The sequence below is a fragment of the Equus caballus genome, chromosome 22 (genome assembly GCF_041296265.1).
Source record: "Equus caballus isolate H_3958 breed thoroughbred chromosome 22, TB-T2T, whole genome shotgun sequence".
NCBI lineage: Eukaryota > Metazoa > Chordata > Mammalia > Perissodactyla > Equidae > Equus > Equus caballus.
This window is the reverse complement of record NC_091705.1, coordinates 24,427,581-24,540,614: the sequence shown is the minus strand read 5'-3', so window position 1 is coordinate 24,540,614 and position 113,034 is coordinate 24,427,581. Positions and strand designations below refer to the sequence as shown.

General features: G+C 47.1%; 3 protein-coding genes and 1 long non-coding RNA gene across 14 annotated transcripts; 2 read left to right on the top strand and 2 right to left on the bottom strand.

Annotated features, from left to right (window-relative positions):
• Nucleotides 1-1,772: 1,772 nt before the first annotated feature.
• On the bottom strand, nucleotides 1,773-29,929 carry MAPRE1 (microtubule associated protein RP/EB family member 1). 2 transcript variants are annotated; one of them, XM_023626334.2, is made up of 7 exons: nucleotides 29,695-29,929; nucleotides 24,635-24,758; nucleotides 15,532-15,677; nucleotides 13,099-13,306; nucleotides 10,431-10,552; nucleotides 5,380-5,532; nucleotides 1,773-3,513 (listed from the first exon to the last, which is right to left on the bottom strand). In XM_023626334.2, the coding sequence occupies exons 2-7, from the start codon at nucleotides 24,753-24,755 to the stop codon at nucleotides 3,457-3,459; spliced, it is 807 nt and encodes a 268-aa protein (XP_023482102.1). In that variant the 5' UTR covers nucleotides 24,756-24,758; nucleotides 29,695-29,929; the 3' UTR covers nucleotides 1,773-3,456. The 2 variants fall into 2 exon arrangements, with proteins under 2 accessions (XP_023482102.1, XP_070104149.1); XM_070248048.1 differs by lacking the exon at nucleotides 24,635-24,758 and having other exon boundaries at nucleotides 29,695-29,837.
• A 5,497-nt stretch (nucleotides 29,930-35,426) lies between these two features.
• DNMT3B (DNA methyltransferase 3 beta) lies at nucleotides 35,427-74,138 on the bottom strand. Of its 10 annotated transcripts, XM_023626325.2 has the most exons (22): nucleotides 73,864-74,138; nucleotides 59,820-59,994; nucleotides 58,809-58,870; nucleotides 56,447-56,554; nucleotides 55,433-55,558; nucleotides 54,531-54,740; nucleotides 53,481-53,639; nucleotides 51,406-51,513; nucleotides 50,415-50,559; nucleotides 48,384-48,509; nucleotides 48,190-48,234; nucleotides 47,028-47,107; nucleotides 46,591-46,703; nucleotides 45,913-46,096; nucleotides 45,246-45,330; nucleotides 44,113-44,258; nucleotides 43,676-43,766; nucleotides 43,191-43,339; nucleotides 42,260-42,345; nucleotides 39,431-39,500; nucleotides 38,548-38,666; nucleotides 35,427-37,009 (listed from the first exon to the last, which is right to left on the bottom strand). In XM_023626325.2, exons 2-22 carry the CDS (start codon nucleotides 59,986-59,988, stop codon nucleotides 36,868-36,870), a joined length of 2,523 nt encoding a protein of 840 aa, XP_023482093.1. In that variant the 5' UTR covers nucleotides 59,989-59,994; nucleotides 73,864-74,138; the 3' UTR covers nucleotides 35,427-36,867. The 10 variants fall into 10 exon arrangements, 7 of the variants coding, with proteins under 7 accessions (XP_023482093.1, XP_070104141.1, XP_023482098.1 ...); XR_011431124.1 differs by lacking the exon at nucleotides 39,431-39,500 and having other exon boundaries at nucleotides 73,864-73,995; XR_011431125.1 differs by lacking the exon at nucleotides 39,431-39,500 and having other exon boundaries at nucleotides 59,832-59,994; nucleotides 73,864-73,995.
• Nucleotides 73,177-88,026, top strand: LOC138920258 (uncharacterized). The gene is made up of 3 exons (XR_011431127.1): nucleotides 73,177-73,471; nucleotides 75,697-75,894; nucleotides 87,861-88,026. It is a non-coding gene; the product is annotated as an uncharacterized lncRNA (long non-coding RNA).
• A 3,403-nt stretch (nucleotides 88,027-91,429) lies between these two features.
• Nucleotides 91,430-112,510, top strand: COMMD7 (COMM domain containing 7). Its single transcript, XM_023626322.2, has 9 exons — nucleotides 91,430-91,804; nucleotides 99,403-99,456; nucleotides 99,555-99,657; nucleotides 109,377-109,433; nucleotides 109,513-109,550; nucleotides 110,367-110,457; nucleotides 110,773-110,822; nucleotides 111,218-111,266; nucleotides 111,760-112,510. Exons 1-9 carry the CDS (start codon nucleotides 91,721-91,723, stop codon nucleotides 111,834-111,836), a joined length of 603 nt encoding a protein of 200 aa, XP_023482090.1. The 5' UTR covers nucleotides 91,430-91,720; the 3' UTR covers nucleotides 111,837-112,510.
• The last annotated feature ends 524 nt before the right edge of the window (nucleotides 112,511-113,034 follow it).

Genomic DNA, 113,034 nt, shown 5'->3' with positions numbered 1-113,034 from the left:
ACTTCTCTACACTCACTTTGGTGACAGCAAAAGAAAACTAATTCCTTTCCAACATACTACGTTCTAGAGAGTAAACCATGACGAAAATACAATTTTTTAAATCAGTGAATCTGAATTATTCAATCACTGAATCTTCATTTAAAAGAAAATCGCGGCATGTGTGTTTAGATCTCAATTTCATTTAGGGAAAAAACAGGACGAAAATCATAGTCTGAAAACTGAAAGGAGCTGGACCCATCAATACCAGAAAGCTGAAAAAGAAATATTAAAAAAACTTGCTACTTCTTTTACAAAATACTCAAAGCCTATCTTAAGGAATGCCCTCCTGAATTCTCAGGATACAAAACCCCTGTGCTAAGCTTCTCTGCTCTATAAACAGAATTTCAGACTGGATGTGAAGAGCCCATGCAGGGCTTTCTAACGTGTGCTTGCTTTTTCTGTCTGTCAGTTCATTCTGCTCCAACAAGCATCGAGTGAGGGAGGCACTTCAGCCACCATCATCATCCGTGTTTTATAGGCCAGAACAAGGAGAGAGGTCCATTAGCTCCAAAGTCACAAAGCTAGGAGGGATCTGCAAGGACTCAAATCTGAGGCTCCCTCTGCCAGAGCCAGACTTGAACTTGCAGGCAGAGAGCAAGGCCAAAGTACAGGTCTGAGGACTAAATCAAGCCCAAGTGCTCTGAGGCACATAATAAAACACAGATTTTCAACCTCCTGACTCGGAATTTCTGGGGACAGGCTTTAGACCTGTCCATCAACTCCCGCAGGTGATTCTGAAGCCCACCAGTTTGACGACCACCAGCATGAGGGACTCCTAAATCCTAATCCAGCCAGAGAACCCATTTGTTCACCTATCCTCTGCACAGCACACAACTTGCCAAGCAAACCAAGCAGCTTATTCAAGTTTACCGCACCAGTGACCGAACCTCCATTAGTCTCCTCAGAAGACATTATGTGCCTCAGCCTAGAGCCAGGTCAGTGGACTCATGTCAGAGGTACACACAGTATCAGCTTCATCCTTCCCAGGTGGCTTCTCAGTTGACATTACCCGATAGTATCTTCACAAACTCCACGCACTCCTGGAGGAATCTTCTTGTAGATTACCGACACATACGGTGTCAAACTCATTCTGAAGGTGCACACCATTTCAAGGAAGGTATCCTACCATTAACTCTTAGAGGAAGTAATGTGGGTGTAATTCTAGTCAAAGTCATCAAGTTGAGTTTACAGAGGATCCATAATTGTGGTATGTACTCTAAACATCATACAGAAAACTACCTTCTGCCCATTTAATTTTATTTCATACTGAAAATGGCAGCAAGTCTCCTTTTGAATTCATTTCTTATGGCACAGAATTTTAAAAGGGAGGAAAAATGGTGACAATTTCAGTTATTTTATAGATTAAAGTTATATTCACTGCCTTTGAAACATACTTTCAGGAAAAATAACAACAAAAAAGTATCTCCCCATGGTAGGCACCAAGCATTGTCCTGCCATACTTCTCGGGAGGAAACAGCCTTAAAAGCCTTCGCGGCCGAGCCAGACTTCTGAATGACGGCTCACAGTAATACGAGCACGTCAAACAGCAGGAGGCTGAGAGATGTTAAAGAGGAGAACGAAGAAAAAAGGAACAGGTTTAGAAATAAGCACATTTAAAAATACAGTGAAGGATTTGAACAGACCAGTTCTCATTTAAGAAAGAAGCATTGGTACCTGTCATTTGAACCTACAAGAACATACCCAGGGCAAGACAAATTTCAGAAGCCATGACACTCTTGAAATACAGAATTTTATTTAGAAACTGGTTTAAAGTAGAAAAAAACCCTGTCAAGAAAGATCAGGTGGAAAATGGGTTCCCAATAAAATGGAATTTTAGGGCAACAAAAGTCTAAAAGGCCACAAGAGAGAAAGAGCACCACTGTTATTTGAACAATGGCTAGTTACTTGCATTTTTTTGGCATTGTTAATCACTGAATCTGGGTTTTCCTCTGAATTCCACACAGAGCATGCACTACACAACAATTTTTTCATAAAATACCTGCTTTCTACACACATTTTAGGACAAGCTACCACCAGAAACAAATCAATACAAATACATCAGGGGCTGCACAATCTCAGTAGTGGGTGACACACATTTTGCAGAATTCTGCCAAACAAAGGAACTGAATAGGCTATGGGCAAAGGAAATGAGGGAGTTAAGGAATGAAATACTTTAAATATTAATAATTAATTCAGACATGGTACTGTATTTTCTGCAAAAGAAAATTAACATTTAGTAACACACTAACAAATTTTATCTCCAAAGAGATTAGTGCACTGGCAAAGTATTCCGGTAACAGCGGAGGGCTCTGGACAGCAGGTACCGAAAACACCCAGCTTTGCAAATCCCAAGGTAGCGATGGCCTTCACCGATCACTCCCTCTGCCAGAGGTCCAGAAAAAACTCGCAGCATGGTCACCTGCCTGCTGAACTTCCACTCTAAGCAGCAAAGTTTAAGGAGCCAAAGAGGAGTCCCCAGTGGGCAAGGGGAGCAGAGAAGAGAAACACGTTAATGTAAACTTAAAAGACAGTAAAATGGGACATGACCCTCATTCAAATCCCAGAGGTGAGGGCAAGTCCCCATAAGTAGTTGTTAGATTTAAAAACTGGACACACTTCATTTCCCAAAAAACACAATACATAGAATTTTCAGGGATCATTGGAGAAATCGTCAGAGAAATGCTCAATGAAGATCAAGCTCTTCACCTCAAACACCTCAGGGCTGAACCACACCCTCTCTTCAACCAGGCAACAATGCCTCTTGCTTCTTAGCAGGGATGCAACTGGGCAAGGACACCAAACGGCTTTACAGAGCAACTTTTCAAACTTTCCTTCTGGGCCAAGGTCCAGGCCTATGAGGATTCAAGCAGTCCTCAAGGCCTGTGAACAGCAGGTTCCCAATGTTCCCATGTGTGGCCCCCCTTCCTTCCCAGACACAATGTCGAAACATAAAATCTCCTGTCATGTTACATTTTCTATTTTGAAATATGGAAGCATATTTTAAATACTCTTAAGGCATTTATTTATTAAAATGTTCTCTGCCAAGATTTCACATTAGCTTAAAATTCAAATCAGTCTTTACATTTCTCTGCTGAGGTCTCCCTCTCAGCGTATTACACAAAAACACCTTCTCCAGCAATCGTTACCAGCATCCACACGGTGAGCCCCATGGTCAGCCTCTTTGTTCCTAGGTGAACCAACTAGATGTTAATACTGCTCTGCTACAAGGTAAAAGCTCCTAACTCAAACTTATCGGAAAAGGAGTGAAACTTCTGCAAAGTGCACTTTAAGAAGAGGTACTTTTTGCTTATGAAAAGAAACCAGTGAGTCCTCTAAGAATAATAAAAGGGAGTATTTTACAGTTAAGCACATGATTTGGAGTGAAGAATTCGGATGTTGCTCTGCTGGTCCGGGCTGTTAATACTCTTCTTGTTCCTCCTGTGGGCCCCCTTCATCCGGTATCACAAAGCCTTCCTAAAATGGGAAAATAAGAGGGGAAAGCCATTACTCAATACTAAATGACGGATCAGTTTCTACTGTGGGCTCACTTTCTGCATATTTAAAGCCTCTCAAAGTCAATGGTTCTTCCTGTCTCTATCACACACTTGGCATTTAATGGCACAAGACCAACTGACCACAACTTTATTATGTAGGCAGAAGAATCATCTCTCACAAGAGGCAAGAACTGAGCACACTCAAATTTACCCTCAAACTCTGGGGGTGATGCATGCACACACGGTCTTGATTACGGTGATGATTTCACACATCATCAAGTAGTACTGATATATATCTGCAGTTCATTCCGTCAATTATAGCTCAGTAAAGTTGCTTAAAAAAAGAAAATTTACCCCTGAAGTCACCATTAAGCTCAGGACCACACCATCTCCTCTCAATAAATCGTCAGTCCAGCCAGGCTTTGCTTCCCACCTTCCTTTGACTCCACTTAGGAACCATGCATGCTACTGTGGGTAAAAGACTGACCCAACATCGTGGCATGGGAAAAGAGCAGATTCGTGGCTCCCACCTCACCTCGCGCCAGGGCACTCTGGCATGTACTAATGGCTACACTACCATCAAAATTAGACTTCCAGGGCCGGCCCTGTCGCTGAGTGATAAGTTCGCACACTACACTTTGGTGACCCAGGGTTTTGCAGGTTTGGATCCTGGCCATCAAGCCATGCTGAGGTGGTGTCCCACATAGCAGAGCCAGAAGGACCTACAACTAGAATATACAACTATGTACTGGGGGGCTTTGGGGAGAAGAGAGCAAGAAAGAAAGAAAGAAAAAGAACAAAGAAGATTGGCAACAGATGTTAGCTGAGGTGCCAATCTTTAAAAACAAATTAGACTTCGTCTTCAATCACCACCTTTTTTTTTTTTAACTAAATCTCTAGGGCTGAATTTAGTTATGATTCCACTAAAATAATACTGAGACTCGACCAAAGACTCTCATAACTTCACCATCTTTGTTTTTGTTATCTAGCAAAAAGCAATCCCAAAATAAGAATTTATTGAACAAATTATCAACTCTTCAGTCATCTGCCTTAAGCCCCCAAAATTCATCTGATTTGTTTAGAGGACAGTGTTAATAACAGCATTAATATCACCTCATATTTGTGTACTGCTACACATACTACAAAACACTTAAGACACATACTGTGGTTTGACCCTAGAGACCCTGGTAGGTATACAGAAGAATTCTTAAAAAACACAGCCATTAAAGAGTGGACACAGTAAGATACCAAATTCCAAATCTAGGGAAAATCAGCCTTCCCTGAGCAGCTAACATGTCATGATTAGCATCAGCAGATGTGGCTGTGTGACATACATGGATCCCAAGAAACAAGACCACAAAGGCCTGCGAGGGAATGGGAAGCAGGCCGCACCTGGAAGGGAAGAGTGAGGTGCACTCTGATGGCTATGGGCAGCAGACGTCACCAACGGGCCACATGCCTGGTTATCAGAGCATACCTGGGGCCCTGATAAAATGGGGGCAGCACCTGAGGCTGAGGGGTCCAAGCTACAGGGACTGGAGTGGGGATGGTGGGGTTAAGAGCATTCTGTGGCACTCATCACCTATCAGTGGCCACAAACTAGAAAGGCAGGGTAAGTCAGCACTCTTTGTCCTATTCCTGCCTCAAAAGCTCCCAGACCTCAAGGCAGATGTTGAAGCTAGGCAGAGGCTCCCTCTGGCTGACTTTGAGGGTCAAAGCCGAAGTCTTTTGATGAATACTACACTGGAACACGAGAAGCATTGGCACTGAGTTTGCCAAAACCAACCAGATAAAATTTTCTTAGGTGGCAAAATGGCAAGAAAATATCCTCATAGTCAACACGTACATCTGTGGCATAGAGAATGTCCACAATCCTCTGTAACACAGGGTTGTTTTCCCCCTCGTTCTCCTGGCATATCAATTCAATGTTCCTTAGCTTTCCAAAGTAGAAATCTCTCTCTTTCTCCAAGTCTTCGACGGTAAGTTTCAATACGTTGACCTGCACAAGACATTAAAAAGGGTGAGACACCTGGCATTCATGTACCAATAACACATCAGACAAACTTCTAGCCCAAAAGGAGATGTGGTCTTTAATCAAACTCTCTAACGTGGACAAAAACCCACTGTAGTTTAATGTCAATTTTCTTTACCCCCAGATAAATAACATGGGCTTGTTCACTACCACCTTGACTATACTAACTCTCAGGAAAGGGCAGACTACACCAGGAAACACGCAGGAACTTCCCAGGCACTGAGAAAAGATCAGGGAGAAAAACTATGGGAGCCTGAGACAAACAGACAAGCAGAATCCACAACCCAGCCCAGCAGGATGGCAGACAATCATAAATTGAGTCCTTACAGGGCACTGGTCCATCAAGTCCAGACCTCTCTGCGTATGGAGGTCAGCAAAAGACAGGGTCTGGTCCAAGGGAGCAGGGTAGAAATGGCGAGCCAGGAGGGGAAGACTAGCCAAAGATGATTAATATTAGCCAAAAACAGCTAGGACCGAGGGAGGCCTGGGCACGGAAAACTCAATGATTCTTCCCAAAAGTCTCAAAAGGGAGAGGACAGTGGCAGCAGGGAGCAAACCCCACCACATTCCACTGCCAGCTCCACTGAGCATCTCCTCAGCTCACCACACAATGCTGCAGGATCCTCCAGGAGTCCCAGTGAGGGGCTCTAATTTCCACAAAGCGGCAATGAAGGAAGAAACCTCAGTGCGCAGGCCAAGACTCTATCTAGCCAAGAGTAATAAAAGTCATAAGGACTCTTACGGTCCTTTGTGTATTTTAAGCACAGTGTATCTTCATTCCCGTATTCAAATCTATGACACGTGAATTCAATTTAATGCTCACTAAATGCAAATCACACAGCATCCGTGCCACATAAAATCCTCACAGGACTTACAGGCTAGGCCACAGGGCAAGCCAAGCCAGGAAATCACAGGGGCAGCTGCTGAGAACAATTTGGGTAGCAGGGAATTCCAAGAGCCAGAAGCACCCCAGAAATCTAGTTCAGCCTTCTGAATTTCTAGCTGCAAAAACTGAATCAAACAGCTTACCTAGCTTCCCCACACTTCTTCTGATCAAGAAGCCAGACACAACCAAGGGATCGAGCCCCGTTCCAGGGTGGAAGGAAGCTCCCCTTCAGAACCTGTAGTCAAGAAGCACTCAGAGATGAAGCGCAGGTGACTGGAAGCACCAGGACCATTTTGTCAAATACTTAACTTCAATGTTCATCATCAAAAGGCTGAACAGCCCAAACCAGGACCAGGTTTGAGATATCCTTTCACTATTCCTTTATCAGTCACAGAAATCACTTTTAAAAATCATTGAAAGTTTCGATAAAGCACTACCATTACCTAGTAGCCAGCAAATCCAAATCATCCACCTCCCCCTACTCACCCCTCCCTGTTTTACTGCTACTTGTTTCCTTTCCTTCAAGTCTCGTTAGCCCCAAAGGGGAGCACAAGAGGGGAGAGAAAGGCAAGAGCTGACCAACCTCAGCAGTAAGCAGGAAACTGCCCTGGATCCTCAGCTCCAAGATCCAAGCACCAGGGAACAGGCCTTCCCATCATATTAGCGACCAAAGAGGAAAGGACAGTCAAAACAGCTTAAAAAGATATGCTAGCTTGGACTCCATCCGCACACTCACGTTTCACTAGTACCTCCCTCAAAACCCATTTAAACCTTCTCTGGCCTACAAATCATCAAGGCACCAGAACCCAGCCTTCTGGGTCCCACCTGTAAAGCCAAAGCAGCACTCCTCCTTGACAGCACTCAAAGCAGCACTCCTCCTTGACAGCACTCAAGGAGCACGTATCCACAGAGACAGTGAGTATACACTAAGTCACTGGCTTTCACTTGGTGCTCTTCTAAATGCTTATTTATGAGCTTATTAAAAACCTGTGGCTAGTAACCACCGTCACTCTTAGAACCTTCTCTTGTAGTAAAATAGCTATAACCTAAGAAGCCCAAGGAGAACGCTTTGGACCTGCATTGGCCAACATGGTAGCTATGAGCACTTGAAATGTGGCAAGTGCAATTGAGACGGGCTATAAATATTAAATACACTCTAAATTTCAAAGACCTATAACAGTCTTGAAATGAAAAACATCCCACTGATAATTATTTGTATTGATTACACGTGAGAATGATACCATTTTGGATATACTGGGTAACGTGTTATTAGAATTAATTTAACCGGGCCAGCCCAGTGGCGCAGCAGTTAAGTGTGCAGGTTCTGCTTTGGCAGCCTGGGGTTCGCAGGTTCGGATCCTGGGTGTGGACATGGCACTGCTTGGCAAAAGCCATGCTGTGGTAGGTGTCCCACATGTAAAGTAGAGGAAGATGGGCATGGATGTTAGCTCAGGGCCAGTCTTCCTCAGCAAAAAGAGGAGGACTGGCAGCAGTTAGCTCAGGGCTAATCTTCCTCACACACAAAAAAAAGAATTAATTTAACCTGTTTCTTTTCACTTTTCCTAATGTGACTACTAGAAAATTGTAAATTATACATGAAGCTCATATTTCTGGTTTGCATTCTGTTTCTATTGCACAGTGCTGCTTTAGACTAAAATCAACTGAAAGTAAATTTCTCCCGGATGACATAAGAATGTGGAATTGCTGCCCATCTCCCAAGGATATGAATACTACAAGGTAATTTGTAGAATACACTGTTCTTCTCCTAGCCTAACAAGCCCCTCTGGCTCCATTTCCCACACAGGTCACGGCCCCAAGACGTCCACACCTTTATCAAGGGGCACACATTCAAATACTTCCAGAAAGAGCATGTATGAGCCAAGGGAGTCAGTTACAGGGGGTGGTGGTAAGGACGTCAGTGACCTGGAGAGAACCTCAAATCCTTCATATGAAGAAGAAGAATAAACGAAAACCCGGTGCAAACCAAATAAAGTACTTCTGAGGCAGGGCTGGACCATGTGGGTGTGAGGCAGGTTCCAGACCCAGCTCAAGTGACTGAACCTCTCCGAGCCACACTGTTCTTATCCGTAAAACCTCACAGGGCTGCTGCACAACTGAGATTAAAGTGCCTAGTAAAGTAATGACACACACTCTAAAATTGTTAGTCACTGTTTAATTATTATTAACATTCACGTATTTCACCCCAAAAATCTGATTCCTGTGAACTTTCAGAAACACTACATAACCTATTTCACTCTATCAAAACCGCAGAGAAGGGGCCAGCCCCGTGGCCAAGTGGTTAAGTTCGCACGCTCCGCTTCAGAGGCCCAGGGTTTCACCGGTTCGGATCCTGGGCGCGGACATGGCACCACTCGTCAGGCCATGCTGAGGAGGCATTCCACACGCCACAACTAGAAGGACCCACAACTAAAAACACACAACTATGTACTGGGGGGATTTGGGGAGAAAAAGCAGAAAATTAAAAAGAAGATTGGCACCTGAGCTAACAACTGTTGCCAATCTTAAAAAAAAAATTTTTTTTTAAAAATACACTGTAAACCATTCATTTAAAAAAAAAACCCACAGAGAAGAACGGTAATAATCACAACTGTCTTTTATCCACTGCCATTTACCCCATTTATCCCAAACACCACTCTAGGCACTTGACATAGCATCAGCTCGTAATCCACTCAGCTACCATGACCAAAGCACTAGCCCCACTTCGCACGGGACACTAAGTGCAGAGAGGTGAACTGACGCATCTCAAGGAGAAGGAAGTGGCAGAGCCAGAACAATCTCCAAATCCGCGCAACCCGAAGCCCGTGCTCCCTCCCCTAGGACACTAGCTGAGCCAGACAGCAGTCACATGGAACACGCTGCACCTTCTCCTAGAGGGCACAAGATCAACCCTGCGCTAGCCACCCAGTCCTGGCATTTACTGTTTTCCTCTGAAGCTGTGTCCTGTGTATATCCACATCTGGAAACCAACAGTTACAGGGAAGTCTCCTTATTCTCCAGGATGGCGTACTTGGAGTGACAAGTGACACACAGTGACAACACCCAGAGGGTGCTCAAGGCAGCCACACTAATGGGGATGGTGACCCAGTCACCCTGACACTCCCAGGGCACGTAGGACCACGGGGCACACACAAATCAATGAATAAAAACACAAAATGTGACCTCTGAGCAGGCTCTTATGTCCCATCTCCTGGGAGCAGGGTCAGGGTCGCGAGAGCTTCTGGATTAAAAGTGAGGTCTTTTTCCTCAGGTTTTAGGACTCGGCTTTTAGGAAAGTAAAAGGGTTCAATGACAAACTCAGGGGCATCACAAAGCACCCCTGACTTTAAAACCGGAATTAATCAAGAGAGGCATGCAAAAGCAAACAAACAAACTGCAAGAATTAGTGAGAAGATGTCTAAATGTCTAAAATTTGTTCTGCTCCACAGAGACTTCTGACAAGTACCTTCAGGATATTTAACTAATCCTGAAGAAGACATTTCAAATGACTGACCTGTTAAGAACAGAAGAGCAACAGGCTTTTCATACCAGTTCCACTCTCAACCTGAATCTCCAGGGACCCAGGATTTCAGTAGAGACACTGCGGAATCTTTTTTTATTTACTTCTTTAAAAAGGAACTTTCCTTTATCTTCTGTCACAGTCAAAATTCAAGAGGCACTTTCTGAACCCCAGAGACTCCTGACAGCGTACCAGACTTTCAACAGGGTTCTATCGTATGGGTGGGTTTCCAGACAGCCATCGGTCTCCGTCACACTAACAGATGTCAGAAATGCCTGACCAGCCCCCACCTCCACATTCACGATCCCCACACCACACCAAGTGCTCACACGTGACATAAGGACTGCTTCTGCAAGCAGACAAGGCAGGTCTCCCTCCAAGAACACAGACAGGCTTCCCCTGATGAGCGCAGCAAGTGTCCTCCCCCCAAGGACTCCCACCTCGGATGGAGAGGGGGCCTACCTGCTGCATCAGTTCGGCTGCCTCGTCATCCCCGTTGCCCACACCAGGATTCTTTCGCACCACACCCGGGCCAGCCTTAGGGGTTGCTGTAGTTCTGTGCGCTGCAATGGGCCTCTGTGGAGCTGAGAGAGGAGCAGAGGTTTCTTAAGAGAAGAAATTTCAAGACAAGAAAAACACACCAGACAAGAGGAAGCTGTGACCAACTGCCCTCCACAGCTATGCAGTGAAGGGACCCGACATAGACAGCCCAGCATGCAAGACAACACCCCCACGCTGGCCCAAAGTGATGTTTTATCCTGGCAGCAGAGTTAAGTACCAATTTTAGCCACAATCTTCTGTGCTGGGAATAAGTCCTTCTGTGAGGTCTTTTTCCCGCTGGGGTGAACAGGACTATCATCTGAAAAAGGCAATCGTTATGGTGCATGAAGATGATCTACCTTAACCCAGCTCGAACCAAGTCCACATACAGGGCAGCTTCAGGGAGCGAAGGCAAACTTCACACCAGGGCTGAGCTCTCAGGCCCAGCTGTTGCCAGGTGCCCACAGCTCCCCAACTGGAAAGTAAGATGCCTCCTAATTCAGAACCGTGGGCTCCCTGGACCGGGAAGAGGAGGGCGGTAGAGACTGCTCTTATCACTAATTACTTCAAACCCGCCGCCTGCGCACCTTTGAGGTGGTGTTCAGAGGGGTAAGGAGACAACAGCAGCACACTGACTACGATTTACTGATTTCTCTCAGTTGTAATAGCCAAAGGCAGACAAGGAAAAGGAAAACGCAGTGAAGGGGCCAACCTATCTACAAGTTAAAATCATCAAGAATGCGCTACCTCAAGGAGATTTATCAATCATGATTCTATTCACTCATTCCGCAATTATTTTGTAAAGCTTGTACTTTATGCCAGGCTTAGAAACACGTGATCTTCCTAACACCCCAAACTATTCAATACTCATAAGGCCTTTTGCCCGCAGTAACAGGCATTTCCTTAGGATGATCTCTAGTATGTGTTTATTCCGAAGACTAACGCTTAATGCAAGTCTCCACGTGCCCGTCAGCAGCATCTGAAATATGAAATGCACAGGGTTACCTATGCAGTTCGCCATTCTAGGAAGCTAAAGAATAAAAGTACTCAATATCTGGAGCTATCGGAACCCTGACATACTCTGCTGATGGGAATGTAAGATGGTGCAGCCACTTTGGAAAAGTCAGGTAGTTCTGCAAAAGGTTAAACAGTTATCATATGATCCAAGAATTCTGCTCCAAGATATACTCTTAGATATACACCCAAGAGAAAAGAAAACACACGCCCACACAGAAACTTGTATAGGAATGTTCGTAGCAGCAGAAGCAGCATTATTGCTAACAGCTAAAAAGTGGAGACAACCCACATGACCATCAACTGATGAATAAATAAAATGTGGTATAGCCATACAATGCAATATTATTTAGCCATAAAAAGGAATGAGGTACTGACACATGCTACAACATGGATGAAACTTGAAAATATTATGCTAAATGAAAGAAGCCAGACACAAAAGACCAAATAATCTATGATCCCATTTATATGAAATATTCAGAATAGGTAAATCCTAGACAGAAAGTGGATTAGTGGTTGCTTAGGGTTGGCTGGGGGCGGGCGGGGGTGGGGAAGAAAAACGGGAAAACAGGAGCGACTGCTATTGGGCACACATAAGGTTTCTTCTTAGGGTAACAAAAATGTTCCAAAATTGATTGTGGTGATAGTTGAACACACTTGTGAACATACTAAAAACCATTCAATTATACACTTTAAATGGGTGAACCGTAACAGCACATGAATCATCTCAACAAAGCTATAAAAAGTACTCAGTGTCCCTCTCTACCTACCACACAGATCAGCCTCTCTCTCAAGGTACTACGGGACCTTAACTAATGTTCTTGCCACCTTCTGAAAAAGGAGTTAGCATCTATAGAACATCCACTTGCCCTAAATTATACATATGTTCTATGAATATACTACTGGAAACACATTTTGGGAAACCTACCAGGCCAAGACCTTTTAAAGAAGGTTCCTGCCCCTGCCTCGCACATTCCGCTGGCATCACAGCAAGTTAAAGCCACTTAGGAGCTAAAGTTGTAGGGAAGGGCGGGGAAGCACTACGTAAGCACGGGAAGCTGGTCTGCAGAAAGAATCATGATGCAGAGAGCCAAGAGCAGTCCCTGAGAGACCTAGAAAGTTCCTTCAGTTCCTGGGAGTTCAGGTCTGGTTCTAACTTCCCTTCCTAGGGCTCTGTGAAATGTCCTTGTGTTCAAACTAAAGCTCTCTTTCATGTGAGCTAACCCGAGGGATTTCTATTCCATACAACTAAAGAGTAGTGACAAAACTGGATACTCACTCAGTAATTCACTCAGGCCTCAAGAACAACCCTCTGGGGCAAGTACTGAAATTCCCATTTTATAAAGGAGGAAATTGTCGGGCAGAGGTGAAGTGGCTTACACTGGGCTACAGAGACCTAAGAACACATACAGGTCTGCCTGATGCCACGAACCACACTCCCGCCACAGGGCTGGGATTATGCTCCTTAAGCTCCCTAAACCTATGGCTACTCGGAAAATTCTAGTTGAATGATGAATGAATGAATGAATATCTGGAATACTATTATTTGGAAATGGTGTTTGTTTTGTTTTTTTACCTGCACTGCTAGAGCTGAGAGGTTTCTTCGGTTTGTTCAGAGCTGGAGCAACAAGGGAGGGAGCCACTGCGGTTTCTTGACCTTGTCTGGCAGCTACAGGGTCATAGTCTTTTCCATCATAGTTTGCATCAAAAAACTTCTTGAACCACTGAACGAATTCAAAATTATCCTGAAACTTTCCTTTTACTAATTTGTCCACAGGAATTATCTGCAGAGAAACATCAAGACTGTTTAGCTCAAAGCATGAAGTTTTTGGCAAGCATCAAACGTGTTCATGCACCAAATCAGTATAAAGCACTGCCAAAAGGGGAAAAAAATATTTTAGAGGCAAGAACTTAGTGCTAAGTAAGCCCCTGGAAGTTCATAGAGCAAGTTTCATTCAGTTTGCCTTCCACAGAGTACCTAAACCGGCCAACCCCCACCCAAGTCCATCAAAAGGAATAAGAAAAGCAAGAGCAGTAGGTGTCATATATAAGTCACATGCACACATCCTAAGATGCATCATTCCCATGTAACTTGCACAGCCACAGTGCCTGTCACAAAGAATGAAATCCAGAGCACAAGCTAACCACAGGTATCTACCATGAACTCTGTTAAAGAAAATTCTGCCTTAAAAATAGGTCAAGGTGGGGCCAGCCCCCTGGCCGAGTGGTCATGTTCACGCGCTCCACTTCGCGCCGGCCCACAGTTTCACCAGTTTGGATCCTGGCTGCAGACCTGGCATCGCTCATAGAGCCATGCTGGGGTGGCATCCCACAGAGCACAACCAGAGGGACCTACAACTAGAATATACAACTATGTACTGGCAGGGGAGCTTTGAGGAGAAGGGAAGAAAAAAAAAAAGGAAGACTGGCAACAGATGTTAGCTCAGGTGCCAATCTTTAAAAAAAAAAATAGGTCAAGGTACAGACTCAGTCACAGGGTAGATTTCTACAAACTGCTATGATGTTTTTCAAGCAATTCCATCCTATCAAAACATATTTTAAGGACCCTGTACGTTTTTTTTATTGTACAAGAATGCTGTGTTATCAGGTATTACTTCAAATCATTGGACTGTGGGCCAGAGCTTAACTATCTTTTAACTCTTTAAGGATTCCAGCTGCAATGGTATTTTTATAAAAAAGAATGTACGTAATGATCTGAACTATATCCACCCCTCTGAGCAAATAAATATAACTTTTTTAAATTACTTTGTATAATACTAAAACGTTTACAAATAAAATGTTATGACCACAACTCACTTTAAAATAATCCAGAAGTACAGGGGGTGGGGTAGAGGTAAAGCTGGAACAAAACTGGCCTGAAGCTGACAATCATTGACACATGGGAGATCAGCACACTATTCTACTTTTGCATGCTTTAGAAATTTCCCTTATTCAAAAAAATATATATAATTCCAGAAAAAGAAAAAGAAAAATCACTGTATATAAGCTACACCTAGTTTAACCATGTCTGGTAACTAAATGATATTCTTAAGACTACAAATGCACATTTTATATTGTACAGAGACAAACTAAAATAAAAATAAGACTGATTTCAAAGTAAATAAAAAACAGATACACCAGAAAGACAATTAGGGGATGATTATAAGCTTTACTAAAATAAATGTCTTCCCCCCCAAAATGGTTTAAAAGGATAAACCCTTCTAATTTAATTGGGGGGGGGGGGTAGGGATTGCTTAATTTTGCAATAATCTATTATCTAAAAACAGAGATAATATCTGTCCTAATGAACCCGGGTGAACCATGTTTCTAGTACCTTCAAATAACCTTGGGGGCAAACAGAACTTCCCAGTACCTACTAGAGATCTTCCTTGTACCTTGCTATAACAAGTATTTCTAGAATCTTCCCTATCAGAACTATTTACTCTACCATATGGTATGCTTTACAGAAGTAAATCCAGAGATTAAAACAGTTGGAGCTGCGACTAATTGAGATTAAACAGTAATATTAAAAAAAAAAATCACGGGGCCAGCCTCGTAGCCGAGTGGTTAAGTTTGTGTGCTCCACTTTGGCAGCCCAGGGTTTCACCGGTTCGGATCCTGGGCACGGACATGGCACCATTCATCAGGCCATGTTGGGGCAGCATCCCACATGCCACAACTAGAAGGACCCCAGCTAAAAACAGACAACTATCTACTGGGGGAATGTGGGGAGAAAAAGCAAAAAGAAAAAATCACAGGTACAGATTTACAGGTTGATTCCTCCAAATGGTTACTAACTTCATGATGAAGAAAGCAGACGGCGAGGGAACTGGTGGTAGCAGGGCAGAGGGAAACTCTGCTCCTAGTAAATTCTGCATTAACTGGAGAAATGATAATTATGTAAATCGGGAAAAGAAAAAAATGTCCAAAGTTATTGGCCAACATCTACATCCTCAGTAACAACCACTAGTTAAGAAACAACCTAAATGAAAGAATAAAATTGACTCACTTTGTCAACACCCATCCTCTTAAAACCTGCCTGCAGGATTTTGAAGTTCTGGATGTACTCGTGTTCAAGCTTTGCTTGGAACTTCACTTTCTTCAAGGCAACAGAGCCTGGGAACAGCATGTCCATAAACTGACAATAGGCAGCCCCTGAATGAACAACAGAATAAAATATACACCAGGTCATTAAACACTACTAGTAAATAAGTGGGGTGAACTTTTACCCAGACCCACTTAACCCACATACCATTTAAGAAGTTGTAAAGTGAACCTACAAAACCCAAAAGCTTCATTACCACTTGACTCTCAAGCCAATTTTTTAAATCTATAATAAGACTGTGGTTTTACCTGATAAGTTCTACAACACATTTGCAACTTGGAAGCCTATGATGAGGAAAAAAGGGATGTTTCTATGAAATTTGAAAACTACTCTTTATAAGAAACCAGCATGACAATAAAATGACCACTACAAAGAAAAATGAATGCCTACAAGAGAAAAAAGGGAAACAGAGCTGACGCTGTCTGATTTGTCACAAGGACTTACCCTCCTCCCCAGTGGTGGGAGGGATTTCCCAAGTATTTCAAAGATCCGTCCTCTGACCTAGGTTAAGAAAATGGTTTTTCTAAGATGTCTGTCTTTCTGAGCTTCTTACATCTCTAAATAAACTTAACCTATCATTTTATACACAAAGTTGAATAGAAGACATATTTGTGTTCCTCCATTTAAATTTTTTTAATTTCAAAGGCAACTCAAAGAACTTACCACATACATTTTAATCTCATTTCCTCCTCCCCAATTTCATTCCTTCCCCCACTTGCCCATTTTTTTCATCACCACCCCCAAAAAAGTGTTTTCTTGGTGCTTAAAATTTCCAGGAACGTTACTTCTCTAATGCCTACCAAACTGCACCTTCCTGATACAGGGCAGGCTTCCCTGTGCACTGACTGCTCCTCCAGGGCTAATTTCGCCAAAGAACAAGCCAAGGAAGACGACAAGAAATCCAGTGACTAAGCAATAGGTGGTGTGCAGAACACAGACCAGCGTAATAAGCACATTCAACCTACTTTAAATCAGGCCAAGCTGGCTCCCTGACAGTTTTGGCACAAAGAGTGCCATTATCATTATTTTTGGAAAGATGCAAAGAGAGCAAAAGCACTTCAGTGACCAGAGTGACATTCTTAGCAGAAAGGAACATCGGAAAGTGAAAGCCTGATTTTTTCTCTTGAGGAAGATTAGCCCTGAGCTTACATCTGCCACCAATCCTCCTCTTTTTGCTCAGGAAGATTGGCCCTGAGCTAACATACATGCCCATCTTCCTCCATTTTATATGTGGACGCCTGCCACAGCATGGCTTGACAATCGGTGCTAGGTCCATGCCCGGGATCCAAATTGGCAAACCCCAGGCCGCCCAAGCAGAGCGTGACAACTGGACTGCTACACTACCAGGCTGGCCCCAGTGAAAGCCTGATTTTCGAGGTGGCTGATTTATTTACTCATCCAACAAAAATATACTGAGGGAATTTTATGCACCAGGCACTGAATTAGCAATATTTATATTTTTTAAAATAGGGACACTAATAGCTTCTTAAATTCTAGAGGACAATGACCCAGTTTCTTTAAGAAACTAAGAGCACAACGAAGAGGAGTAATTGTTAAATTCTAAAAGAGATTTAAAAGTCAATTTACTATTTGGAACATATAGATCTTATCTGGATCCTGATATATAAGAATCAACTTAAAAAAAAAACAGACACGGGGCTGGCCCCGTGGCCGAGTGGTTGGGTTTGCGCACACCGCTGCAGGCGGCCCAGTGTTTCGTTGGTTCGAATCCTGGGCGCGGACATGGCATCGCTCATCAAACCACGCTGAGGCGGCGTCCCATATGCCACAACTAGAGGGACCCACAACAGAGAGTGTGCCACTGTGTACTAGGGGGCTTTGGGAGAAAAAGGAAAAAATAAAATAAAATAAAATAAAATAATAAAATAAAATAAAAATCTTTAAAAAAAATAAAAAAAACAAAACCAGACATACACACACGCAAAAATAATCTACTAAGCATCTATACCCATAGCACTGCTCTACATATGAAAGATATTTTTCTGAAACAGCAAAATAATGTGCATTTATTCCCAAGCCATCCATGGGACTTCCAGCTCAAGTCAACCAAAACTACCTAAAAAGAGGAGTCACCTGCTTGCTTCTCAGGAAAAAACCACTTGAAGAACTATCAGTTTTTATTTTAGAGCTGGAAGAATCCTTAGAGCCATTATAAATTTAAAAACTGAGAACCAAAAACTATGTCCTAAGACCACAGAGGCCAGAGACCAATCTTAGGATCAGACCCCAGGTCTCCTGAATCCCATCTGCTGCTCTTTTCAACAATACCATTATCCACTCCCTTAGAACCCCTTCAGTTGAATAAAGAAGCATTTCCTGGCTCAGGGAAAAAAAGAGATACAGCATGCTGCCACGCTGACTGAGAGAGAAGCTCAAACAGAGAGTTTATACATAAAGAAAAACAGTAAGACCCCACTAAAAATGGACAACGCAGTTGGACAATTCACAAGAGACATGCAAATGGCTAACAAACGCTGGAGGTCTAGCCTAAGGAAGCAATTTTAAAAAATAGGGCAAAGATTTACACAAGAAACTGGTTACCATAACTATTCACAGAAGTAAAAAATGGAAGCAACCTGTATGTCCAACAGTAGAAGCAATAAATTACATAAATTTTAGCACACCATCTGCCTGAGAGAATATTACACCAGCACTCAAAATATATTCTTTTTCATTTTTGGGGGAAAAGCTCAAGATGTAATATCAAAAGAAAAAGATACAAAACATATCTATGTCTTCACATACGTAAAAATACCCATCTTAATACATATGCATAGAAAAAAACTAGAAGAAAACACAACGTATTAGGTTAAACCATATGAAATTACTGTTCTGTAAATCAAAATGCCTGAATAATGCCAAAACTAGAAGGACCCACAACTAAAATATACAACTATGCACTGGGGGGATTTGAGGAGAAAAAGCAAAAAAAAAAAAAAAAAAAAAAGAAGAAGAAGATTGGTCACAGTTGTTCGCTCAGGCACCAATCTTTAAAAAAAAAAAAAATGCCTGAATAGTGGCCATCTTTGGAGGGTGGTACTGAACGCATTCTATTTTTTAAATATTTTATTATGTACTACAGTGAATATTACTTTTATAATCAGAACACAAAAAAAGAAGGTAAGTGCTTAAAAGAAAAAAGTTTATCAACTGCTTTTTCCAAAAAGGCTGAAAATTCCTGGCCCATAAATGTCTCGGCTGGGTACAAAACAGGTTAACAAGGGGCCTTCCTTCCAGTCTCTGCCTTAATGACAAAGGCTGACAACAGAAGCAAGGCTAGAAGAGGAGCCCTCTTAGACGGCCGCTGTCCCAACGACCTGCAGCTTCAGGACGCAGACAGACTTAGGGCAGGACCAGCTGTGCCACTGCATCACTGACTGCCACAGCCCCACCCTACCAGGATCTGCGCTGCAAGCAGAGAACACAAAACAAGAGCATAATGCTGTCCCCGCTCCAAAAGCTTGCAATATCTCAGGCGTGCTGGCTCTCAAGCCTTTCGAGTCAAGGGTCCCTGGGAGAATTAGATGAAAGCGGCAGCCAACATTCTGCCCAGATCCAACAGATGCTCCCCTAACCGGAAAACCCCAGAGTGAGAACTCTCGATGTTTTAACACAAACACACAGGAAACACACTCTGACTATTAAATCTGAGAGTGTTCAGGCTTCAGGGAGTGAGTGAGGCTTGTGTCATCCTAAAGGATGAATGAACTTTGGAAATAGAGGGCTGTGAGGAATCATTAAGGCAGACATTAAAAATCAGCCTCAAGATATTTTAACATGGGAAAAATAATCCTACTTTAATTTTAAAAGCAGGAAACAGAACCGTACAACATATGTGTGCTTATATTTGTTACTTATTGCAACAGTCTGTAATAGCAAGAGACTGAAACCAACCAAATGTTCATTAATAGGGACTGACTGCGGAAATTACACCGCCATACAAGAAAGTGGCATATGATACACAGATATGGAACACTCTCCAGAATATACAGTGTGATTAAACATGCTACCATTAGCGTAAAAAGGGAAAAAAGAGAATACACACACACATAAAATATGGCTAGATGGATGTTTTTTGCTCGTTCATACACATTCTCTCTGAAGGCTCTCTGAAGGTGATGACACGTTTACTTCTGGGGCAGGGAACTGGGTGGCTGGTAGACAGGGTTAAGAGGGAGACTTCTCACTTTTCATTTATCTTCTTGTTCCTGTTGAATTTTAAGCCATTTTGACACTTTCAGTCACTCAAAAAATAAAAACCATATACAGTATGTCAACTATATTTAAAAATTATAGGAAAATATTGAAAGTACAGCTAAAATGAGTAACCTCGGGCAAGCTGCTTAACCTCTCTATGCCTCAGTTTCTCTACCTATAAAATGGGGACGCTAGTCCTTACCTTCCAGGTTATATATGTAAAGCACTTTGGAAAGTGTCTGGCCTATGGTAAGTGTTCAATAAATAAAGCTGTAAGTTAAAAAATACATATATAGGGGCTGGCCCCGTGGCCGAATGGTTAAGTTCGTGCGCTCCGCTGCAGGTGGCCCAGTGTTTCGTTGGTTTGAATCCTGGGCGCGGACATGGCACTGCTCATCAAACCACGCTGAGGCAGCGTCCCACATGCCACAACTAGAAGGACCCACAACGAAGAATATACAACTATGTACCGGGGGGCTTTGGGGAGAAAAAGGAAAAAAATAAAATCTTTAAAAAAATAAATAAATAAATATATATATATATACACACACACAGCTAAAAGATAACAATGACTACCATTAACTTGGGACATTACAGCAGATTGTGGTTTTCTTCTTAATACATTTCTATAACGAAGACTTATTTACTTATAAGCAGAAGAAAACTGGTTTCTTGTCTTTTGTTTTGCTTTAATTAAGGCAAAGAAAAATCAAGGAGGTGCTTGATAATTTAGGCAAAAAAGGTTAAAGAGCTACTTCCTTAAGCAGAGGAGTGACATAATAAAAATGGTTTCTTACAAAGGCTGCAGACTAACGTGGCCCAACAAGAGGAACAGAGGAGGGGGACCCAGTGTCCAGTTAGGAGTAAACTGAAAAAGGGCCAGATCCAAAAGACCCTTCAGAGACATACAGAACTTTGAGAATTAGCTTCAAAAGATGCTCTCAGGCCTGCGACACTGAAGAATGGTAGAATCATGGCCCAAAATGGAGTGTCTGCAAAAGGGAGCCAACTTAAGGAGAAAAAGTGGGGGAGGTCTGGTTAGGGGCACGGGCACATGCCCTCAGAGCAACACACGACCAAAACTGACAAGCTGTTTTACAGACACTCAAGAGCTAGCAGGGCCCCACAATAAGCTGAGGAAAAAGGAAACCTAGCATCTGCCAGGGCACATCAGGACACCTCTCCCATTCCGTACAGCACAGGAATTATAAAGGAGGCCAGGTTGGAGAGAAGAGAAGGGGGAGCTGAGAACACTGAGGGAGAGTCACTCTACATGTTCAAAGCACAATGCTGGGCCCTTGGAAAAGTGAAGAGAAGCCTGCATATGGAATGGAACTGAGGGAACACAGGAATGGTTGACAAAAAGCAACCAGCCTCCCTTTTTTGACACAGCAAGCCCTCATTAAAATCATTCTTTGTGATCAGGGATTTTTTCTTGATGACTATCTTTCCAAAACACTTGATAACTAGCTCCCTAAAACAGGGAGACTACAGAATATAATGAATCGTGAAACAACCTGCCAACTCTGTCACTGAAAGCTATCCAACCTTATCCCACTACAAAAGCCAAGCAGAGGCTTGTTTCACTGTTGGGGGGCGGGGAGCCCGCAAGGCTGACAAAACTCAGCCATTTCACAGGCAGCCAACACATTAACAGTGCAGGGCCCCACAGCTTTGCCCTCTCGAGGGAGAGGCCTATTCCCACCTTTCAAAGGTTGGGTTTGGTAGACAATTCTGGTCTGCTTGATCCTCTGCTCATCAGAGGCATCAGGAGGGAAAGGCACCAGTGTTCAAGGCTGCTGGGATTCTCCCTGGGCCTCAGTAGACTTAGCAAAGAGCTGAGGAGCCTCACTTTCTCCATGACTCCAATCCCCTGGAGGCAGCCCTTCTTCAGGGACACAGTGTGCGGCTCATCCTGTCTGGTTTCATAGTGGAGGCCAGGACCTGGTTTTCTAAACACCAATGTGAAACACAATGCAACCATCTACAAACACGAGAGAAGTCCTACACAGCTTTCAAAAAAACAACTAGCTAACAATGAATGAAAGTTTGTTTACGTATCAGTTAAGTGTCCTGCACTTGCTACTTTCTGGGGAAAAGCACTTTATCTAGGATAAGAAAAATGGCAGGCCATGCTGAAATTCTTCACAGATCTTTATAGAGACATTATTATCAATTATATAATTTACATTTGTTTAACTCTCTTCCAAATGCTTCTTTTAAAAAGGTTTAACATGTACACAGCAGAAAAAGTATGGGCTGGGTGGTCAAAAAGATCCGGGTTCAAAACCAACCTTTGTAAGGCATAAGCTGTGCCCCATCGGCAGTCTCCTCCTCTGTAAAACAAGGATGTGCCCCACCTCAAGAGAGCTACACTCACCTCCACGGTCTGGCCCAGAATCAATGTCCGAGAGCTATTTTCACAGGTGAGTCTCACCACAGCCCAACATGGGGCCAGGTCTACTACCCCGTTTACAGACAAGGAACTAGAACATTAAGGGACTCATCCAAAGTCACAGGGCTCAGAGCAGACTGAAGCCTCTTCATGGCCAGTCCTGACTATCCATGACAGCTCCCTGTCTGAATGAGAGAACCCTGGAGCCAGATCAGCACATGTACAACTTTATCTACACATGAAAAGAGATCTCATTTTCCAATTAACTAAGTGGAATATACTTTGGAGTGTATTTCTAGAAAGAGGTAAATTTTAGAAATTGCTGGTAAAAAAGCTGGCTCCAATGAAAACTAGGATGACTTCACCCCCACATTAGTCACCAATCACGGGGCAAACAAGTGCTTTAAAAGCCTCAAACAAATGGGGATGTGGAGATGAAACTGAGGAAACTAATCGAAAACGGGGGAAGGCAGTACAGATCTAAAGCTAACAACCTATGCCCACAACTAACAGAGTAACTAACGTTTAATAAGCCTGGCTCTTGGGCACCACCATTTCACTGTACAGCATCATGCGGAGCCTCCCTGTGACCACCCGCACAACTGAGATTAACCCTCCCAAGGGAAACAACAGGACAAGCAAACGAAACTCAGACCCAGACTAGGACCCAGCTATAAAATAAGGAAGTTCAAAAGCTGAATTCATAAAAAAAAAAATCATACAAATGAGAGCAATCATTTTAAATCAGTTCAAATGGCACCAGTCAGTAAAGGAAAAGTCTGGAGAGTGAGTAGGATACAGAGGTTGAAGAGCAGGGGCTCTTGGCATGACGAAGGTTCAAGTCTCAATTCTGTTCTGGGTTGTGTGACCCTGGACTTGTTTCTCAATTTCTCTCAGCCCATTTCCCCACCTGTAAGACGGGGTTAATAAACATCCCTACCTCTTGGAGGTACAGAGAGAAGGAAACGAAGAGATACCTGAAAGGCATTTACATGACCCCTGGCACAGAGGCTTCAATGAAAGGATTACTGTTCTTGTCACACTGGGAGAGGCTGAGGGTTCTAATTCTCTAACCTACACACAAGATAAGAACTTCAGGAGCAGCAGAATACACATCTCATCCTTCTGGAATATTCTTCACCTCACCTATCTGTCAGGACAGTCAGGGGCAGTCAGCAGAACTCTCAAAAGGTGTGACAGGAAGTCTTTAAAGGAAGTAGAAACTGGTAACACCTTCATGAAAAATAATTACCAAGAGTCTAAAGTTTATACTCTTTGATCTAGCAATTCCATTTCTAGGAATCACTGAGTAAATAAACTGAGATAAGATTTACATTAATAGATACTCAACCTACCCATTATTCACAATGGAAAAATTACAAACAATCTAAATCCAAAAACTGGGAAGATTTTTAAACAACTCCAGCATATCCAGAAAGAAATAGCACACAGCCATTAAAAATAAACACTTCCAAGATACTGAATGACAGCAGAGAAGATCCACAATCTAACATTAAGTGAAAAAAGCTGGAATACATACAACTATTTAAGTGCACAGAAAACTGAAAGAAAACATCCAAATGGTGGCTTTCTCTGAATAATGCCACTACCAGAATTTTCCGTTTTCTTCTTTCTAGTCTTCTAAATGTTATATAATTATTATATACAGAAACAGAACATGTTTTGTTCTGGTTTTAAATCATTAACTCTGTGCCAAATTCTTATTAAAGAGTAATTCGATAAAACAGTGGCTGAAACAGCATCTGCCTGACTTTAGTCTTGTGCTACTTGAGAATAAGAAATGCCACTGATAAACTAATATGAACTACAACAATTACAATTACTGTCCTCAAATAAAACATTTCAAAGCTGGATGCACAAGAATGCAGACAGAGAATTTGGGGCTAAGCTGTAGGCCTCAAAATAACAATCTCTACGGCAGGAAATGGTGGCTACACAGGCCAGAAGCAGTTAAGTGCAGTTCCTTTCAGAAGTGGAACCAGGGGGGCCAGCCCGGTGGTGCAGTGGTTAAGTTCACACATTCCACTTCGGCGGCCCGTGGTTCATTGGTTCAGATCCCAGGCGCAGACCTACGCACCACTTGTCAAGCCATGCTGTGGCAGGTGTCCCACATATAGAGGAAGATGGGCACGGATGTTAGCTCAGGGCCAGTCTTCCTCAGCAAAAAGAGGAGGATTGGTGGCAGATGTTAGCCCAGGGCTAATCTCAAGAAAAAAAAAAAAGACGTGGAACCAGGGCAGGGATGAGAGGAAGAACTGGGGCAGCCCTAAGACAGAACCTGAACCTGTGGCTTCCACAGTCAGATACAGGCCTGCACATTACTGAAGGAGCTGCAGGCTCTCCTGGAAGACTGGTCTAGTGAATTTCTCTTACCTGAGCACAACTGTTCAATCTTTGTCAGATTCAACTGCAGAGACTCATTGATCCAGGCCAGCATGTCATGTCGACTTAGGTTATCACTGGTGACTGACGTTGAGTACACGTTCACTGCCATCTTCTACAGCACGTGAGGAAGAGAGAAGGGCTCGAGTTAGTAGGCATGTAAGGGAGAGCAGGCATTTCCTGGAGAGTCACCCAGAGCAGACCTACGGGAACACTCTATTTTTAAGTCTCTTCTTCCTCCCCAAGAGGCCAAATCATAGACACTAGGATTCCAGCCATGAGCCTGGATTTCCAGACACAAACATGACTTGGAATGAACTGCCCAACACCAGCCAGCCTGAAATTTAGGCCTCATTTTAATGTGACTGGTGTAAAGTTTTAAGCAACAAGACACTGAGTAAAGGGATAATTAAGTGCTTTCTGAAGGGAGGCTGATGCACAAACAAGAACGTCCCTGTCTAGAAAACATTAGCCCAAGCTTATCCACTGACAAAGCAAAATGTTTACAGCAGTTTTCTTCAGATGGTGGCCTTTTATTAATTTCTTTTTATGGTTTTCACCATTTTCCAAATTTTCTTTAAACATTATATTGACTTTCATAATCAAAAAAGTAAATAAGCTTTTCAAATAACCTAAGTACCACAAAGGTAGTGGCAAACGACCTGGTAATGAAGAATCTTTGGTACTAATTCTCTGCTGAGCCACCTGGGGACCGGAGGGCATCTGAGGCCCTACTAAGCGCCAGAAGCTTCACAGGCGTTTATTTAAACTTGACAACTCTCTGCAAGGTTCACCCCATTCTCATTTTACAGATGAGGAAAGAGAGGCTCATCACAGAAGCCCTGGGAATTGGCAGCCAAGCCTGCCCAGCGCCATCAACCATTCTTTCCCTGAGCCTAGAAAATGCTGCCCCTCATCTTTCTGCCAGGCCTTCAAATTCAAAACAACGAACACACAGAAACACACTAACCTTTTAAAATGCTATTAAATGTGGACGCCACCGTCATCCTCAGTCAACAAATGTTTACCGAGCACTGCACTAGGGCCCAAGAAACAGACAAGCAGGAGAGACCAGCTGCTACCCGTAGGGCCTTCACATGCTAATGGTGGAAGTCTGACGCTGACCAAATACAAGGACAAATGTCATTTCATGTCGACCATTTAGGCAATGGGGGTGGTGGGAATGCGGTCAGGGAAAGCCTCTCTCTCGAGTTGCCGTTGGAGCTTAAGAACCAGAAGGAAGCAGCCACATGGAGATGGAAGGGTGGCAACAGCCCAGTGAGCAAGGGGAGAGCAGGAAGAGAAGAGGGAAAAGAAGTGAAGAAACCAGATCATGTCAGGCCTCTGCAGGCTATGGTAAAGAGTCTGGATTTTATTCTCTGACTTCTAAGGAGTCCACTGAGGGGATTTAAGTGGGGTAGAATCACACTCTCATTTGTTTGATAAAGATCACCCTGACTTCTGGTAGAAAGGAGACTATGGGAAGGGAAGCCTCAAGCAATATAAGATAAGGGCAGGCTACTCCAGATCTAAACGAAATTTCTGGGCAATTACCAAGAGGACACACAACCATAAAACACTGGATTTCTTTTTTCTTCTTCTTCTTCTTCTTCTTCCCCCCAAAGCCCCCTTGTACATAGTTGTATATTCTAGTTGTGAGTCTCTAGTTATGCTACGTGGGACGCCGCCTCAGTGTGGCCTGATGAGTGGTGCCATGTCGGCACCCAGGATCCAAACAAGCAAAACCCTGGGCCGCCTCAGCGGAGCGCACGAACTTAACCACTTAGCCACCCAACCAGCCCCAAAACACTGGATTTCATAGTGACCTTGACACACAATTTTCCTCACTTCATGAGAGTCAATATTACTAATGGCGGGGGGAACCTCAGAGCAAATCTGGAACCACGATGAGACCCCATGCTCTCTTGCTGCACTTCATTTTCTCCACCTAGTGCCTAGTGTATGAGCTGGTCTTCTCACTTCCCATGTCTCCTGCACTAGGCTGCTGCAAGCTCCAGGTCACAGAGCCACAGAATGTGGGCGCTGGAAGGGATGCAGATCTACCCATCCAATCCCTTTCATGAGCAGGGGTGACTGAGGCCTGGAGAGGGAAATGACATATCAATCAGGTCTGTGCCCTCAAATCCCCCACAGCTCTTGTCACAGTGCCCTGCACACAGTGGGTGCTCAGTAAATGCTTTTTTTAAGGTTGGCAGGACAGCATCAAAGAGATAAAAATGTCCCTATATAAACTTTTTTCAGACAGCAAACCATCAATATTCTTACATTTTTAAACTCAGATGATAAAACCACGTTAGACAAGAAGCCAACAGAATTTAGCTCCTGACTCCACTGGGAAATTAATCCCTATGTTCCCACAGTACTTCATTCAAACCTCTACCATAGGAATTATCATACTGGATTGTCATTATGTCTTCATTTCTGAACCATTCCTGGACCAGATTTGGGCCAGGAGACAATTTGCTCTGTGCAAAGAGCTAAGGATTTCAAGCCAGGAGGACCTGGGTTTGAAGGTGATGCTGTCACTCCTTAGTTGTATGACCTTGGGCAAGTTACTTAACTTCAATACACCTCAGTTACCTTAGAGTTAATGCCACAAAAGGATGAGGTGAGGTTTAAATGAGATAAGGTACATAAAATACTAGGCATGGTATCTGACGCATAATGAGTATTAAACAAACAAGGTCCAGGGCAGGGAGGAAGCCTGTCTCATTCATCGTCCTATCTCCAGTGCCAGAAACAGTGCCCGAGACCTGCCACCATCATCTCCCAGGATCCACTGCCACAACCTTCAAATTAGTCTGTCTCAATCTGTTCTTACACAGCAGCCAGAAAGAATTTTCTGAATCACAAATCAGATCAAGTACCTCCCGTTTAAAAATCACTGAACAAATAAATGAAATGCACACTGTGTGCAAAATGCTATTATAAGGTACCAAGGAGAGACATCCACACAAAAGACACGGTCCCAGGCTGAGCACTTACAATCTACTTTGGCAACATCCACACACACACTGGGTACTGTGTGTGTCATGCTACCATAAAATGTAAGCAGCTGGTTAAGCCACGTGTGTCTCCTGACCACACCCCAGCCCAGAAAACGTTAATGGCCTTTCATCATCATGTAATTTAAAACTCTTTCATTAGCAATACATTAATACCTGGTCCCATGTGCTCCGTAAACTCTGCAGCCACTAAATACATAAGGGTAGGCACCCAGTGGATGTTCAATAAACATCCAATGACTCAATTAATTAGCTCTTCCAGGCAGTCAAAAGAGAGCCTAGTTCTCAGAGCTACAGTCAGCCACAGCTCACTCTTCCTCCATAAGCATTCCATTGCCCGGCCTCAAAGGAAGGCTCCAGAATCACCACGCAAACTTCGCCCTTAAAAGGCTCCTTGATCCAGGTTTCAACTGCCTTAGAAAAAGCTCCCTCTTGCCTCCCCAGGTAACTCTTCTCCTTGAGCAGTTCTCCTAGCAGACTCCCAAGCCCCTTCTGATTCAACGCTGACTGATGAGCACCCTATTACTTTCAAGGCACCCTACTGCGCCCTATGGAAAGGGGGAGAGAGGCACTGCCAGAAAAAAAGCCACGTGACCCTGAGTAAACACCTTTCTGGATCACAAGTGGCTCACCTGTGAAAGGTGAACAGCACTCTCTTCTGCGCAAGGGGGCGGTGAAGATTAAATGAGAATCCAACTGAAAACACTTCAGTGCACACAGCACATCACGTCCTAAGCTTCCCTCTGCGCCGGAAACCATGCTAGGCATTCTGAAAGGCCACAACAGAGGGCGCGTGTGTATGAAAGGTGCTACCCAGCTCTAGACCTCAAGGAGGCGGGGTGTACAGAGAGTATATAACAGGTAAGTTAAGAGCCTCCACTCAGGAGTCAGAGATGTGTGTTCAGCCACTTGCTGAACATCACTTCACCACTCAAGAGTCTCGGGCCCCTCCTTTGTAAAATGAAGATGGTCTCTCTTAGAGACAGCGATATCAAATCACATGATGCAGCACCAAGCACTTAACACAATGCCTGGCACACAGCAAGTGGCGAATCAGCAAATAGCTGCTGTTATTATTACTACTCTTAGAGACAGCCCATCAGAGAAGTGGACTGCCGGGCTCGGCGCACCTTCCTTCAATGGGCCTCAGGATTCTCATCCCCAAATCGGGGCGGGGGCCACAGTCTGCCCTGCAGTACGACAAGACGGCTGTAAAGCAGGGACCGGAAAAGCACTGTTCACAGCACCCTGCTACGTGCTCTTCCCAGCGGTTATGTGAAATTGTCTTGTCCACGTGCGTATTCATTCTTATTTCCTACCTGTCTCCCCACCACAATGAAGACGCCTGGACAGCAGGCCTTTCCCCTCCTGCTCCCGGGTGTCCAGCCAGCACTCAGCACAAGTGTCTAGCACTTAGAAGGCGCTCAACAAATACCCGGTGAAGAAAGGAAGGCGTCCACTGAGCGGGCTTACATTTTGCCATGCACCGCGATAAGAGCTTTCTGTACGTTGTATTATCATGGTCCCCATTCCACACACGAGGAAACTGGGGCCCAGAGAGGTTAAAGCACCTGCCCAAAGTCACACAGGAGGGAATCGAACCCAGGTCCGATTCCAAAACCGGAACTCTCAACCATGAGGCGACACCGCCTCTTACAGCAGGGCTCCCCAGAGCTCCCAGGACCCCCTCCAACCATACGCCCCTCCGCCCGGGCCCGGTCACCCCGGGACCTCGCGCCACCGCTGTCCGGATTCTACACCGCAGCGGCGGCCCAGAAGCCCCACGCCGCCGAGGGGCAGCCCCCACTTCCGGCCCAAGGCCCCGCCCCCGACAGAGCGGAGCGCGCGCCCCCCAGCGCAGCCCGCGCGCGCCGGGTCACGGCCCCGCCCTTCCCCCACCCGGCCCGAACCGCACCGCCGTGGGGAGCGGCCCGCGCCCCGCTCGCAGGGCCCGCCGGCGCCTGCGCGGCCCGAGGCCCACCCGGCCGGCCCCGGCCGCCGCTCCGTGCCCGCTAGCCAGCTCACCGGCTCTCGGTGGGACGGCGTCCACGGCCCGTGCCCGGCTCCGGTTCCGTCTTCGTCTCGTTCAAACCGTCCGACCCCGCCCGCGCGCCCGCGCGATGACCTCACACGCACCACCCCCCTCCCCACTACGCGCCGACGTAAAGGCTCGTCATCGCCCGCCGGCTCCTTTTATAGAGAGGGACTCAGCCGCGCGCCGGGGGCGGAGCCCGGTCCTTGATCGACAGCTGAGGCGCCCAAGGGGCGGGGCGCCGGCCGCCGGAGCAATACAGCCACGTGGTCCGCCGCAGCCAATGAGATCCTGCATCGGGCCGTGTGTGACTCCGCCTAGAAGGCGGGATCCAGTTACACATTCTCCACCCCAGGAGCCAAAAAAAAAATTGGTTTTACAATGAATTTCTGCAAAAATGGGTCATTGGATAATAAAGATACTTGATAGGCGCTATGAGGAAAGATTTAAGTCACCTCAGAGACACATTCTGTGACCACCCTCTAATCTCATCATCTATTTATTTTCCTCTGGGTTCCTTATGAAGTCATCTCGTCTATTTGTTTAGACCTTTATTGTCTGCCTTTCCGTAAATTCCACGAAAGCAAAGATCTCCACAGTCCTGTTCTCGGCTGTGTCCCAGTGCCTGACACATAGGTTCTTAATAGAGACTTGCTAAAAGGATGAATTACACCCACTTTACAAAAGAGGAAACTGAGGCTCAGAGAGGCCGATTGACTTGTCCAGCATCAGAGGCTGCTCCACGTTTCCAGCTGGTTTCTTTGTCTTGATATCATTTATTCATGTGTTCAACAGATATTTATTTTCCCTGGTCAATCAGGCCCTAGGGCTTTGATGGTGAGCGAAAACCAGACACAGCCTCTGAGGTCTTTAAGTTTTCACTCTAACAGGGGAGGCAGAGGACAGAATTAATGACACAAATCGCTGTTTAATCACAAACCAGACTTTGTGCTAGGCAGGAGCGGTATGCGGTAGGGATGAGGGCACCTGGGTTGCATGGAGTGGGGTCCTGGAGGCCCCTTCCGGGCCAGGTCTCACCCAGTTAGCTGCTGAAGCCTGGGCAGATGTTCAGGGAAGAATGGGGTGGGGAGTTTGGGCAGGAGCTGTTTATCAGCCGGTCTGGAGGCATTTGAATTTTATAACCACCTGTACTGCTGGTTGTCTCTCTGGTATGTAGAGCTCCCAGAGTTCATCACAAGGAGTGATGACCGCACCTGAGCAGTGTGGGAAGGCTTCCCGGAGACGATACTTGCCCTAAAAGATGAGATGTTAACCCAGCAAAGGGGCTGGGGTAGGAAAAAGCAAGCAGGAGGAAACGGCAAAAAGCCCTGTAACCAAATGATTTGAGAAATAGTAGTAATTAGCCTTATAGTGAATTGATAGGAAGCATGGATCATCGAGTAAAGATAAATATTCTTAAGTGCTTTGGGGCAACGTGTGTTACCCCAATTCTATACGGGAGAACATTAAGTTCCCAAGAAGCTAAGCAAATTTCATGAGTAGCAAAGCCAGCAGGTCTGGGTTCAGATCTTCACTCTGCTAAGAGTTAGAATTAAATGAGATGTGTGTGAAGTTCTTAGACTGCTCCTAGCGCATAGGATGTGCTCAGTAAATGTTAGTGATTTCTGAGTCCCTTTCAATTGGTGTCAGCATTCAATTAATGTCAATTAATTGTTGTCAGCATTACCTAAAGGCCCTTTTGGATTGAGGGGAGGACGTTAGTGTTGGGGATGAGATCCGTGGAGAAAGCCAAGTCAAGAAGAGCCTCAAGAGCCCGACTAGAGCTTGGACCTGGTTCTGCAGACACAGGGCATCACAGGAGGTTTCTGAGTAAGGGCCTCCAAAGTAAAACTCATCTACCCTCCCAGGAGACAGTGGCCAAAGAGATGAGAGAGGGGCACGTGACCTGCTCAGCGTCCACTCTCCTCCCTGAGGAGGGGGCTATCCAAGCTATTCTTGGTCCAATTAAGCCTTGACTGCAACAGGCCAGAGAGCAGAAAGAAAAAAGAATTTCCATCTAGCAGGAGAAATAGCTTCAGGGACTTTCATATGAGCCTTTAAGGAACTGTTTTAGTATGTACAGTAATCTCATTTTCACAGACAGAAATTGTTGAGTCTCCTCTCCAAAATCAAAAAACTATGACTTTAAAGCCTGAGTTTTCCATTGTATGATAAATTTATGGAACTAAAAAATGGTGTTGGGAGGTCTCAGCCACTTGGAGGACCTCACAAGCTCATGGAGCAGACACTTACAAAAGAAAGAACTTATAATACAGAGTGCTCTGTGCTGATAGATTCTTCTGTCCCCCACAGGGACGGAGCATGCAGATGAGGGAATGGCTCCTAATCCCACCCAGAATCGGGGCAAAGAAGGTTTCCTGGATATTAGTGAGAACTGGAGGACCGGTCTGGGAAAGGGGAGAAGGCTAATCCAGGCAGAGGACAGCAGGTGCAGAGACTCAGAGTATGCAGAAACCACCTCCAGTAATGCCAGCCTCTGTTTTCTTTCCGCAATGCCAAGACCTCAGGATGAAGCAAAGCTCAGAGAGCACAGGTAGGTTATAAGACCGGAGGCACCAGGATTTCTGCACTGCTCTGTTTGTGTATTTCACAATTAGTTAAAAGTTGTAAAAATCAAAAATAACCAAGTGTAATGTGTGATTCTGGAATAGATACTGGACCACAAAAATATATATATTTATTTTCCTTCCTCTGTAAAGACGCTATTGGAGCAATTGGCAAAATCTAAATAAGGTCTACAGACTAGATAAAGAAGTGAATAAACATTCATTTCCTGACTGTGATAAATGTACTGTAGTTATATAAGAGAGCGTTCTGGTTTTTAGGAAATACACACTGCGGGATTTAATGGTAGAGAGATGTCTGCAACTTACTTTCAAATGGTTCAGAAACAAATAATATTAATACAGAGAGGATGACAAAACAAATGTGGCAAAATGTTAATATTTAGAAAATTTGGGTGATGGATATTTAGGAATTCTTTGTACTATTCTTGTATCTTCTGTAAATCTGAAATTATTTTAAAATAAAAAAAATTTAAGAAATAAATAAGGTTAAACAGAAAGAAGGAAGGAAAGAAGGCAGAAAGGAAGGAGGGAGGGAGGGAAGGAAGGTAGGCTGGAAGAAAGGAGGAAGGAAGGAAGGCAGGCAAACTGTAGCCCAAACAAAACACACACACACAAACCCAAAAAGTAAATAGATGTAGGTGAGGCCAAGGAGAAATAGTAGTAGACTGGCTTCACACAACAGATTCCAACTCACAACTCCTTTACCACGGGCTGTGTAGCCTTGGCTATGCTATGGGACCTCTCTGAGTCTCACTTCTCTTACCTAAAATCCTGGTTAGTTACAGCCTCACATCAGGGTTGCCAGCAGAGTTCTCTAACAGTAACAAACAAGCAGCTGCTGGTCACTGAGCACTACCCGAAAGCACTCTTCCACGTGCTTCACGTACACTGAAATCACTTGATCCACACAGCCTATGAGGTTGATATTATCATCTGTTTTACAGTTGGGTAAACTGAGGCATGGGAAGGCTATGGAGCACACCCAAGGTCACAAGTTAGGAGGAGGTGAAGCCAAGAACAGCACCCAGGCTGGCTGCAGAGAGGAATCAAGGAACAAGTGCAGACCTCAAGAAGCAGCTGGCTGGAAAACCAGAGGGACTGAGGTTGGATAGCAGACCCTGTCTGTCTGGTGGTGACCCCCCACCAAATAGCTATGGAACTGTCCAGAGACCAGTCTCTGCACCCCCAGGCAAGATCCCTTCCACAGGCCTCTAGGGTGGAGGATGCCAAAGCCACCCCTATCCACTCTCCCCAGCATCCCCCAACATGTGAGGGGCCGTGATGGACACAAGTTCCACACCAGATGCTGCTGTTGCTACAGTCAGTATCAGTCAGCCCAGCTCCTGTGCAACAACCTGGGGGAATATTGCTGTCCTTCCTTTTTAATACTTCATTAATACATTAATAAATATTTGATGTTACCCTCGCTACCAGCACCCAGTCATTAATGTTGCATTGATCAATGGCTTTCGTTATCACAATGCCATCCAATACATTTGAGGGCTTACTGCACACCAGACACCAGGCTTTACCCAGACGGTGCCTGTGAACACTCAGAGCCCTAGGAAGCAGGTAGGATTTGTGATCTCCACCCCAAGAGTCACCTGCCCAAAGTGACATGGCAACATGCTAGACCCCAGATACAGCCCCAAGCCACTGCTTAAAAGGCCTACGTGTGGCACAAACTCCAAACCCATCCCCCCAGATCGAAACATTCATCATGCTGTCCCCTTGCCACCAAGCCTGGGATCACTCAGCTCAGAACCTGGCCATCTTGAGAAAACACATTAAAAAACCGCTCCGAGAGCTCCTCCAAGGCCTCCCCTAGCAGGGCCCAGGAGCAGGCAGGACACCCAAGGGCCTCTCACCTGGAGGGCTAGTCCATCTCCTCTCTTAGGGTTTCGAGGCCGGGGCTGTTTATTTCGCTTCATCCTGTCCTGCCATTTGGTGCAGCACTGTACACAAGATGGCTTCACAGGGCTGCCAAGGCCCCTGGGTCTCAACGCCTCAGAGAGGAGCGCCAGCCCAGCACGCTAATTGCCAATTGTCTCACCATGGCAACTCACACCTGGGCTGTTCTAGCCCAGCTGCACCTGAAAACAGTTGGTTTCTCATCCTCCACTGCAACTCCAGACCAGACCCTTTAGGAACTTGACCTTATTGAGGCACCCAACTATAATCATGGAGGTGGCCATGGTTGTGACCTCTCTTACATGAGGAAACTGAGAGGCTCAGAGAGGTGCCAAGTCCAACTACTGCTCAATTGATGCTCTGTACACCTCGTTTACACACCCTTCGCCCTCTGCACACACCAGCTGACCAATATTAACCTCTGAAGAGGTGTTGAAATCTTCATCGGCTCCTTTTCCCTGACCAAAGGACAGAAGTAGTGAGACGTGAGGATTAGGGCACCTTGGGCTCTGGGCTTGGGACGCTGTGGCTGGGTGCCCCCAGGTAAACTTTCAGATGTTACTACTGAAGGGAGTTGCAACAGGTACACACTCTAGCCAAAGAAGTGAGGCCACAGGCAGCTATGTTAGAATCACGGGGCCACTCCCAACCAATTCTCACTGGGGCCAAGTGCCCTTGCTGAACGTGGCTGAACCACTCCACAACTTGGGGGCAGTGGAGCAGGGCAATTCCACAAAGCCACCAGGAACTGGGAGAAATCAGCCCTGGGATTCTTGCGTCATTAATCACCTTGATGAGCTACCCAAGAGCTGTAAGAAATAGTCTTGAGATGACTGTTCCAGACATCAAGCGTTTAACTAATCACTCTAGTCACTTGTATTAGGAACCAAGGTTTAGAAACCCATTCTCTAGGCCAGTGTGATCCCTGGAGCAGCAGCATGGAATTCACAAGCTCCACTCTAGACTTAATGAATCAGAAACTCTGGAGGCAGGGCCCAGAAATCTCTGCTTTCCCAAGCCTCCCAGAGGATGCTGATACACTGGAGTGTGGGGACCAGGGTGCTAGACCACAAGCTCCACATCTGCTTGGAGTCACCACGGGATTCCTGCACTGTGCTTGTTGTATGAATGACCTACTTAAACCACACATCGTTCCACCGTAACCAGGCCCTCCCATGACCCACCCATCTGACCTGCAAAAGAACAGAAGGGACGCCAGACTGTTATAGAGAAATACTGATTTTAATTCAACATAAGGTAAACTCTAGGCATTCATCATCTTTCAGCCTAAAAATTAGCAAAACTGTTGAAACAAGGCACAATTTTTCCCCATACTTGTTACGTGGCTCCAGTTACAAAAAAAAATTATGAAAATGTTAAAACATAAAAATAGAAGTCTGAGATTCTTTAAAAAAAAAAAAGTATATAAAAGAACTCCCACAAAATCTGTCAATGTCATTCCTTAGTCTACAAAATAGCACCAGTAAGAAGAGTAAAAGGTGTTAAAAACCATTACGACAGCATTTCTGAAATGCAGCTTGTCCGACCTCCCATTCCCCGTAAAAAATGACTTAGCATGGAATAAAAAAGGACTTAAAAACCTCTGGAGGGAGGGTCGAGCTTTTTTCATTGTAGTTTCCCCCTGCAATCTCTTAGATGAGGGGAAAGTGAGAGGAATGTGCTTCTGCCCCTGGCTGTCACTGCTTCTGAGTTTAGAAAAAGGATGAGGAATTAGGGTGTCGTGCTTCTCATCTGGGGACATGTGCCTGCCAAGTAGTCTGGAGGGTAAATTGGGGGGGTCGGGGAGGGGTCTTACCTAAACCTCCTCCTTCACTCCCCTCATATAGGGAATAGGAAGATAGTGAGAAGCTACACCTGTCTACATAATATGGCAGCTTATATAACCCAGCCCACCCCTTCCTGAGCTCCCCGGAGGGTTCCATTGCAGTCGCTGGGAGGGACTTAGCTAAGGGTGGCCCTGCCCCTGGGTTTGTGGGGAAAAAAGTAGCCCTGAATGTGATGATGATGTCATCCCTGCTGAAATCATCATCATTGTGGAAAATACTCTAAATGGGCCCCAACATCGCATCCCAGCCCTTTACACTGAGGCTGGGGGACGTGCCGGGGGAAATTCACGAAAGACATAAACATCATTTCCTCTTCTGCTAGCCCTAGAAAAAAACATCCTGGGCCCTTAAAATGTCCCGTAGCTACACGTCTACCACTGCATGCTCCTGGAAACAAGGAGCTGCAGACATTTAAAATATTAAAGTCTTGCAACAACTGGCTTGGGTGATTTTTCAGCATTGACCTGAGTATTGGAGAGCTGTCGGCACTGTGGTTTTGGTATCTTAGCCATCATTTCTCTGAGCCATGAACCCAGGAGGGAAAAAAAGCCATCTTACTACCTACTTCAAGTTTTAAAAGTTTTCAGAGAAGACAAAATGAGCACCGTTGTTCGGCCGCTCCCAGCGGCCAGGTCTGAATTGTGCATGAGGAGGTGGCACCTAGGGCTCCCCTGCCAGAAGGGGATCAGGCGGCTCTGCTCCCGCCGAGGTACGCAGTGTGACCCCACACAGCTGAGCTGAGGAGAGGCAGAGCTCGGGCTGCACCTCCTGGGTCCTGGCTCTGCCCCACAAGCCCCAGAGCCCCAGTGCGCCTGGGGAACTATTCACAAGCAAAGTAGTCCTTCAGGGGGGCGAAGAGGTGTCGGATGACAGGCACACTCCAGGACCTCCCCAGCAGCTTCTGGCGGGCACCACGGCCCATGTTGGACACATCCGTGTAGTGTACGGGAAAGCCGAAGATCCTGGGGAGGCACCAGAGTAAAAAGACAGGGAGTCAGAAATGCCCCCAGCAGCTTGCTTAGCACCTCCGGGAGATCCTCACCATGGCCAACAGGACGCCGCTCTCTCTGCCCTCTGTCCCATCCCTTCCATCAGGCCCACTGGGCCTTTACATGAGCCCTCTTGACCCCCAGAGGTCAGATCCACCTGTTCTTCAGAACACAGATGATTGTCCTAAGGGCACGGTCCCTCAATGAGAGTGTCTGTTTAGTGCATCCCCAGCACTAGCACTGTGGTCCTAGCATATAGCTGGTGATCAGTGGACTTTCCTCAAATGAATGAATGAATGAACGAATGCTAAGACAGACAGCCAGCAGACAGACGTGTATCTGTCTTCAAACCACAAAATGAGAGAAGTTAGGCAATTTCCTTAATAAAGAATGAGGACACTTGCAAAAATGGACCTCATTTTCAATTATCAGGTGGTCAGGTAATTTACCGTGAACACACTCAAACATCCTGTGTTTTCCTTCCCTTTTCAAACCCAATTGCTGGATCAAGGGCCAAGCCTGACTTGATGGCAGATGGCAACCCAATACACCAAGCGTCTGCTCTATGGGATTCTACCAAGTCTGCTAAGAGGCTTCCCGACACACTGCATCTCCTTCTTCCCTGGGTTTACAACCTCATACTAAAAATCACACCAATGGGCCAATGGCCAAATGGGTGTTAAGAAACATGCCAACATTACAACACCTTTGGCCTGTCTTGCTTTGTCTACATAATGACAGCCATCTGCACCAACCCCTGTATCCCAGATCTAGCCCAGCAATGTTAGGCTTGAGTCTTAAAATACAGAATTAACCACAATGTGAATGGGCAAAGTTACCCACCAGTTTCTTTCTACTAACCATAACTTACTTTTATACCAAGAAAACTATTGTTAAGTCAGAGGAAATAAACCTGGTTGTAGAACTGAAACATCTGGAATGAAAATACTCTAACAAATCTTTCAGGACACAACAGTAAGAACAAAATAAACAAGAAAGAAAAAAAATTGAAACCAGAACAGGAAAATTAAAATCTGAGAGGTGGTTCTTTGAATCAAAATAAACTACCAACTTAGCCAAATAATGAAAGAGGGAGAAGACAGACTGTAGCTAAGGAGGAATCAGCTTTAGAATGAGCAACTTGGCAGAAGGAATCTTCTGAGAAAGAGCAATGGCATGCTGGTGGGGTTTGCTTTAGCTGGTTCTTCATACATCCCAGCGTCCCAACACGTTGGGGCAGGCAAACATCAGGGCAGTGCAGCCAGCACAGACAGATGGTGCTGATGACTTCATGTTTCAGATTGCTCACCTCCACCACCCTTTTGCCATTTCTGGAATGGCCAGGAAATAAGGACTGGCTCTGAAGAGGTGCCCCACTAACAGAGAAGTTCAGTGAGACCATGCAGAATGAGGACAAGCAGCTGCCCACTTGTGCGGCTGGCCTCCACCACATACTCTTCCCCTTTCTGTCTGTCTGCGGGGTTTCCCTCTCCACGTGCAGCCCTGCTCACCTTTCTAGCTCAGTGCACCACAAAACATCTTCTTTGCCATTCATGACAACAGGGAAAAGTTGGTTTTTCCCCTGTCTGATCGAGTTCGACTTGGTGGTTATTGTCTGTACTTTCTTTAACTGGAGAACAAAACGACATCATGGAGTGAGCACAGAAGGAAGGCTTCTGGGTCAGTAAAGGCTCAGAAGCATCTAGGGAAGGCGGAGGAGGGAGGGCAGGTGGGGGAGAGGGTGGCAGCCTGGGCTCACAGAGGGAATGAGAAAAAGAGTCCGAAGGACAAGAACATTATGTGCTTCCCACAAGCGCCAAGAAGTTAATGAACAGGAAGACCCAGCCTCAAAGAGAACAAGAGATAAACAAAACAGTGACCATGAATGAGATCACAGGGGGACGAAGAAAACACCAGAGTTCTTGAACAGCAAGATTAAGCAAAAGTAAAAATCACCCAGATTATAGAGGATGGTCAACCAGGGTTCAAATGAGTGGAGCTTAGTTTGATTGTGAACATTGAGAATTAAGTTTATAGAGTTCTTAATATTATTATCTATGACTTAATAGTAGAGAATTTTTTTTTTTTTGGCAAAAGTATAATTACTCACTTCTCACTAGGAGGACAAGCTGAAATTTTCTGTCTCTATGAAGGGGGCATTCACAATTAGAAAGTCTAGTTGCCTTTTCTCACTGATTATTTGTTTATCAAGAACCTCTCCTACTCTGTACTTGCAGATGGGACAGAACAATTATGTGGGGAAAGGCCCAGCACCAGGGAGCCACGTGGGGGGAGGGGCATGAACAAACTGTACATCAAGCCCCTGCTTGGAGGTCACCGAGTGCATTTCCCAGAAGGCCATGGCACAGACCGTCGTTTGTGAGCACATCTTACCTTTGCTGTCCTATTGAACTCCAAGCAGTCCTGCAGCTCGAGTTTATCATTCTTTGATGCTATCACAGGCCTGGGAACAGCCAAAACCCATTATTTTCTACCATCTGTAAAGGGGCCTCGGCTAGGCACCTCCCAAAGTGGGAGTGAGGGCCTAAGGCTGCAAAATGTGCTCTGGCAAAGAACTTAGCGACAAATATATGATGAAAATGATCCTGGCATGAGCACCAGCCTGTGCTGAGGCCAGGGACAGACTAGCCCCTTGAGGGGGCAGCCTGATGTCCAGGAATGAATGCTCCCCCTTCCCAAATTTTAATATTAGTCAAAGCCAGGCTCCCATTGAAGAGAGCAGGACAGGGGAAGCACACCAGAAGAGGAGTCTGGAGATGCCTACTGTCCGGGCCCCACCACTCACTGGTGGAGTGATAACCTTGAGTGGGTCATGGCCCCACTGCTCACTGGCTGAGTGATGACCTTGAGCAAGTCATGGCCCCACAGCTCACTAGCTTCATGTCTCAGGAGCTTGGATTAGATCTTTTGGGTCTACTTGCTAAACCTAGCACCCCAAAACCATGATTTGGTGGCTCACTGCTGGCGATGCTGCCTCAGGAGGCTTTAAGGACTCAATGAGTATAAATAGAGGGACAGGAAGTGGCTCCTTGAACACTAATTGCCCTTGTAACTTTCACCACTGAAACTTGCAAATGCAGAGAGGCAGACAGATGCCTGAGAAGGGGAAGAGATAGAACTTTAGAAACCAAAGTGCTTGAGCAGCTCCAGAGCAGAAACCAGCAAGAGCTCTGCATCAGAGCTGATAGACACCACAGCTACCCACTTCATGGCCCCCCGAAAAAAAAAATCAGACATAAGAATGGAAATGATGTCCACAAGAGGGGCCATTGAATCACAAAATGTCTCCCTGGACTCTCTCAGATTTCCTTGACCTCACCTTCTAGGATTCAAATGACACCCTATCCCCATTCCCAATTCTTCGGTGAACCCAAGAGAGCTGAGGGACCTGGAGGAAAAGGACACAGCACAGCCCTAACTTGTGTTGATTCTAGGATTGAGATCTAAACACACACTCAGGTTTTTCGCCTAAAGGCTGGATTTGGCTCTATGAGCTCTGGTTCACTTGAGCCACCCATGCCAGATCCCGGCAGAGCCCAGTAATAGCACTACAGCTCAGTTCTTATCACAACTCAGGCAGAAAACTTTGTGGCATCTTTGCTGACTCTTATTTTCATCTCATACTCCACATTCAAGACGGTCTATCTGCACATTCTGCAAGTCCTATCCTCCCCTCACATTATCTAGAATCTTCTTCCTACTAAGTTCCACAGGACTCCCCAAGGTGCAAATGCCCTGGAGCCACCACTCACATTGTGTGTATGGATGGTATTTCCCAGGGCACAAAACAATAATTATAGTCTGCCCGCGTCCTCTGAACAACTGTCTCATTGCCCCTCATCCTGTTATAGTCTACTCTACCAGAAACTACCATGAATCTAAGATACACTCAATGGCTTCAACCTCCTGTGAACTCCCATGCCAATGCAAATTTAAGTGGCACCATGACCCACAGGCCCCACATAACTTGGCCCATACCTCTGAGTTCTCTGTCCTCCTCTCTTAGTCACTCCCCAAAAAGGAAAACAGTTCTCTGAACTGAGCTGTGAATGCCCTGTCACCCCTTACCCTCTTCCTTTGGCCTAGAGGGCTCTTCTCTCAAATAACTGCATGGCTCCTTTCCTTCATTTAGGGCTCTGCTAAAAGGAGAAGCTTTCCCATCAATGCTTCCAATGTCCTACTCCAGCCATGACCTTGAAATCATTGAATATCTTCTCTAATCACCCCCATTAGCATGTCAACTCCATGAGAGCCAAGACTGATGTCTGTTGTGTTCGCTACTACAATGGCACCACTTGTACCAGAGCCTGCCACAGTGTGAGAGTTCAAGTATTGAGTGAATGAGTCTATTCCATGCCAGACATGGACATTGCACCATTTGACTGGTTGATAAGCCAAATAAAAATGCAAGATACCCAAGAAAAATCCTCCAAGCTACTCTACTACCTTGTCACTTCTCTCTACATTTTGCTCAATGCTAGAGTTATTATGCTTCCAACAATTTCTTCCAAAGGAGAAATTTTTTAAGCTTAACTAATTTGCAAGTCTGGGATGTCACACTATCTCCAAATTTCTTAAATTAATTAGCAGGTTGTTCTCCCTGAAACATTAGATAATTAATCCTCAGCAATTTGCTTTCTGCCTTTCAATATGAAAGGACTGATGAAAATTCAGGAAAAGCTGTTGGTTAAGAAAATCCAAAGGAGAAAGGCCTTGGGCTACCAATTGTCATCTCAGCTTGTCCACCTGGTTGGTCACCACAGGCCCAGTCCAGGGGTCACTTCATCTCAGGGGCAGGGAGAAAGACATGTCTAACAATCTTATTCCGTTTGCCAAGATGACAGCAACTAGGAGAAGAGGTGGGGTATAGAGGCATCAGCATCCTGGGCTTGGAGAAGACTGTCAGTCTGGTGAAGCACATGGCCCTTTTGAGAAACAGGCCCAAGGGCCGAGCAGGAACAAGTCAGAGTAGACTGAGGAATCCTGGCCTGAGATTCCCAGGTTGTTGCTGTCATCCTAACATGTATCAACCCTTAACACCAGGGATTGATCTGAAGCCCAGGGTATGGCCATTTCTCAGCAGAACCAGCTTTTTCTAGAAGGCTCGAATATGACGGTCTCACAACAGTCGACAGCCAGGGATCACACCCTTAGCTGCCTTTAACTTGGCTGTTACCTGGCCTACTCAGAGCCCCCTGTTACCTGTTCATCCCAGGCAGGTTGCCCCAGAAGTATCGGGCCCTGTGAGCAGCAGACACTTTGATGGCATCGATCATCACTGGGTTACACTGTGGGGAGAGAGAAGGCAGCTGCTGGGAGCCTACGTCAGAGTTAAGGTGGGAGCCAGTGCAGGGCTTGACCTAGGGGGTGAAAGGACTGTGCCCCCCAGCTGTGGAGAAGACACAGCTCCTGCCAGCCAGGGGACAGACAAATTCCCATCAAGAATCTGACTGATGGACATAGCTAGTGTCCTTATATTAATGGGGGAAAGAGACCAGATATGACCTGCAGGTTCTGAGAGAGGGTATGCCCTGGGACACGCCAGATTACAGAATGTGCTCTGTAGAGGTGGCAAAAACAGCTCACAACTGAAATCTGGCAATCAAGGTCTTGGCTGTAGGAATGCAGTGTTGGCAATCCATGGCATGTGCCACCACCAGCCAGGTTGACACAGCATGAAGGAACTAGCCAGTCCTATAATCTCTTTAGCAGAACTGAAGCTGTAAAGTATTGGGGAAAATTAAAGGAGTTAAGCACATAAAAAGTATTTACTAAGATACTTGATGCCTATTAAGCATCATAAGGTAGATAATTAACTTGCCTGTGGCCCCTAAAACAGCAGTTCTCAGAACAAGGATGAGTAAAAATTTTAGTCAAATCTCATGGGGCCTCCAAAAGTAGATGGTTTCATCAGCTCTGACTTCAAAGGGTTCAGGGTAAGGTTAGAGATCATGTATTTTCCACGTACTCAAGAGAACCAACCCATCTGATTCCACTACCCTTGGATCTAGGCACAACTTCCTTCAAGAACCCAGAAATCATTCCCGACATTGGAAACACCCACCAAGCCCCAATGCCAGAAGGGCCTTCCACACCCATCTTGTCTTGAAAATCAGGACCCTAGGTCACCTACCTCCAGGAACCGAGAGATGTCCCTCTTGTCACCGACCTTCATGGCTACCACATTCTCAAACATCCAGAAGAATGGCCGGTCATCACCCTCCTTTGGTCGTGAGTAATTCAGCAGATGGTAGAACTCAAAGAAAAGTCGGCCTGTGCCCTCTGAGCCCACAAAAGAAGACAGCAGAGACAGAAAGTTCAGACTTTTCAGTCCACCCTTCCATACTCAGACCAATGGGCTCCCAATGCTCCCCAACTAAGGCTAATAATACACTACGGTTCTTCCACTTGCAGTCGTCTGGAATGACTAAGGACACAGCCATCAGCAGGGCAATATTTATTAGTATCTCTGGGGACTGAGGATACACAATGGGGCAGGGATAGAGGCAAGAGGTAAGGCTGGCCAAAAACAAACAGCTCCTTCTTAGGCCATTCCTCCGGGACCACACTCAGGTGACATAGGGTCCCTTGGGGCCACCAGAAAGAAGAGATGCTCACCATAGAGGCCTTTCCTGGCAGGGTTCACATTGGAGAGATCATTGCACGGGCTTCCACCAATCACCAAGTCAAAGGGGCCCCATTCTTCGATCTGTGAGAGAACAAGTCACTCTTAGGGGAGGGGTGGGCAGTGGAATGGAGGGCCGGACAGCCTAGGTTCCAGGTAACCTGTCAAGAACACCCATCTCTAGAATCCTGCTTAGTCACTTAAGTCTCTTAACTCCACTTCTGACCCAAGAAATCCTAATGCTCCAGATTCCCTAAGATCTGAATGATTTCCAAACTGTGGGTCTTGGTGTGACACAGCCTGGTGTGACCACAGGTTCTCTTCTCCCACAACTCTGGGCATACGAAAGGGGAGTGTGAGGATATCTGGGACTCAGGGGGTGAAGAGCAGGAGGTGCTGCAGAGCCCAGCAGGGCAGAGGCTGGCCTCACGTTTCTCTTCGTGATGTTCCTGACGTCATTCACATATTTGATATTGCCTTCATGCTTAACGGTTCCAACTGCGATAGACTCTTCACACACTTCTGAGGCGACATACTTCTCCACTTTAATGCCCAATTCTTTGAGGACCAAGTACCCTGTGTGGGGTTAGGGAGACAGAAAATGTACCCAGGGTCATCCTACCCACGGCCCCTCCCTCCAGTGATTCTAAGTCATCGCCAGAGCTCAGACCAGACCTAGCAAGGACATGGTAGTCCTCAAGTGAACGCTGGCAGATGTCACAGAAAATGCCTACTGGCCATACTAGGCTCTCTGGAGTGAGGAGTTTTGTGAAGAAAATATTTATCAGGTTCAGCACAGTGGCAGGATCTATTAAACCTGCCAGGTACATGACCAATTCCCAGCATGTACCACCCCAGCACAGTTAAACACAGACACACAGACAGGGACCTTCACCAAAACCATGTTTACAAAAGAAATTCATGGTCTGGGAGCAACGGCCAAGGCTCCATCCTAGTATGGGTTACCTGTGTCAACACAAATAGGTCTTTAGGACCGAACAAAGTGGTGAAAACAAGCAGCTGGCAATGACCTGGAGGGCCATTAAAAGCTGTCAATGTTTTTGGCAGGTGGACACCATGTACACACATAAGTACAAATGATGCTAAGTGCAGAACAGCTCATTTCCATTGCTTCCTGCTCTGGTAAAACAAACGTATTCCTAATAGCTGAGGGCAAGTTTGAGGATTCGCCGAGTTGCATCAGGCAAAGCCCCGGGGGCACCACACATGTTGGCTATGCTTATTCTACACCTGGGTGAATGGAAGGGATGATTGGAGATATTAGTAGGAAGAGTTGCCTAATCAATCTCCAATATATCTATGCTTATGGAATGAAAAATAATTTTCCAACAGACCTACACAGATAATAAAAAATGCAACAGCTAAGACATACATGGCTTTAAAAAGGACCAAACGAGGGCCAAGTGGGTGAAATAGTGGAGAGGTTTAAGGAGAGAAACAAGGAGCCAGTGGTGTTCTCAGAACAGGTCCCACTGATGTTTCGTGGCACTGAAGACAGACCCCGGGACCAGGTGAGTCTCCCAAGGTGAACTCCAAACTCACCTGTGGCGATTCCATCAAACAGGGACAAGACTCGAATGGGTCGCCTTCGGGCTGCAGGAATCGCAGGGTATAACTTGGGGGCTTCCTGCCAGGTTAAAGAAGGAGGTCATGGAGGTCAAGGTGCAGGTGGAAGGCTCAACCTCTGGGGAGGTGAGGGCTGACCTTCCTCTGAAGGATTCAAACCCTGCGCTTCCCTATTTCTTAGCTGAGACCCCTTCAGGAGCTTTGGCACAGAATGGCCGTTCCACCCTTAGACATGAAACACAGGTGAGACTCTGATACAGATGCACAGACAAGAAGACACGTACAGGAGTGACCTGGGGCCTCCCTCACAGATCTGTAGAATGGAGCCCAGAAAAATCCACTCCCACTAAAACAGCAGTAAGTCACAGGCTGCCCTCCGCTCTTCAGTTCTGCTAACTCAGAAGCCTTGGTTAGATCTACAACCATTTTTCATCAGGCCCCTGAAAGTTCACAACGAGAGGCCAAGAAGGAAGGGAGAAAGAGACACAGGACAAGCCTGAGAATTGTACAGAAGATGTGTCAACTAGCCGGGTCCCTTGAGTCTGAGGCTCGCAGATGCTCATTTATACAATGGATCTTTCCATGGACTCTGTCCAACCAGCTTCTGGGGTGTTGCAGACCCCTGAAGCCCTGGGATGCTTACGTATTCCAGCCCGGTGTCGCTGGTAAAGAAGGCCTGTAGGCGCACGTTCCAGTCCTTGCGGCGCCGCAGGACACCGTGGCAGCGCTGCGGGAGGCACATGTAGCAGCTCCAAGGCTCCTGCAGCTTGGCATGTGCCGCCGTGCCTGAGCCCACCAGCACCTCCAGACACTCCACGCAGAAGCACCTACGCCAGGTGGGGGCAGGGAAGGGACGCCTTCGTCATTGCGCAGCTCTCCTGCATATCATATCCCCCTTCCCCAGGGAGAGGGCACCCACTGCCTAATGCCTCCTCGAAGCAGCAGCTGCTCTGCCCCATGGGCTGGAGAGCCCTACAGTGTAGTTTGGGGCACACGAACCTCTTCCTCAGATACCTGTGCATCCCCAGCTCAGTGGCTCTGCACAGAAGAGCTCCCCAAACCCCCAGAATTGCCAGTCTCCAGGGAGACTTCCCACCTCGTTCTCCACTCAGACATGCCTGTCTGAAGCCCATCCCTACACTCCTGTTCCACTTCGGACATGAGCATCGCAGCCCCTGCAGAATACCAACTCTGGGCCCTGTTAAGTCAATTTGGCTCCCTGTCCCTGTGCCAGAGACTCCTACGGGCTGCAGGAACCCCGAGGTCTGGCTTGGGAGCCCGGGGGCCCAGCTGCCATCTCACCCGGGGGCTCTAAGCTCACCGGCAGCAGCTCGTGTTGCTGCAGAGCAGCAGCTCTCGGCCCTCGCAGCACACGGTGCAGTAGGACTGATAGCCATCGTCGTCGTACATGTAGAACAGCTCGAGGAACCGGTCCTGGCAGCCAGAGAGAAACGCCCGTGAAATCGGAGAACAGGGACCGCCAGGCCCCTCTTGCTCGCTGGCTGAGGCCCTAGGATGCAGCCACAGAACAAGTCACTGGTGGCTTGCTGCCCTGTGCAGGGACAACTGAGCGGGGTCTGGGTGGCACTGCAGACAGCCTCCTCTGCTGCAGCACCACTGCCCCCTGTGAAGGGGGCAGCCCCAGGAGGGCCTCACTAGAGCCCTCCCTGATGCTCACACACCCGGGCTTTCTCCTGGGGAAGGACAGGGAAGCCGTGGAGGAAAGGAGCAGGGCATCTGGGGTGGGGCGGGACTTACCCGGCACGTCTGGCAGAGCCCACCCTCAAAGAGAGGGTGGAAGGACACGGGGTTTTTCCTACCACAGGACAAACAGCTATCTGTAAGAAAGGCAGAGAGGCAGCTTGTGGCCATCACGGCCCCAACACCAGCTGCTGAAGCCTTGGGTCTAACTATTCTTGAACATTTACTCCACGCTAATGCCAAGGATTCTTCATACTTTGTTCCTTTCAATAGGGCTTCAAAGTTGCACTGTCTCCATTCCAGAGGTCAGGAAAGGCCAGTACAACAGCCCTGAGCAGAAGGTACCACAAGACAGGCAAAAGCACGGCCCAGGTGGAAGACATGGGGCAGAACTCTGAGCAAGGGCTGCTCCAGCAGAGGGACATGCTTATCTTTAATTTGGGGACTCTGGGGAATTTGTGGGGAGGCCAATTTGCCAGTAATCTCATGATAGGACTTATCCATGACCAAATCTACCCACAGCCGTGGCTGTAATTTCAGAACCCAGGTCCTTTCCTATTAGGCTCTCCTGCCTTCCCATCACCTCAGCAGCAGGTCAGGACTAATGCACATCACGGATGGGCGGGCGGGGCCTTTATAATGCTGTGACGGAGCATGCCAGGGCAGGAGGCAGCCGGATGGGTGAAGCTGTCTTAGGGGCTGGGAGGGTTTTGAGTAAAGGCTCTCAGGACTGTCAGGGATGGCTCTAAACCAAAGCTTTCCCAAGGGTTCTCTGGTCATGAGCTGTGTTGTTTTCCTATCCAGCATTGAGTAATCACTCAGTAAATATTTGCTGACCGAGGACATCAGGCTGGGGAAGGAAGGGAGGGTCAAGCCTTGCTCGCACATTCTGAATTCTGTTAGATACATTCTGGGCAGTTTCCATTCCAGTGGCAATTCCCAGCCTGGGAGAAAGGACCAGAGTCAGCTTGACAGTGACAATAGGTGACATGTGTCTGCCTCAAAGACAGTTCCAGCTCGTTTGGGAAGGGTCAGGAGACCACAGAGATGGTCAGGCAACTCATTCTACAAAATGTAGCCAGTAAGATGTCTACATCTTGACCTGAGGTCCAGGCACAGAGCCCCGGAGTAAATGTCAGCAGGGCAGACAAGCCAGGATGCGGCAGGACTGAGTACTACCCAGGATGAGAAGGGAGGACTACACGTGAGAGAACAGTACCTTCCAGACTACTCTTGTTGTTGGTAACATCCAAGGCCATTTGCTCTGTGAGAAAAGAGAAGGTGTGAGATGGGGTCAAGGAGACCCTTGCTGATCAGCAGAGCCACACTCCCTCGCTGAGCAGTCCTTAAGACCTGCCCAGTCCTAACAATGGGTAATAAGAGTCTACTAGCTTCTTCGCCCACTGCCCTCACCTCTACTCTGGTCCTCTTCTCCGCGGTCTTTTCCGTTGTTATAACAATTGGTCTTGAGGCGCTTGGGTGGAGGGCAGTAGTCGGAGGCGGCCGAGTCATCAGCTGTGCGTCTTCGGGTCTTATTCTCTGTGAAAGGGAAGGAGATGGCAGCCGAGGCTGGGGAGGAGGAAGATGCAGGGGAAATGTGGGTCTGGGACAGGACTATGCTATGCCTGGTGTCAGCTGCATTAGGGCCATTACAGGGGTCCACACTTGGTGTTGTAGCGCCCTACTATGGGACATAATTCAAAACCCTCATGTATCTAACACATGTTCATAGGGTTTTAAACAGCTATAGATGCAAAAGAATGCATCCTTATAGATCCAGCAAAAAAGGACACTAGATGAAACCTAATCTGCAGCTGATCTCTGAAACCCGTCTACAGTCAGCACGCTAGCGAGCCACACTGAGCTACTGACCACTTGAAAGAAATGTGACTTGTGTGACTTGTGAACTGAACTTTACATTCAACTTCCATGTAAATTTAAAAACTGCCAATTGATTCCATTAGCTACTTCATTTGGAACATCTTGGACATTTATGAAAATACAGATCAAGTATCCCCAATGAAAACTTTGCATCCAAATTGAGATACATTGTAAGGTGTGCAAAACACATGAGATTTCAAAGTACTAAAAGGAAATATAATATCTGAATTTTTTTTTGTTCGGAGGAAGATTAGCCCTGAGCTAACATCTGCCACCAATCCTCCTCTTTTTACTGAGGAAGACTGGCCCTGAGCTAACATCCACGCCCATCTTCCTCTACTTTATACATGGGACGGCTACTACAGCATGGCTTGCCAAGCGGTGCCATGTCCACACCTGGGATCTGACCAGCAAACCCTGGGCCCCCGAAGCGGAACGTGTGTATTTAACCACTACGCCACCAGGCCGGGCCCAATATCTGAATTTTTTATTCTGATTGTTGGAAATGCTAAAATACTGGATATGGGTACAATTAAATGTATTAATATTAATTTTACCTGTTCCTTTTTACTCTTTTCAATGTGGCCACTAGAAAAACTTTACATTATGTGACTTCTGTTTATTGTTTCTATAAAAGCCAGTTATATTTTTATTCAATCTATAGTTTAATCTGTAAGGGACATGATTCAATTTGACTTTGTTCCTAGGAAAGGAAATTATGCAGCCATTAAATATCATAAAGACCCTTTAGTGACATAGTGACATTTGACAGTGCTTAAACCATTAATATTGAGAAATAAAAGGAAAGCAGGAATCCAACTAGTGTACAGAAAAAGCTGGAAGGATGTGCACACCCAACATGGTTAACCTGGAGGGCAGCTGTGAGGGTTGGGAGTGAAGGGTGGGTGAAGAGTTCAGGTTGACTTTTCCAGTGGCCACTGTATGTGCAAAGAAATCAGAAAAAAAAGTGCAGAGGAAATAGTGTATAGTCAAAAGATGGGAAGGGAATACCGTATTTTCTTGATTCTAACTTCCCACTGCCTGCACGACGCACCTTCGACTTATTAACCACTTTTTTGGGAGAAGGGGGAACAAAACAAAACAGAAAAAACTACGTTAAATGGATTGTAAGACAAATCCTGGATTCAGACATCCTGGATTTCAGGAGAGTGACAATGTGAAAACCACACATATCTTATAACGGAGGAAATATGGTATTGGTCAAAATGTTAGGAGGTGGTTTATGGTTTGCGGGGTTTTATCACTTTCCTAGTTTTCTCAATAAGCATAGCTTAATTATTTTTGACCTCCTGATGACTAAGTTTTCAGAACAGACTCAATTCCAAATTATACGCACTTGACCCTTACCAGGAAAGTGACTAAGGAAGTGGGATGAGGCTGGGCTATTTTCCACTGCCTTGGAGGTTCACTGGGTGAAAAGGGGGAGGGGGATCCCAGGGCTGACTGGCTGCTGGAAAGTGGGGGTCAGGGGAGGGGCTTTCAGGGTGGCTGTATCTCCCAACAACAGTGGCAGTGGGGGCTGCCACAGGTACCCGTTCCCACCTGGTTGCTTGTTGTTGGGTTTGAGGCCCTCGACCCCAGTAGGCTTGAAGCCCCCGTGGGCCCACTCCAACATGGGCTTCAGCTGGTCCTCCAGTGAGTCTCCGGGGCTGCTGGGGAAAGTCTTGCCAGCTCGCACCCTGGCTTTCTGCCAAGATAAAGGCGAGTTTGTGATGACCCGGAAGGGTGGGTGCACGCCAGGCCACACCCAGGGATTCCCTAGCGGGGACCTGCATTCCACTCACACTGGGCCCTTTCACAGCCAGGCAGCTGTCCTGGGCTGTGGTATGTGACAGGCAGAAGGGGCCTGAGTTAAGAGACAGGAAGGAGGCCACGGGGGAGAGTGAAGTCTTTCCATTCAGGCACCAAACATGATGTCCTGCCTGGAGGGCATCTGAGTGGTTAGCTCCCTCTCAAAGGGCACAGGCCCGGAAGGAGCTCTGCCACTTTTAGCTCCAGGAAGCACCTGCCAGCCCTGTCTCATCACCTCTGAGAAAGCATTGAATCTGTGTCCTTCATGAAAATGGGGAGGTGTCAAGTCCTATCTCAGAAGCACCATGAGTATTCACGTGTCTATACAGCACAGAGGCTGGCTCATAACGGCTGGATAAAGCCCAGGGATCTTTTTAGCCCCAAGTCCAGGGGGAGGGAGGGGCACAGCCTGATGGATCTCACAGACAAGGGGTGGAGGCAGCTGGCCTCAGCTGCTGCCCAGTCTTGGCCTTGAACCACACCACTCCAAGGAAGGAGGCGTTACAGATTTGGAAAAGCTTATTCACTGGTATGAATACCATCTCCTACTTTCCAGTAGTCCTCCTTTCTCATTCAGTCGCATTACTGACAGGCAAGAGGTAGAAGCTGGGGGAGCATTGGGAAGGGTGGCTCTGTCCCCCTAAGCCATTCTGACCACACTGTGGGCTAAGCTGGCTTTCTACAGATCCCCTGCTTTAACCCTGCTCTCAGGGCCAGGCCCTCACCACCCACACTGTGTTACCTCCAGAGCATGGTACATGGCCTTCCTGTAAGAGACCAGCTTATTATAGGTTGCCAGGTTAAAGTGCTGACTGAACAGCCCCAAGGCCACCAGTTTATCTGCAGAGACCTAGAAGAGAAAGACATCATCAATATCCGCCTGTGTTTCTCCTAGGGTCATTCCTAGGGATCAAATTCACTGACCCAAAAGAAGGGGGGAAAAAAGCAGAAAATAGAAATAGTGCATAGACTCCTGATGTATGCTTAAGGTAGATGCATGGTGGACCTGACACTCCATGCGAGGAAGCACAACACTCTGAATGGATACAATTAGTGCACCTGTATTTGTGTATATTTAAGAGTAAATGACCCACATCTACCTAGTGTGGGCCCCTTGTGCTCACTCTTGACATTTGCCGTGGATGCTCCAACCTTGGGGGGTTTTGTACCTGTCCTTCCCTCCTTTGTGAGCACGACAAATGGGTGCTTACTATTTAGCATTTTATTAACTGAGCTAATCTAATGTACGTGTTTAGAGAACAGTGATTGGCACAGAGTAAGCACTTTTCAGTTATTGTGGTTTGTTGGTATCTGCCTTTAATAGGGGCTAAAGATTCATGTTCTACAAACCTCATGCCCCAAGTCCCCAGGCCATACAAGAACTAACCCGGCTGTCAGTGGAAAGATGAAACTGGGCATTCAGGGATGCTGATCAGAATGGAAAGACATGTGTGATGTTTCATTGTGCATAGTGTGCTTACACTCATGCTAACCTCCATTTTACACCTATACACCTGACCTCCCATGAGGGGATGGCATCACCATTGGTGAGAAGAAACTGGGCTCAATGTCGTTGTGCACTGAAATGCAGGTGTTCTTCCCCAAACTACTCCAATGCAACATGCGGCCTAAGCACCAGGCCACCTTGTACTCCCATACCATAATGCTAACAGCCCCATACTTCATCGTATGAGCATCAGACCCAGAATTGCAAAGTGCATTTTATGTTTCAGTGGGCCAAAGCAATTACAAACAGTCCATGTTTTTTCATTTCACAGAAGTCATTGCCCGCATGCCTGCAATTAGATGCCTCAGCCAGAGCTCAGGACCAGGACATTTATCCTTCTACTCCCTCTGCTGGCTAATGAGGGCATCTGCATGCAGACTCTCCACAGAACAGGGAGACTCTAGGTCATCTTACTCTTGCCCTTTGGGAACTTCAATATGTTTATGGGAAATGGCCCAGAGGAAACCCAAATCATGGAAAATTAGAATCCTGACTTGAGGCCAAATCCCACAAATGTACCAGATGGTCCTTGATTCACACATCTGCCTCCATCCCAGGCCAGCTTGCTCTGCTGTTTCTCACTCAACCTCTGGACATGCTGAGGATTGAACTAACATTTCAAAAAGAGACCATCGCAGAAAATGTCTTGTTTACATCATTCTAATCAAAACCTGGAGATCTCAGAATGTGCCTTCAACAGGGTATAAAAATCAAAACAGCCTACTTCATGCCCCACACAGCTCTTACACTGCATAAACTTAAAATGGCTAATATCGATGATCAATGATCAAGAGACCCTGAAATCATTACCCTGCTAAGAACTTTTTCATAAATGTCATGAGGTGACCCTTGACCCATCTCTTGGCTGGGTCAGACACTTTCCTCCACCCCACCCCACCCCAGGGCTAAATGAGGCTCAGAGGCAAGGCCCACCCTTCCTGTCTCTTCCAGACTTCTTCTCCATTCAACACTTTAGGGGGTATCTGCCCAGGTGGCTGCTCTTGAACCCTCAAGACCCCATCCTGGTGACTCTGCCCCAGAGACATAAAAACCAAAAGAGCAGAAGTGGCCATGGCTCCACAGGACCTTCCAGCTCTTTGTCTCTTATAAAGCAGACTCAGCCTCTGGGCCCACAAGACCCCATGCACAAGCCAGTTAGTTAGTTAACAAGGGAAGTTTCGTCCTTCCTCCTAGACACCCAGAGTCAACACAGCCTCATCCATCTGGAAAGAGCAGTCCCAGGCTGTTATCTTAAAAGACATCACACTGTGGTCGGCTTGCCCGTGAGACTGCCTTGTGCCCGGACTCACCTCGGAGAACTTGCCGTCCCCGAACCACTGGACCCACCGCATTCCGGACATGGCCTGGCGCTTGGAGGTGGCCTTCCAGGACACCACCATGGCAGGCCACCAGGAGAAGCCCTTGATCTTTCCCCACACGAGGTCTCCTATTCCAAATTCCTTCCCATCCTGGAAGAAAAACCACATGAAGGAATCCCACTGAGACAGAGCATCTGGGCCAAGGAAAACTCCTGCCCACCCCACTGACCTGATGGCAAGCACCTGGCAGAGCTCCTCAGGAAATGACTATCACCACCTCCAATGTGTCATGGTAAAAACAATGAGTGAGAATGGCTTGAAAATAAGGGATAGTGGATGGGCAGGCATGGGTGTTTGACAGGAACATGGGGTTTATTACATTAGACTTAACCCAGTGTCTGGGAAGGAGAGATGTCAACTGAAAACTCACAGGAAATAAGATCAGAGTTAAAAATGGCCCCCGAAGCCATTAAAATGCAAAGAAAATCTTTGGCAATTTGCATATAAAAAGCTTGCCATAAAATGAGAGATGCCCATGAAAACAAGCAAGTTATTAAAATATATCTATAGCATGATCTACCTTTAACATACATAGAAAAAAGGATTTCTACACAATTCAGGTATGTACGTATGCAACAATGCTTGAGTGAAATAAACAGGCTCAATCGGCTCAATTATGAACAAAAGAGTAGATGGATTATACAATACAATGGATCTAGTTCTTATTAAGTGAAAAAAGCCAGTCTATGATTGTATGTACAATATGATGAACAGAATCATGTATTACATATATTAAGTGTATATATTTCTAGATACAAATATGCCACGTTCGAAAAATCAGTAATCAGTTGGTAAACTAATTCTGGTGCTTGAGTTACATCTGGGAGATAAGTAGGGAAAGGAAGGACTCTGTTGCATAGGGAAGATGTACTGGGAGAATGAATTCAAATATTAAAATAATGACAAAAATCATAGTAATAATAGTTACCTCCAGGTAGCTGTTTTCTATTCCCTATAGTATTCAGCCCTTCCTGGTAGTACCTGATACTCGCTGCTGTCTGCTTCTCTACCCTCTGCGTCCACCTGTGGGGACTCCAAGCTCTCCTGCTGGCTGTCCTGGGACAGGCGGGCATAGGGAGTACTGCTGCTCTGGGGGACCACGTCGTCATCTGTGAGGTCAATGGTGAGGTAGGGGCTGGCAGGGGATGGCCACGGCGTGCCTGCTGATGAAGTTGTCCGCCGCCTTAGGGACTGTGGACAGAAGGACACATAGGTTGGACTACAGCAAACCAGGTGGGTGACCAGAGACCCATGGTACTCCAATTGCCCCCAAAGTAAAAGAGTACAGATGTAAGTTAAGGAGAACACAGACCACCAAGGAAGGTTTTCCAGGAACAAGTATCCCTTAGGGGTTAAGAGAAAGCAACTTCCATCAGAACAGAGACAGAATCAAGGACAATGGCGTGATAATGAGTGATGCTGACAGGCTCCAAGAGCCAAGCTCAGAGAGAGCCACTGGTTTCCTCAAGTGCTTACTGTGTCCCCAACCCTACTGTGTGCCAAACCCTGCAACAGGAGTGGAGGGTTGCTGTAAACCCTGGGGTTGCCTCAAGACAGTCAGTGAAGGTACTAGAGAGACAAGACAACTCTGGAAGTCAGTGGCTTCAAGCTTATTTCTGAGGAGGGGTGAGAACCCAGTCAACAGGGAATTCTTGCATTCCCATCACAGTTCCATCCAGGATCAGGCAAGAAGAGAAGTCATCAGGCTTAAGAGAAGCTTACACAGCAGCCTGGAGAGAAAGGAAAGGCAAGACCCTGAAAAGGAGACACATGTGATGAACAGAAGCAGGTTGTACACTGCTCGCTGTCGGGGGGAGGGGTGAGAGAGGCAGAGCTTCTGAAAAGAGCCTGGGGGCAGGGGTCTGAGCAGCAGGGGAACCAACCCTGGTAGCTGAGAACTCCACGGGGGACTCGTCCACGTGACTGCGGCCCTGCCGGCCTCGGGTGGCACGTGGGGAGGGCCTGTGCCTCTCCCGGCTGGAAGCAATGCTGTTATTGCGGGTTCGGACCTAGAAGCAAGAAAGGATAAGCACAAGGCCTTTGGTGACCCAAGGCACAGGTCTCAGGCCGGGGGCCAAGAGGACTGGCCTTGTGAGGTAGCCTCAGGTCAACGGAAGTGAACAAGGTGGTTAGGTAGGTGGGGGCTCTAGCCTGGTAACTTCCCATCCAGAAAGCCCCCAGTTAATGGGATAAGGGGCAAGGGTGCCCGACAATCCACAGTAGATCCCACTCTGCCTGTCACAGTTGAAACTGCCACCTGCAAGTTGAATTGAAAAATAAAATCCAAGTTTACTCTAAACCAATCATTTTCTTTCCAGAAAGCATTAGAAAAACTGTTGCATTCTCAGGAAGGCACTGGATCATCAAGACGGATGAGAAGCCCTTAGGCTTCCTCAATGTGGCATGAACTTGAGTGTTGTAGACCTGTATTCAAATCCTGCACACAAGAGTTAATGTTTAGGCTTGGGTAAGTTATCAGAATCTTCTGTCACCTGTAAAAAGGGGATAAGACACATCATGTGCTGTGTGAGATGCACTGGTTACCAGTATCCACCTGGTCTCTGTAACGGGCTGGGTGACCATGAGCAATAGCTGCCTTCCCATTTCCAGTCAAACTTAAAGTCACATAATCCACCTAGAGGTGGCTCCCAAAGGGAATTGGCAACTGAGCCATCCACCTGCAACCCCAGCACCTTTGGTCACTTCCAAGAGTGTCCAGAACTGTCATGTGAAAGAAAACCTTCACAATGATCCTTCATGAGCCTTGCTGCTACTTTCCAATTTCATAACATCTTGTTCATCTCTTTCTTCGGAGCTCCCCCAGGGAGATCCAAGACATGTTTTTTTACGCAGGTCTGAGTGGTTGGAGGGGCCCTGGCTGGGTGGCGGGGACTCACAGCTGGGCTTTCAGACCGAGTCCTGGTTTCACGGAAGAGTTTCGGCATCACTGGTGTGTCGGAACCATCTCCGTCTTCCCCCTCGCCATCTCCATCACCCGTCAGATCCTTTATAAATGAAACATTATGAACTTTAGGATGTTAACTAAGAGTCCCATAACCAAAATAATTTAAAAGTGAAGAGTCAATCATATTGAAATCAATCATAATATAGGTCCAAGTGACCTAAAAAATTTTTTTTACATTTTTTTTGAGGAAGATTAGCCCTTAGCTAACTACTGCAATCCTCCTCTTTTTGCTGAGGAAGACTGGCCCTAAGCTAACATCCTTGCCCATCTTCCTCTATTTTATACGTGGGATGCCTACCACAGCATGGCTTTTGCCAAGCAGTGCCATGCCCCACCCGGGATCCCAACCGGCGAACCCCGGGCCTCTGAGAAGCAGAACATGCGAACTTAATTGCTGTATCACCGGGCTGGCCCCTACCCTCTTTTCTTTTTTGAGGAAGATATGCCCTGAGCCAACATCTGTGCCAGTCCTCCTGTATTTTATATATGGGATGCTGCCACAGCACGGCTGCTGACAAGTGATGTAGGCCTATGCCTGGGAAGCAAACCCACAAACCCAGGCCGCCGAAGCAGAGCGCACTGAACTTAACCACTATGCCACAGGGCCAGCCTCCAAAAATATTTTCAACAACCTCATTTCGTTCCAAAAAGATTTTACAACGGCTCATCTTGGGATCATGAATTCAAGACATGATTGAAAGATAAAACTCCAGTGGAATCAGAAAACCAAAGAAAGGGTGTAAATGCCATATGCATTGTGAAGGCTTCTGTGTCTATGCCTTAGTTAGACTGATTTGTTACGCCTAGCCAGGAGACCTGGTCATTTTCACAATCAGTAACGCCTGGGAGAAATCATAGGCCTGCTGCTCCAGGGAGATGCTTCTTGATACAACGCTTCTTAATGACGAGGAATAACTGCCAACAACTCTGCGTCAAATCATGACGACCTCCAAGTTCATGCCCATGCCACACACCACAACCCAACAAAAATAGCGCAAAAACTAGAGCAGAGGTGAGCGGCCCAAGGTCTAGCAGGAGTGTTAAGAACTTGACTTTTCACTTGCCAACTAACTGCGTGGCCTTGAGTGAGTCCACTCCTCTGCAAAATTGGAACATCAGTACTTCCCTCATAGCACAGCAGGGTTGTGGTGAGAATCAAATAATGCACACTTAGCCCAAGGCCGGGCACAGAAGAAGCAAACAGCTGTCGTGAGCCTCTGACCCAGCCCTGACTCTCCACGCAGCTCTCCTTTCCCATCACCTGGTTGCCCACTGGTTGCTCTCCACCAGAGAAGCTGTATGACACTGGGTTTTCATTTGTCCAAGACTTAATGTGCATGACTTTGCCTCCATCAGCTGACACTTGTTCTTTTGAAAAGAGTAGCCAAATGGACAAAACTCTAGTATGATTAATAACAAGATATAAGGTATAAATAAGCTCAGGAATAAAAAAAATTATAGAAAAACTGTAACTTGAAAGAATATTCATCATGTAGGAACCTTGATATTGCACCAAGTGTTAAAGTGATTATTAAAAATCCCATAAAATAAGTCGGGCAAGTTCTTTCCAATGTGCAAAACAAAATTCCTTGAGGCCACATAACCCTGATATCAAAACCAGACACAGATTACAAAAAATAAAATCATACATCCATTTTATTCATGAAAAGATGCTAACGTCAGTCAAATTCAAAACATACCATGACCTAGTCGGACTCATTCTAGGAATAAGAGGACAGTTTGCTACAATAGAAATATATCAATGTAACTGATCATCCAGATTGAGAAAAAAATAATTTCAAAAAATGTGCAAGAGGGGCCAGCCCCGTGGCCAAGTGGTTAAGTTCGTGTGCTCTGCTTCGGCGGTCCAGGGTTTCGCCAGTTCGGATCCTAGGTGTGGACATGGCACCACTTGTCAAGCCATGCTGAGGCGGCATCCCACATGGCACAACTGGAGGGACCCACAACTAAAAGTACACAACTATGTACCGGGGGGCTTTGGGGAGAAAAAAGAAAAATAAAATCTTTAAAAAAAAATGTGCAAGAAGCATCTAGTAAAAAACACCATAATTTAGTAAAATAAATGTTTATGATTAAAAATGCTTCACACATGATGACAGCAGATGCCATCCTAAGTGAGGTCGTCTGATGCCCCCTGTGTGCCCCGCAGTGTTCAAATTTGTCATCCAACAAGTATTTATTGGGTATCAGCCTAGTGTGCCTCAGGTTTGCCATTTAATGAAAGCTAAAGGGAATTCCCATGAACACTGAAAAAGGGAGAGTAGAGCCTGTACCTGAGTGTAACTTAGCAGGCTGGAGACCTCCCTCCTGGACAGTCGCGAGCTTGATCTTCGGCCTGTGGATGAAGAATCGGAGTCTGTTTTGAGGAAGGGGCAGCGCCAGGCTGGGCAGCAGCCATGTCTTCCCTGACTGATAGGGTGTCCTATGTGGCGTCACCCCAGAGCTGTGGCCTCGGGTCTCCCTATACCCACTGGCATACTCAGGGGTTAATTCCTAGCCCCTCAGGTCCTGTAGTCCCCTCAATATATCCATAAGGCAACAGGGCACAGGGCCAGACACATCATAGGACCCAAAACGGTACTGAAGGTACTCAGGAGGGAAGGCATCGAATTCCTTCCAGAACTATGCATCCCAACTCAGTGGCCACTGACTACACTTAAATGGACAGTCCAGTACCTGTCATCAGCCCCATTTCAAGCACTCATATGTGGCTGATGGCGGTAGTCGTGATTGATGCAGAAAGAGAACAGCTTCACTCACAGAAAGTTCTATTGGACGGCACAGCTCTAGGCGTTCTCAACAACGGGATAGGACAATATGAGTGGTTCCAAACCAGCTAGGTCAGAAAAATCTCAGTGGGGAGGAATTTCAGCTGCTCTGAACTGGGAACAGCCCAGGGAGGGAACAAGCCTCAGACCCTCCCCACCTGTCCCAACTGTGAGGGGAAAGGGGTGCGACTGCAGAAGGGCCATCAAAGACCCAAGCCTATGCTGTGACCACCCCCATCATGACTAGAAAAGGACAAGGATCATCACCTTGGGGTCACCTCCGCAAGAGCCCCAGCTGAGGTGAGAGAGTAGGGAGGCCAGGGGCTGTGGGCAGGGATGCGAGATGGGCTTGGCTCTGCCTACATCCTCTTCCCTTCCCCGGTGGATGTGGTGGAGGTTGTCAGACAGACCCTCTCCCCACAACCTGACTTGAGTCTGCTGGCCTGCTGGGAGGCACACGTCCCAGCTGTGGTCTGCTGTGCCTGCCCCACCCCTCCTCCCCACAGGCCCGGCCACCTCTGAGGCCACCTCTGATCTCCGGGGTGCTGATAGCCTCCAGGATGGGGGGCGAGGGTGCGTCCTTGGAATCAGAAGACTGGTCGCTGCAGCCCCCATTGGTGATGATGGAGTCTTCCCTCCCGCTGGCGTCCTCCTCTCTGTTGAGCTGTCTGGTGTCTCCCTTCATTGTTTCCTGTGGGAGGGCCAGAATGGACAGGGCAGCAGGGAGACAAGGGCACGAGGGGGCAGCACATCCCCAAACCTCCCGCCAATGCCTCTATGCCTTCAGGCCAAAAGAGGCCCCATGACATATTCTCAAGGTGATCCTCCTGCCCAAGGACCCCACCCAGGCTGCCCCCCATAGCCTGCCCCCCTCACCAAACTCGGAGGCTCAGGACTTGGTTCCATGTGGCCAGGCGGCCCGAAGGCTCAGCCGCCAGCACCCAGGACAGAGGAGGGGGCTGGGCCAGGGTCTGAGGCTCAGGCTGTTCTGTGCAATTAGCCGGCCACTTCAAACAATGCCATTTAGGACCCGTCTGCCCCGGCCTGCCTGCCTCCAGCCTTGGTCCCCTCTGCCCCTGGCCCTCTCTCCCTGCCCAGCCTCCGCAGGGCCTCAGGAAGCCAGTGCATTATTTTCCCTCCTGACCCCTTTGTTTGCTCTCTCCCTTCCCCTCAATCTCCAGGTCCTCTTCCCACCCGCCCCCTCCTCCCCCACAGAACAGCTTCTCTCCTCTCCATGGCAGCACAAGCCCCGCCTCACCCCAACCTCCAGGGCCCATTGGTCTGCTGGCCTGTCATTCACTCCCCTCCTCCCTCAACAGCTGGGGCTCACAGTCCCAAGTTCCCAAGAAGGGAAGGGATGAAGGCGGCCTGGGGAAGGACTGGGGCAGTTAACAAGGGGCATGCTCCCATCTGCTCCAGCCTCACCCCACCTCTGGGCCTTTGTCTCCCCCCTGCTGCCCCTCCTGGTCACTGCATCATCCCTAGGCCACTGGGCTAAAAGCAGCTCAGGTCAGGGATGGGTTGAAGGGCTGCGGGACCTTGACCTGGCCCACTGCCTGCAACATTTGTTGGCTCTAAGAAGAACCTGCACCTTTTTCTCATTGTTTCGTAATGGGATGGTGGGCCCATTTTATAGAAAAGGAAAACTGACACAGACTGGGTTAGTCTCCAAAGTCAAAAATCACATCAAAGAGGTGGGGTCAAGGCCAAAATAGAGCCTAGCTACAAGGGAAGGCCCCCAGACTCCCATTCCTCAGTTTCCCCCAAACAGCTCCAGAGGTATTTGGAGTCACACCCTTGTCCTGGAACCCTGCTTGGAAAAAGCTTCCCGAGCAGACGGCTGTCTGAGGGCACTGAGCACTCCCTGCCCTGGTGCCCCAACTCACGGACCCACCACATGGTGCCTGAAGACCCACGCCAGCTTCCCAGAGTACCTTCTAGAAGCTGCACCTAAGCTAGCGGGCTGGGTGCTGCAGTGCAGACGGTGGCACCACACCCACCAGGGGGCGCTAAGGGGCTCAGTCTGAAGAGGACTGCAGCGCCCCCGGGCGGATTTGCAATGTCACGTGGGATCCCAAATCCATCCTCTGTACCTGTCCACATCCCACTCCTGAGAATGGGGCTGGGCAACTAGACTTCTGCTATTCCCCCTTTGGCCCAGGGACCAGCACCCTTGGAATCACCCGGAACTGGTCAGAACTGCAGAGAATCTCAGTCACCATCCTAGACCTATGAAATCAGGATGGACATTCTCACAAGATCCCTGGGTGATTAACAGGCACCTTAAAGAACCTCTGTTCTGGTTATAAATGTGTGCTCTCATCCATAGTACAGCGTGGCATCTAACTACTCCATGCAGACCAGGGTCTGCAGGTTCCCAGTTTCTGGTCTGTTTTGTCTCAACACATGTGAAAGAATCTCACCAGCCCCAGGGAGAGCGGGGAGTGCCTGACTCAGCCTGATCTGCTTCTCAGCCCCTTTCACCACCAAACCCTGACCCAAAAGAACAAGCTGGCTGCTGACCTATGGCCAGTTCCTGTGAGGCCAAGCAGCCAGAATCCCAGAAAAACTAGAGAGCGGTTCAAAGTAATCATTAATTTCCAGGTTTTTGCCTCAGGCCAAACCAGTGAACTAAGTAACCTGGGTGGCCTCGCATGGGGTGGGAGGCTGGGCCGCGGGGTTCAAGACACCAGGAGCCTCCATGGGGAGCTCTGCGGAAGAGGAGGGGGCAGACAAGTCTTCAGGCCAGGAGCTGGTAGCAGGTCAGCAACTCAAAAGGAAGAGGTGTGACTTCCCTCTGGTCCCGGGCTCAGAGTTCCCTCAGACAGCCCCTAAGTGGGTCACTTAGGAGCCTCCTTCCTAGACAGGCCCAGGTAGAGCCTGCAGCCCAGACAATCATTAACTTCCTTGGGCCTTCCCCCAGGGCGTCAGCAGTGCCAACTTGTCTGCCAGCCTGCCAGATGGACATGTCAGCAAAACACCTTCCCAAAGCCAGATCCCCATTCAGGAAAAACCTCCTGCCCCTAGAACGAGATCCAGCGGCCCTGGAGGAAGATTCCGGGAAGGAAACCTACCAGCTGTAAGCATCACCAGCTACCTGGGTGCGCCAGGGTGAGCCAGGCAGGCAAAATACTTCTCCTAGTTGCATCATTCAATGTGATTCCATAAAAAACTGCTCCTGTGGTTTTCATCACCCTGGGTCTGCGATGACCTTAACTCCCCTTGCTGCCTCACTGTGACAACACACTAGCAACCAGAACCTGCACTCGCAATTGAAAGATGCCCAGCTCAAGTCCCCCCTGCCATCCACATTCTACACACAGGCCAAACAAATCTAGCCTCAGGGCATGTGGTGCTGTTCCCGCCTCCTGGATGCACTCCCCATCTCCCTACCGCATGCCTCTTTATTACCCTGACTGCAAAAACCACAGCTGAAAAGCCAGGAAGGCTTTTCTGAGGCCTCTGCTCCAAAGAGTAATAATGCGGCCCTCCCCATGTAGATACACAAATCCTCTCACCTGAAAATAGTCATTTTTTCCAGTGTTTACTACTATATACCAGGACCTCTTCTGAGCTTTACCTGTATTAATTCATGTAATCCTTAAATATGGTATGGACTATTATCCCTGGGTTTTGTTTGGCTTTTTTTTTTTTTTTTGAGGATGACTATCCCTGAGCTCACATCTGCCAATCCTCCTCTTTTTGCTGAGGAAGACTGGCCCCGAGCTAATATCCGTGCCCATCTTCCTCTATTTTATATGTGGGACGCCTACCACAGCATGGTGTGCCAAGCTGTGCCATGTCTGCACCCAGGATGCGAACCAGAGAACCCCGGGCCACCAAAGCGGAACGTGCAAACTTAACCGCTGCACCAAGGGCCAGCCTATTATCCCTGTTTTACAGACTAGCAAACCCAGGCAGAGACAGGTTAAGCACCATAATACATACTTGACCGATGTGACTTGAAGTGTTCACATCAAATCTGGAGGAAGTTAAATAAGAAACACAGATTTAACTAGATGCTCTCGGCACTGGGAAGAATTTCCCCCAGGGACCGGTGTGTTGTGGTAGATACAAGTCCCCCTCACCTCTTCCCACATATCTGTTTGGCTTCTCGTGATTCAAGATTGGCAGGTCCTGGATAACACAGCCTCCAACTCACGTCAACTGTTTTATCTAGTGTGATGGTTCCAGTGCTGGAGGATGAACTGGCTGCATTATCCCCGAAATAGGTGGCGCTTTCCTAAGGGATTGTTCCAGAGGGACTGACAGACTAGTTTTAGAATGGCGCCTTGCCATGCCGCTGCCCCTACTGTAAGCTCAAGACGGTGGGGACATCTCTTAACCCCCCCACCCCATCCCAAGGCAGGTCCTGTTGTCAACCTGCTCTCAACAGGCTCAGACGAATTGTCACCCAACCAAGTGGCAGAGTCAAGACTCATGCCCAGGCAGTTCAGGGCACGTGCTTGGAACTGCTGTGCCTGAGACAAGGCAGATGAGAATTATAAAGTTATAAACAATGCGTCATCCATCCCAGGGGCTATGGGAGCATTATGGCTGAGGGACATGATACTCCGGATAAGTATGTACCTTCACAGGAGATGGAGGTCCAACCTAGTGATGTGGGGCGAACTCTGACCCTTTCCCAGAGGCCGGGGTCCAACATGTGACTTGGGGGTGGGAAGCAGTGCGGGGTGGGCTCACCCGCAAGGTTCTCCCGGCAAGGCCCTGCCTCATTAGTGCAGGGTGCTTGTGTCCCGACTGAACCAGGTCAGACGTGTCCAAATGCAATGTGGCAGACAGAAGGGTGGGTGGCACCCCCAATTAGACTCAGGGAGTAGGCCCAGGGACACCCCCCCAATTCAGCTATAAAGCTGAGAAGTGATGTCATTTATTTCCTCCAGCCTGGCACCAGCAGAGCTATTTCACAGCACCTTGTAAATGTTAATTGCATTAATTAAACTCACAATGCAGGAAGGGGGGGACGTGGGCATGATGGGGAAGTGGGGGGGGGGGGGTCACTTGGGCATCCCTGCCTCACTGTCAGTCCCCCAGAGCTTAGAGATTTGTTGAAGTAAAAAGGGAGTGGTTGAAAGATATTCCTACCTCCCCTATTTAAAAAATTCCCTTCTGCACAGCCTGTGGGAGGGAAATCGAGACTCCTGAATCCTCCCCTTGAATTGCTCCAGTCTTTCTTAGCAGTTCCCATCGTCCAGCATTGCAAAAGAATAGCTGAAATGGAGCAAATATTATGTACTTCACAAAAAGAGGAACTCTTATGAACCCCCATTTTGCAGAGGAGTAAACAGAAGCTCAGAGGAAACAGATCAGCAGATCCCTTGCCCAGGCTCACACGGCAACTAAGTGATGGAGATTTAGGCCTAATCCAGGAGACAGATCTTAAAGACATCTGAAAAACGTGCTAAGTACAGCCACAGAGTTAAGTCTGAGGAGGGACACCTCACCCAGGTGAGTGGAGAGGAGGGGAGGCCCCCAGGCAGCAGAGTCGGCGGGGTCACAAAGGAAGGGGGCTGGGCTGGAACAGGCCACCACCTGGCTGGTGGCAGATCCCAAGGTCTGAGTTCCGTGCCTTTGCCTGAAAAGGAATCCTCACTACATTCCAGAGTAGATGAGATTCACAGGAAAGAGGAAAGAAAAAGCCCTCAAATGTTTTTCTCAAAAGCCCAGTTTTGTCATCTGTGAAATGAAGTGATCCCATCTAATTACCTGGCTGCTTTTAGTGCTAAGGAGCCCAAAGTAGATGACAAAACCCTGAGACCTGGACTCTCAGGTGCATGCTCGTGTGCCTTCTTGCTGGACTTCCCAGCTCTGTCTCACGTAGGGAAGCACCCCTCCATCCTCGATGATTCAGAAGGCGTTTAGAGAATTGCTCAATGCCTCCAGGTCATGGCTACATGCACCACTGTCATCGTATAGTAAAAGCTGAGGCTTGGTATATTTGCTAGAATTACCAAAAGCATTGATCTAACTAAGGGTCAAATGGGGTAAGAGCAAAAAGTTGGCTTCAGGGTGTTTCCGCAGCATTGCTCCTAATAGCAAAACACTAACACCTAGACGTTTATCAATGGACTGGAATAAAATTATAAACCACTACCTTTTGGATAAACCACAAAAAAAAAAAACAACCTAGGAACATACAGAAAGATACAAAAAGCTATTGCAACTTAAACTGGAGCCTAGAGTGCAACTATTTACCCTATGTAAACAAAATGCAAGCACACACTCCCTTCCCCTACAATTTGAGAAACCCTTGGAAGCATGGGCAAATGTGGAGAGGGAAGCCAAGGGTAAGTCAAAGAATGATGGGTGGGGTACCATTAAGGATCAAGGGATTCTGGGAGCTGAGATGCCCACTCCTGTGGCCACGTGACCCTTGACAAAAATAGAGCCAAACAGCCCTCTGTTCTCTAGGGGGTATGGGAAGAAAAGAGACCAATATTCTCAAAAGCCATTGCTTCAGCTCTGCCCCTGAAAGGAAGCTGCACCTGTTGCTACAGCCAATGCTTAAATCTCAACCCAGCCACATATACCGATGCAGTGAGGGTATCGCTCCAGCGTTTAAGTTGGCAATCTGACATGGTGATCTAACATGTCAAATGTCCCTATCCTGTTACAGGATTCTACTGCTATGAACAGACCCCACCCAAAGCTCTCACCAAGACCTGTGTGCAAGGATGGTCACTGCTGTCCTGCTCGTCACAGCAAAGCTGCAAATGACCATCAATAACAGACAGGCTAAATTACATGCAGCCATACTAGGGAATGCTACAGGAGAGGCAAAGAATGAGGTAACTATTGTTAGATGAAGCCATGGAAAATTGTAAAAGTCCGGGTAACAATACACCCCATTTGTTAATGTTAGCACATGCATGAAGCCATGTTCCTCCAGTTTTTTTTCTAACTGTAAAAATATTAGGCCTCATACTAAGGCAGCTTATGGGGGAAGTGACTATTATTTGCCCATGTTACTTTTTTTTATCAGAAAGCAGACCTTTAAAACACCACTGCCCAAGAAACATTTCTCCCTTTGAGAATAGCCATTCATGTTTAGTCATCTAAAGTTATCTGTACACAGCACGAGGCAGGGATCTCATTTTTCACTATAAGGAAAACCAGACACCTATCATAACAAGTATGTCCCACCCCACCTCTTTTATCAAGTTCTCCTGTATACGTGGGATGTTTCTGGGCTCACTTTTCTTTTTGGTATTTCTCTCTTGCCACCCCTTTTAACCATCATAGCTGTAGAGTAAGTGCTCACACCTGCCAGGGCCAGCCTGCCAATCTTATTAAAAAGTTTTGTCAGGGGCCGGCCTTGTGGCCGAGTGGTTAAGTTCGCGTGCTCTGCTTCGGTGGCCCAGGGTTTCACTGGTTTGGATCCTGGGCGTGGACAGGGCACCGCTTGTCAGGCCATGCTGAGGCAGTGTCCCACATGCCACAACTAGAAGGATCCACAACTAAAATATGCAACTATGTACTTGGGGGATTTGGGAGAAAAAGGAAAAGATAAAGTCTTAAAAAAAAAAATTTGTCAATTTCTCTTCCAAAGTCTTGAACATCCCTTAGTTGCATTTTCTCATTTCTAGTTCTGTCTCCTGGCTGCTAGATTTCTTTTCTATGCATGCAAATAAATTTAGACAGTATTCCCAGTCGTCTCAACGTGGGAGGACCTCCAGATCATCTCCGCCATAAGCAGAAAATAAGACCTTGTGTATTACTTATTTTAAAAAAACAAAATCTTTACAATATTAAGAAAAACTAGGTGGTAGGTGGTGGGGGAAGTGGCTAAAGGTGGTCAAAAGATACAAACTTCGAGTTATAAGATAAGTAAGTCCTGGGAATGTAATATACAGCCTGGTGACTATAGTTAACAATACTGTATTGTATATTTGAAAGTTGCTAAGAGAGTAGATCTTAAAAGTTCTTGTTACAAGAAAAAAATCTTTAACTACGTGAGGTTAAAACAAAAGGAACTGCACACTGAAATTGCCTTTAAAAAGCCCATGAGATCTCACGTAAACCACTTTCTAAGAAACCAGCCGGTTACCTGGTAGGGGTTGGGGTCTGCCTCTGAACACAGTGGTGAAACAGGCCCACAGAGGCCCGTAAGCCAACGCATCTGCACCTCCCGCCAGTTCTGTGGGGCCAAGTCAGGTAGAGGGAAAGGTCTCAGAGAGGTGTCACAGCATTTCAGTCCAGACTCCACTCCCTGAAAGCTGTGTGGAGTTAGCTAACGGGGACAATCACACTTAATATTGAGCATTTACTCTGCACTGTGCTCGCAGCTCAACACAGAATATCCTAGGACAGATCAGGATACTGGCAAAGGCTACTCTTGTCCACTCAGACAGGAGTTCCTGCTATGCTTCAGGACATGCTCAACACTGAGAATCAAAGGCGGATAAAGGCAGAACAGCCCTGTCCTCATGGAGCTGCCAGCCGGAGAAAGGAGGGTGGCAGGGAAAGTTAGGGGACAGCTGAGTTAATAACAAGGCTGGGTCACCCTGAAACCTGCACTGCTCTTACACTACAGATAGCCTTTGAACAAGAGCTCAAGGGGACAAGACTGGCCCACACATCTATGCACGCTTGCTCAGAATTACCCAAATCCTATCATCTAGTTGCACACCGCCTCTTATGGAACCCAGACAACCCAGAAAATCTCTGCCAACAGCACCTGCCTGTTCAGGCATCTAGCCTAGTTACACCCCATTTCCCACGTGTCCCAGGGGAGCCAGCTTCCTGCTGCTCAACCTCAGCGTCTCCTCCAGGTTCTAGGGCTGCAGCTGCGTGACACTCGGGCAGAGCAATGCCCGCTTTTGCTGCCAGGAGGCTAGGGGGGCCCAGCACTGTGCTGGCTGCTGGGAACACGGACCAAGACAGCATCAGCCATTCTCCAGGAGCTGGAGTCCAGTGAAGTCTGGGTTGCAGCCCCAGCTGTGGCCCAAGCATGTCCACTGGCAACAGGAAACAAATGTAACTGGAAAATAAATGCAGGTTAGGAAGAGGCCCAGTTAACCTCAGAAGGTGGGGCTGCAGGGAAAAGAAAGTTCGGGATCCCCCAGGACCCCTTCCTCAGCCCGTTCAAGAGGCAACCACTCCTCCTCCACCTCGGCTGCCACACGAGACACCTGAGGGAGGGCAGGGACTGATGGCAGCCTGAGAATGCCCTGTGCCCTGTGCCTACACCCTGTCCCTGTGCCAGGCCTGTGCCTCCCAGCAGGGCACTGGATGATTCCTTTGCTCTGAGGAGTAAGACACACCCAACAGCAGCGAGAGTCCTTCAGACAGGGGGAGACCCAAAGACAATTTCAAATCACCGTCCCACAAAGAAACCCTTCATTTTTCAAGTCCCACAGACAATTTTGGTCCCTCTCAAATATAGAGATAAAGCTCCAAACTTAAATATTAAAATGAAAACAGTAGGGGCCGGCCCCCTAGCCGAGTGGTTAACTTCGAGCGCTCTGCTTCGGCGGGCCGGGGTTTCACTGGTTCGGATCCTGGTCGCGGACATGGCACCGCTCATCAGGCCATCTGAGGCAGCATCCCACACGCCACAACTAGAAGGGCCCACAACTAAAAATACACAACTATGTACTGGTGGCCTTTGGGAGAAAAAGGAAAAGATCTTAAACAAAAAAGGAGAATTACTGTTTAAATAAAAAAATGAAAACACTAAAAAAAAAACACCCTGAGAAACAAATATCAGAGGGAGCACTAAACATTAGAATTAATATTCTCAGAGATGTAAAAGACGTATGGAAAACCAAGCTGAGGACACCACTATAAATGGAATTTGTAGGACAAGAACTCTTCAAAATATGAAAGACAAACGTTCAAATGTAGGGGTTGGAAGCTGAGAACATTGCTGGGAAAGCAGAACATAAGGACAAGTGGTCAAAGACAACTCCAGCAGCCAGGAGACTCAACGTCCGATTTATTAATAAGAGCTGTAGAACGAAGGCAGAAAAAAACAAGGGAGGTGATGATCCAAGGAAATTTGTTCCCTCAACCTTAGGATAGGAGCCCCCAACCACGGTGGGCCCTCCTCCCCCTGCACCACCTCCACACACCTGGTCAGCATCAACCCGTCCCAAAAAGGAAATTTACTGGTTAAGAACCTTTCCCCACTGACAATGTTTCTCTCCCATCCATCAGCTCTCAGTCATTTTTGGAAATGCACTTCTAATTTCCTGCTCTGAACCTTTCAATAGCTACTGCTCTACCACAAATTTCAAAGACTATAAAAGACCATTTTCTGGAAAATAAGTTTGATCCTCAAGTCACAAAACTGAAAAAGCAGAGAGGAAGGTAGAGATGAGGCCAGGCAGAAGTTTGCACTGGGGCAGAGGCCACGGACCGCACTGTTGGAATGAATGGAAATCTCTGCCGGGGAAGAGATTTCGGCAGCTTGGTCAGGAGGGCTGGTGAGAGGACAAGAGCAGAAGACACAATGTCTGCAGATCCCAAAGACTCTCTTCCCACTGCTCCCCAAAACGGTCCTGCCCCTGCTTGGAAAGCCAGCCCGAGTGGGGACCGCAGTGCCCTCAGAAGACCTCGCCAATTGAGCTCTATCTGCCTTGGGTCCTCGTCCCTTCATTTAGGAAGGGCTCCTGACACTATCTACATTTTTCTCCAACTCTAGAGGAAACTGAGAGGCCCCAAAAAGAAAGTGAAACATTGATTACCTTGGCACTGTGAGATTACAGGTGATGACTAGTTTCTTCCTGGCATCGAAAGATGGTAAAGTTGATTTTCATTTGTACCAAACACAGTGAATGTCATTTCTTTGAAATTTTTCAATTCCCTACACAGAACAGGTCTTCCTCATTCTTGGCTTATTCCCTGGAAAACTCAGGAATGCTCACTGGGATTGCACTTCTCTCAGGAAGTAAATAACCACTTGCCAGTAGTTGAGTGTTTACTACGTAACACGCAATAGTATGGAATCCTCAGTATGAGTGTTTTTCAATCTAGCGACTCAACTGATTTAAACTTCAACATCCTTTAAAAGTGGCCATCAGAGCATCCCTGTTTTACAGAGGGAGCAACTGAGGCCCAGGCCACCAGCTTATAAATGGAGTGAACAGGAATACAAATCCAGATCTGATTCCAAGCCCCAGGCCCCTTTAGTCTATTACCTCAGACAAGTAACATGACCCAACAGAGAACAGGCTTTTTACAATATTTAAGGCCCCCACCTACCTTGTTTTCTGAATGAGCAACTAAGCCTTGCTAGGCTAAAAGGCCCCCGTGGATTCCATTCGGCCCTCCTAGCAACTCTCCTGGGTAGGTGTGCTATTTGTATCCACTTCACAGATGGGAACAAGAATCCCAAGAAAGGTAACCCACCACAGCTGCCCTATGCACAGCTCCCTCTGTGTTTAACAGGCCACTTCCTACGGCCACAGACACATACATCAGGAACACTTGCACTGGGCTTTCTCCCTTCTGGAGGGACAAACTGTGTCCTGGGACAGTGGCAGGTGGGAAAATGCTCTGAAAGCGCTAACCACTGAGGTGCACAAGTGATTGGATCTCCCAGAGCCTCAGTACCATCAGCTGTAAAAGGGGCCCAGGGAGAAACTCAGCCCCCCATAAGAAGAGACAAGTCTGCCCATCACTCTACAAAGAGGGTGGTCTGCAAAGGAAAGGAGGAATTCTGCACTCCAGCCCTCGTCCACCAAGAAACTGAAAATCACCTTGAATTCATGGTTTTTAAAAAGCTCACTCAACCAATGTCCTGTACCAATCAAGGCTGGGGAGTGGAGGCACATGCCATGGTGGAGGACCAAAGAGTTGTTTCAGATTTATCAAGGACCATCTCAGATGAACTTGGAAAAGGTGTCTGAGGGGCTAGCCCGGTGGCGCAGCGGTTAAGTTCGTATGTTCTGCTTCAGTGGCCCGGGGTTCGTTGGTTCGAATCCCGGGTGTGGACCTATGCACCGCTTGTTAAGCCATGCTGTGGCAGGTGTCCCACATGTAAAGTAGAGGAAGATGGGCATGGAGCTCAGAGCCAGTCTTCCTCAGCAAAAAGAGGAGGATTGGCGGCAGATGTTAGCCAATCAGATACCAACAAGGTGTCTGAGTCTGGAGGCGGGACAGCTGGCATGAGAGCTGGTCTGAGGACAAAGGAATCAATCCCCTGGTGAGTTTTCCAGGATGAAAAATTTGCCCAAACCCCCCAGCCCCATCGAAAACGGATCCCTGGGGCTGCAATAATGAGGTGCTACAGGCCCCTCTGAGTCACAGGCCCCACGTGGCTGGAGGACAGGAAGGAGAAGCGGCCTCCCCCACCCTATCTCCCTGGCTCCTCCCCTTAGCCCCCTGCAGCTCCCCATCCTCTCCTCCCCTCCTTCCAACCTTTGCAAGGGGTAGGGGTTATGCCTATGGCTTTAAGGGGCAGGATGCAGCCAGCCCAGCCCTGGCCCCTTTGTCCCAGGCCCCTCCACCCAAAGATGAAAGGTAAAGGATCTCACTTCGCTCTGCAATTACGCCTTCAAGGTAGACCCAAGCTTGGGTGGGGGGGGGGTGCAAAAATGGCCCCAACCCATAAAACAAAACCATGGCTCCTTTAAAAGAGGAACAAAGGCACTCCTTCCTGCCAACTCCCAAATCGAGGACAATGATTTGGAAAAGCTTTCATAGCCAGAGGAGCAGAGTACCTTGGTGGAGGAAGGCAGGAAAGGAGGGGCCAGCAGAGGTGCCTCCCTTCATCCCCAAGTCTCATCAATGGCCACCCTAAAAATGGGGCTATTGGTTCATTAATACAGATGTCAACAGTCACCACCCGCTATGCCAAGCACCATCGCACCGAGTCCTCACCGGAGCCCGATGTGGCAACGGCTATTACATCCAGGCATCCCAGAGCATCGAAGGTAAGAGGTTCAATCAAGAGTAAAACTGCCTTCATTCTTACACAACCTGGGGCTGTTAGTAGGATTGTTCCTATTTCACAGCTGTAATGAAGGCCCAGGACTTGCTGGGACAGACTTAAACACACCCCAAAGACCTATGTGTCCCCCTAAGGAGGGTAGCCTACTTAGTCCACATGCCAGATAATGATGCCAGGAGTGGCAGGATTTATTGAGGGACTACTGTATGCCACCCTGTAAATTAGGTACCATCATCTCAACTCTAGAACAATGAAGTCTGCACCTGGGAATTCCAATGGCTGGGGCGCAAGAAGCCACAGCAGGCCTGTGGAGGAGGGCAGAGTTAGGTAAGCGTCCTGGGCCCTCTAAATGAGGGCCCCAGCTGGGATCTGGTTCCCAAAAACAAATGCCACCAGTCCGCCAAAACGCCCAGCATCCAGAAATCAGGAGGCGGTTCAAAGTTCAGACTGTCCTTAATTCCCTTTAATTCATATACCTCTCAGCTTGGGGGGGATGGGGAAGCACAGGGCCCAGCCAGTGTCACAGCCCAGGGGATAAGGGAAGGAGGTGAGCTGGAAACAGACCTGGGGCTGGGCCCAGCACTCCTGCAGCCCCGCCCGCCACAGGTGAGCGACTGCAGCGGGAAAACCCAGGCCAAGAGCAGCGCCGTGTTACTAACTTGCTAAATCCGCCTGCTGTCCTTCCAGACTTCCAATTTCTCCCCTCAGAAGTGGGACTCAACACCCCCTCTCCCCAGACAAACAATCACACGGGCACGGAAGCCTTTCTAGGAGCTAGGAGGGGGTGCTGGAGGTTTTGAGGCCTCAGTTTGCGAGTTTGCGAAGTGGGACCAGCCACACCCGGAAGAGAGGAAAAATAGAAAGTGAGCCCCCAGGGCAGGCAGCGTGGCCGGGGTTAGGGAGGCGCCGCCCCGGGCCGGCTCCTCCTCTGCCAGGTGTGCACGGGGAGACCGCAGCCTCTCCCGAGGGTGTTCTGGCTGCCCCGCCACGCCTCGCCCTCGCTGGCTCATCTAGGGAGGACCCCGGGAGCCCGCCCCTCCGGCACACGCCCCCGACACGCGCGCACATCCTGGCCCACCTGCTTGCCCGCACCCACACCCACTACTTCTCTTCTATCCCTGGGAGAAAAGAAACGGTCCCTCGCCCGAATCCCCCAGGTCCAAGTCAGAAGGGACGGACGCCACCTCCATGCAGAACTCTCTCCTCTAGCCCTGCCCCTCCCAAAGGAGGCTCCCTCTCAAGCAGAGGCCAGGTAAGGACGCCCCCTCCCCACGACCTCCACTTCTCCCCAGCGGGACACCTCCTCCCATCTCCTCTAGATTCCAGGAAGCTGCCCCCTTCCCCCCCCGGGGACGCACTCCTCTCCTCCTCAGGGTCTTAGCGTACAGCAAGGGTATCCCTATAAGATACACGTCCCCCCCCCCCCCCCGCATTTTATTCTTCCTGCCCAATTCCCCCAAGTAGGTTCGGGGGACCTCTCCTCCCTAGCATGTCTGATCTCCAGCCGGATTGGAGCCGCTTCCCCAGGAGGTCCCCGGGACGAGGTCCCCCCTTGCGGTCCCAGGACCCCTCCGCTGTCCCCTCCCCCACCAGCCCCCTCAGCCCCGGGACGGGCGAGCCTCCGCGGGGTCACGGGGCGCTCACCTGCCGAGAGCCCGGCTCCGGCGCGGCTCCGCGGTCGAGCCGCGGGTCCGGACAGGCTGGCGGGAGGCCGGCGGGCGGCCGCGCACGGCGCTCGGCTCGCGAATCTCCGGCGCCGATCGCCGCGCTACGTTTACTTGGGCCGCTTAACCCCCGCGCTGCCGGCCGGGCGCGGCCGCCCGCTCGCCCGCCTGCCAGCGGGCCGGTGGCGTCCGTCGGGGGGCGCTCGGAGCGTCCACGCGGGCTGCGGCCGCCGGGCCGGGGGGCGGCTGCTGCGAGGAAGCGGCGCAGGTCGCACCCGGCAGCCGGAGTGGGTGGGGAGGGGGCGGTGCCGAGTCCCCTTGTAACCCCGGCCCGGCTTTCGCCCCGCCCCCGCCCGGGGGCGCCCCCTCCGCAGCCACTCAGAGCCGGGCCCCGGGCGTGGAGGGGGGCGGGAGGAGGGGACGAGGGAAATTTGAAATCACTCCGGAGCCTCCCCTCCGCCCCTCCTCCTCAGGCACCGCCTCCTATGCCCCCCCACCCCCGGGGCCTGTTAAATTACCCACCTTGATAACAAGCCCTTTCGGGGAGCTTTCAGACATCCCCCAAAACTCCAGACTCCTCCTGGGGGCCCTGGGGCCCCTTTTTCCCGTTCCCCACCCTGACCACGGACACGAACACACACGTCTGGATGCGGGGGCCCAGAGAGGGAAGCGACCCCATTGGAGTCACACAGCAACCTTGTCTCCCCTTCGCCCTCACCTCCAGCCGTAATGCCACCTGGGCGCTGCTTGCCCCTGCCAGCCAGTCACCCGCTCTAGACCCTCGGAGTAGTCCTTCCTCCCTTCCTCCCACAATGATCGGCCTTTGTCAGCCATCTTGAGGGGAGGGGAGGGGAGGGGAGAGCGGGGAGCGAAGGCAGTCAGGCCCCGGGTACCTGGGTTCTGGGGCCCTGCCCGCATTGACCAGTGCCCTGCTGGTGCCCACCAGCGGAAGGAGAAGCCCCACTGTGTTCGCAGGTCTCAGTTGCCTCTCCCCTTAAAGAGGTATGTCCTAAGATTTAGCGTGTCTGGTGTTTATACTCACATTATTTGTTTGCCTGCTTATGGTCTCCGTGCATTAACTGTGAGGGCAGGGTCTCAGTGCGTCTTGGCACACAGTAGACGCTCAATTAGTATGTGCTGAATGAATGAAACAGCATATGAATGATGCCTTCAAGGCCCTCCACAGCTGGCTCCTGCCTGCCTGTCTAGGCATCTTCCCCCCCTCCCCTCCCTCGCTTCACTCGAACCTTCTCTTTGCTGTTCCTCAGACAGCGAGCATGTTCCCACAATAGAGCCTTTGCTCTCACTGTTCCCTCCGCTTGGACGCTCTCTGCCCAGATCTCTGCATGGCCAGCTTCTCACCGTTGAGTTCTTTCCCAAAAGGTCACCTTCTGGAGAGGTTTTCCCTGACACCTCACCTGAGCAGTCTCCCTTTTCCGTCGCTCCTGTCCTGTTCTCATTCTCTTTGTAGTGCTTACAGCTATTTGAAAAGGTTTTGCATACTTCCTGGTTTACATCTTTCTTTTTCTTATTACACACACACACACAGACACACACACACAAATTATAAACTCTACTCGCAAGGGAAGAAACCATGTCTGTCTTTCTCTTATTCCAAGTTGTATTTCCAGTGCCTCCAGGAGGAATTCGATACAAATTTGTTGAATGAATGAATGAGCACAGGTTTCCTGCCTCCTGGGTAAAACCACAGCTTTCTCCCTTCATCTCTTACAAGGTATTTGCAAATAAGTAAATGGCAAATTCTCTAGAAGCTGCAAACGTTTCTAAAATTACTGGATCTTCTTCTACGTAGGCGCCTAGGGAGAGGCTAAGGAGATACAAGAGTGAAATGGGCTCAGCACCACACCTGGCAACCGGCAGGGCCTCATATGGATGAGCACCAGGAGTCCTTGGCCGTCTGGTACAAACATCCAAAACTGGGTTCCAGTCACTTGGTGCAGGAAGAAGAGAATCTCTCATGAGGGGCTGTGGCTTGTGCCCACCATCTAGGGTATGTCTTTACAGGAAAGAAAATGTCTATGAGCTGGTGGCCCATGGGGAGGGCTGCTGGGCCTCAGTTTTCTGATTCATAAGCCAGGACGTGCCACGTGGTAAAGGATGTCTGTGCACCACCAGGAATGCCTGGGAATCCTAATTAAGATGCCAGAGGGTTGGGTTTTCTGGGACACGGCAGACATTTCTGGGTACAGCAGACCACCAAAGTCCAGGAAGGAAAAATAGAGGATCTCGATGAGCACGTGGTCTCAGTCCTGGTTATTTGAATAGGGGGGTGAACGCCAGGAGAATGGGTGAAAGAAAAATGGCATGATGTCTCCTCAGGGCACACAACTTAATAGTTTCCAGAGTTCGTTGGTCATTTTCACCACCTCATTTGAGCCTCATAGCCACTCCACAAGGAGTCAGGGCAAGGAGAACTGGTGATCCCATTTCAGATGAGGGGACTGAGACCCAGAGAGGAGACGGACTTGGGCAGAGTGAGTCAGCCACGCAGCCTTACCTTGACTGAGCACCTGCTATGTGGCAGTCACCTGGCTAGGAATTCAGATGGGAAGGTCCAGAGCTTACATGCTGCTCTGGGAGTGCCAGATAATAAGCACAATAAACAAAGAAGACTGCCAGGTATGGATAAATGCTGGGAAGAAGATAAAATGGAGTGATGCAGCCAGGGGATGACCTAGGGCAGAATCCAACTGGGCATTCAGGAGGGATAGCCGGGAGGCCAGTGTGACCGTAGCAGAGGGAGTGAAAGGGGAGAAATAGCAGGGGGCCAGGTCTTGCAGGACCTAGTAAGCCATGGCGGGGACTTTGGATTTTGCCATTTGAGTCATGATCTGACTTAGACGTTTAAAACAGACCCAAATGGGGAGGTGGAAGGGGAAGACACTGGTGCCTGATCTAGAAGAGTGAGGATGGTGGCCTGGACCACAGCGGGAGCAGAGGAGGTGGAGAGAAGGGGTGTGTTATAGAGGTTGAGTCGAGTGGTTCTCATGGCTCTGGGGATAAAGGCAAGAGGGTCATCAAGGAGAACCCCTGGGATTTTAGCCTGAGCACCTGGGTGAAGGGTGGTGCTTGTACCTAAATGAGGAAGGCTTGCAGAAGTGGATTTGCAGGGGAGCTGAGGTCAGTGGGTCTGGCTTGGCCATGTGAATATGGAGTCATACCATGGGCTGGACTGGGCTAGCACCCAGGTCCCCCGACTCTCTGCCCAGTGCCTCTCTCACTGTCTGGTGGTAGAGATGCCACATTCATCTCCCACACCACACCCCCTTCCCCAGCAGGCATTCTCAGAGGGGCTGACCCCATGTCCTAGAGGAGAACTTATCAGATGCTGTGGTTTGAATCCCGCTTCCAAGATCCCATGAATCTGATAAATCACCTGGTCTCTCTGAGCTTCAGTTTCCTCAGCAATAGAGAGAAAGGACACTTCACAGGACTGCTACTGGGGCCACTGAATGAATTTAAATGAAAACATTGTTGCTGCATTGCCCAGTTGGGCAGACAAGGCTCTAGCCCTCAAGAAAATATTTTTATGAAAAGTTTTGCTTCTTTTTCCTCACACCCCTAAGATTTTGCTTTTTGATGTTTAAAAAAACATATAGGTGTTACTACACACACACACACACACACACACACACAGACATACAGAGGCAGTGAAGAACATGGAAGGTTAGAAAGAAAACATCTAGATGGATTTCAAATCTTCCTCTGGTTGCATACAGGTGCAACAGTGTTTACTGAAAAATTTGTTGTAACAGATCACAATAATTATCATCGTGATGCTAATCAATGTTTACTAAGGAAGCAAAAATTCTATGATTAAAGGTCATTTGTTTCATTATCGAAAAAAAAGAACATAGATAAGAGAATGTCCTTGCTCTTAGGAAATACACTGCAGTATTTAGGGATAAAGAGACACAATATCACCAATTTGTCCTTAAATGTTCACAAACAAAAATATGCATATATACGGGAGAGGGAGAATGTAAAGCAAATTGGGCTAAATGTAAACAAATGGAGAATCTGGTTAAAAACACATTCAGGAGTTCCTTGTACTAGTCTTACAACTCTTCTCTATCTTAGAGATTAGATTGAATAAAAGGGTGCCCCCCCCCAAAATGGACGCTAAAAAGAAAAACCACACGTACATACATACACCCTTGATGCCCTTGTGCTAATAAATCAACATATTGATGGACCTAACACTTACGTTGTGGTTATATATTTGTGTTGAATTAAACCATCATCTTTTCTGCTCTTAAAGCAGCTATGGGTTTTTAATAACACACAAAAGTGCTTAGCCCAGTGCCAGGTGTGTAAGAGCTACTTCATATATGGCGGGTATTTTTGTGAGCAAGTGACTTCATCTCTCTGGGCCTCAGTTTCTTCATCTGTAAAATAGACATAATAATCGTACTTACTTCCTAGGTTGTGTGAGAATCTTATGAGTTAATACGTGTAAAGCACTTTGAACAGTGCCTGGCACGTGGAAAACACCATTGAAGTGCTTGTTAAAGTAAAACTATCTGCTGTTATTAATAATGAATACACACTGCACTGCTTTGCTGGCTGTCTCAGCTCGGGGCAGGCAAGGAGACGAGCAGGCTCCTGCCTCCTGAGCGTCATATAACTCGTCCCTTGGGCTCCCGGCGGCTAGGGAAAGCCTAGAGCACCTCTCGGTCGACAAGCAGTGAGAGCAAATGAGCCCTGTTTTACAGTCAAGGAAACTGGCTCTGTGAGGTGAGGCAACTTGACCCAGAGCCACAGCTGGTTGGTGGCAGAGCTGGGACTAGACTCCCAGCTCAACCCCCACTCTTTGTGACCCCCCACTCTGTGTGTGCTATGCTAAGGAGTCTGAGCCTCAGTCATCTTCCCTTTCTAATTGGAATAATAATAATAATCGTAATGCCTGCTTCCCGGAGTGACTGCGGGATTCGCAGAGCCGGTGTATGTGAAAAGACCCCATTGTAAAGTGCTCAGTCTTAATTGCAGCCTCGTTAGAGGCCGCGTTCATTTGCAAAGTGGGTTCCTCACCTTTCCTTTTCAACAGGAACACCCAGACTTCTTTCTGCCCCAGTTGACCCGTGGAAGGAATTCTTTCCTGCTTTTTTAAACCCAAAAATGGGCCATTGAAATATTTGCTTTAAATATATCTGCCTAGACAAGTACACAGAGTCTGGCCCGGGATTATTCATCAGATTTTATTAAATAATCTATTTAATAGTAGCTGTTGAGAGAATATCGTGTGCCAGGCATTAGGCTGAGCTTTGGGGGTTATGTGTTGACTCTTAGGACAATCTTATGAGGTAGGAAGGAGTGTTGTCTCTATTGTACTCATGGGGAAACTGAGGCCCACAGAGGCAGAGTAACTGTCCAAAGTCTTATTGCCAGGAAGTATGGTGAGGGCTGAAATTAAATACCAAGTGTTCTTAACCACTTTACTACCCCATAAAAGGTTCAGCATGGTGCCTGGTAAGTGCTCATTAAATATTAGCTATTGTTAGTATTGTTATCCCTGAGTCGGAGGCCCTGGTGGGCAGGAGGATGGATCCTAAGTCTCCCTAAGTTTTAGAGCCCTTGCTCACTGCACAGCCCTGTGGCTTGCTTTCCTTTGCCTGGGAGGTGAATCTGCCCCATTTTCTGAGCCAGGGAAACAATCTCCTGAGGCTTTGCTCCCTGCATCCCTCCTTGCCCTCCTCCCAGAGAGAGAAGTTACCCTGCGGTGGGGGTGGGGAATGGGATAGGCAGTGGTGTACCCTTCCTCCTTGTCCTCGCATCCCACTCTCTCCATCCCCTGCCAAACCAGCATTCTTTCCTTGCCTTCCTCACTGACGAGGATGCCTTGGTGGAGGAGGGGTGTGGATATTTAGTGAATTTATTGAACCTCATGCCAGGCACAGCGGTGAGGAGTGGGGATAAAGCAGAGAACAGAAACAGACTCAGTCCTGGTTCTGCCCTCCTGGAACTTACAATTGAGTGAGGGAAACAGACATTACTTAAATCTATCTCACGAACAACTGTGAGATGACAATTGCGTTAAATGCTAAGGAGAGAAGGATGGGGTATTAAGGAGGTCACAGGGCCTGAGAAAACTTCCCTGAGAAAGTGTTGGTCAAACAGAGATCTAAGGGGATACAGCAGTTAAGCAGGCTGAGGGACAGAGGGAAATGTGTTCTGGGCAGTGGGAACAGCACTTACTAAGATCCTGGGGCACAAGGAGCACAGTCCACACAAGGAATGGAGGGGAGGCCCATGTGGACCATGGGGAATCTGGTGAAGAAGGCAGGGGCCAGGTCATGCGCACTTTAAGAAATGGAATTAGGGGCCGGCCCCGTGGCCAAGTGGTTAAGTTTGCGCGCTCCGCTGCAGGTGGCCCAGTGTGTCCTTGGTTTGAATCCTGGGCGTGGACATGGCACTGCTCATCAGACCATGCTGAGGCAGCGTCCCCCATGCCACAACTAGAAGGACCCACAACAAAGAATATACAACTATGTACCGGGGGACTTTAGGGAGAAAAAGGAAAAAATAAAATCTTCAAAAAAAAAAAAAAAGAAATGGAATTATTGGAGGATTTTCAGTTGGAAGGTTAGTAACATGATCAGATATGAATAAAGCGTTTTGCACAGTATCTGACACAATGGTAGCTAATAGAAGACAAGAAAGCCCTCCCTTCATCTATATCTATAGATAACATCTTATCCCCATTTCTCCAGACACTAAATGAATGAATACTTAAGTTATTTAGTAGGAGTAGTAATAGCAGTATTCCTCCCAATTTGCCTCTCTTGAATTGTCCAAGAAGATCATTTTTAAAAGGTATAAGACATGATTAAGGAGACACAGGCTTACTGCCCATTGCCCTCAAACAGACCCTTAGACCAGCTCTTGTGAGAAGAGGCCCCACCGCAAATTGAAGTCTGTGATTTGCCTTCATGGCTTGGCACCCAGGCCCAAACCGCGACAGCATGCCTTACTCTTTAGAGAATGCCCCATGGCCCCTCCAAATTTAGGAATGATCATGAAATGAGATAACATTTACTTTAATTCATCCACACTTGAGAGGTTTCGACTCTTAGGAAACTCTTTGAAAAAGTCTTGTTTCCACCACTTGTTACCTGGGCTAACAACCGCACCTGTCTGAGCTTCACTCTCTCCGTGTGTAAAATGGGGTCTGGTGAGGGTTCGAAGGGAAGATGCCTCTCCTTGTGTGTGTCCTCAGGCACATCAGCGCAGTTCAGCCTAGAGAGTTCCCTGAAGAAACGTCAGCTGGGACGGCGGTGGTGATGGTGGCAGAGAAATACAGGTGTAACCAGACCATATTCACCTTTTACAAGTTCCAGGCCCCAGTGTCTATTTTGGTTCTATTCTTGGGGCTCCAGGAGGCCTCTGTCCCACCCCTAGTCCACCTTCCAAGTTTCAGCGTCCCCATCTGAAGTTCCTGTCTGCTGCCCCCAGGCAGATGCCTAAAGAATCTCTTGCATTATAAATTGTTAGTCCCCCTACCTCGCTACCCACAAGCCTCTGCTTGGAAGTCTTGCACAGGTTGCTCTCAGGCAAAACCCAAAGTCCTGGAGGGGGAGTTGAGGCCATGTTCCGTTCTACGTGTATAACATTTTGCCCTTTCCTTGGTCAACCTATGTGGACAAAATGTCCATGTCAGTGCAGATGCCTCTGTCATTCTTTAGTAACTACTTCACAGAATTCCACAGTATGAATGAATTGCAATTTATTTAACAATTTATCTTGTTAATGGACAGTTTGTTTACAACTTTTCTCTGTTACAATCCTGCCTGCAAAGAACATTCTTCTATGTGCCTCCTCATAGGTATATGCATTTCTAGTTTTAAAAGTTACTGTTAAATTGTCCAAGATGACTGCCTAACAATTTATTACTTTTATAATTTTCCAACATTTTATTTTGAAAATATTGAAAGAGTTAGCAAAGTTGAAAGAATTTATGAGGAACAATCTTATGCCCACCACCCATATTTTGCCTTGAACATTTCATCCATCCATCCATCCATCTTACTTTTTGAAGCATTTCAAAGTCAATTGCAGACATCAGTATACTTCTATCTAAACATTTCAACATACATATCACTAACTAGAGTTTAATATCTCTTTACAATTTTTTTGTCTTTAAGGTAAAATTTACATACAAAGATATGCAAAAATCTTAAGTGTACATTTGCTGAACATTCACACACATATACAAACACACACACACACCTTTGTAATCCAAAACCCTATCAAGATACAGAACATCACCATCACCGTAGAAAATTTCTTTGAGTCCCTCCCAGGCAGGCCCTGAGCCCACTCCTACAGAGACAATGGGTGTTCTAATTTTTTCCACCATAGATTGCCAGTTCTAGAAATTTATATATATATATATATATATTTTTTTTTTTTTTTTTTTTTCTTTTAAAGATTGGCACCTGAGCTAACATCTGTTGCCAATCTTCTTTTTTTTTCTTCTTCTTTTCCCCAAAGCCCCCTGGCACATAGTTGGATATTCTAGTTGCAATTCCTTCTGGTTGTGCTATGTGAGACACTGCCTCAGCATGGCTTGATGGGCATTGCCACGTCCCTGTCCAGGATCCAAACTGGAGAAACCCTGGGCCACTGAAGCAGAGCGCACTAACAACCGCTCGGCCACTGGGCCAGCCCCAGAGCTTAACATATATTTATTTATTTATTTAATTTATTTATTTTATTATTTTTTTAAGGATTTTATTTTTCCTTTTTCTCCCCAAAGCCCCCTGGTACATAGTTGTGTATTTTTAGTTGTGGGTCCTTCTAGTTGTGGCATGTGGGATGCTGCCTCATCATGGCCACGTCCATACCCAGGACTCCAACAGGCAAAACCCTGGGCCGCCAAAGCAGAGTGTATGAACTTAACCACTCGGCCCCGGGGCCGGCCCCTTTATGTATTTTTAAACAGAGGGAGGGAAAAAGCACTCCCCACATACACACGCATTTTTTTTCCTTCTTTTATTTTAATGGGAGAAAAAAATATCCCAACCTCCCTCCAATGCCTAAAGGAATTTATTTCTTCCTGGCCAGATGAGTTCCATTCCTCCTATGAGCTCCATTAGGCAATTAACTTCTCATTCCCTGGGACCCATGTATTCAGGCTTTGAGCTCCCTAACAGCAGGGACCGCATCTACCCCACAGTAGGTGCTCAATAAATGTTTGTTCCCTTGAAACTGCGACTCATTCTTATCTTTCTCCCACCTTCAGATTGACCAGTAAGTACTTTCAGAAGCTCAGGCTTAGCTCCTAGGGGTGGTAAGATGGTAAAGGGAAGAAGGTCAGCAGCTTGCTGTACTGGTCTCATTCTCCCACTAACCCACAAAGTGACTTTGGGCAAGTGTCTCCCATCGCTGGGGACCTGCTTCCTCCACTGTCAAATGAGGTAGGTGGGATAGCACGGAATGGGGCCAAAAATCGTAGTGTCCTTCTCGACTTCTTTCTCATGCTTCCACACTGGATCCATTGCTACATCAGATCCAAAATCTGACACCACCCTTCCATCGCCACCCCCTAGTGCAAGCTGCCATCTTCCTGACTCTACCAAAGGACTGACCAGCCTCCTTACTGGGTGCCCAGCTTCCACTCTTGCCCCCTAAGGGCTCCTCTTCCAATGTAGCCAGAAGAGTCTTTGCAACACTTGAGTCAGACCATACCCCATCTGTTCAAAGCCTTCCCATGACTCCCCATCTTATTCAGGGCAAAAGCCAAAGTCCTTCCAATGGTCCACAAGGGGCCCCATGATCTTGACCCAACCCCACCTGCTACCATCCTCCCTGCTCTTCCTTGAACACACCAAGCACACTTTGACCTCAGGACATTTGCAGTCACTTCCCCCTCTGCCTGGAAGTCTTCCCCCAGATATTTGCATGGCTTATTTCTCCGTTTCCTTCAGGTCTTTGCTCAAATGTCACTTTATTAAAGATGCCTTTTCTCCCTCCCTACTAAAATAGCAAAGCTCCACCTTCCTCCTCCAATGCTCCCCATCTCCCTTCCATTTACCATCGTCCAATGTGCCATGTATTCTCTCACTTATTATTGTCTGTCTGCCTGACTAGAGTGTAAGCTCCATGAGGGACAGCTTATTTGTCTGTTTTCACCACTGCTGTGTTTTGTTCTCTGTGCTCCCAGAATAGGGCCTGGCTCACAGTCGGTGCTCAATAAATATTTACGGTGAGTCGGGACATGGGTTCAGGACTTACCTCTAGCACTTCTCTTCTTTAAGGCTTGGCTTCCTCCCTCAAGAAGGGGCTCCTAATGTTTTCCTCAGTGTGTTGTTATGAAAAGTTCGACGGTGCATGGAGATGCATGTTATAGAGCGCTTCCCAGATGTCATTGGTGAAGAGGTCCTATGGTTTAGGGCACTGGCTCCTGACAGCTGTGTGACCTTGGGCAGGTCACTCAAGTTTCCTGGCCCTGCTAGTACCTGCTTCAGAAGTTTATTGGGGGTTCAACAAGAAGCCAGTGGAAAGTGCTTAACACAGTGCCTGATATGTAGTATTAATAACAGCTGTCGTTGTTGTTGAGGGACTGGAAAGGAAGGATTCTACTTCCTGGATTTTGCTCTGGATCTGGACTCTGCCTCTTTTGTTTTGGGATAAACATAGAGGGATGGATCCCGGTTGTCTAGATCTGTCCTTAACTCCTCTGGGCAGGCCCTCTCCCTCTAAGCTCAAGGAAATCCATCTGCAAAGTATGGTGATAACCCTGCCTACAGGCTGGGCTTTGAAAAGAGATTACTGAGTTATGCTGACCTGGGGTGTAGTAGGAGATGGCAGGGTGACATGCCCAAGACCTCAAGGCTTCCCCCTTGATTGTGTTCACATGTCCAGGGCCTGATGACGGTCTGCTCACCTTCCATTCATCTTTCAGGTCTACTCACACCTGCCCCCCATCTCCCCTCGCAAGACAGGGTTTACCCCACAGAACCTGTTCAAAACCCCCCACTCTCCTTCCTAGCATGTATCCCTTTGTAATGTCTCTGAGTCACTCTGCAAATATGGCACATCTTCCCCATTGATTGTGAGCGGCATGGGGGTGGAGCAGCATCTCTCTTGTTCACTGCTGTCTCCCCAGCACCTAGCATGGAGCCTGGCACATGGTAGGTGCTCCATAAATATCTGCTTCCTGACTGAATGAAAGGACTCCTCCATCTTTCAGGTAATCAAATGGTCCAGAAGAAAAAGTTCTCCAGGAAACTCCAAGGTTACACCCCAGGTTGTGTTCCAAGCACCCAGCAGTGATTTGCATTGCAGCCCTAAATCAGGGGCCAGGCCAGGCATTCACTTTATAATGATCTCCAGGAGAAAAACAAAGCAGACAATAGGGATCCAGGCCTCATTTTCTCAGGCAAAGTGAGTCCTACCTTGAATTTGAAATAAGGGGTGAGATTCCCAAAAGGTGGAGAAATCATCACCCCCACCCTCAAAACTAGGAACCGCCCAAGGGTCCTTTAAAAAGCAAATTTCTAGAGGGGACAGTTTAAATGTCCATTTGAGTTTAGGCCAAAAAGATCTTAAAAAGGCCTCAACTTTACCCAAAGAGTTTCACTTCTCAAATTTGCCTCAAGGAAAAATCTTGAGATTTGGAGCAATAGTTTTGAACAGACAAGCAAGTTCATCACCACATCCTATACAAAAATCAGAGAATGGAGCTGTCCTAGAAGTCCAACAATAGAGGGTTGGTTACATTAATTTACATGCATAAGGATAAAAAACTAAAAGTGGAATTGACTCCTCCGGCTTCTACCAAGCTCAGAGCCGGTTTGGAAACCAATTAATAACCTCTCCACTGCCCCATATGTTGGTGAGTTTGTATCCTACCTGGTCCTGATTTACTATTTTTCTTTTTTTATCCTCCTATTTTAAGTGTCTCATTTACTCTGCCCTTATCAGCCTCCCAACAGGGGGGTTTTTGTCTGGTTCATTGCTCTGTCCCAGCACCCAGCACCATGCTGGGTTCAGAGTAGGTATTCAATAAAGACAAGGTGCATGAATGGACAACAGTATCCACAAGGCTGACTTCAAATATTCTTGGGCAATTTGGCAACTCGTACCCAAATGAAAGGTACTGACCCAACAATTCCATTCTAAGACTCAGTAACTCCATTCATAAGATATCTGTATGCACAGATATATGTATATGTAGGAATGTTATCACTAGCATTGTTTGTAATAGTGAAAACAGGGGAAAACTCTAAACATTGATAGCAGCCTGGTTAAATCAGATGGGATTCGTCCATACAATGCATCCATACTATGCTGCTGTGGAAAAAAACCCAGCAAGTCTGCAAGTGCTGATATGGGGAGAGCTCCAAGATATACTGCTAAGTGAAAAGGCAAGATGCTAAGTAGTATAAACAGTGTATATATGAGTTCACGGTTCAAAAAAATAACAACATGCAGAAAGAAGTCTAATAGGCCAATCCAGAGGGATCCTGAGAGCACATTTGAGAGGTTCCTGTCTCAGCTCTGCCCCTAACCAGCAAGTGACCTTGGGTAGCATCTTTCCTCTCCAGGCCCCATCCTCCCTCCCACAAAAAAACAAGGATAAGAGTTATGACCTCCTGGTGAGGTTACTGAGAGGATTAAGGGAGAAAATGTATGTAAATGCACAGCACCTCTTCTAGAGTGAGTACTCAGATATATTAGTTAAAATAGAAAGTCATTTCCCTTGTGACAGGGTGGGAACAAAGATCATTTAACCTTTTTTTACTCCTTTTAAAATTTATTCTGTAAATAAGTTCAAATTTACAAAAGAGTTGCAAGAATAATACAAAGAATACTTGTATCCTCGTGTATACCTTTGCAAAGGTGTATTACCTTTACCCCGAGTCACCAATTGCTAACTTTTGGCATATTTGTGCTATTCCCTCCTCATTTTTTCCTTGAACCATTTTGCCCCCCTTTACCTTAAATATTTTCAGTGTATGTTTCTTAAGAACAGAGACATTCTTACATAACCAAAATACAATTATTAAGTTGATGAAATTGAACATTGATACAATATTATCAAATCTACTGTCATGTTTCAAATTTCATCACTTGTCCCAATTTTTAATTATGGTTAAAAAAACTCACATAACACAAAATGTACCATCTTAACCATTTCTAAGTTTAGAGTTCACTAGTGTTAAGTATATTCACATTTTGTGCCAATAATATCTTTTTTTTTTTTTTTTGAGGAAGATTAGCCCTGAGCTAGCATCTGCTTGCCAATCCTCCTCTTTTTGCTGAGGAAGACTGGCCCTGAGCTAACATCCGTGCCCATCTTCCTCTACTTTACATGTAGGATGCCTGCCACAGCATGGTTTGCCAAGTAGTGCGTAGGTCTGCGCCCAGGATTCAAACCAGCGAACCCTGGGCCGCCGAAGCAGAACGTGCGAACCCAACCGCTGCACCCCCAGGCTGGCCCCCAATGATATCTTTTTTTATTTTTAAGATTTTATTTTTTTCCTTTTTCTCCCCAGAACCCCTCCGGTACATAGTTGCATATTTTTCGTTGTGGGTCCTTCTAGTTGTGGCATGTGGGACGCTGCCTCAACGTGGTTTGATGAGCAGTGCCATGTCCGCGCCCAGGATTCGAACCAACGAAACACTGGGCCACCTGCAGCGGAGCGCGTGAACTTAACCACTCGGCCACGGGGCCAGCCCCTCAATAATATCTTTTATAGCAATTCTTTACCTCCACCCAGGATCACACATTGAATTTAGTTATCTTGTATTTTTGGTTTCTTTTAATCTGGAAAAATTCCCCAGCCTTCCCTTGTTGATTACTGTCATGAAGTAGGTATTTTGAAGGTATAGACCAACTATAATTTTGCATTTTTATTATGTGATTTTATAATAAAGGAGCTAATATTGAAGGCATGATGAGGACAGCAATAAATGAAAACACGAAAATGTCCACAGTATTTTTTTTTCCAGTTTTTGGTCGGAGGAGGACCTGGAGACTGTCCCTTCTGTTAAAATGCCCTTGGGCGACATGCAGGACCCTTGTGGTGGTGGAAACGTTCTATAACTCTGTCAATATCCTGGTTGTGACATTGTATACAGCTTTGCAAGATGGGATCTGTGCATCGAGGGAAACTAGGTAAAGAGTATCAGGGAGCTCTCTGTATTATTTCTTACAACTGTATGTGGGTCTACAGTTATCTCAAAATAAAAAGTTTAATTTAAAAAAATGCCCTTTGGCATTTCAGAGCGTGAGGGATCAAGCTTTCTCCTAGGCAGAACCTGGCCTCTCAGTGAAATTCCCAGCGGGAATCCTCGTGCCTGAGAAAGGACTACTTAATGAACGCCTTTCACTTGCAGGGGTGGGGGTAGGGAGGCCTCCTTTGCCTTCCACAGGGACATTTTAAAGTGAATGAAGGGAGCAAGGTCCCTCATTAAGGCTGAAATGGGAGCTGCTGGGGGCGGGAGTTCTCTAGAAGGGAGGCCTGCCCCAGGTCTGCATTTCCTGCGACAAAGTTATCGCATTAACAGAAATCACCGCTCCTTCCTTCCAAGAGAGGATTGTGAAGGAGAACGTTGGAAAGATTTTTTTATATGGTTTTTTTTTTTTTTTGAGAAAGATTAGCCCTGAGCTAACATCTGCCGCCAATCCTCCTCTTTTTGCAGAGGAAGACTGGCCCTGAGCTAACATCAGTGCCCATCTTTCTTTCCTCTACTTTATATGTGGGATGCCTGCCACAGCATGGCTTGACAAGGGACTTGAAAGTCCACACCCGGGATCCGAACCGGCGAACCCAGGGACGCCAAAGCGGGACATACGAACCTAACCACTGCGCCACCAGGCCACCCCTAGATGATTTTTATCTATTGTCTTTGTTAGTTGCAAAGTTCTTAATAAAACTGAAAAATTGTAAAGACCTAACTAGGCCACCATGGGGATTAGTTATGAGCATTGTTATACTCTCCCTCAGTAGAATATTATGCAGCATTTTCTGACGATGTTTATGCGGCCTTTATAATTGAAGCGAAGAATGGCCTTGTCTGAGATTTAGATTTTGAGTTGCTTTTGGAGGACTTGGAATTCTTCTTGGGGTGAGGGGATGCGGGTTGGAAGGAGAGCCGGGTCCTCATGGAATTGAACCTGCCACTAGGTCTCTGTCCAGGCTTAAATGCTAATGTCCAGTTGCTCTCAGAGACGTCAGTCATGGTCTAGCGTCTCTCTCCCTTGGAAGTCCGTCCATCCTCCTGCTATTTAGAATCTACAAAGTCTGATCATAGTATCCCTCGACCCTTCTGGGAATTTCTCCTAAAGAAATAATCAGATATGGAAAAAGAATTGTGCACATGGTTGCTTGTTGCCTGGTTCTTTGTATAAGATTGAAAAATTGGAATAATAATAAGATAAGCTTTTATTGAGCACTTATGATGGGCCAGTGGCTGTGCCAAGTATTTCATGAGCATTGTCTCATTTCATCTTTTCAGGTAGGTTCTATTGTTGTCTCCATTTTTACAAATGAAAAAAGAAATGGAGACACAGAAAGGTTAGTAATTTGCCCATGACCACATAATTAGTAAGTGGGGGAGACGTGTGAACAACAGCACTAACACAAGGTGATAAACATTAAAACAGAAATAGCATGAGCAACAATAGGCAGACAAAGTATCATCATTAGATGTGCTGTGTACTCAGGCACCTAAAATAAAGCCTGGCACGTCGTGGTAGGCACCTATAAACGGTGGTTGTTATTTGTACCTCAAACTTGAACGTGCCCAGGAATCACCCGGGGATCCTGAAAAGCAGATCGTGAACCAGCAGGGCTCGGGTAGGCCTGAGCATCTGCATTTCTAACAACCTCCCAAGTGATGTCCATGCTGGGGGCCCAGGGACCATGCTCTGAGTATCTCTGAGTATCAGAAATTAAATGGCTTGGAGAAGTGGGAGAGCCCTGAATATGTAAAAACCAATCCCAGAGGCCCCAAGTACCTGTGGTGTGGAAAAGGACTGGAAGACGAAACAACGCCTATCTTACTGCAGTGTTGGGCAGCCATTTTAAGTGAATTTCTTTCCTTTTCTCTATTTTCTGTCACATGGGCTAATTCAATTCCACAAATATTTATTGAGTGCCTCAGCACCCGCCACTGGTGGGAGGAGAAATGAAGGAAATTCAGTGGTTTCCTCAAGGATGTTTAAAAAAAAAAAAAGCTTAAAAATAATTTTAAAAAATACACTTAAAATGAGTGCACTTTATTGTGTATAAATTATACCCTAACCAAGTTGATTTAACTTAACAATATGAAGAAATATAATGCCCATGACAGGGATCTTTTTTAAAAGGTTAACAATATTTCTAAATAAAAATTCTTGGACAGTGAGTCAGGGGGTCTGAGTTCAGCCCCTGTCTAGTAGGGTGAACCCAAAGGTTCACTCTTTTCCAGGTATCTTGGACTTGGGCAAGTGCCCCTTATACATTCTCAGAGTACTTTGTACTTCTTGGCATCAGTTAATTTCACGCACATGTGAATTTCACAGGCATGAGTCCACTTCTGCCACTAAACTCCCAGGCTGACTTCTCCCAGGCTGGGCTCTGCGTCTGGTTTTGTCACTGTGTTGTCTCAGCACCTGTCAGGGCATCTACCCCACAGTAGGTACTCAGTATTTGTTGAATGAATTTATGAATGAAGCAATGAGTAAAGTGGAGGCTCTTGGCCTCTGGATAGGAAACATTTTGTTCATCTCTTTCTAGAAGGGATGTTTAGGGAAGGATAGACAAGAAAGCCTGGTGGGGAAAGCCAGCCAATCCTCCCCTCCCCCCCCCCCCCCCAAGACTGGGCTCCGGGGTAGGTGAAGAAGCTGTTGGGCTTGGCGGTCAGGTCCTGGGTTCCAGGGAGCATGCCTCCGTTTTCTCATCCGTCCAATGGGGATCAGGATAATACTCACCTGGGGCTGCCAGGGGTCCTTGGGAAGACAGCATGGGGGTTAAAGTGTTTCAGGGGCTGCAGTGATTGTCACTGTCCCAATAATGTCCCCTCCCCAACCTGACCACTGCCCTCCCCGGCATAATCACAGTCCTTGCGCTCCTTCGAGTCAGTTTCCTCCATCGCAGAGGTTCTCAAAGTGTGGTCCCTGGGATGTCCTTGGAACTGCGAATTCTCAGGCTCCACCCCAGGCCATTCTAGTCAGAGACGCTGGGGGTGGGGCCCAGCAAGTGGCGTTACAGCGGGCCCGCCAGCTGATGCTGAGGCAAGCCCAGGTTTGAGACGTTACTGCTCTGCTCTGACCTAAGCTCTCCCCCAGAGACCGGTCTGCGTCGTGTCGTTCACTGCTCCATCCCCAGCGCCTGGCATCTAGCAGGCGTGCAATAAATATCTACTGAATGCGTGGTACCGATGTTGATGATAGCAGCTAGCCATTGACTGAAGACCTCCTGGGTGCCAGCCTACGTTCTAAACATTTCAGGAGGGTTAGCTCACTTAAGGCGCCACCCCTGGGATCATTTTACGAATAGTGAAACTGCGGCTCCGAGAGGCCAAGCTCCGTGCCCAGGGATCACCCAGCGGGAGATCCGGCAGGGAGTCTCCCGTTTGCCCGCTCTGTGCCTCAGGGCCCTCCTCACGGCGCAGCGGTCCGCTCGCGTCCCTGAGGTGGCCCTCGCCCCCACCCGGGGGTCCGCGCGCGTCCGCGAGGGCGCCCCCACGCCGCCCGGGCCGCCGGAGGGAGGAGCGCTGCGGCGGCGGGCGGCCGTGGCGAAAGTGCGGCTGCGGAAGCGCGGCGAGGCGGGCGGCGCGGGAGGAAGCTGGGCGGCGGCGGGCGCTCGGGCCGGCGGGCGGGCGCCATGGGCCGCCTGCACTGCACGCAGGACCCGGTGCCGGAGGCCGTGGGCGGCGACATGCAGCAGCTGAACCAGCTGGGCGTGCAGGTGGGCCCGACGCGGGCGCGGGTTAGGCCGGGGGCCGCCCGGGGGCCTTGTGGCCTTAGGGGGCCTCGGGCGCAGGCTTAGGGGTCTTGGGGTCTCAGGCGCCTTTTGGGGGCCGAGGGATCTCGGGAGGCCCGAGGGCAAGCTGAGGGGTCCCCGAGGGCTGTGGGCACCCAGAGGTGGGGTTGGGGACTTCCGGGAGTCCTGGGAACGAGGAGAGTCCGCGAGGTCCTGGAAGAGGGACTGAGGGGAGTCTTGATGAGGCCGAAGGGAGTTCGGGGCGCTGGGAGGCTCAGGGAGCTTGGGGAGCCGTGGGCCTTGGTGGGCCAGGCGAGGGACCCAGACGCTCTGTAGGGAGACCGAGGGCCTTGGGGGCACTGAGGAGGGTCTTAGCATCCCGAGGGGAGCGTGGAGTGGGGGCGGGTAATCTGGAGGGCCGCTGTGGGTGTAGGTAATGGCCAGGCCAGAGTGGGGCTCTGTGGGCCTGCGGGCAGGGTCTAGGGTGAGGCTGGTGATGACATCCTCTCCTCGCCCCCGCCCCCACCCCCAATCGAGGGAAATACGGATAGTCCCCAAGGAAAAAAAACTATGTACACTCTACACAGTGGAGTGTGGTCCTTGATGGTAGTGGAGCTGGCAAAGCCTTTTTCTCCCTTTTCGCGCTGCAGGTGCCAGCCAGTTAAACTCCGAGGCTTCCTGGCCCTGTGCTGGTTGGGACGCCCCTTTCTTACCACCAAGGCAGCCAAAATAAATAGGTTCAAATGACACTTCTCACCACCACGGCAAAGGTGCATCTGTTTCCCCTACTGAGTTGTAACTTCTGAGGAGGTGGGGGGCCCCTCTCCTTTATCTTAGCATCCCCCACCACTTATTGTTTCTCATAAAGTAACACTAATTGTAATACCAGTCATGTTCTAAGGCTACTGGTGTCCAACAGAAGTGAATTGTAAGCCACGTGTCTAATTTTACATTTTCTAGTGATCACATTTAAAAATTAAAAAAAGAGGGGCTGGCCCTGTGGCCGAGTGGTTAAGTTCGCGCGCTCCGCTACAGGCGGCCCAGTGTTTCGTTGGTTCGAATCCTGGGCGCGGACATGGCACAGCTCATCAAGCCACGCTGAGGCAGCGTCCCACATACCACAACTAGAAGGACCCACAACGAAGAATATACAACTATGTACTGGGGGGCTTTGGGGAGAAAAAGGAAAAAAAATCTTAAAAAAAAAACCACACTCGAAAAAAAATAAATAAAAATTAAAAAGAAATTGGATATTAATTTTAATATGTTTTCTTTAATCCACCGTATCAAAGTATTGTTTCAACATATAATCCGTGTAAAAAATATCAATGAGATATTTTACCTTTTGGTACTAAGTTTTCTGATTCTGGTGTGTATTTTACATATACTGCACATCTCAAATTAGACTAGCCCTTTTCATGAGCTCAGTAGCCACATGTGGCTAGTGGCCACTGTACTGGACAGCACAGTTCTAAGTGCTTTTATGTATATTAAGTCACTGAGTCCTTGCAACCCCTCTAGAAGGTGGGTACCATTATTATTCCCATTTTACAGATGAAGAAACTGAATCACAGTGGTTAAATAAAAATAGCTGTCATTTATTGAGCATGTCCCACGTGGCAGGCACTGTTTTAAGTGCTTTATGTGTAAAGACCCTAAAAGGTAGGTGCTATTCTTATTCCCATTTTACAGATACAAAAAGTGGTTCAGGGAAATGAATTGACCTGTTTAAGGTCAGGCAGCCTGGAAGTGATGGGGCCGGGAATTCGGGACCGGATGCCTGACTTCAGATCCCGGGGTGTTAAACACACTAGATAGAACAGAGCTTTGTGGATGCTCTCCCCAGCCAGGTGGCTTAGCTTTTACTTGTTTATGTGTCAGGATTTTCTGGAAGACTTCCATTTGGAGAATAAAAAGATTCTGCTGCTAAAGAACTTTTTTTAAGCTACTGGGTCGTTAAGATCCGTAAGCTTACCTCCAACTTGGTATTCATGGAAAATGTAAACCGCTTCCTTAAAGATCAGAGCCTGGCTCCTTTTCTAACCTGGAAACACACTCTAAACCTTTACCTTTATGTTTAATATGGAAAGGTTTTTCCTGATGAGCAACTTACCAGAGTCCTTTGGGCCATTTCCCCCCGCTTTGTTGGGTAATCAAACTTCTCCAAGGACCCACTCTGTTAGCTGAATTTATTTGGAAGTCTGAGGCCCAGGCCTCAAGGAGAAAAAGAGTCCTTGTGTTAATATTGGCATCACCATTTATCACTCATTCAGTGGCTATTTATCTGAATGCCTGCTATTCACCAAATAGCCACTAAACCCAGTGAGGTTTATAAAGGCTTGATGGACGCAGCCTTTTTTTTTTTTTTTGATGAAGATTAGCCCTGAGCTAACTGCTGCCAATACTCTTTTTGCTGAGGAAGACTGGCCCTGAGCTAACATCCATGCCCATCTTCCTCTTCTTTATATGTGGGATGCCTACCACAGCATGGCTTTGCCCAGCGGTGCCATGTCCACACCTGGGATCTGAACTGGTGAACCCCAGGCCACCAAAGCAGAACGTGCGCACTTAACGGTGGATGCAGCCTCTTGTGCTGGGGAAATTTGGATCTGATGGGGTAGGTCAGAAAATGGAGACGCGATGCAGTATTCAGTGTATCTGCGTGTGTTCTCTGATGCCGGTGGTCAGTCCTAGGTAAGTGAGAATAGGTAGGGTTAAAAATAATCATTTTTATTTATTTTATTTTTTGAAGATTGGCACCTGAGCTAACAACTGTTGCCAGTCTTTTTTTTCCCTGCTTTTTCTCCCCAAATCCCCCCAGTACATAGTTGTATATTTTAAAGATTTTATTTTTCCTTCTTCTTCCCAAAGCCCCCCAGTGCATAGATGTATATTTTAGTTGTGGGTCCTTCTAGTTGTGGCGTGTGGGATGCCACCTCAGCATGGCTTGATGGATGGTGATAGGTCCGCACCCAGGATTCGAACCAGTGAAACCCTGGGCCGCCGAGGCAAAGCATGCGAACTTAACCACTCAGCCATGGGCCTGGCCCCGATAGTTGTGTATTTTAGTTATGGATCCTTCTAGTTGTGGCGTGTGGGACGCCATCTCAGCGTGGCCTGATGAGTGGTGCCATGTCCGCGCCCAGGATCCAAACCAGTAAAACCCTGGGCTGCCAGAGCATGGCGTGCAAACTTAACCATTTGGCCACGGGACTGGCCCCCAAAATAATCATTTTTAGAATGGTTATGAGAGAGGAAATTCAGAAAAATATAAAGAAGAAAATGAATGGACTACAGTCCTCTCACCTAGCTGTAAATGAAAGCAACACACATGATTAGAAAATTCAAACAGTATTTAAAGATACAAAATACCTGTTTCTCTTGTCCCCAGAAATCATCATTTTAATAGTTTCCTTTGTATTTTTATAGAAATAAAAGTCTACATCTGCTGTCATATATATGGATATCCTTTAAAAATAATTTTTTTTAAAAGATTTTATTTTTTTCCTTCTTCTCCCCAAAGCCCCCCTGTACATAGTTATATATTCTTAGTTGTGAATCCTTCTGGTTATGGCATGTGGGTTGCCACCTCCGCATGGCTTGACGAGCGATGCCATATCTCTGCCCAGGAGTTGTACCGGTAAAACCCTGGGCTGCCACAGTGGAGCACATGAACTTAACCACTCGGCCATGGGGCCGGCCCCTAAAAATTTTTTTACACAAAAGAGATTGTGTGATATTCCTTGAAATGGATCTACCATAATTTATTTAATCAGCAGCCTATTAATAGACACTTAAGTTGCTTTCAGGTTTTTCGTTTTTATGACAAACAGGGCTGTCAACAAACTGCTTTGTGTAAATCTGTCTGGGTTTACTTTTTGGAACCTATCTGAAGGGTATACTTGCAATGGAATTACTAGATCAAGAGGTATGATCGGTTAAAAATTAGATTCTGATTGCCAAATTGCCATCCAGAGAGGTCGCCCCAGTTTATCCTCTCAACAGCGTGTGGGCAGGTCTGTTTTCTTGTACTTTCACCATCACTGGTGTCATTAAACTTTTATTTTTGAAGATCTGATAAATGAAAATGATATCTCCTCGTTTTACTGATTTGCATTTCTTATCTGGAATAGTCTTGAGCATCTTTTCATATGTTTACTGACGAGAATAGTTAAGATTTTGATTTCGTGGATAGTCATGGGCAGGTGAGCATTCCAGGGAGAGACAGCTAGGCAGGTACAAGGGCAAAGAATGGGGAAGGTGTTTAGGGGATATTTATTCAACAAATGCTTACGGGGCACTTACATTAATTAAGGTGCTGTGACCATACAAGGAACCTTCTCTGCTAAGATGCGTTTGTGTTCCTTATCAAGACTGAAAATTCTGAGTGCCCCCAGGCAAGGTTCCAAGAGGGAGGCTTAGAAGTTAAGAATTTGGATAGGTCCCTTTCTTGTTGGGAGTGTCATGGTATCTTGGCAGGGCTCTGAAGGATAAGGAGGGTTTGGGAAAGTGGAGATAAGGATGGGGGTAGTAACAGCCTATCCAGATTAGCTTGAGGCCCCTCTTGAAAGGAGAGATGGGAGACCTCACAAGGAGGCTGAGCCTGACTGAGGCCTGGAAATGGAAAGGCAGCTGGAGAGCTGCTCCACCACCCTCTTTTTGAAAAGGCCCTGGGTAGCATGGGAAATACAGTTGGCCAAAGATCTGACAGTTCTACAGATTTGCAGCAAAAAATTTCAAAGAAAAAAGAGAAAACTAAAACACTTTTGAGGACATATTCCCAAGCCAGTCCTGACTGTTCTTGTTTTCACTGCATCGAATCAGCAGTTATGCAAGACTAATACCCAATGTCATAAATATTGCAGAAAGACAACCCCTGGATCAGCATTGGTTAAAATGTTTCCCAGGAGGGGCTGGCCCAGTGGCACAGTGGTTAAGTTCACACGTTCTGCTTTGGCGGCCCTGGGTCCGCCGGTTTGGATCCCGGGTGCGGACATGGCACTGCTCATCAAGCCATGCTGTGGCAGGCATCCCACATATAAAAAGTAGAGGAAGATGGGCACGGATGTTAGTTCAGGGCCAGCCTTCCTCAGCAAAAAGAGGAGGGATTGGCGGCAGATGGTCGCTCAGGGCTGATCTTCCTCAAAAACAAAACAAAAAAATCATGTATAAAAAAAAAAGTTTCCCACGAGTATGAATGATTTAAGCTTTGAGAGAGCAGACACTTCTATGCTATTGGCTAGTGGGAGTGTAAATCTGTGCAACTTCTTTGCAAGGCAATTTGGCAACATTTTCTCAGAATTCAAAATGCATATATCCTTTGACCTAGGATACATTTGAAGAATTTATATTATAGACATACGTGTCATGTGTGGGAGGATATTCATTGCAACATTGTTTATAATAACAGCAACAAAACACACACACAGTCTAATGTTCCTCTCTAGGGAGCTAAATTATGCTAAGTCTATACAATCGAACACCATGCAGTGGTTAAAAGAACTGGATAGGTTTATAATTGCTGACATGATTGATCTCTAAGATGTAATTGAGTGAAAAAAGGCAGGGTACAAGGACTGGGTTCAGTTTGACCCCTTTTGTATTTAAAAGAAATTAAATAAAATGATGGGAAGGCCACAGACGTGCTGAGTAACGACCTTTGGGTAGTGAGACTGAGGCGGGCAGGCAGGGAGAGAGACGTTTTATTTTGTATTTTATGTCAGTTGAGTCTTTTCAAAACTTTGCACATATATTACTTCTATATTTTCAAATACTAGTTTTATATTCTAAAATAGAATACATTTTAGAATAAAATAACACAGAGCTGTGCCGGGTGTGTGTGTGGATTTGAGTGTGTCGTGGTGAGAGAGGTGGGTACATTTGACAATCACATTACTTCTTTTTCCTTTCATTATTTATTTATTTACTTTTTATTGTCGTAACGTTGGTTTATAACATTATATAAATTTTAGGTGTGCATTGTTATATATTTCGATTTCTGTGTAGATTGCATCATGTTCACCGCCCGAGGACTAGTTACGATCCATCACCACACGCGTGCCTAGTCACCCCTTTCCCGTCTCCCTCACTCTGACAATCGTATTGCTTGTATAACTTTGGGGACTTTGAGCTGAAGTATCTGCCTGTAATTTATTTGTGTGTGTGTGTGTTCTATTGCTTCAGGAAGGTGGATCAAATGGTGTAGTGACTTCACTTATGGCTCTGATAATTGCTACCATTTGTTTAGCCTCTGGCCTGGCTCTGTGCAGGAGGCTTTGCTCGTGCCACCTGCGTACTGTTCTGGAAGTCATATGTTATTGCCTTTGTTTCCCCTGTGAGGACTGAGACGCAGAGAGGCTGCGTTGCCCGAGGTCACATGGATGGTCAGTATCAAAACACTGCTTCACATCTGGGTCTTTTAAACTCCTCTGTCTTGGTTTTCCCCTCTGCCGCACACACTGTGTCCATTAAAGGGAACATGGGACAGTAGTGACACGTGTCTCAGTCTGCTTGGGCTGCCATGACAAAATACCAAAGACAGGGTGGCTTGAACAACAGAAATTTATTTCGCACAGTTCTGGAGGCTAGTAAGTGCAAGATCACGAGGCGAGCAGATTCACTTCCTGTTGAGAGCTCTCTTCCTGGCCTGCCTTCTCTCTGTGTCATCGTGACATGTGCCTCACAGAGGGAGAGCTCTGGGCTGTCTTCCTCTTCTTACAGGGCACCAGCCCTATCAGATAAGGGCCCCACCCTTATGACCTCATTTAACCTTCATCACTTCCTCATAGGCCGTGTCTCCAAATACAGTAGTAGTGGGAGTTAGAGCTTCAATATATGAATTTTGGGGGACACAAATATTCAGTCCTTAACAATACAGTACCTAAGGAGAAGATTAACATGCACAGAAAAATAAGAGACTGTTCTAAGACAGTGTGTAATAAAGTGTTAAGCTTACTGTTTTGTCATATGCATAGTGAGATGCTTATTGTGGGGGGCGATGGGAAACCACAGAAAATATGGATGGACAAAACAGAAGAAAATAAAAATCACCCAGAAATTCGCCACACAGAAGTAACTAGTTTAAAAAGCAAGGTAGAGAAGAAGTTTTTATAGTATTTTACCATTTGGGGGGGGTGAATTATATATTTGGATTAGTGTATTTTGAATAATAAATATGTGGAAGTATAAACAAAAAGAAAAAAACGGAAGTAACAGCTATTAGTGTTCCAGTGATTTTTCCCTTTTTGGCTTTGTGTGTTTGTGTGTGTGTGTGTGTGTGTGTATGTGTGTGTGTATGGATTTGGACCCTTGAGATGTATTTGTGCACGTGTGCACACACACTCACAATCTCTCAATATAGATCTCCCAAGTATCCCAGTAAAACGTGGGTTTTTCAGACAATATAGTGATACAGATAGATTGACACTGGTGGTGGGTATTGTGATTATTTGTAACTTTAAGAGGATCAACAGGTATCAGCGCCTGCGTGTTCTTCTCTCACAAGCGTCTGTGGTTGGATGGGATGGGGGAGCCCTGCCCCAGGAGTAGAATTTTACTGATGTTCTGTGTTACTCTCTTTACAGCAGTTCTCAGCCCTGACAGAAGTGCTTTTCCACTTCCTAACTGAGCCGAAAGAGGTAAAGTATCTTGGATAAGAAGAGCTCCCGAGCGTGGGTCCACCCTTCTGAGATGCTCAGAAAGTGAAGGCCTGGTTTGTGCTGTTCCCTTTTGGCAGGTGGAGAGGTTTCTGGCGCAGCTCTCGGAATTTGCCACCACCAATCAGATCAGTCTCAGCCCCCTCAGAAGCATCGTGAAAAGCCTCCTTCTGGTCCCTAATGGTGAGTAGCCTCTCTCAGCAGCTGAGGCCAGAGACGGTCCTTGAACATTCCTTCAGTCCAGAGTCAGCAAGTGTGCGCTGGGCACTGAGCCAGAGCATTCAGGAGTGAAGCAGACATGGGCGGGCCACACACTCTGGGACGGGAGGCTGGGTAAACAGATCGTCAGGCAGAGAATAATTGAGGTACAGCTGGAAGAGCGTCTGCATCCCGGCCATGGTCCCCAAACTTGTCTGGTCCTCTACACGATAAGTACAGAAACTTTTATTTGACAAAGTCTTTTGAATCTACTAATTTTTTTAATTCATTTTTTATTTATTTTACTTATTTATTTTTTTTGAGGAAGATTAGCCCTGAGCTAACATCTGCTGCCAATCTTCCTCTTTTTGCTGAGGAAGACTGGCCCTGAGCTAACATCCGTGCCCATCTTCCTCTACTTTATATGTGGGACGCCTGCCACAGCATGGCTTGACAAGCGGTGCCATGTCCACACCCGGGATCCGAACAGGCGAACCCCAGGCTGCTGAAGCGGAACATGCACACTTAACCACTGGGCCAGCCTCTACTAATTTTTTTAAATGGGGCTTGTATTTTTTTTTTTAACATAAATGTATGTGTAAAATATACATAACATAAAATTTACCGTTTTAACTATTTGGGGCTTATATTTTCTTTGTGTTTTTTCATTTCCTGTTTCTAGGAGTTAATTTTCATTGTATTTGACAAAAATATCTGTCCACGATGGATTGAAAGTAAAGATAGGTCTTTTGCGGCAGGGGGCTTGAGAAGCAGAGTTTGCCTGGAGTGGTCAGGAAAGGCATCTAGCTGGGAGGGCGGTGATCACAGAGGTTTAACTGTAGCCATCCTAGCACTGTCTACGAGAGAGAAAAATAAGCAACAATCAAATTGCCCAGCAGCTGGAGATTAGGGCGAGGAGCTGTGGTCCGTTTTTACAAGGGAACGTGAAAAATTCCCGGTTCTAAGTTAGGGGACCTGGGTGTGAATCCGAGTGTGTCACTTGCCAAATAGGTGACTTTGGCCAGGTACCTGATCTCTCCCCAACCCCTAGCAACAACCCTTCCTCAGCAGTTTTTCACTCTCATCTGCGCTTTTTTTTTTTTTTTGGTCGAGGAGGCTCGTTTTGAAGATTGATTGATATAATGTAAATGAAATGCTTAGCAAAGTGCCTCAAGAAAAGGTTGCTCTTATTTTTCAAATTATGCAGTAATTATAAAAGCTGCTCTCCAGGAAAATGTAATGACATGGAAAATCTTTCACAAGGTAGTGTTTAATAAAAATAGTAGTTTACAAAACTGTCTTCCACAGTCCTATTTAAAAAAAAAGTTCACTGTGGCTGTATCTGGGCATTAGGATAGGTTGCTTTAATCGTTTAATTTTTGGCTATGAATTGTCTAAAAAGTTGCTAGAATTAATTTGGTGACTTAATTAAAAGTTAATTTTATTTGAAGAGAGAGGCAACGTTAAAGCCCAGTCTTAAAGAAAGAATCAGTGTTGACCAGGCTGAGAGGAGGGGGAGCAGCACCCCTAGTTTGCACGTGTTAAAAATTGGTAATGAGCTGATCTTCCCAAGATCTCAGCCCAACAGTGCACTAAAAGAGGGCGCTCACTTTGTTGGTTCCTCTCCGGCGCCTTCCCCTGTCTCAGTGCCGATCTCCCCCTTCTCCCTGTCACGTGCTTCTGAGGTTCTGGAGGCTTGAACGAGAACATCTCCGAGGTTTCTAACTGTGAAATGTGATGGTTCTCTGTTTTGGTGATTTTTGCATCCTTTGTCCAAGGCATGTGACCCACAAGGCTGGATGGGGGCTTGCCGTCTTCTTAACGCAGGATAAGTGTTCATGGCAGACTTAGCCAGCACAGGGCTCTGGAGATTCAAAAGTGAGAGTTTGCCTTTTCTCTCATCCTGCTCTTTTCTGCAGACACGAGCACAGTGTAATTTTGGTATATATCCTTTTAGATTTTTACATACACTGACAGACATACGCTTATACGTTCATTTAGTTTTGTTTTGTTTTCCATAAATAGTCGTAAACCATAGAATTGCATTTTTTCATCCCTAGTACGTCACGGCGATCTCTCCACATTCACTTCATTCTTCTGACGGCTGTAGTGTCCCATGGGCTGAAGGTACCTTCTCTCAGTTAATCCACTTGCCAGTGCTGGACACTGTGGTTGTTCGACTTTTCACTCTTGGGAGCGATGCCGCAGTGCGTGTCCTTAGGACATCCGTGTGGTCACCTATGAGAACGTTCTGCAGGAAGGTGCCTAGACTGTAGAACCAGTCTTTAGTCTCCTCGTCGAGCCTACACCTGTGGGAATGGGTTTGCCTGTGGGTGGAGACACTGCTTTTCAGGAGACCTCTGTCTGGTGTCCCTGCCTCGGTTCTTTCTTGTCTTTCTCATCTCTGCCCCCACCCCATCCATCCTGTCAGACTACCCTCAGTCCTGCCCAGCCCTCGAGCTCCAGCCCTGGGCCGCCTCTTTCAGAAAGCCTTCCCAAACTGCTTCAGTGCGAGGTGGCCTCCCCTTCCTCTCAGCTCCCAAGAGATGGTCTGATCTGCAGCTCTCATTTTGGCCCATAACCATTTACAGTTTTCTGTTGTTCATGCTGTTTTATATGTGTCTGTCTCGTGCCTCTGTCACCTAGCTGGTTCCTTGAAGTCATCGCGGGCCTTGTACTTCTTTCCAAAGCTGTGGTTATAAGTAATGACGTAAGGCAGGTGCTTAGTGCATGCTGGGTGAGTTGAACTGGGTTTGGGAGATCCTGTGACCCTCCCAGGGGAGGCTAAGCGTCTATTTTCAAACACTCAAAATTAGTTTTTTGTGTTTTTGGGTTTTTTTTGAGAAAGATTAGCCCTGAGCTAACATCTGCCGTCAATCCTCCTCTTTTTGCTGAGGAAGACTGGCCCTGAGCTAACATCCACTGCCCATCTTTATATGTGGGATGCCTGCCACAGCATGGCTTGCCAAGCAGTGTGTAAGGTCTGCACCTGGGATCTGAACTGGCGAACCCCAGGCCACTGAAGTGGAACGTGTGAACTTAACCACTGCACCGCCAGTCTGGCCCCTTCCCCATTTCTTTTAGAGCATCTCCTAAGCATCTGAGACTGTAGCTTGTAAGTCTCTTGGCCTCTTCCTCATCCCTTGGCCTGTGTGTCTTTTCTTCTCCAGTCCCAGAGCAAGGTCTTGGCCTTTCATGCCTTGTTACAGCAGCAGCATCTCTACCTCCATTCTCCCAGCCCAGACTCCAGCTTGCCCTGGAGTACACTTCTGGGGCGTGACGTGGATCATGGATCATACGTCATACTGCTCCTCTCAACTGTTTACTTTGCATAATGAAGTCTGCAGTCCTTAATGTGGCTTTCAAAGCCTTTCCCAATCTGATCTAAACTGTGAGGGCCTCCAGGTCCTCATCCTCTTCCTCTTCCCTCACCCTAGTCCTGCCTGAGCAGTGAGACCTCATTGCAGAAGTACAGCTTGTTAGAGCTGAGGGGGCCTCAAGGACCCTCCAGATCAATCTTCCGCAAGTTGGTGTTTTCATCATTAGAAGGCTTCAGGGGTCAGACAGGGGCAGAAAATACTGTCCCCTCACCCCTAGCCTTGGAACCTTGGAGATTCACATACACATGAACATATCTCAGGCTCTGAAAAGTCCTGCGGTAAAGAAACCTGCTCAACCAGTATTTGTGAAACAGTTAACCGTGGAACCTTTGTTTTTGGCAGGGGGAGGGTCGAGTAAAAGCTTTGTGAAGTGCTGATCTAGTGTAATCTTTGTCTTAGAAAGAAATAAAGCCCTCGAGAGGGGAAGTGACTTGCTTAAGATCTTACAGTGGAAAAGCTGGGGCTGGAACCTCCCTTGATTGATTCAAAGCCCAGCGAGGTTTTGTTTTTTGTGTTTTTTTAAGGAAGATTAGCCTTGAACTAACATTTACTGCCAATCCTCCACTTGCTTTTTTGCTGAGGAAGACTGGCCCTGAGCTAACACCTGTGCCCATCTTCATCGACTTTATATGTGGGACGCCTGCCACAGTATGGCTTGACAAGTGGTGTGTAGGTCCACACCTGGGATCTGAACTAGCAAACCCCAGGCCACCAAAGCGGAATGTGTGAACTTAACTGCTGTGCCACCAGGCTGGCCCCTAGTGGGTTATTTTTTTTTTCATATTTTTCTTTTACTATTTAATATGTAATTCTCTCTCTTTTTTTTTTTCATAATTCTTAAGAACATCTGACTTCATGGGGCCAACCCGGTGGTGTAACAGTTAAGTGCGCACATCTCACTTCAGCGGCCCGGGGTTTGCCAGTTTGGATCCCGGGTGTGCACATGGCACCTCTTGGCAAAAACCATGCTGTGGTAGGCGTCCCACATACAAAGGAGAGGAAGATGTGCACGGATGTTAGCTCATGGCCAGTCTTCCTCAGCAAAAAGAGGAGGATTGGCAGCAGATGTTAGCTCAGGGATGATCTTCCTCAATTAAAAAAAAAAAATCTGACTTCAATGGTTATCTGCCCATGACCAAATTGTTTGTCTGTACCCTGCCCACTTCTCCTCACTGCTCTGCACACTGGATTATTTTAAACCAAATCTCAGATAGCCTATCATTTCGTTCCTAGATACCTAGCTATGTATCTCTACAAGATAAAGAAATTTTCCCCTTATCAAACCACAATGCATTATCATATCTAAAATTAAAATATGCAGTCAACCTTCAGATCCGCCCATTGTCTCCTGCATCTTGTTTGTTTCTAGTTGGTATTCTCATCAGATCTAGATAGGGCCCCGACACTGCCTTTGGTTCCTAGATGACCCTTGTGTGCTTACTTGTCCCTAAGGTTACTTAACAGCTCCGAGACCTTGAGCCAAGTTACTTGACCTCTCAGAGAATCAGTTTCTTCAGAAAAGGGAGCTTATAATAGTAGCTCGTCCATTGTTCTACGAGTGGAGAAAGATGATCAATGTGAAGTACCTCAGTAAGTGGTAGCCGCACCACTGTTCATATTACAATCGTTATTATCATCATGAGCGTCTCCAAGCAGTAAGCCCACTGGTTAAGCCTGTTTTTATTTTAACACTTAGCAGGATGTCTGGCACTTGTGGGTGCTCAGTAACTGACGGTTTTTGTTTTTGTTTTTGTTTTTGTTTGTTTGTTTTTAAAGATTTTATTTTTTCCTTTTTCTCCCCAAAGCCCCCCTGGTACACAGTTGTGTGTTCTTCGTTGTGGGTTCTTCTAGTTGTGGCATGTGGGACGCTGCCTCAGCGTGGTCTGACAAGCAGTGCCATGTCCGCGCCCAGGATTCGAACTAACGAAACACTGGGCCGCCTGCAGCGGAGTGCGCGAACTTAACCACTCGGCCACGGGGCCAGCCCCAGTAACTGACGGTTTTTTAAGAGAAGGTGATAACTCCCTTCCCCACTCCCAAAGGAGTTCTTTCTGGCTGGGCAAAAAAAAAGGAATAGTCAGCATTGAACAGTAGTCACGGACGGTATCTAATCAGCCAGTGAACTGAGTTCCCGGGACTCCCAGCCTCACCCTGCTCTCTTCTCTGCGGCCTTTTCAGTGATGCTCCCTGTGGCTTACTCATTCCTTACCTTGTCCTTACAGTCTTTCTCTCCCCAATAGCACGTGAGCCTCCCAAGGGCCAAGATTGTTGTCTGTTTGCTTCATTGATGTTTCCCAGCGTCTAGCACAGTTCTGGCACATAGCAAGCACCCAGAAAATCCACATACAGTGGCTCTGACCTCTGTTTCCCCATGAGCCTCAAAGGGGTGGATTCACCTGGTCAGCCCTCAGGGTCAGTGATCACTGAATGAGCATGGCTCGCCATCCTGCCCCGTCTCCTTCCTCCTCCAGGAGATTTCGCTAAGCCGTAGTCGTCCTCCTTGTCTTCCCTTTTTACACTGAATGAGCTCACATAGACTGTTGGCTAGAAGGACAGCGTTTGCTAATTTTCCACCTGTTCCTGGAGAACTGAAACCCTCACCCTCACATACGCCTCCATCTTGTCCCCCGTACTGTTTGATGGCAAGGAGGGTTTGCCTCAGGCAACTGTTCCAGTGAAAGTTGCTGCTCGAGGACTTTCTAAACCGTCCCAGATGATTATCTGTGTTTAAAGAAGGACGTTCTCAGATTTCCCCCAGTGATGCTTTCTGATGACTCCAGCCCTGGAGTTCCCGCAGTTTTCTGTCTGCAGGTCAAGGCTGCAGGCCTGTCTTGTGCTCAGGACAAAGGAATCAACAAAGGGAAAGGCTGAAAAAGAAATTAAGGGCTTGAGGCTTAGCATGATGCAAAGACATCTTTTTAAAGTATGGCTCCTGCTTGCCTGAGGTACCGCAGGACGCAGAGCCTGCCCTTTTACCCCTGCAGCTTGGTAGCCTTCATCGTCAGTCACTGTCACAGCTTGCCTGGTACCATTGCACCCGGACGGCATCTCAAATGACCTGGAGTAGACAGAGCTTGGTTTAGGACTCTCTGGCCTGTAAGCTACTTGTGTCTGCCTCTTGCCAGCTGTTGTGGTCCTGAGCAATTCATTTAACCATCTGTTGTTTCTTTTGGTAGCATTTTTTAATTATAGAAAAGTATAAAAAAGGAAACAAATGGCTCACAATTTTACCACCCTCACATTAAAAAAACCTACATGCTAGAAAATTTTATTTTTTTATTTTTTTATTTTTTTATTTCATTTTTTTTTGAGGAAGATTGGCCCTGAGCTAACATCTGCTGCCAATCCTCCTCTTTTTGCTGAGGAAGACTGGCCCTGAGCTAACATCCGTGCACATCTTCTTCTACTTTATATGTGAGACACCTGCCACAGCATGGCTTGCCAAGTGGTGCCATAGCTGCACCTGGGATCGGAATCTGTGAACCTTGGGCCGCCAAAGCGAAATGTGCGTGCTTAACCACTATGCCACTGGGCCGGCCCCTATTTATTTATTTTTTTAAAGATTGGCACCTGAGCTAACAACTGTTGCCAATCTTTTTTTTTTTTCTGCTTTTTCTCCCCAAATCCCCCCAAGTATATAGTTGTATATTTTTTTGGTTGTGGGTCCTTCTAGTTGTGGGATGTGGGATGCCACCTCAGCATGGCCTGACGAGTGGTGCCATGTCCGTGCCCAGGATCCAAACCAGTGAAACCCTGGGCCGCCGAAGCGGAGCACGCAAGCTTAACCACTCGGCCGTGGGGCTGGCCCCTAGAAAATTTTAAAATGAGAGAAAGAAAGAAAAAAAGTCTTCCCCAGTGCCTTTCCCTAAGGACATCTACTCTTAAATTGGTTTTTTTTTTTTTTTTAAAGATTTTATTTTACTTTTTTCTCCCCAAAGCCCCCCGGTATATAATTGCATATTTTTAGTTGTGGGTCCTTCTAGTTGTGGCATGTGGGACGCCACCTCATCATGGCTTGGGATGAGCAGTGCCATGTCCACACCCAGGATTTGAACCGGCGAAGCCCTGGGCCACCAAAGCAGAGCAGGTGAACTTAACCACTCGGCCACAGGGCTCGTCCCTACTCTTAAGTTTTTTGTGAATATGTTGAAAAAAAAAAGTGGCCTTACATCTATCTACTTAGATAAAGATATAATTAAAGCTATAAATAAGGATGTATAATATGCCCTTCTTTATTTACACGAAAGGAATCACACTGTACAGACTGTTTCTCCTTTTAATTATATTTCCCAAATTAGCACGAGAGCTACTTCATTCTTTTTAAAGGCTGCATAGTATTCCATCATATGGATTCTTTCATTCAGCATGTTTTTATTGAGTGCCAACCAATAAACAGTGCCAGGCACTTTTCTAGGAGCTTGGGACATAGCAGTGGGCAAAACAGACCAGGTCCTTGTTCTCATGGAACTGACATCCTAGTGGAAGAATTGACAATAAATATATAACATGAAGTTGGGTAGTGATAAACGCAGAGCAGAGAAGTTCAGCAGTGTAAGGGTACAAGTGAAGAGCAGTGCCACTTGCAGTAGAGTGGTCAGCATCCTTTTGGAGGAGGTGAGATTCAAGAAGAGGCCCAGATGAAGTGAGGAAATGGGCCATGTGCAGATTTGAGGAAGAGTGTTCCCAGCAGAGGGAACTGCAAGGGCAAATCCCTGGACATAGGAACCTGCCTGCGTATTATAGGAAAAGCTGAGTAAGCAAGGGAGAAGCTTAGGGGTCTAGAGGAGGCCAGATCGCACAGGGCATTGTAAGAGCTTTGGACTCTGCTGTGGGTGAACGGGAGCTGTTAGAGGGTTTTGAGCAGAGGAGAGACGTGGTCTGACTTAGGTTTTAACAAAATCACCTTGGCACCCAGCCTGCTCTTCCTGATTTTTTATCCCCACTACCCACATTGCTAGAGCTTCCCACTGTTTCTCAGTGCACTTTCGGGGGCGTATCTGTCGGGTGAATTCTTGGCAGTGCAGTTGTTGACTATGTGCATGATCGTCCCCAAAAGCTTTATCTTTCTGATCTGTAGTTTCCTGGTAAATTAAAGGTTGCAGTAATAATCCCCACTTCAGAGTACTTTGGGATCATCCCACGGAATATTGGATCTGAAGTGGGTATAACCCAAGGAGCTGTGCACGTGGCAGTTATGAGTCAACTGGACTGGCCTGGAAGTAGTCGCCTTCTCGGAGGGCCTTTATGGCCAGGGCTTCCTGGGGTCTTGCCTTTTTTATTTCCCTGTGGCTTCCTTGCTCAGTCTGATTTTGGAGATAAAAGATTTCCTCCCTTTGTTTACGTGGCTTATTTTGCAGGGGACAACCGCCTGTAGGATTGTTTTTCTGGAGTGAAGGGGGTGGGGACTGGGTTTAGGGTATCACTCTGGGGCCCTCCCTGGATGGTGGTAGATGCCTTCTTATTCTTTAATTAGTCATCTTCTGGAAGACAAAGATGTGGAAAATTTTAAAGCAGTTGACAGACTGTGACTCTAGGCTGTAGCCTGCAGGTTAACCGTTGAGAAGCCCAGATTGCTGGCAGCACTTTGTTTTCAGGAACTGGAGCTTGCAAGCAGAACAAAGCAGCCCCCCCAGGGGAGTGTGCCCAGGGCTTCCGAGGGAAAGGTTGAGGGCTCCTCTGGAGGTGACTCGTGAATTGTAGAGGCCAGACTGTTTAGTCCATGTTGGTATACTTCCTGAAAGCTGATTTTCTAGGGTGGCACTGTCCAATAGAACTTCCTGTGTAGATGGAAATGGTCTATAATCTGCCCTGTCCAGTACCATGGCTGCTGGGCCCATGTGGCTGTTGAGCACTTGAAATAGCTGGTGCAACTGAGAAACAGAATTTTAACCTTTATTTAATTTTAATTAACTAAAATTTACATAACCGCACGTGCTTGGTGGTTATGTATTGCACAGGGCAGTTCTAGGCCAGTGCCCTGTGCCAGCCTGACACTGAGCTCCCCGCACTTTGCTCCAGGAATCTGTGGCCTCGTTCTTGGCTCAGATCAGGTGCCCCCATCCCCAAGTCCATGAAGTCTTTTCTTTTGTCTCTGACTTCTTCCACACTCTCTGGAGGGGTAAACCCTCGTGTTGGTTTTTTCTGTCTTGTTCTCCGCTTGTCTCAGATGTGCTGTTTCTTCCAGCTGGACTGAGATCCTCTTGGAGCTAGCCATCTTTGCGTCTTCCTTTTGTTGTCTATGTCACAGAGGTTTCGCCTGTTAACTACTTACTGCCAACTGCTTAGTTGATTTGCCCCTTTTAACTGAGTTCCCCTGTTTCCTAGGTGCCTTGAAGAAGAGTCTCTCAGCTGAGCAGGTCCGGGCCGATCTCGTGACTCTGGGTAGGTCATCACCCAAGGCTGCTCAGTGACAGGACTTGCAGCTCTTTACTATGCCAACGTCTCCTCTGTTCTTTTATAGGTCTTAATGAGGAGAAAGCCACTTACTTTTCTGAAAAGGTATCATAATTCCTCTTAATCAAGGTTAATTAAGATTGCTTGCTTTTATTTCATGAAAAGAAGCAAGTGGGAAATGTTGACTAAGGAAAAACCATCAATCATTATGTGCCATTTCTCCAGCTTAATGTTTTTCATTTGATTCCATGCAAATGACATACATCCAGTTATTTTTTTATTCTTTTTGAGGAAGATTAGCCCTGAGCTAACATCTGCCAACAATCCTCCTCTTTTTTGCTGAGGAAGACTGGCCCTGAGCTGACATCTGTGCCCATCTTCCTCTATTTTTCTCTTTTTTAAAGATTTTATTTTTCCTTTTTCTCCCCAAAGCCCCCCGGTAGATAGTTGTGTATTTTTAGTTGTGGGTCCTTCTAGTTGTGGCATGTGGGACGCCGCCTCAGCATGGCTTGATGAGGGGTGCCATGTCGGCGCCCAGGATTTGAACTGGTGAAACCCTGGGCCACTGAAGCAGAGCATGCAAACCTAACCACTCAGCCATGGGGCCGGCCCCTACATCCAGCTTTTAGACAGCACTGTGTAGTGCATCTCTAATTTTTTTTCCTCTGATTTGACTGAATATAAATGTCATGCATTTTTTTGTTCCATGCTTCATTAAATCTTGGAATGAAAGAAAACCTTTATATTGTCCCCTGCCCCTCTTTACTCCTCCCATCCTCCAGATCTGTGCATATAGGCCCACCCCTTGGTTCTGCGTTCTTCCCGCTGTCTGTGTAAATACTAAACTGTGCTGTCTTGGGGCAGATGAAGAGGGGAGAGTTTTTCCATTGTTATGACTTAGGCTTTTTGCTCTTGTTCCAGTGGAAGCAGACTGCCCCCACCCTTGCTCGATGGGCCATAGGTCAGACTCTGATGATTAACCAGCTGATAGACATGGAGTGGAAATTTGGAGGTAACTGGTTAGAGGCAGTCCCCGGTCACCTGCGTGATGTCAGTTGCGGTTGCAGAGGGTTTGAGACAGCTTCCATGGGGAAAGGTGTCCCTGGTCCTCAAAGCCGGTTGGGGCCAGCAGCTGCTTCTCCGTCTTGCTGTCCACGTTCAGCTGCTGTTTCTATCCACGGCCCTCCATAAGTTGACTTCCTGAAAAGCGCATTTTGCTGTCCTCATACTCTCCCCACCCACGGCTTCTGCTGCACAGCCTGCAAGACTGGGGTCTTCAGAGTGGTCCTCAACCAGTCACTTATTGTTTTTCTCTTTTGTGTCACAGTGACATCTGGGAGCAGTGAACTGGAAAAAGTGGGAAGTATTTTTTTACAAGTAAGTCTTCTCGTGATCCTTGAAAATGGGTAGATTTTTGACTTGGTTAAAAATTAAGTCTACATTGAGTTTCTTTAAATATCCAATTAAGTGGATAGTTCCACTGAAGTGCCTTGTATATCTCAGAGCAATATGATTGGCCAAAGATGCAAAGACGTGGTCACTGACGTGTTTGCTTTCAGGTTCATAGGACCCGGATATTGTTCTTAACAGTTTGGTTCTTGCTGTAATCTAGGGAATTGTTGGAAGTTTTAGTGGTGGACGATCCAGACTGCTCTTGTGTAACTCTCAAGTTAGAAGCAGGGATGCTTTCATATTTGAGTGAAACTTCAGGGTTTCAGAATTACTTTGCCCAGTTGTCATCATTTTAATTTTTTTCTTTTTTTTTTAATCAGTTAAAGTTGGTGGTTAAGAAAGGAAATCAAACTGAAAATATATATATCGGTGAGTCCGAATTCTCATTTGAGCCTTTTACTTTCCCCACGTCTTCTTCAGTCACTGGCTCGCGAAGCCCATCACAGGGTCATTTCTTCCAGAAAAGAAGTCATAACCAGGCTGTGTTATGACCACTTCCTTTCCTCTCATAAAAGAAGGGCCTTTTTGAAGAAGGGAAAAGGGGGAAGTAGTGGCTCGGATTGAAGAGCAGGAAGCTCTTGCTGTAGGACCCCGTTGGATGTCCTGAATGACCCCTGCAGCTCTTTGTGCTGTGCAGTTAGGCCGTTTCAAACCCTCCCTACTTTCTTGTGGAGCTGAGAACCATTCTATGTTCAAGGCTCTCACTTCTTTATAATGGTCAGTTACCCATCGAGAGCTGCCTAGATGTGCGAAGCCAAAAAAAGAGGAAGAGAAAGAAAAAACTCTCTGGGTGGAAAGTAATTTTCTTGGATGATTCTGTGGAGTTGGAACATTTACCTGAAGCTGAATTCTCTCTCCCCAGAATTAACCTTGCCTCAGTTCTACAGCTTCCTGCACGAGATGGAGCGAGTCAGAGCCAGCATGGAGTGTTTCGGCTGATTTCTGTCCCCCTGCATCTCCGCTGTGCCCCCTTCTCTTCCGCAGTGACCACCCTGAGAGGCACCCACTCCCGGGCTTGCAGGGCCTGATCTGTCCCTGCTTCCTCCTCGGAGCCCAGGTGCAAAGGTTTCTGAAAAACAACAGGATTAAGTGCTCAAAGGGCCCTACACAATTACCTGTGAACTCTCTGTGAGGGAACCTCCACCGCCTCTCTCCCAGGACCCTTTTGATGTTCAGACGGCTTTTGCATCTCAGATTCAGGGGAGGAAATAAATTGAGTCCCTCCTTACCCCCATCAAAGTTCCAGAGTAAATAAATGGTTCCATCACTCAAGATACGCGCTGATCACCCTTCCCACAAAAAACCATGGGCTTGTTTATGGCTGAGGAAGAGGCTGTGAGTGACGCCTGTGGGGAGCCCCCAGCCACGTCTCTACCATGTGTTTGTGGTGCTGCGTTGCTCAGCGGTTGTTAGTGGGGCACCTGTGTATAAATACGTGCTCGGTCTCCTCTGACAAGAACGGAGGCTGACCTCTGTCCTCGTTTCTGGTTTGCCCTGTTGTGTTGTAATGAGGTGGGCCTTTTGAGGCTATTTTAGCTTGTCTAGCTGACCCTCTCTGTTGGTTAGATGATGAATAAAACAGGTTCTGGGGAAAAGGCCAGAATCCAGTTGTCTCTGTGCGTGGATTGAAGTCATCTGCCTTGCAGAGAGCTCGTGCTCTGATCTTCAGAAATTGTCTTCCTGGTCGGGGGTCTCTAGCGAAATTAGCTGTGGTCCCAAGATGGAATTTGTAAGAGCAGTTCAGGGGAATTTGGGTTCAAAACATCGTGAACAGCAGAGCATACGACTGCTGTGTGTTCAGATGACTTCAGCCCCCACCCTCGCACGTGACTTCTCCCCTCCCCCCCTTCCTCAGAATTTTTTAAAAGTTTTGAATAGATGATACATGCCATGATTCAGAAGCTGCAGTGTACAGAATTCCTCTTCCCCTCCGTTCCCTGCTGCCCCTCCCCAGAGGCAACCACTGTTACTAGTTTATCCTCTCTGCTTCTAGGAAGAGTTCATGCATTTGCACATAGTCACAGAGTTTGACTTTTCTTCCCGCATAGACAGTAGTGTCCTATACCTTATTCACACAGCATCCCGCACCTTGTACACACAGCATCCCATACCTTTTACACACAGCATCCCACCCCTT

What these genes read in the sequence shown, in the direction of transcription:
- COMMD7 (XM_023626322.2), top strand. Translation starts at nt 91,721, where the DNA reads ATGGGCCGCCTGCACTGCACGCAGGACCCGGTGCCGGAGGCCGTGGGC. An exon ending in CCACTTACTTTTCTGAAAAG is followed by an intron (nt 109,551 to 110,366) that starts GTATCATAATTC and finishes CTCTTGTTCCAG; the next exon opens with TGGAAGCAGACTGCCCCCAC. An exon ending in CATGGAGTGGAAATTTGGAG is followed by an intron (nt 110,458 to 110,772) that starts GTAACTGGTTAG and finishes TTTGTGTCACAG; the next exon opens with TGACATCTGGGAGCAGTGAA.
- DNMT3B (XM_023626325.2), bottom strand. Translation starts at nt 59,988, where the DNA reads ATGAAGGGAGACACCAGACAGCTCAACAGAGAGGAGGACGCCAGCGGG. An exon ending in TGGAGTTCTCAGCTACCAGG is followed by an intron (nt 54,741 to 55,432) that starts GTTGGTTCCCCT and finishes TTCTGTCCACAG; the next exon opens with TCCCTAAGGCGGCGGACAAC. An exon ending in GTTTGATGGAATCGCCACAG is followed by an intron (nt 44,259 to 45,245) that starts GTGAGTTTGGAG and finishes AACCCCACACAG; the next exon opens with GGTACTTGGTCCTCAAAGAA.
- MAPRE1 (XM_023626334.2), bottom strand. Translation starts at nt 24,755, where the DNA reads ATGGCAGTGAACGTGTACTCAACGTCAGTCACCAGTGATAACCTAAGT. An exon ending in GATTGAACAGTTGTGCTCAG is followed by an intron (nt 15,678 to 24,634) that starts GTAAGAGAAATT and finishes TTGTTCATTCAG; the next exon opens with GGGCTGCCTATTGTCAGTTT. An exon ending in AGAGGATGGGTGTTGACAAA is followed by an intron (nt 13,307 to 15,531) that starts GTGAGTCAATTT and finishes GTTTCTCTGCAG; the next exon opens with ATAATTCCTGTGGACAAATT.